Here is a 134,184-nt window from a genome sequence, read left to right as displayed (position 1 = left end):
GATATGCATAAATTGATCTCTGTAGTATAGCATCTTAGGCGGTAGAGGTTGACTGGGTGTAATCCAAGTCTCTTGAGTGTGTCACTGCCATAAATCCTGTTGAAGGACTCTGTTCCTCTCACTGTGAGAGAGCTGGATGTGTGGTGCATGTATATCATACTGGAAAGGTGGCATGTGATCTATATCAAGACCATGCTGAGTGAGCCACTGTATCATGTGTGAATACCATGATCTCCTATCTCCACTCTCTGCGAGCTGCTTGGACGCCTGAAAAGCTCTATGTGAGTCGATCTGATGGCATATCTTTGATCCTCTGTATGAAGCAGATCGTCTGGAAGAGGGCCTCTACTAGCATAGGAGGTGTAGCAAACTCCATCCCCGGACAATGTCATGTGGGACGGAGGGTTTGCTGCGGATCATCCATGAGAGCATGAGAATCTGGGGCCTCTCTATCTGAGACCATGTGGAGGTAGCGAGCCCAGGTGCCCATATTGCTGCAGCATACATTAAAGCAGGGGTGACTAGTGTGTCAAACAACCACCCCTTCATGCGGGGCTCCTGGAAGTGTGCCTGGTGACATTGTCTCTCTAGCATGGCCAGAGCTGCATACCCTCGTGTGAGCCTATCCCTAGCTGCCTGTGCCATAGTAAATCTTCCTGGCAGAGTTGTAAATGTAATCCCCAGGTGCACATGAGTCTACCACCTCTACCTGTCCTCCTGCTCTAGTGTGAAGATGGCCTGTCGTCGAACCGGCCCTGAGGTGTGGAAAATCATGGCCTTGGTTTTCCCAAGGTTCACTGTAAGCCCCCTCTGTGTGCAAAAGTCGTCTAGTGCATGGAGATGGTGGTGTAGTCCCATCTGCAACTCAGAGACTAGAATAATATCATCTGCATATAGCATAGTGTGGGCTGTGGTACCTACCCCATCCCCAACACCGTGACCAATGAAGTCAACCACCTCATCGATGTATAGCCCACTATGAGACAAAGTAATACACATGACCCATGAGTAATGTGGATTGCAAACACACGCAGCAGTCAAGATCATGCCACAAGTGATAAAATATTACAATTAACAAGATGAAAACATAGAATATAGATGATTTTCAAGACTGTTCATGCAACTATAATAAAAGACTAAAAAAGTGTCATATATTTTTGTAGAAATAATGTTTATGTAGCAAACATGTATCTACATCCATACGAAAAGGAAACACATTGTAATATAATATCCTTGGTTTTGCAAGTGTTATAGGTGAAGACCAATTGTTATTCTTGTCAACAATCAGCTTCTTTGATGGATGGCTTAAATTAGAATTTTCTTGAGCAACATCAAGTATTCTATATGCTTATATAAGGAATTTCGAAGCCAAGGGCAATCAACAATAAGACTTTCACATATGACTTCAATCTAGGAGCTAGGGTAGTTTTAAGTAGACAAGACACTCCATGAGCTTGTCTTTATGGTGGAGAATTACAATTTTGTCGAGCAATTAAGAGCGAGCAGGTTGTGGCGCGATTCTAAGTACCTATTTGGATCGAGGAGGTGACCTTTTGAGTAGGTTGTAATGTATTACTATAAATTGAAAAGAGGAGCAGTAGTTAAGGGGTGGAGTATGGTGTCTGAAGGTTTTCACCAATCTCAACCATACCAAGACTTGAGGAACAAAAGTGGATCATTATACAAGTCCTAGTGTGATAACCCTTTTTTATATATTTGGATCCTTACAAAGTACTAGAGTTTTGCTCTTTCAAACCCATGCAAATTCTTATCAATAGTCTTCCTTTCAAAGCCATGCAAATTCTTATCAATAGTCTTCCTTATAAGCACTAGAGTTTTGGTCTTTCAAACCCATTAGAGAAAAAACTATTTACAAGATCTTTTCATGAAGCCATTGCATCAAAGGTATTAATGTTGATGTGCAACAAAGGGGTGACTTTTGAGATGGCAACCATATGAGCCTAAATATTTGGTCTACTGGTACTTTGATGAATAAATTTGATGGCTTTAATGGGTATTTTAAATGTTTTTATATGTCTTCTAGAATTTTATTAAAACCCATTATTGTTGATTCCGAAGCAAAAGTTGAGGAACTTAGTTAATACCCAAGGATGGAATTATTGAGGTAGAAGAACTAGAGTTTGAGAAGTCAATGTGAAGGAACTCCTTGCGGTATATTCAAATGGGGATTCAGATTTAACTGATAAGAAATCTAGGGGATTAGGAGTATTGATAAAGATAAGGCCATCAAAATATCCAATAGTTTTGAGAAAATAGAAAGTGGTTTAGTCTAGTCAATCTAGTACAAATTGATACTGAAAAAAGTGAAGGTTGCACCAGATTGATGATCTAAAGAAATCCATAGGTATTCAATTTGTTTATAAGTAATTCTCCCAATTGGATGAAGAAGATAATGAGCTAGTTATTTAGACTAGTGTTATGTTGTTCAATAAAGTGGTGTACTCTTGAATTGAATCATGAGCTAGTTGTCTTAGCTCTATTGATTATATGCTATATTGGTGGCTTTTTTAACACTAAAAGCCTAATGTGCATTGGCGATCCAAGGAAAATCATTCTTATGTGCCTTAAAGAAGGTAGTGCAAGATGGTTGTAGGGGAAGAAAAAACTCAATTGGCTCCAATGCTAGATTAAAGATTAGCTTTTTGTAGATAAAGGAGACAAAATACCATTTCTTTAAATGACTTTTTAACCGATTAAAATACACTTTTGTACAAAGGACACAACCAGCCATGTGTCCATCCCAGCTTGTACCACAAGTCACTTGTCTGACACCCAAGGTGGCCAACTCACATCTAGACGAGTGGGGAACCATGATACTTCACATTACAACAAGAACTAGCCTCTAGGCAGCAGCAACTACATACCTTGCTGGCCTAGGTGGGTCAACACTTAACATTGCCAGCACCACCACTCCTATGGTAAGACCTAACACACCTCATCTAGGATAACCAATGTCCCAAAGAGGAACTTTGTGAGAGTACTTGATGTGCCTTTACTACCTCCATTGTTACCTCAGCACAACCACCACCTATTCCTTGCATGATCCCTATCAACTAAACTTGACTCGAATACCCAAGGGGGAGGACAAACAAGAAGGAAAAGAAATATTAGATGTCAAATCCCTAGAGGTTGAGAGCCCACCTACTCACATCAGATGTCATTACGTGTAGGATGGTGATAGCTTGTACCATGTTTACCAAGCTGCATGATATACTAGTAGGGGTAGACTGCCATTGTGAAGCTCTGGTGATGGAGCCACCACAAAACTTGCATTGGACAACACCAATCGAATTGTGAAGCATGTTGATGGAGCCACCACAAAACCCATGGGACTTCTATGGGATATCAAGATCAAAACTTTTGGCTTAAGTTTTCAACACACTTTTGTGATGATGAACTTTTCCCATTAACCCAACTCTTATGAGTGCATCTTAGGTATAACCTACACGCAAGAAGCTAGAATGGTCCATGACTGGATATGCACCACATATATATCCGAAAAAGGGATTAAAAATTGGTAGTGAATCGTGAACATGGAAGAATCATCCCATGATTTTTGGTCCTATTGTCGAGGACTCACTACTATGAGAAACACATAAGTGAACATGCCATAAAATGTTGGATAAAGGAACGTGAAAGCTTGGAGTTTTCTCTGATTCTAGATCTCGAGGACTCTGAGAATTGGATGCATATCCTCACAAAGCCATGGACATTCTTCCTACTACAAAATGGAGCGCACACACGTAGCTATGTGTGCCACAAAGCAAGACCAAGGATAGTCTATTCGCCGCAACTATGTCACACAACAAGGTGGTGGCATTGGGACATAGATGTACTAGAAATGATGACTTGTATCTCTTCCAGGGAGGGAACGAAGAACATTAGCTACAATATGTTGAAGTAATGGATTCCACGTAGACTTCTGCCACCATCAATGGCAAATAGAGCCTAACATTACCCATATTTTGGACTGTTGAAAGGATGCATTGAGCTCTACAAAGACTGAAAATCTCTCTTGCTCCATGAGAGGAGAGCTAGGAACAAGGCCTTGGTAGAGGTCAAAAAAGAAGCCAAGTGCATTTGGAAGAGAGCACTAAAGTAGTAGACCAAAAGCCAGTCCCTAAGCATTTCAAGACGTATAATGTGGGTGATCGCTTTTTTTATATTTTGAGAAATCTGAAAGAAACCCTAATGATGGCAAGCCCAGAACATATTATGATGCAAACGTGGTAAGGATCCAAAGTTTGTGTACTTTGGATAGGATTTGGCTCTCAACAAGAGGAGAAAGATCTCATGAATTTGCTTATAGAGTTCCAAGATTGCTTCATGTCAGTTTACGAGATAAAACATACAAAATGGTTATCCCCTAGAGTGATAGTTCCCAGGAAAAATAAAAAAAATAGAGTCTTGTTAACCTCAAAAAGGTTAATGCAACCACTATCAAACCACTATCCTTGCCATTTACAAAAATATGTGCTCGAGAAAAGTCGCAAGCAAGGAGGCTTACAACTTCCTTGGTGGATCCTTGGGCTATAACCAAGCCCAACAGACTAACACAAAACTACATTTGCAAGAGAATGGGGCATGCACACATACAAGGTTATGCGTTTTGGCTTATCTAATGACCCAAAGATTGATGTGCACAACATATAAGGAGTATCTACAGAAGTCTTCATGGATGACCTTTGTGTCGATTCTAAATGGACTCTAAAGGCTCTGTTTTTGCAGAAGATGTTAGAGAGATGCAGGTTGTATCAAATCTCTCTCAAGTGTAGATTCACAGTGAAGCTCGAGTTGCCTATCTCCAGGAAAAAGCTTGATTGGAGCATCTGACTGAGGGTGAATCTATGGATGCATTTTTAACCCATCTCAAGGATTTGAAAGAGCAATTGATCAATATTGATGGAATCATTCCTGATAGTTAGCTTGTCTCTATAGTTCTCAATCATATCAGGGATTTGCTACCACTCTCCGCCTCCTTACAAAGAGGAATGTAGATTTGTATACCTTTGATGAGTTGGTAGTTCTCCTATTATAGGAAGAGCAATCTCGTTCCAAATCGGAACAACATGCTTGCTTCCGATCATGCTTTTACTGCCTCCTCCCACTATGGCAAAGGGAAATCTGAGTCTCCTTCTCGTGCTAAACCTAAGGGTAAGGCACCAGCCCATTCAGATTCTTTTGATTCCAAACAAAGGGGAGAAATCTTAGAAGAATATATGCAACTATTATTGGAAACTTGGTCATGTCATTGAGGATTCCTGGAGGTGAAAAAAGAGTGAGGAGAAAAAGAAGTAGCAAGGTCTTGCTGCCACCACAACTGACAATGTAGAGGAAGCTAATTTTGCACATGATGGCTATGCTTTAACAATCACATGCATTGATTTGCCTCCTTTTCCCTTATCAAATGATAATTGGTACCTTGAGTCTGAATCAAGATTGTAGCTGATTCTATACCTAACATTGATCCTAATGATAGTCAATCCTTAGCTAACTATGCTTTATAGCAATTGCATTTGAAAGGGGACACATGTTGCATATTGCTAATGGTGATGTATGTCATCACTTATGCATTTGACCCCTCAGTTGTGCTATGTCTTGGAGACATACCTGTATGGAATGATGTTTCACTTGTTGCTGAGATGTAATACTTATGCTGAACCAGCTCCTTATATTTGAGCCGCCTCACCTTTGCATCTCATTGACATGGATGCTAATGGAGTTAAACTGTTACATTGCCTTCAACTTGCTTGCCTTTTCTCACTATGCGTAATTCAGGGTTTCTCTACCTCAATCTGTGCGGGATTATACATCTTCTTTATTTTTCCATACTGAGAGGTTACCTTATACTCTCATTATCTAGCTAGATATATGCCCTGCTGCCCTCGATTGTTTGACAGATTGTTATATCAGCATTTTTGCCCAGGTTTACTAGATCAGCCCACTTCCATTACTTATGAACCACCTTGCTGGCTTGTCCATTAACATAATTGGCATTCAGTTGACCTTGACACTTTATACATTGTTATAGTTCAAAGTGCTCACATTATCTCTTTGTTCTAACTCAACTAAGCCTGTTTAGGCTCTGAATCAGTCCTCTACTGCTTGCTACTGACATTCAGTCAGCATGCATCCATTGTGATTTCCTAGTGGTGACAGCACAGCAGTCGGACACGTGTTGCCTCTAGACATGCATCTCATTTGGCTACTATAGCCCTTGTTGCTTTCGCATTACCTCAGGAGTCATTTTCTCCTTTTGTTGCTTTGGGAGCTAATAATTGGGTTCCAGCCATGGGTTCAGTTTTTTGCTAACCCATCACAGCAGATTTAACAATTAGTTTACTCGTGATGTTACAACCTCGTTACAACGTGCATTTGATGTTTCAGACATTGGGCTTTTGCACTATTTGGGTAGCGAGTTTATACCAATTGAGGGGGGCCTCTTGCTATATCAACTTTTGATGCTGCCCCTTATCATCGCAATGTCGAATGCCTTCTCCTCTATGCAATACTCGTCTTATATTCAACATGTAGTGTCAATTGAGCAGATTTCAGCATTGGCAAGAAGTGAAGCACTCAGTCTTCTTTATGCTTGTCTGCCTCATAGTCATTGGGCATTATGATCTGACACTTCGGTGTCACACAGTGGTAACTATTTTTTCGACAACAACACTTCAGATTGTGAATCTGAGTACAATAGCATTCACAACTTTTCACGCATATGTTGTCTCCATCGTCTATTAGAAGCTATTGGTATTAGACAACCATCTTCTCCTACCATTTTGAGATTGCCTTGATTTTTGTGCCTACATAGCCCAATGTCGCAAATGGGTTTACCTAGTTTCTGCTACACTATGTACACGTTCACACCATTCACTTCAGTGCGAGTTTGTTAGCATAGAAGTCCCTGGTGTGAATAGCCCTACACACGGGCACTTTTTACTTTGTGCTGGAAAGGGTTTTTTCCCCATGTGAACACACTCGTGTGTTAGCCACATTAGCCCTAGGACTAGGACTATTTGTACTCTTGTAATCCATTCATTCCTTATCATTATCATAGAGTACTTTCCAATATCAAGCTTCATCTCTCTCGCTCTCTGAGCTTCTCTATCATTGTGTGCGTGTGTCTATGTGAGTGTGCAGAGCATCTTCCCCCTCATCCAACAATTATCTCTCTTCGTGGGTAGAGATATGCATTACTTAGTGGCTCTCTTTCCTCTTTTAGCTTTAGATTTTCTAGTATGGTCTTGCTTATTTCATCAATGGTGATGTTGTTTACTTGTTTTTCTCATATTCCATAATGACTCGAGATCCTTAATAGTGTAGCCATTAATGGATTCTTTGTTGAGGCAACTCTATAAGAGGATACAACATGTGGTGTATACAAGAGAACACTCACAAGAAGTAGGATCTTTCACATCACAAAACCTTAAAACTCAAATTTTACAACAATAGATATAGAGAAGAATAAATTTGTATTATTAAAGTGATATAATAGATGGGAAATCCCCACACCTATGTCTTCCTATGAAGGGAGCTTCGATGGCTCGTCGAGAACTGCTAAGAGAGAGGCTATAAAAGCTAGGAAGTAAGTGAGAACTCTGTGGAGAAGGGACTGGCCATGTTTCTATATAGGCCTGTATATGTTAGTAGAAGCTAGAGAGTAAGCTCACTACTGTGTGACGACTAATGAGAGCTATGTGGAGAAGGGGTTGGCCATGTATCTATATATGCCTGTATATGCACGCCATGTAGGTTCACAATCATAGTTGGTGCTAATGGCCGTGGTGTAGAATCAATCCATAAAGAATCTACGTAGCAATTTTTCGCACCTCTCCCATGGCCATCCGAGATCATCTTGGGCCCCATTCGAGCCTCGTAATGTTAGAACAAGGTGTCAATAGTAAAGTCTGCCTACTCTCCATGTGTGGACCATTATGAGATAACGGTCTAGTGTAACATGTAGCCTATTTTAGGAGTGTGCCAAAGCTATATCCAAGCCATATCTAAACCATCTGACCTCCTAGGCACCTTCCCATGTGAATATAGGGATATCGAGCAACCAGACTGATCAATCATGAGTACTTTCCATAACGGGGCCCGTACAAACATGAGCTAGCCGATGCCTAGACAATACAATATGAGGGTGGAGCATTAAAATTGTTACATAATGTCCACCCTTTAGCTAAATGAGGACGCCCGGATGCTAGTGTACCATCCTAGTGAATTGGTATCATGGGTGTTCCCACATTAAATATTGGTTACCTAGTGTTATTGGTATAGCTTGAGACATTGCTTGACGGGTGTATGTTGTTGAGATGTAACAAGTAGTGCCATGCTTGATAACTGTATTGTGGTCAAAGTGAAACAAGTGGACTATGCTAGACAACTGCACACGGTTGAAGCATAACAAGTGGTTTATGCAATTGATGTGCCATGCTAATTGAAAGTGTAACAAGTGGCAGTACATGCCATGCTATAGATGATGTGTATAATGAAACTCTCATCATAGTGAAACAAATGGTAAGTGTATGTTATGTTTGTGCCTTTCAAGATTTCATATTGGGATTAATTGTAGAGAAGGGCAATTAATTGGAACAACTAATATGTTTATGTTTGAGAGATAGGTGATGAGCAATGCGTGTGTCGCACATAAGGTATCTTGTCTATACATATTATTTCGTATTATTATTTATGAATTTGATAATGAGTGTAAGGGTCACCAATTTAGGTGTCACACGAGTTTTATTGTTGTAGTCCATGTTCACCCGAGCCTCTAAGCCATGCCTTTGTGCCTCTGAGCCGCCATACTCGGTCAATAAACCTTTGAGTTTGTTTGTGGTATTCCATGTCAATAAGAACATCTGAGCCACGCCTGATCAGCCTTTGAGCCATGTTCGGACCTCTGAGTTTACCTTGTAGATTATAGCATCGATAGCAACGAGCATGATGTTGTTATTCTAGCATTTTCTTCTACACAACTGAGGACAGTTGTTTCCTCAAACGAGAGAACTATTACATGTATATATTTTATCATATTTTTGATACATAATAATCATAGACAAATATGCTTGATTTAATGTGTATAGAAACTAGCTTAATAAATGGAATGTGCGAATGTGCACAAGTTTATTTTATGAGTTATTTTTGTTGGCCACATGCCAAATATTTGTACAAATTATTTATGTACCCTTGTGCATGGCATTGCTATATTCATAGCACATATGCTAAAAGAGTTTTGATTATTTACACTTAGTGTGTGAACAAGCTCTAGTGCTTGAGTTATTTTTATGAAAGTGAAAAAACAAGCCCAATTTTGTACGCACAACTATTAATAGCTCCTTGGACTATATATTGAATACAATTCTCAAAATACTCATGTCGTGAAAGTGGAGCTACACACGAGGGGGGAGATTGTACCCAATAGTGTCTTGATGGTGATGTTGTTTTATTTCTCTTGTTTTATGCTATGTTATGCTCTATCATTTCAATTTGATTCAAGTCTATGTTATGCTATGTTATGCTCTATCATTTCAATTTGATTCAAGTCTATGCTTTAATCTTTGATGAATTTGTGAGTTTTCAATTATTTCTTCAAGAAGTACAAAGAGGTCTCGTGACAAAAATCCAACCCCCCCTCAATGTCCACCCAAAAGTGAACTACCTCTATGGTCCCATGCCGAGTCAATGAAGATATTGTCGGATAAAGATTTGGCACTATTACATGCAATCGAAAGAAAAAAAGATCTCACATGGATGCACAAAGCATGCTTTAATGTTAACAAGGGACATGATAGAGCGCAACAATCCTTGAGTGACAACACATTATTCAAAAGGAAAGTACCCACTTGATTTGGATGACAATTTAGTACATTGCCAAGCTCAACAAGTGTAGTTAGGAATATTTGTGTCTAGTCTTAACATGCTCAATCAAAACCTAAAACTAGTGCCATGTTCTTAGCATTACAAGAAGGGATGCTATTTTACGGCCATCATGCCCATTTTTGGGCATTTTGGATATTTATACTGCTAGTATTTTTTGAATGCCTAGAGAAAAACTCCAATTTTCAGCCTAATCCCATCATAATGATGTATGTCAAAAGGCAACCCTGATTACAACACAAAATAATTACAACGCTAATATAAATAAATATTAAGAATCGTAAACCAATGCATATTATTTATGACAATACTTCCAAAGCAAAACAATAATAAATACAATAATCTCCTATGTTTTCAACCCCAACTTCCAAGGTATTATTTTTAACCATTAGGAATGACATACAATCAAGATAAAGGGAATGAATCGCGTGATATCTAAGGGGTGCTCAATGTCACGTGACACGGTTGAATTAGCACGTGCAAGAAGGGGTGCTCAATGTCGCGTGATATCAAAGGGGTGCTCAATGTCAAGTGACACGGTTCAATTAGCACGTGCAAGAAGTAGAGAGAGAAGAAGGCCAGCTGATCAGGGCTTTTGGGGGGAGTTCCCGCGAGCGTCAGCTGCAGTCACCATAGCCTTGGGATCATCAGAAGACGCTAGGAACTGATCCACACCTGTGCGTATGTTATTGTACATGAAGCGTGAGAGGCGCACTTGGCCGGAGCTGATCGTAGACGTCCGCCCTCCGGCCGCCATACCCAAGAAATCAAGTGTGGGTTTCTCCTGCTCCTCACACAGGCTACTCACGCCACCGTAAGCCGGCGACTGCGGCCCGTTGCTACGCCTGAATTCACTATATGACGGAGATGAATCTTGTGCTTCTGCAGCTTTCAGCCCGTCGGCAATCGATATTGGCGTAGTGGAGCTGGACGTATTATGAACGCCGCCACCGTTCAGCTCAAAACATTCGAAATCCGGCCCCATCCCGATTGAATTAGGGAAGGGATCGCAGCTGGGATTAATTTCATACCAACTTCTGCCGGCGCTGCTACCGCCGCGTGCTCTGATTCCAACTGGTTTCTCCATACTATTACCGCTTCCAGCTATCTGCTCCAGCTTGCTTTGGAATGCCGCCGCCCGGGGCGAGAGTCTACCGGCTGCAGCATCGGCGAATTGGCCTATCGCCGACATTGAACCGGAGTTACATAAAACGGAGGATTTGCTCATCGTTGCACCCATCAACGCAGCTTTCTGCAGAAGTGCTGTAGCCGACATGTGGCCTAGACCTTGTTGCTCCTGCCCGTAATTAGTAGGCGAAGGGACGAAACTAGCAGCCCAAACGCTGCTACTGGACGAAGAAATCTGGTGACCATTACCGGCTCGACAGTGATGAGGGTCGAAGAAGGGACTGCGAGGAAGATAAGCCACTAGCCCTGCTTCTGCAGCCACTGAGGTCTTCGAAGCTGCCGAGAGAGGCTCGGAGCCGCCGCCGCCCGCCGCCAGGCAATGCGCCATACTCATTTGATGATGATGATCGAGGGCGGATACAAGCTGTAACGATTGTCCCTCCTCTCCGGTAGCACGGGATTGCTGCCGGGGGGCTGAGCTGACACTTCCGTTCTGCTCTGCGAGGGCGTCGCAGAATGCCCGATGTGTTATGAAGCTGTCTCGTCTGCGAATTGAATGTAAGTTCAAGATGATCATTAGGGCTAAAATTTGAATGCTTATCCTAAGTGACAGCAAGTGCAGATGGAGAAAATATTGACCTGGTGAAGAGAGTGCCGCAGTCGCAACGGTACTCGCGAGTGCCGCATGTCTTCATGTGGGCTTTCCAGTCGGATTGAACGGCGTATCTTTTCGAGCATTTCTCGCACTTCCACTTCTTCTCGCCGTGCTTCCGGCAGAAGTGTTTCTTGATGCCGGTAAGATCGCCGAGCGCCCTGGCGGCGTCGTGGTAGACGCAGCTGGGCTCGGGGCAGATATAGACCCTCTTGCGGATCTCCTGGCTGCTTCTCTGTCTCAGTTTCCATGGCAAATTATGGCCCCTCCTGTGCAACTGCAGGTTCTGATCCCGCTGAAACCCCTTATTACATATCTCACAAATGAAGATGTTGGTGGCCATCAAGGTCCGTGGAGAAAGAGCGATCACCTCTGCGTGAGGATCTTCAATAGAAAAGGAAAAACACAATGTGAAAATCATCGCCGCTGCATTAGATCAGAAGAGAGGGTACACGGTGCAACTGCATAACGTGGTATATATACCTGGTGTCCCGGGGAGATTTCTCTTCTTCTTCTGAGTTGGAGCAGATTGCACGTGACTGACAGTAGCTGTAACGTCGTTCTGCGCCTGATGATGGCGTTGATTCAGCATTTTCTGGTGGTTGTAGTGTCGCAACTTGCTTGGACTGTCGTCCCTACTGTCGGACGACATGCTTGCAGCCTCGCCCAGAGGAGAGGCTCCGGCTTCCATCTTCATAGCCTGATGATGAGCTTTGCTAGGGTCGGCGGTGAGAGGCTGATTCAAAAATGGGCTGCAAAATACTGCGTCTACACCGGTTACACGGTTAACCGCAGGCAAGTGCGACCACTGATCATCCACTGATACCGGGGCTCCAGCTGCTGCAGCTACGAATGCCATTTGCTGATCGTAATTCGCCTGCATATCGTCACTAATTGCCGGATGATGGGCGGTCTTCTCATGGACCTCTGTCGAAATTGGTCCACCACCACGCCGCTTGTGTTGCTGCTGCTGCTGAATCGGACGGAGAGTTCTTTCGCATTCCCCATTGTGAAATGAGATGGGTTCGAATGGAGAATTTTCTTCACGGAGAAACCAACTTGAAGACCAGGAAGGCGGAGCAAGAGGGAGCTGTGAGGGCGGAGGCAGCATGTTCAGGGTTGGCTCAGTGTGTGTGTGTGTGTGTGTGTGTGTGTTTGACGGATATAATGCCGACGGAGGGTATGCATGTAGCTTAACAAGCGAATCTAGGGCAAGATAGAAGACGACATCTACCCATGAAGCAGCCCATTCTCGTCCAAATTCAGTACAGGGCTCAGCAGAGTACTGCCGCCGCAGGTCTTCTCTCCACTACATTTGGTGGTGAGATGACTGCTGAAAATGGTGATGCCGCCATCGGAGTAAGATATGGCTTGGTCTGCCTTGGCTCAAAGACACTCAGATGCTAAAACAAACTCTACAGATACGAGATGAGACAAGCCCAGATTGATGGCTGGGGGTAAGAACAACGCAACGGACAGCCTGCCGTCCGGCAATCGCCGTTAAAAATCCCGTCCGTCGGTCTCGACGGGGGCCACCCCAGAGTCAAAAGCGGGGTCAAAAGAGCTTAATTTGGATTAAATTTTAAAAAATAAAAAATCAATAGAGCATGAGAAATGCTCCACTTTTGCTTTTACAGCATGCTATTGCTGTTCTGAGCTACAGATTAGAAGTTATGTCCAATTCAAGATAAACATAGCTTCCAACTGTACTTTGCATGAACAAGCAAACAAAAGCAAAGTATGGAGCATTTTTCATACTCTATATAAATCATGAGTACACCATTGCATGATAATTGTTAGGCATATAACTTGCTTACCTTACATTGGGCATGCAAAAGTGATTGCCCACATTTACCATTTTGGAGAGCAAGGTTGAGTAGAAGCCTTGCTCTCTTAATAATGCCCAGATGCATGTACCAGAGCATAAATGCTTTCCTACATTGCATAATGAGAGGTGACAAGCATTTAGTCTTCCACATACATAAAGCCCTATATCTAATCCTACTTACTTATGCAAAATGACATTAAATAAGAAACGCCAAATTGATTAAGCACATGGTTAGTAAACTTACGTTCATCAATGAGAGAGGAGTACCTACAAAACTAAGAAACAAAACAAAACAAGAGGGTAGTTCTTCCTTTCACCCTTTTAGATTAAAAACTCTAATTTCTGATCCTACATACATGAATACACTAATTTTCATTAAGAAAACTATTTTAATGAATGAAAACTTTAATCATGAGAGGTGTGGGAGACAGATGATTGTATGACAAGGAAACATAGAGGAAGAAGCATGAGGGAGGAAGGAAGGGGGATATGGAAGAGAGAGAGAGAGGGGGGGGGGAGGGGGGGGGGAGAAAAGAGGTTGAGAAGGAGAGAGTGAGATAGAGGAAGAAGCATGAGGGAGGAGGCAAGAGGAGATGGAAGAAAGAGAGAGAGAGAGCGTTCGTGTGTGTGTGTGTGGAGCTTGGAGTGGAGTGCATTCATGTGTGTGTGTGTGTGGAGCTTGGACTGGAGGGAGGAAGTTTCGGGTGCTAGTTGCTGCTGTTGCAGCAAAACAAAGATGAACAAAAGGGGGGGCAGTTAGGGGTATGCACAGTGACATGGGCCAGGTGTCCAATTTCTTATTTTTTTAAAAACAATGGTATAGGTGATGGTACGAGCATTGTGCACAAGCACTGATTACCAGTGAAATCACCAGGCGATCATCAAAACATTGGTGGATCATTGGTTCATATCACTGGTACACTTTCATTCCCTTGTAGTGAGCGAGTTGTTTATAGGTCGATGTAGGTTGTCCACGACGAAGTCCAGGGCCATCATACCACTAAAGACCATTCAACATTTGTAGTGATTGAAGTAGGAGATGCAATCACTATGCAAAATGGGTAGTTGAGAGTTGTAGCAGTTACAGTCTCTCGACTCCCGCATCCAGGCTCCCACAACCCCATGCTGGCAATGCCACGATCCACCATCTAAGCCCCCCAGTTATGGCCTGACGACCTCAGGTATGTTGTCTTCAAATGCCTCTAAAGTCCAAGCTCCCATTCTGCCTATCGACTCTCAAGCTTTGTTTCCGAATCACCTCTCTTGCATCATCACTATCCACGACCCTCACGAGTTGCTCCCTCCATTACAGATGGTACCAAGGTCATCATGATTCACCAATCTCCTAAACGTACCCATATTCTGTTCCATGATCTATGCATAAAATTTTTCAAAACTTACAAAAAAATCACATCATACTTCAAAAAACGAAGAGATTTCAATAGACCATAATCGTTGACAATCCAAAGTAACAATAATAATTGCCAATACAAAATCTCAAAATCAGAGAGAGGATCACCAACAAAAAAAATCTAGCCAATAGGGCTTTCCTCCGACACCCATCCATCCAACCACCACGCTAGATGTCGTGGCTATCCCGGGTATACCTCTTCTAAATCTCGTCCACTCTGGGTTCTACCAAATGGCTCCCAGAGGGCATAAATCAAGTTCTCTAATCCGGCGTTCCCTGTCTAAGGACAGCCAGCCCGAATCTCAAAATCTCTCTCTCCCTCTCCCTCTCTCTCTCCCTCTCTCTCTCTCTCTCTCTCTCTCTATCCTACACAAAAATCACCTCAAGGCTTTGGAAGAAGCCAAAAAAAAAGCCCATGAGAATTATCAGATTATCATGTATGAAAATGATAAAGATAGAAATCCTTTCTAAAAACATGATCTTGAACCAAATTAGAGATGATACGTTTTTTTTTAACACTGGAAAGTGGTGTCGGATTTGTTTCGCGAATATCGGCCACCCCATGCGGAATCTTTCAATTATCCAAACACGGTCTTTGTTCTTCTTATGATAAACTAACTTTCTTTAATACGTCTCTCTGACAAATAAAGTGATCTACCTCCTCATGGAAGGCCGTTATTGAAAATTAAGAGTCAAGTTGGTGTCCGAGCCCTGTTTCGGGTGCCCATTGCGGTTATATTTACTATGTACACCCCCATATGAGTTTCCTTTAGACTAAACTACTCACTATGACCCTCTTATACATTATCTAACATGGTTAAGTATAGAATAGAAATCGCTTACAAATGACACCACAAAACATGCATTAAAAGCCCCAAAATTGACCAAAAAACGACATCCTAAAATTACTAAATTTGTGACCAAACTTAATATTTTATGTCCTCTAAGTATTTTCCACTTTTCAACATTAAATGTATATGCTAAGAAATCACCGAGTTAAATGAACCCAAAAATATGTACATATGAGTACGTTACATTCTCCCCCTGAGTTAAAAAAAGCGTTGTCCTCAGCACATGAAGTGAGGATAGTGAGTCCTCACATGATCCTCAGACAACCAAGTGGCATCTTCAACTGGATAAGTCTTCCATTTTATTAGGAGATCAACTATGTCCCGATGTCTAACCTTCCTAACCCTATGATCCAAAATTGTCTTTGGTTCTATCTTAAAATTTCCCACTTCTTCCACTCTTGTACTGTCACCAAGTATGTGATCTGGATCAGCCACGTACTTCTTCAGTAAGCTAATGTGAAATACACTATGTGCTTTAACTCCTTCTGGAATTTGTAAGCGATAAGCTTGTGTTCCAATCTTCTTAAGTATCTTGAAAGGTTCTGCATATCTAGGCGCCAGTTTCTTAAACTTTCCAAGTCTTAAAGAACTCTTCTTTGGCTTCACCTTTAAAAATACCATTTCACCCTCATTGAATTCTCTTGGCTTTGTTTTCTTGTCTGCATAACTCTTTTGATGACTTTGTGTAACTCTTATGCATTCCCTTATGTCTCTTGTCTGCATCTCCATTTCATCAAGCATATGTTTACTTATCTCAACCTTCCCAACAGGATCATACTATAATACAAGGGAAATGCAATCTTGCCCATATAATGCTTGAATGGAGACATTCCAATAGTAGACTGTGGACTACTATTGTATGCATATTCCACCACATGTAAGTATTCATCCCACTTTCTAGGTTTATCCATGCAATACATTCTTAACATGTCCTCCAAGATTTGATTCACTCTTTCTGTTTACCCATCTCTTTGAGGATGATATGTTGTACTCATATAAAGTGATGTCCCAACAGCTTTAAAGAATGTCTGCCAAAAAATTGAAGTGAATTGAGAATCTCGATCCGATACTATACTTTTAGGCATACCATGTAACTTAAAGATATTCTTCACAAACACATTTACCACATCCATAGCAGTATATGAACTCTTGATAGGCAAGAAATGAGCGGCTTTTGTAAGCCTATCTACCACCACAAAAATGCTATCATAACCTCCTCTAGTCCTTGGTATCCCAGTAATAAAGTCCATTGATATACATTGCCACTTCATCTCTGGCACATCTAATGGTAACATAGAGCCTGGTTTCTTTACTTGCTCAACTTTCACATGTTGACACTTTGGACATTTCACCACATAATCCCTTATATATGCTTTCATTTCTAGCCAAAAGAAACTCTTTCTAGCCTTAGTGTATGTCTTCTAAAATCCCGAATGTCCTGCTATAGCAATATCATGAAGGTCATGCATCAACTTGCTCTTGATCTCCACAACATCAGATATGCATGACCTTTTCTCATAATATAATATTCCATCAATTACTTCATACTTTGCGAATTCATCTATTTCCTCTCTAGACTTGTATTTCTTTGTCAAACTCGCAAAAACTATTTTGAAGAAAGAATCTCTTGGGATTTCACTCTTTACCTGTTCTCCCAAACTATTATGTATGACAATGATTCACTAAAGCAACTTCTGGTTTTCTGCTCGTCCTGGTTTATAAATGATTTCAAAGTCATATTCCAGCAAAAATTCTATCCACCTTCTTTGCTTTGCGTTCAATTTTCCTTGGCTGAACAAATGCCTCAAAGTAGATTAATCAGTTTGCAATTGAAACTTAACTCCAAGGAGATAATGCCTCCATACATGCAACGCATGCACAACAGCCAATAATTCCAAATTATATTCTAAATAATTCCTCTCATGAGGTTTCAATTTACATGACTCAAATGCAACCGGATGCCCATCTTGCATCAAAACCCCACCAAGCGCTATAATACTAGCATTCGTTTTACAACCAAAAGGTTTTTCCAAGCTCGGGCAATTTAAGCACAGGGGTTGTAGTCAATGCATGCTTCAAAATTTGAAAACTCAGCTTACATTGTACAGTCCATATGAATATTCTACCCTTCTTCAAAATGTCTGTCATAGGACTTGCTTTGTGAGAAAACTCAAAAATGAAGATTCGATAAAAAAACTTGCAAGTCCCAGAAATGGGAGTTGGCCATTCCACAATGGCTGCAATCTTCTTGGGATCCATTGAAATACCTTCTTTAGATATAATGTGTCCCAAGTACTCCACCTGCCTTTAAAGAATTCACATTTGAACCTCTTTGCATACAACTTATGCTCTAGAAATATGTGAAACACTTACCGCTAGTGTTCTTCATGCTCTTCTTTACTTTTGGAAAACACTAATATGTCATCCAAAAATACCAATACAAAGTCATCCAAGTTCTTCTAGAAAATGCAATTCATCACACACTAAAAAGTAGCAGGTACATTTGTTAATCCAAATGGCATCACAACAAATTCATAATGCCCAAAATGCGTTCTTAACGCAGTCTTTCCTATATCACTGTCTCTAATGATGATGCGAATCTAATGATAACCAAATTGCTGATCAATTTTAGAAAATATGCAACTCCCTCTACAGGCCAATCAAAAAGCTCCCCCATTCTTGGCAATGGGTACTTATTCTTGATCATTAACTTATTGAGCCCCCTATAATCAACACACAGCCACGTAGTCCCATCCTTAATAGGAGCACCCCATGGCGACACACTAGGCCTAATAAATCCCTGCTCAAGCTATTTTTGCAATTGCATTTTTAGCTTTGCACTTTTCTCCACAGATAAATGATAAGGAGCTCTACATATACAGGTTCTGCACACCAGGTATGAGCTCTATATTTCGTGATCTACAAATCTATGCGCGGAGGTAATTCAGTCAAATCATCATCAGGAAACAAATTTTGAAATTCTTGAAGCATAGAATGATCATCACCCTTTTTCTGTTCCTTAAGACTTTCTGTCAGCAGTTCCATGGCATATACATGACAACCTTTTCTTGCTGCTTTAACAAACTATATAGCAGACATCATTCTAAATTCTACATCACATCTTTGACCCTGTAAAGCAATAATCTTTACAGTCATCTCCAATCATGCAAACCCGCTTCTCCTAAGATAATATTCTAGCCTTTCTCAACACTAACCAATCCATCCCTAAAATGGCATCATACCTTCCTAAAGGCAACACATGGAAATTTGCTTTTGACTTGAGGTCACCTATGACAAAAGGCATATTCTTGACATAATCCTTACATGTCTGTTGCTTTCCTGAAGCAAGCTCTACCATAAGCTTCTTTTGAAAAAATTCACTTATTCCTAACTATTTTGTCACATGGGGTAATAGAAAACTATGGGTGCTTCCCAAGTCAATCAACACTTGAAAAACATTATTCGCAATCTTGATAGGAATTTTTATACTTGAAGCTCGGTTTTCGGCCTTACCTACATGAACAGCAGCATTGACATGTGCATATTCTAAGATCTCCTTGGCCACAATTGCAGCAGCTTTTCCTATTGCTCCCCGAGCATTGTCATTACTTGAAAATCCACGTACATTCTATTGCATATTTTGCCCTATTTTCTGATCTCTTGTATAGAGGTATAACTCATCTCATAGAAGTTTTAAAGGATTCAAAGCCAATTAGTAAGCCACATTATAGAGTAAGTTTGACTGAAAGACAAGAAGTTGAAAAACAATTAGCTGAATATTTAGAACAAGGCTTTATTAGCCAAGTAAATCTCCCTGGGCTTTACCAATATTATTGGTAAAGAAAAAAGATGGATCTATGTGCTTGTGCATAGATTATCGTGGATTTAATGCAATCATAATAAAAAATAAATTTCATATTCTCTGGATAGATGAGTTTTTTTATCAACTCAAAGATGCTAAATATTTTAGTAAGATAGATTTAAGGTTTAGATATCATCAAGTAAGAATTAGAATTGTAGATGTTCCAAAAACAACATTTAGGACATCTTTTAGGCACTATGAGTCTTTAGTTATGCCTTTTAGTCTAACTAATGCTCCCACTACTTTTATGATCATGATGAACACTATACTTCATCCTTATTTAGGAAATTTGTGGTGGTTTTTATTGATGATATACTAGTCTTTAGTCAAAATGAACAAGAACATATTGAGCACCTTAGAAAAGTATTTCAATTATTGAGGAAAAACAAATTATTTACTAAAAGTTCTAAATGTGATTTCTTCAAAAAAGAAGTGCAATATCTTGGACATAGTGTGTCTGAGGAAGGGATTTGTATGGATCATTATATAAAGTTGAAGCTATAGTGAGATGGAAGGCCCTATCCAATATAGATGAGTTACAAACCTTTTTAGGACTTGCAGGGTTCTATCGAAAGCTTATAAGGAATTATGCTAAGATAGCCATTCCAACGATGAACCAACTTAAAGGAAAAGGAAAACAATTTAGTTGAACTCATGATCACTCATGATCAACAAACTAGTTTTGGAAAATTGAAAGTAGCAATACCTATTGCTTCTATTTTGCAAATAGTGTATCCAAATGAACCCTTTGTATTGGAAACGGAAGCTAGTAATTTTGCTGTAGGACTAGTATTATTGCAAAAGGGAAGGCTAATTGCATTTGAAAGTAAAAAGTTGAATAAAGCTCAAAGTAACTATTCAACTTATGAAAAAGAACTATTTGCAATTATGCCTGCTCTTAAAAAGTGGAATCATTATTTGCATGGTGCAAATTTTGAAGTATTGTTTGACCATGAAAGTCTTAAATGGTTGAGTTCTCAAAAGGAGTTAAAAGCTAGGAAGGCTAGATGGGCTGAAATCTTGCAAGAGTTTGATTTTCCAATCAGATATAGAAAAGGAAACTTTTATGTCATGCAGATGCTCTAAGTCGAGCACCCATGATAAATGAGTTGAGTTTTACTCAACTAGAAAGTGAGTTGTGGCTCACTTAAGTGGAAAGATAGATCGGAAGAAGGATCGAGTTGGGAAAGAGAGGCTACACTAAAGAGAAGTTTCTTGAGTTTGTTTTCGAGGACCAAAAATTTTCTTTCAAAGAGAAGGAAATGTTACGAGACTGACAGGAAACACTAAAGTTAGACTAGGAAAGATTATTTATATGTAAAATGTTGCATATAAATAAGGTTTAGGGGATTTCAAATAGGAAATACCTAAGCAATGGTTAATAGGCATTAAAGTTAAAGTAAAACGGGAAGTAGATGGTGCACAATGGAAGTCCAAGGGACACTGCCCCTTCTAGGGGTAGTTGAAGAAGCATTGGACATGATGTTGCTACACCAGTTAGAGACAAGTGCTAGGCTTAGTCTCCAAGATGCAAGTGAACCATTGACGTATCAATTTATTAGTAGACTATTGGATGCCTCATCTATCTATGTAATACAAGACCAGGCATTCAGTTTGGGGTCTCCAAATTAAGCAAGTTTATACCTAGTCCTGATAGTGCGCATTGGTAGGCTGTCAAGTGAATACTCAATCCCTTGGCTTATTCTATGCTAAGGAGGGTGATGTTCAGTTGTATGCTTTTAGTGATTCCGACTGGGTTAAATGTTATCACACGCAAGTGTCCACTACTACTGGCTTTTGCTTTCACCTTGATAATTAATGTATATCATACAATGGCCACTTCGAGCTATGAAGTTAAGTATAGGGTAGCTTTTATAGCAACTATGGAGTGTGTATGGCTCAGATACCTTTTCGCAAATCTTGGTGTTAGACAACAGTCCCCCACCTCCATCTTCACTAATAGCCAAAGTACATTAGTTATTGGGAGGAACCTAGATTTTCATGCTCGCACAAAGCACATTGAGGTACAATATCATTATTCAAGGAGAGGCTCATTGTAGGAGAGATTAGCCTAGCTTATGTCTCTACATACACAATGTGGTAGATATGTTCACGAAGACTCTCTCATAGGAGAAGTTCAAAGTTTTTCACGAAGATTTGGGCTTATTTCCCTTTGGAGATTGATTAGCCACATGATCCATGTACATGTTCAAATTATCAGTACAGGGGAGGGATTTGTAGCCATTTATATGATAGTGGTGTGTGGTCGTAGGCTAATAATGGGCCGGTGCACTTTTTCCCTCTTTAAGAGGTTTCTTCCCATGAGCATACATATGCACTCTTATGAGTGTGTGTAAGTGACCTTATCATGTCACTTTACTTACACTTTACTCATTTTCCATTAATCTACTTTGAGTGTTGTGCTTCCATGTATCTCTCCTTGCTTGTTGCATCTATGTGTGTGTTGCTACATTGATCAACACATTCTATATAACATAATTTGCCAGTGGCCACTCTTCAAGATCTGAATACACAAGGTGTTTAGAAATTTGGAGGTCCCAAAAATTATGTAAAAATATGCAGAAACATGATCACCTTGCGTGCAGAGATCAAACATGACCACCTTGTGTGCAAAGATCAACCATCAAGCTCCTAAGTAAAAGGTGCCATTTTCATCATCTTTTCCTAGCTTGCTTACACTTTTCTTAATACAAAACTTGACATTAAGCTTTTTCATTAGCCCTTGTACTTGTAAGGCTTTAAAAAATAGCCTTTTTACATTGTTTTGGGGCCAACACTTGTGTCCTCTTTACATTGTTTTTGAGATCCAATGCTTGTGTCCTTTTTACAATTGGGGGCCAAATACAAGAGGCTTTTCCTATACACAATTTTTGCATAGTCTCGGTGCTTGCAAACAAGGTAAAACATCCCCAAAAAGCTATCGAATCATCTCGGCTTCTAACAGTGATTTGAAGGCTAATTTTTGAATTGTTTCAAGTGCCTTTATTTTATTTATTTATGGCTTTTTAAACACTTGGATCATATTACTTGGAGTTATTGACACCCATTTGACCTTCAAGTGAAGAGTAGAACTTGAATTTTTGTGAGCAAATGAACTCAAGGAAAATGAAAACTTTTTCTTCCATTATTCGAGTGAAAGATAAGCCATTTGTTTGCTCTATATCTCTTTCCGTGAAAATATATCATTTGTCTTCTATTTTTTCTTAAAATTTCTCCATCATGGGGAAAATATATATAATTTATTTCTATTCAAGAGCAACTTAACAATTTGTAAAATTAAATAGTTACTGAGAGGGAGTTGAGGAGGGAGTTAGAAGATAGATTATCTCGAAGAAAGAGGACTAGAGGCGCATCAAACCTAAACTCATCATTTTTAAAGACTCTAAAATCTATGGGACTATTGAAGCTACTATACACATACTCAGGAAAAGCTTTTACTTTTCAAAATTAGAAATATGCACATGTTTTTCTTTCTTAGCTTAGCTAGCTTGACGATTACTATTTGAGGGAGAAATTTTTCAAATGAGATAAAAATTAATTTTGCTAAAAGAGTGTTTCTTTATGGTGGAATGGTACCAAGAATAGTTGTCACAAACCCCACAATTGGAAAGTTGATCAAAAAGAATTTTCTACCACCATAATACAAGGTTAGGGCTAGGCAACAATGGGACATCTTACATCTATGTCCACTTCTGTTGATAGATTTTGACAGACTCTTCTTCAATTGCAGGCCATAGATAAGGTCCATGAGAAGGAGAAAAAGAGAAAGTTTTATGTGGTAGGACTTATACCCACCATCATTAGAGCTGGAGTAAATATGTTTCATATATCCCTTGGCTTTCTCCTATTTCCTTTCCATGAATTGTGAGAGGAAAAATGGATTTCCAAAAGAGGCCAAAGAATTTCGAACATCAAGTCACAAAACCCCAAAAATCGGGATTCTTTCTAACAAAATTCGATAAACCCAAGGGAAACAACAATGACAACAATGCGAAGAGGGTTGCGAGCCTAACAATGGGGACTCCAAGTCTCGTGTCACTTGACGTTAACAAGTGCAAAAAAGAAGGCCATATTGTAACAAATTGTTGAGAGAAGAAGAAGAGTAGCATGGCAAAGAACATGATCAAGGATGACGACGAGGATAACTCATTCAAGCGAGAGGGTAACGACAATCATGATTATTCCAACTATGAAGGTAAATAAAATCTTATTGTCTTTTGAGAATGAAAGGAACTATTAATGGTAAAGATGTTACTATTCTGCATGATGATGGTATCTTTTATTCATCACAGTTTTTTTAGCCAATGATATAATATCTATTTGGCAAGGAAAACATAGTAGCTATGATGCTCTAAGTATAAGACCAAGCATAAATCATATCTCAAATATAGAGAGTTTACTCTTTGAAGCTATGAAGGATTCCTATGAGCAAGATTCGATTTTTTGGAGCCTTGGAACTCAATGAAAGATAACATTTGGATTCCTAATGGTGAATACTCATATGACGAAGAATATATTTTCTTCTAAAAAAGATTGTGCATCACACAACCATTTAGCCATATTATTTTAGAGGAGAGATGCATTAGCCTCTATACATGGGTCATATGGGGTATCCTCTACATATTTGGTAGTGATGCATGTGAACACACTAGGACTAGTCGAGGCACTTTTTCCTAGCTTTAGGAGGTTTTTTCTCTCGTGTAAGTATACACCCATCTTGGGGTATACTTATCGTCTTTGTACAAAACACATTCATAATCTATCTATCAACTCTTTGTGTGTTGTCTTAAGCTTCTCCACTATGTGTGTGTGTGTATATTCCTACAAGGTTCCTATTTCTAACATTTGGTATCAGAGCATACACTCCTAGCCCCTATACAGCCTACCCCTCACCTTGAGTCGCTTGTCTTCTTGAATCGGATCAAGGAGCCCTTTTGGGATAAGAAAGAGGTTCAAAAAGTGTGGAGTACTATATATACTAAGTTTTTCTAGTTAGATTTTTGTTCCGAGCGCATTTTGGGGGCCGTTTATGCGATCTTCGGGGACCGGATTTGCACTATTCTTCATCAAATTCTGGAGTAGTTTTGTCAGATCTACAACAGATGGGTGTACAGATACACAAGAAAGTATCTATAGGCTTCACTATAACGACATCAATCTCTGCATCTTACGAGTAAAATTTCTACTCACTATATCATGAGTCTCAAGTCACTAGGACACAGGAACCTGGAGTAAGCAAGTTGGAAACATGATAATGGATGAGGATCTTACACCTTGTAGGTCTCCATTGTAAGCGATCTTATTAGCAGCCACCTTGGTTACATCAAAGAGGACTTAGCACTTTGCAGGTTGCATGATTACTTACTTGGTATTATAAAAAATGGCAGACAATGATGTATTTTGGTTGTTATCCACCTGTTGAGGATAAGCTTGATGGGACCAACTACTTGTTATGGTCCTATATGATGCGACATGCATTGGTAGCCAAAGGTCTATGGAATTTTGTGGTTGGTATTGAGAAACGTCTTGGTTTATCTAATGAACATGATGTAGAAGGCACATCTGTAGACATGGACTCAGTTTCACATGGTGCATTATCATAGCATAACATACCTCTTACACAGGAACAAACATAGTGGGATGGAAGAGATGTGCAAGCACATGTGTTTCTTGCTTTGTTAGTTAAGAGGAGTATCATTCCTTACATTTGGTCATGTAGGACTGCTAAACATACTTGGGATGCACTTGCGTCATTGTACCAGGTATGTAATGAAGCACGTGCTTATATGCACAAGCAATTAGAGTCAGATTATATGAATGAGAGAGACTCTATGGACAATTTTCTTACAAAAATCAAGGATTTTAAGGAGTAGTTGGCCAGCGTTAATGAAATATATCTTGACTGCTCATTGGTGCCTACTATCTTGAATGCATTGCTAGACTTGTATATCAAGGTTTTTCTTCTACCATCATCAGAGACTCATAATGAAAGGCAATCCGAATGCCTTGAAGTTTGAGGAGTTGGTTTCTATTCTCTTACAACAAGAAGAGCAATCTAGGCAAAACAGATCTGTCATGCGTATAAGAGATCAAGCTTTTGCTGTGCCAGTCAACAAAGAGGCAAAGGTAAATCCTTTCCTCAGGGTAGTTACAAGTCAAAATCAGAGTCATCGGGTAGGCTTGTAGAGCATGCAAAAAAGCTGATAAGCCAAAGAAAAAGGAAAAATGCAACTATTGCAGGAAACCTGGTCACTACATGAATGAGTGCATGAAGTGGTTGGAGAAGGAAGAAAAGAAAGACTGAGGTATGGTTGTAGCTGATGCATTAGCATCCAATGCAGAAAATAAAGAATCTGCAAAGTATGCACATGATGATTGTGCTTTCATTATGCAATGCAGTTATGACCCTTCACATAAGGATGTATGCATGGATATTATAGATATACATGTCTAGTATTTTGACAGTGGTACTCGTAAGCACATTACTTCTAATCACAGTTTGTTCTTATCACTTGAATCTTCTCCATAGGGAAATACTGTAACATGTGCAAACAGCTCCTCATATCTTTAAAAGGAGTTGGTAAAATTATTCTCATTGCTATAAATGGTGGAAAAATCACGCTTTTAGATATATTATATGTATCAGGGAGGATCAAGAAGAACTTATTATCTATCTCTGCCATTACTAAGGCTAGCTTAGTGGTTTAGTTTGTGGTACTTTATCTCATGGCCTTTACAAGCTAGATGCATATGAAAGATAAAGGCATGTAGTATGTATAGTTTCTGCCCACAAAGGTACTGAGTGATGCTAAGCTGTGGCATGCACACTTTGGTCACTTTAACTTTGGCAGTTTGTTGGTGTTTAAGCTGCCACATCTTGAAGCCCTTATCAAACATGTTTGTGAGGGCTGTATTCTTGGAAAAATGCAGTGGGGGTTTTATTTCCCAAAGATGGTTTAGTTAGAGCTGTCCAAAAATTACGGCTTATACATAGTGATGTATGTGGTCCTATGAGGACACCATCTATTGGGGACGGGTATATCCATTGAAAGAGAAATCAAAGGTTTTTATGTGCTTTAGACACTTTGTTGCTACGGTTCAAAATGCTTTTGCATGTAAGACTGGTATATGTCTAAGGAGTTTCATGCATGAATGGCTGATAATGCTTTAGACACTTTGCTGCTATGGTTCAAAATGCTTCTGCATGTAAGATTGGTATCCCACATAGTGATTGAGGGGAGGAGTATATGTCTAAGAAGTTTCATGCATACATGGCGGATAATGGGATAAAATACCAATGTACTGTGCCATATACACTCAACAGAATAATGTAGCTAAACATAAAAATAGATCTCTCATGGAGAGGGCATGTTGTATGGTCAAACGTTAGGAGTTACCTCATGGTTTCTGGCTAGAAGTAGTCATGTGTGCACCATATGTTTTGAATAGGGGTCCTACAAAGGCTTTGCATACAATTACACCTTTTGAAGCTTGGAATGGGAGAAAGCCCTCTGTGGCTCACTTACGCATTTTTGGTTGTCTTGCTTATGCACTTGTGCCTAAGCAACTTGGTAGCAAGCCTGATAAGGTTGTTAAATGTATTTTTATGGGATACAACTCAGAAAGTAACTCAGAAAGGTTGTTAAATGTATTTTTATGGGATACAACTCAGAAAGTAAGGGTTACCATCTTTATCATCCTGATACCAAGTAGATTCTTATGAGTAAAGATGTATTTATGGAAGATGCAATTTAGTCCTTGCTTTCATGTAAAAAATAGCAAAATGTATGTTCACAAGACATATCCGACACTCTCCTTCCATTGTTCAATGCATGACACATTGATATAGAGCATTTGGGTAATCCAAGGAATGCTGAAAATCGGCCCACACAGGTTACAAATCAGCATGTTTTTCAATCCACACATCAGCCCATTGATGAGGCAAATGTGGATGATGCTGTTGATGAGGAAAGAAGGAAATTATGGAGTCTAAAAGAATGCCAAAATGGATGGTGCAAACACTACGTGATAGCAAATTTTTGACTAGCTAAACATGTGCAAGGTGTCATCATGCATCTCTTGTTGACGTAGGTTATGCTCTTATTGCCAGCTTATGTGATGAAGAGAAACCTGTCTCCTTTGATGAAGCAAAGGAATCTAAAAATTGGATGAGTGCTATGCAATCTGAGTATGATTCGATATTCAAAAATGATACATGGAATTTGGTAGACTTGCCTCTTGGTAAGAAGGCCATTAGTACGAAATGGGTTTACAAGGTCAAATGTAAAACGTATGGCAGTGTTGAGCAATACAAAGCTATGCTTGTTTACAAAGGGTTATGCACAAGAGAAAGGAATTGACTATGGTGAAATCTTTACAACCACGTCATATAACTACCATGCAAATTATCATTACATTTACAACACATAAAGGTTGGAATGTACGTAAGTTGGATATTAAAACTGCTTTCTTGAATGGAGACTTACATGAGGAGGTCTATGTATCTCAGCCTCATGGTTTTATTCAAAAAATTTAAGAATCAAACGTATGTAGATTGAAGAAAGCCTTATATGGTCTTAAGTAGGCTCCTAGATCATGGTATGAAAAGATACATGCATACTTGGTTGCACATGATTTTTGCAATAACCCAATTGACAGTACCCTCTATATTAAGGGGACTAGACTAAGGATGTTTTACTGGTCATTGTGTTATACGTTGATGGCATGCTGTTCACAGGCCCTAATGATGATCTTATTTTAGCTTTTATAGCTGATTTAAAGAATTCTTTTAAGATATCAGATCTTAGATCGTTGCACTATTGCTTGGGCATGGAGTTTTGGCAGCGTAATGATGGTATTTTTAATGCTGCAAAGGAAATACATTGATGCATTTGAAGAGGTTCAATCTTGAAGACTATAAACCTGTGGCTACACCTATGGAGCCAAGTTTACGACTAAGTCTTGAAGATGCAAGTAACTCTTTTGATGCTGGCTTGTATCAAGAAGCTGTTGGATGTCTTATCTTTTTGTGTAACACCAAGCTTGACATTTAGTATGTGGTCTCAATATTGAGCAGATTTATGCATAACCAAGGCACAAAGCATTGGCAGTCTATCAAACAGGTGTTCCGTTACCTAAAGGGCACTATGAACTTTGGTATATTTTATCCCAAGGGGGTAAATCACAACTACATACATTTACAAACTCAAACTGGGCTGGATGTTATGACGCATGAGTGTCCACGAGTAGTTTTTCCTTTCGTCTTGGTGATTCATGTATATCATGGCTCAGCAAGAAGCAACCCACTATGGTCACTTCTAGTGTGAAGCTAAGTATAGGGCAACGTTTACAACTACAATTGAGTGTATTTAGCTCAAGCGCCTTATTACTAATTTGGATATTGGTGGCGAGTCCTTAGCCACTTCCATCTTCACTGACAGTTAGAGCACTATGGCAGTTGCGAGGAATCCAGTTTTTCATGCTTGCACAAAGCACATTGAGGGATACTATCATTATGTTAGGGAGACATGCTATGCAGGGGAAATCAACTTGGCTTATGTGCTAACACATGACAACTTGGCAGATTTGTTCACAAAGGCTCTCCCATGAGAGAAGTTTGAAGCTTTTTCCAAAGCTTTAAACTTACTTCCCTTTGGAGACTAGTTTGGGCTTCCTATCATAGTCCAAAGAGCATGGCACATCTTTGTACTTCTAGTGCCAGTTCGCCCTCATCACTCCCAGTGGGGATTTGTAGACATAATTGGTAGTGACATGTGTGAACACACTAGGACCAGTCGGGGCACTTCTTTCCCTCTTTAGGATGTTTTTACCCCCGTGCTAATATACACCCATCTTGGGATATACTTATCTTCTTCGTACATCACACATTCATAATCTATCTCTTATCTCATTGTGTGCATTCTTGAGCTTCTCCCCACTGTGTGTGTGTGTGTGTGTGTGTGTGTGTGTGTGTGTGTGTGTGTGTGTGTGTACATTCCTGGCAACCCTATCTCCAACAAGCATATATCAATGGACTTCATTACAAGCTTCCCTACTGTGCGAGTCATAAATGACATGATTTGGACTAGATTAGTGGACCGCTTTATTAAACATGGGAGTAGATATCAATGGAATTTATTACAAACTTCCCCAATACTACAAGTCATAATGACATGATTTGGACTTTATAACAAGCTTCCCTAATGCTACGAGTCATAGTGATGTGATTTGGACTATATTAGTGAGCCACTTTATTGAACAAGCCCATTTTATTCCATCCAAAAAGGCATTTAAATCTCAACAAGTCGCACACTTTTTTATCAAGAAAATCTTTGTGCATCATGGCTTACTCAAGCCTATTTTATTCCATCAAAAAGACATTGATATCTCAACAAGCTGCACACTTGTTTATCAAGCAAATCTTTGTGCATCATGGCTTACCTAAGTCTATCTAAGTTGTGATTCCAAGTTTTACATTCATTTTTGGACTACACTCTTTGAGACTTTGGCACTAAGTTTGATTTCATCAAGAGTCTAATGGACAAATGGAAGTTAATAATAGTACGATTCTACACTTACTTAGAGCCTACCTATGTTTTATCTAAACCTAGGCTTAGGCACTAAGTTTGACGTCAAGAGTCTAAAGGATAAAAAAAAGTTAATAATAGTATGATTCTAGACTTACTTAGAGCATACCTATGTTTCATCCAAACCTAGACTTTGGGACAAATTCATTCACCTTCTTTACTTTGCTTAAAACAATATGTGAGAATGAGTATACTTGAGATTTTGAGAACATATTTTAGCAAGTACGCCATGTTGAAAAATGTGGTGCCATGAAGCACAAGAAAGGAAGGGAGTGAGTATGAGTAAGCCTAAACATGTACCAGACCTAGCAAGAAAGTACATGAGCAAGCAACATTTATCCCACATGAGCTAGTAAAGCTAAGTTTGTACTTACCTCATATAAAAGGGGGTCATTTCAAGCAATGGAACAATGAAGTACATCTCAAGTCTACAAGTCTTAATCTTCTAACCTATTTGAACTTGAGTCTAAATCTTAATTAGCACACACTCATGATGATGAGTTTTTTTTATTTCTATCCACCTTAGACTAGCATAGTCATTAGTCTAAGATTAATGTCTCATTAGATAGTTGTCTTATCATTAGGAGAGCTTGATCTATGTTTCTCAAGATGGTATCAGAGCCTACATCTTGCTCTTGTAGCTTAGTTTAGCATTTTTGCACATTATTAGCACTAATCTTTATCATTAAGGTATTCTCTAGGTTTTTTCTTTTATTAGGGTTCATTAGAAGGAGAAGGATCAACAACTCTCTTTACAGGTTCTACTGTAGCCCCTCCCAAGATCTAGCATTGGCAAGGGTAGCATTGGTTCCACAGTCAACCACTTAGCTCAATCAAAGTGAAGTGGCAATTATAGCCACACAGAGAGCTCTTGGGAGCAGCAGTGTGGCATCATTAAGAAGACAAAAGATTTCATTTGGGATGATAAGCAAAGAAGGGCATCTTAAGCAACAATACCAGCACATTATAAAGCCTTGTGTAAACGGCAGTTTCATGCTAAGAAAATAGGCATCGCCACCATAGAGAAGCATCATCATTTGCAACAGTTGGTGGGTAAACTAGTGTAGAGTAAGGGGAATAAGCGTGTCAAGTTGATGGGTGAGAGAAAGTAGCTCTCACGTAGCAGCTACGTAAACAACATTAGCAAAAACTAAATGTGCTCAACTTAGTCAAAGCAACACAAAAGAATCATCAGTGTAAAGAGGAAAGTATTGGGCTCATAATCTGTAGGTTCACCAAGCCAGTAAATTATACAAAGGAGCGGTCAAATGATTCCTATCATTAGAAAGAGGTTGTAGTGTGATAATCATATAGAGAGCATCATTAAAAGAGGGGCACCCCGGTGAGGAGAAAAAGGCAGCACACTAAAACGTTTGATAAAGAGAGACACCATCGTTGAAGCCCACCATTGTTGAAGAAGTTTTATTTTATTTTTTGTGGTGTATAAGATCTCTATACATAAGAGCTTGTTCCCATTGGCCTTACACACAAGGAGTGTTCACACTTGTTTTCTCTTGGGCATGCAAGCATTATCACACATAAGCAAAAACAACTTTCCAATCTCTTTTGCATTGCATTGACTTGTTCCCAATCATTGCAAAGCAAAATCACGCAAAGCACTACTAATGTATGTATGAGATTAGACACTACCATTGAAGCTAAAAGCTCAATTGGTAAGACCCTTCTCTCAGCATGGCAAAAAGAACCAAAGGAAAAAACATGTTCATTAGGAAATCATCACACATTTCAGAAAGCATGAGTGCACAAAACATTACCCTAAGCATGCCTAAAGCAGAAGTGCATGAGATGACCATAGCACATAGCATGGCATCCACACGTAAAGCATAAAGGCACTAAAGGAAATTAAGCACAAGCCATCATGCAAAGAGATCATGTCCAATAAAGAAGCACTCAAAAGACAAAGTCAAAGCTAAGAGTAAAGTACCAAGAGCCAAGGAAGCAACAAGGGATCTTCATCAAGTAAAAGTAAGGAGATCTCAAGCAAGCACTAGGACTAAGCAACAAAAGGAGCTACCAATCACTACTCTAACCTAATCAATTTATATGTTGTAAGCCACCAAATGAGTGGCCAAATCTATGTGTTTGTAAGCATGCTTTACCACCTAAGAGTAGCTAGGGAAGTGATGCAAATGTAAACACTCCTAGCCACCTGAGAGTAGCTAGTCAAGCACCCAAGGGGAGAGATGTTCCATGTCTTCAGTATAACCACATTCGATGACCTTGGGATTACGATGACTCTTCAGTATAACCACATTCAATGACCTCGAGATTACGATGGCTCTTCAATATAACCACATTCGATCTTACTACTGTACTAGAAGTAAGCAATATAATTAGTAGTAGAATATGTAGAGTTGTGAGCCACTTGATGGGATAGAAGGTAGTCTAGTGTAAACAATCACACAAAGCATAGGAGCCTTGGAGATTGAGAGGCCTTTTGAGTGCCAATATGGTTTTCCTCAAGAGCCCATTGTGAAAGAAGAGGGTGGCCTCATAGTGGACTCCTCCATCGTAAACCTAATTATGTCTTTGTATAAGAAGCAGCTACCTTAATATCTTAACAAGACAATTCATCTAAGATTGTTGAGTTTTTGTGTTAGGGATCAACAAACACTTACTAACTTTTGCATGAAGAACAGAGAACAAAATACACATAGTAATAACGTGTGAGACATAATTGGAATTAAACAATATTAATGTTCATCGTCTGTGTTACAATGAATCATGAATCTAGTGTACAATGAGCACTTGGCACTTGTACATATAGTAATTATAAAGAAGATCTAAAGCAGAATTTATGCCTTATTGTATTTCCACAGTGCATCTGCCTAAGGTATTACATTATTTTGCCTAGAGTATGTTAACGCCGCTAACACCTGGCACACTCATTGGTGGGTCGGCCACACAGACAAATGGAAACCACTTTCCATCACAGTAATAGACCAATTATCCAAAGAAGATAAAGAATAAACATAAGAATCTTCTAGATTGTCAGTATCTGCTTCCAGGTTGCCAAGACCTAAAAAATTCCACATATTTCTATACTTAACATCCAACATTTTAGCCTTTGGATAAACTTCTTTGTAATCTTAATACATATGTATAGAATACGAATTATAGTTGTTCCACTAGTGAGCTATAGGATCCAAGCATACTCATTCTGGAAGCCTAAATTCATTGTCCCGCTTACAAGATTCACTGGCTTCAGCAAATGGACCTCTCCCTGTGGATATTTGTGATGATTTGCCGCTCCATGGACTCTCTGAGTACTCCTCTCTTGTTCTCTTTGATCAGCAAGTCGGGCATCTTTCACCAAAAACTGATTAATTTCTCCCTAATTGCGAGGTAAAAGAGTAGATGCTCTTGTTAGGGCATGAACCAGCTATTGTAAATAATTTTCCCCATGGAAACAATCTTCATAATAAACAGAGAAGCTGTTCCCCCTTTTGTTGTTGAATCTGTCGATGAGTAGCTTGCTCTTTGTTGAGCTGATCTGCTAATAACTAGTTAGAGCTGATCTGCTAATAACTAGTTACAGAGAAGGGTTAAAATTTCATTATCTTCCTCAGTTGTTGCACCAAACTAACATGGCTGATAGGAGTGCCTAAAGATAGGGTTGCTCCCGTGGAATGTACACCTTGCATGCACAGAGCAGTAAGCTCTTGGCTCCTTTCCTAAAGCCAAGCTGTCAAATCTTCAAAACTTTTCTAGAACCGATCTAGTTGGGCCTTGGGAGCTTCTTGTACTTTGATTACATCTATTTCCAACCATAAGAGTTTTCTCCTTAACAACTCCTTTCCAAAATCCAAGCTGTCAGATCTTCAAAACTTTTCTGGAATGGATCTAGCTGGGCCTTGTGAGCCTCCTGTACTTTGATTGCATCTATTTCCAGAATATTTTTCTCCTTTTCCAGCTCCATGATCTTCTTCTAAAGCTCAGGAATGATTTTCCCATGAGGTGGTCCACCTCCAACTAAACTCTTTAATGTGTCACTCCTATGCACCAACAACTATTGATTTTCTTTGGCAAGTTCCTCCATCTCATTTTCATATTCCTGTAATTATCGTCGGAGAGCTTTTAGTAATTGGACTTCTTTTTGGATAGCTAGAGCATGCTCCCTGAGAGAATGGACATCCAAATTCACCAAGGGATCATCAACAACTAAAAGAAGCTTCTTTTTGCCACTGGAATAATCTATCATCTCCGCTATAGGACGTTTTGATGCAGTCTTGCTAAGTATCAAATTCTCTTCCTAATCTTGAAAATAGGTGGTCTTCTTTGATCCGATTCTCTTCCTCAAGCAGATCAATGGTTATGGTGGACTACTCTACCTCCGCAAGCTTCTGTATAGTGTCTTCTGCTTCTGATATTTTAGCACCAGAGATATCCACTACTTGGCCATGCAATCATTTTGCATCTTTGGCTGAAACATGGTGAGATTTGGTTCACTTCTTTCGCTGCCCTACAACAAGAGTTAGGTCGGAATATGCTTCCTTGGTGGAGTCAAACCACATTGCCTTCATGCAACACTAAGGATTGGGACGATTGGAGTGTGCCATCAACAGCTAAAAGAAGCTTCTTTTTGCCACTGGAATAATCTATCATCTCCTTTATAGGATGTTTTGATGCAGTCTTGTTAAGTATCAATTTCTTTTCCTAATCTTCAAAATAGGTGGTCTTTCATCCGATGCTCTTCCTCAAGCAGATCAATGGTTATGGTGGACTACTCTACCTTCGTAGGCTTCTGTATAGTGTCTTCTGCTTCTGATATTTTAGCACCAGAGATATCCACTGCTTGGCCACACAATCATTTTGCATCTTTGGCTGAAACATGGTGAGATTTGGTTCACTTCTTTCGCTGCCCTACAACAAGAATTAGGTTTGAAAGATGCTTACTTGGTGGTGTTAAACCACATTGCCTTCATGCAACACTAAGGATTGGGATGATTGGAGTGTGCCAAAAACTCCATGGAGAGTAGCCAAATATGGTCCAATCTTTGTATGGTCCTTCCCCTTCTTGCCCAAGGGATGCTATCCCCCTTCTGCACCACCAAGATTCATCCTCCTACCCATTTGGAGGCATAGGAAAGCTTGTGTGTGAGGAAAATCATCTCTACTAAATATTTAACCCATGACTAAATTTGGACGTCCTCATAGCTTTGTATGAAAATTTCATTTTTTGCTTGAGAGGTCCAAACCATGCCACCATTTCCTCCTATGTAGCATGGGCTAGAGACGTGCCATCCATGGGAAGGAAGAATACCCTTGTGATGGAGATGATTATAAGCATGGGCATTTGCCTCCCAAGTGTTCCATGATAATGCCACAAAGTCCTCTAGGCATGCCTGCTTAAGCCTTACTAGTGCACTCTTGCTTGTATGTTGGCGAGAGTCACAAGGCTTTCAAATTCCACCATGATGGGAGATGGGGTGAATGATATGGAAGGCGAGGGTGAAGGTGACTAATCAAAGATAGAGCTACAAGAAAGGTCATGTGAGTGGAAAGACAAGAAATAGTAAAAGAAAGTAAAAGATTTTGAATGAAAAAAAACTTGCCTCAAGTCACCCAAATCTCTAGAGTCCACCACTGGCCCCATGCCTTATGTGACCCTGAGGACTACTGTGATGCCTTCTTCTTTGATGATTTCTTGCAACCCTCTACATTTAGTGGACCGAGGTGATCCCACAGAAACCCACGCCTCATGAAGATCCTCTCGTACTACGAAGTTATAAAGTTTACATGGGTGATTGCTCCTTGTAATTTGGGTGCATGCTCATACAGAGGAGCCATAAATAACAACCAATGCATGGTGAACATGTAGGCTCGAGATAACTGCTTCTTCCCAATGAGTTATCGATTCCACCATAAGGATGAGGCATATGATCATTCCGTCCATAAGAATTTTGACGATATTATTGGCCACCAAATCTGCCCATATGGTTTCATCCAGAATAAAATCCGCCCTAGCGAACTTTGTCATCGTAACATCTGCTGGAAAGACCAAAATGACCAACTAAGCATCTGCCCACTGGTTCATTTAGACTTCCCATCCACGTGTTGATCTGCCCATTTCTGATCATCTGTTGGTAACTTTCCATAGTAAGGTTTCAACCAGAACCTATTCACTGGTTTAGGCAAAGAATTACCATCTATCGTGGGACCAGAGAAAAAGTAACGAGACCAATCTTAGCTGAAATGGGATAGGTTCCTACCCATCTTAGCTTTAATTTTCCAGAGTATGGACCCATCTGAGACTGGAAGAGCAATACTAGAGGTCACCTTTCTCAAAAAAATTGAATTTTGTATTGCAGTGCACCTACGTTGTACTACTTCTACCGTCGAGGAGCTTTGAAACTTGTTTTCGTCCAAGGCCATTAGTTGATTCAATCTATGCCATAAGGACTCTTTAATAGGAAGGTAGATAGAAACAGCTACTTGAAGACTTGGCATAATAACTCCATGGGCAAACCATGCACCAAGGTGAAAGGAGTTAGCCTACTTTGTAAGACATCTAGAAAGCCCATAATGCAGAGTAAAGCTTTTGATCCCAATCTATCTTGTTTTCATTAACCACCTTCTTGAGGATTTTGTGGAGGATTTTATTGGTGGATATTCTGCTTGGCCATTTGCCTAGGGGTAATACACTATTGACTTGTTATAATCATATGGTGTTCCGTCAAACTACAGATCACGGTATTAAGAAAATGCCCTCCTTGACCAATTCAATTGGGCACCCATAATGGGTCATAATCATTTCATACAAGAACTTGGCCCACAGATTTCGCCTGATTATCCCTCAAGGGTCACGAGCTTCCGCCCATTTGGTGCAGTAGTTAGGCAACCAGAATATATTTGTTACTAGTATTTCTTATAGGGGTTTTAAAGGGACCCACAAAAGCCAATGCCCATTTTTGAAACGGTTCCAAGAGTAACTTCATAGGTTGGCTTAAGCGTTGGCATACATCACACTCCCTGGCCATCTGCCATGCATCCTTAAGGACCGTCGGCCCACCGCCAAAGTCTAGCGTGGAACACTTTTTGCCCCATAATGTCTCCAGAGAAGTGTTCGCCGCCTATAATTCCCTAATGGGCCTTTGCCAAGATAGCTTGCTGTTTTTATGTGTTAGTACACATCTTCGCACCTGGTCGATACCCATCTTATATAATTGGTTAGTTATCATCATGCAAGTTTTGCTGTTTTGATGTGTTAGTACACATCTTCGAAGCACCTAGTCGATACCCATCTTCGAAGCACCTAGTCGATACCCATCTTATATAATTGGTTAGTTATCATCATGAAAGTTTTGCTTCTTAATGCTAATTTCTTCTACTGATCTTGTGGATAGGGTACGCAAAAAATTCCCTTGTGTCAAAAACATGAACATCTCATCGTACCAATCTAGAAGATTTGGAATCACTTTGACTCGAAAGATATCGATATCTTGGGAGAGTAGCTGACTAGCATAATAAATGGACTGAAACCATCCATCTTCAGACTCTTGTATCAATGCGTAGCCAATAGCAACATTTGAAGCATCTACAAACACATGGAAAGGCTTGGACCAATCTGGCACTTGCGAAATTGGGGCTACCATCAACATCAGTCTAAGTTGGTTGAAGGCTTAAAGTTTATTGCATTTCTCCATCCACTAATAGACTATATCTTGCTTCATCAGAGCATGGAGGGCATGTGCCACATCAACCATGTATCAAAGAAATTGGCTATGCTAGAGGATCTACCTAAGAAATATACTAAGCTGCTTTGCATTACTAGGATTACTTAGAGACCTGATGACTTCCACCTTCGTGGATCCAAGAAATTTGCTAAGCTGCTTTGCATCACCAGGATTGCTTGGACCTAATGACTTCCACCTTTTGTGGATCCATGAAAATATTTCCAAGAAATCTGCTAAGCTCCTTTGCATTACCGAGATTACTTAAAGACCTGATGACTTCCACCTTCTGTGGATCCACGGCCAAGCCATCTTTGGATACAATGTGCCCAAGAAGGATTGAGGCTCAATTGAGCCTTCTGCGCCATGTCTCTAAGCATAATCTCAGCTACAACAAGTGAGCTACTCCCTTCCCAAAAACATTGAAATCATCCAAAAAGACCCACATGAAACTCAGCAAATATTCATCAAATATCTCTTGTACCATCCATTGGAAGGTTGTTGGAGCACTCTTTAGTCCAAACATCATTACATTCAAAGCAAACACTCCCCATTCAGTCACAAAAAAGATGTCTTTTCCCAATCCTCCAGAGCCATTAGAACTTGCTTATATCTACTGAATCCATCAAGGAAAGAGTAGATCTCATGACTTGCTTGTGGCATAGTCGAAGATTCTTGTTTGGGTGTGGTATGGGCAGCGGGGAAGGCAAAGAAAGGAAGGCTAATAAAACTGTGGGTCAATGCCTTTCATATCGGTGAGGCTCCAGGAGAAAACATCCACATAAGACTTAAGTAGTTCATACACAGCTCCCCTTTAAGAGTGTCTTTCAACTTGGAACCTACTCGCACATTTCATGGATTGTCTGCATTCCCCCAAGTTTATGTCCTCTAATTCATCTTCCTTTACTCTATGGATTCTTTGCATTTTCACCTCATGAACAACTTCTGTGTGGCCATAAAAGCTTTGAGGCCTTTCATCAGATCATCTTCCGGAGTTATCACCCTTACTCATGCTTCCGCACTTCTACCTTCTACTATGACCAGAACTAGGCCCTCACTAACTTCCGGTTGCATCATGAGGGAAGGACCATATTGGGTAATAATCTAGTGCACTTCAAACTCAAAGAGAGACTAAATTTGTATTTTCATTTAATGTCTTTTCTTCTTCATCCTCCTCCACTCCCGCTAGGCAATTCAAACCTTTGGCGAAAAGTGGTGTGGCATATTTAGTGACTTTTTGTTCAGAGCTTGCGACTGTAACCCTGATTTTTTTCTCTCCTTTTCGTAATGTTATCTGATTAGTAGCCCAATTATTCTTTATCTTCCCTTGTCGTAGCCCTTGCTCTTTGAGCAGCATCGTATAGGCTCCAGTGATTTCCTCCATCTGCATTTCCACAAACACCACATCTGGTGATCTAGATTTGTACTCCGTGGATTAGCCCCCCTAAGGGCTTGACACACTAGCTCAATATTACATATCAAAGGAGAAGATGGTACATTGTGCATTGTGCTCTCCTTGCAATGTAATAAATTTTCAGGACTTTATGCTCAAATGTTAGTGTATTATACAAATAGCTTCTCGAAAGTGTTTCCCCCAATGAAAATAAACATTCTCTCCCAAGAATTACATCTGCGTTCGACAAACGCATCACTTGAAAATCCAAAAGGACTTCATACTCTTGAATTTTTATCCCAACTTGGCTAATGATACTATATACTCATAGCCATTGGCTATGATACTATATACTCTTGAATTTTCATACTCATCTCTTATCATAGCCATTGGCTAATAATACTATAAACTTATAAGAACTTGAGACTTGAGGCAACTTAAGTTTTTTAACCAAGTTGTAATTTAAAAAGTTGTGTGTGGCTGTATCATCTATGTAAGTTTTTTATATTTAATATTTTTATACAAATCATGTGGTCCAAATGATGGTTCCCACATAGATTTTTCCACCATACAACAATGCTTTTCATCATAATGATAAACCTCAATTGATATATATTTAAGAGAATCCTTAAGTGTTAACACTTGAATAGGGTGCACTGATTTTCCTTTAGGTTTGTTATTATTATTCCCAGTAAGTTCTTGTCCTTGGGACTTAGGACAATGCTTTTTATCATGTTCCAGCTCAAGACAAGAGAAATAAAGTTTTTCTTTAACCGCTCTCTCAAAATCTTGCTTTTTTAGAAACTTACTAGGATTGGATTTTTGCTTTTTTGAAGGTTCTTCATTGAGAGCCAAAATTTTCTCCATGAGGCTTATATGGAAAATTCTTATCTTTTTCTTCACGATTACCATCACCCATGGTAGCGTCAAATTTTTTTGCAAATCTTACAGCCTCATCTATGTTTTTTGGCTCTTTGGAGCGAACTTCCTTCTTGTAGTCCCTTTTCAGGTCTCTAATGAAGCCTCTTGCTTTTTGAAAATTGTATATTCCCTTAAGATTTAAGACAATTTCTTTATAGCAAGCTATATATTGAGTGAAATTTAAATTCTTTTATTAATTATCCCACTCCTCCCAATTTCGGTCTTCTCCATTTTCAGGAAGATATTCCTTTAAGAATACTTCCTTGAATGAATCCCAAGAATCGGGTACTTGTCTAGCTTTCACTAAACTCATCCACCACTTATAAGCTTTGCCTTGTAAGGATAGGCTAGCTTCAATAAGGTGGTTATGATCAGGCACATTTCTTAAAAGATGTAAATCTTGCCATTTTTGTAAAAAAATATGGACTGCATCTTTATTTCTCTCCTTCTCTTCTCCACTAAAAGTGGGTGCCTTTAAATCTTTGAATACCATATCCTGGTCTCTAGTTTTGGGACCTTCTTCAATTATGGTTTCATTCAACCCTTTTTCTAAAGTTTTTTCCCTTCCCTCACCAAAATTTTTTAGATATTTCTTTTACTCCCAATCCTTCCCCTCCCATCAAGGAACTAAGAAGACTCATCATTTTCTCAAGTTTATTTTCTATATTAGAGATTTTTTCTTTCATTTCCTTCATTTCTATATCCTTTTCATTTGGTTTTGTAATATCCTCTTCCATGTGGAAAGAGGACATTGGGTTTTTTCCCCTCTCACCAATTTCATCTTTCCTACCTTGAGAAGCCATTTACTCTAACACTAAGCAAAAGAGAAAATTTCTTACAAAGAAAAAAAAATGCAACACAATGACCTTACTTGGTTGGGTAATTATGAATTGTCCCCAATAATGTGAAGAATAATTCCGTTAATTCCTCCTTGTTGATATTTTCTTCAAAGATCCTTCAAGGTTATCTTGTAGTCCACTTGCTCCATGTAGAACTCCAAAGTATGCCCAATTTATTAGGTAAGAGATATGTCCAATTTATTAGGCAAGAGGTATTTTGTTATGGAGAAAATTTGAGAAATATAGAGATTAACTTATGGAAATGAATAGAAAAGAAATTAAGGAGTAGAGATCACAGTTAGCAATGAGTAGCTCAATGGAAACATAGAAGAGAAAGAACTTGGCTCTAATACCAATGTAATGCTCCTTGCATTATAAGCTTGAGAACTTGTAAGACTATTACTTTGATTCTCCACCCAACTATATCCCAAATAGTCCCTAAACTCATGGTTATATAGGCCTAATTGGTGTATGACCTTCCAACTTCAGTCCCTTGACCTTTCCTTGGTTAGACATTGCCTTTTCCTTGTCCACTGCCTCTTCAACTACCCCTAGAAGGGGGCGCCTACTTTTGTGGCACTTGGGCTTCCATTGTGCACCATCTACTTCCCTTTTTACTTTAACTTTAATGTCTATTAACCATTTCTCAGGCATTTCCTATTTGAAATCCCTCGAACCTTATTTATATGCAACCTTTTACATATAAATAATCTTTCTTAGTCTTGTCGGTCTCATAACAATGCCCTTCTCCTGAGCATAACCCTTTACAACAAGCCTTACCTTGTAGTGAAACACTACCATCGTCTTTATGCTTAAGCTTATAAACCCATTTCATACTAATGTCCATTTTACCATAAGGCAAATCTTATAAATACCAAGTGTCATTTTTTAGGATCGAGTCGTCATACTCATCCTACATGGCATGTATCAATGTTGTTCTTCCTTAAAGGAAACATGTTCCTCTTCATTGCATATACTGGCAATGAGAGCATAATCCATAAAAGAATAAGATGTATAGCAAGAACATGCATGTGTCCTACTAAGTAAAGGAGTTGTAAGATTGCTCCCTCCAGCTTTTGAGGTGTGCAGGTGTAAGAACCTCCCCTTCTGATCTTATAATTATTTCCCTCTCTGAAATAAAAGAAAGATCCTGTTTTACCCTGTTTTGGCCTGGAGAGAGAAAATGTCTAGAGGGAGGTAATTCAAAATTGAGATATTTTCCTAGTCTCTAAAATGGTTTCCCCTAAAACAGAAATTCAAAAAGAACTTTCCAATGTGCAATTGGAATTAATTGAAAATAGGTATAAAGGACCTTAGCCTAAGGGTCCAGATTTTCAGAAATTTTTAGATTATGGTCCAATTAAGGTTCCTATAGACCAATAAGATTAATCCAAATGTAGGGAGGAGATAAACTGAAGAATAAAAGAAAAACCCCCAAAAATGAGTAAATGCTCACATAAGATGAAGAGTGGACTAAGGACCAAAGAAAAGAATTAAAAAATTAAATTTTGACACCTCAATGTGGGGATCTCCCCTCATGAAGTAGGCGCCTTTTTTCTCATCATTATCCCCAATTCTTAATCAATAAAATGAGATATTTTCATCTCTCCTCTCTCCTGTTTCAAAACTAGATCTAAAAAGTAAGCTGAACTGACCAAAAAATGGTCAAAATTTGACCAAACTGATTTGGAAAATTCTAGAATCTGTTTGCTTGGTTAGAGGCTCACTTTTCGTATAAATAGGAGCCTCCCCCTTTGTAAAAGCTTAATGGTGTTTATGCACTGTTACTCTACTCCTGCCCTGAGCTATCTACATTGAATTTTTTAATAATTCAATTATTTTTGGTCTAATCCTCTCCAAACTGAATTGGTGGCCACTCTTGCTTCAAACAAGAGTAGAACCCTCAATCCCTCAAGCCAAAGGAGAGCTTACAAGCTCCATGTAAGCTAATTTTCTTACTTGTTTAATGAAAAATCTATGGATTGAATTTTTATGTTTTGCAAATGTTGAATTAAATTCAAATGCTATGCTTTTGATAAAAAGGCCACCCCCTTCTCTTCTTTACATTCCAACCTTTCTCAATCCTAGAAAGATTAACTAAGGGATTAATTAAACTCTTTTTATTGTTTACTCTTTTGAATTTAGAAAATTATGTAGATTAGAGTTCTATAAATCTAATTTGGGTTAATTTAAGTTAAATAAAGAATAAAAAAATGAGAAATGGTCAGCCATACAAAGGAGGTGATGGTAAAATTTTCCAGAATTTTGTGAAAAAGAAAGTTTATTTTTATGTTATTCCAAAAGAGTAATTCCCATAATTTTTGCATCTAAAAGACATATTCTAATTACTCCATGTACATATTCACCTATGAATATGCATGGATATCCCTGATATGAATTATTAAATTTGATTTTTATGTATAGAAAGATGTATAAAGGAATTTTTTTTATTATAAAAGTGTTATTCTTATTAAATTTGAATTTTATGCATAGAAAGATGCATAAAGGAAAAAAAATTTATTACAAAAGTGTTATTCTTATTAAATTTGATTTTTATGCATAGAAAGATGCATAAAGGAATTTTTTTATTACAAAAGTGTTATTCTTATTAAATTTGATTTTTATGCATAGAAAGATGCATAAAGAAATTTTTTTTATTACAAAAATGTTATTCTTATTAAATTTGATTTTGATGCATAGAAAGATGCATAAAAGAAATTTTTTATTACAAAAGTGTTATTCTTATTAAATTTGATTTTTATGCATAGAAAGATGCATAAAGGATTTTTTTTAAATTACAAAAGTGTTATTCTTATTAAATTTGATTTTTTATGCATAGAAAGATGCATAAAGGAATTTTTTTAATTACAAAAGTGTTATTCTTATTAAATTTGATTTTTATGCATAGAAAGATGCATAAAGGAAATTTTTTTATTACAAAAGTGTTATTCTTATTAAAATTTATTTTTATGCATAGAAAGATGCATAAATGTTTTTTTATAAAAGCGTTATTCTTACAAAAATTGATTTTTATGCATAAATAGATGCATAAAGAAATTCTTTTTATTTTAAAAGTGTTATTCCTATCAAATTTGATTTTATGCATAAATAGATACATAAAAGGATTTTTTTATAAAAGTGTTATTCCCATGGAAGTTGATTTTTATGCATAAATAGATGCATAAAGAATTTTTATATCAAGATTGGAATTCTCTTAAATTCTATGAGTATTTGATAAATGAATAATTAAATACTCTTAGAGAGAAATTTCTATCGTTTTATATTCACACGGATTGTAAAAAGAAAATTTAGGAAATCTATCGAGATTGAAATATTTGGATAAATGATTAATTTATTCCTCATTGAAATTCGTAACTAATTTAGAAATCAGTTAAGAGAATATTCAAAGAAAGAAATTCAGTAAAATAGTAACTGAATTACCAAACCTTTTCGAGAAAGATAGTTCAGGAAAAATCTTATCCGACTCCAACCTTGAAAATCAGACTATGATCAATACCAAACTCTTTTGTCAGTTTCGAGGAAAGAATGTTGACCAATTTAGAAAAATACCCTCAAAACTCCTGCAAATCTCAAACTATTTGAGACCCTTCAAATTAATTTGTGGATTAAGGTTATAGAATTCCAGGAATTCTGGTATGAAATTCAAAATTTCGATCACAAGAAGTTTTGGAATACTGATTCAAGAAATACTCCTTGTATGCAAAAGAAAATCAAATTGAAAACTTGCATAGAAATGAGATGTATTGTAAATAGATATGATGAGATGTCATGTGAATCAGATAGATGTATTGTAAAAAGATGTGATGAGATGTCACGTGAATCAGATAGATGTGAATGAATGGATGGATGGGATGTGATGAGAATCGGGATGTGAATGAGTGAGATGTGATGACATGTGAATCAGATAGATGTGAATGAATGGATGAGATGTAATGTGATGTGAAACGGGATGTAATGTGATGTGAAAGGGGATGTGAATGAATGAGATGTGATGTCATGGGAATCGGGATGTAAATGAATGATATGGGATGTGAATGTGTATGTGAACAATGGATGTGTATGTGATGAAAATGGATGTGAATGTGTATGTGAAGAATGGATGTGGATGAGTATGTGAAGAATGGATGTGGATGTATGTGAAAGAATGGATGTGGATGTGTATGTGAAAGAATGTGATGTGATGTAAATAGATGTGATGTGACATGAATATATGTGGATGTGAAGTGATAAATATGAATGTATGGATAGATGTGGGTAGTCGTACATGCGAACGATTGGATGGATGTGGATGAATGAGATTAGATGTGTATGAATGAGATATGATGTGGATAGAAGTGATGTGATATAATGTGGATAGAATGTATGTGATGGGATGGTTATGAGAATGAATGTGATGGATATGAATGAATGAATATGATGGATATGAATGAATGTGATGTGATGGATGTAAATGGATGTGATGTAAATGAATGGATGTAAATGGATGTAATGTAAATGAATGTGATAGACGTGAATAGATGTGATGTGATGTGAATCGGGATGTGACAAAAATGGATCAGCTTCTCTAACAAGGATTATGCAATTTCCATCAGCCTCTCTTACACATGCTCAATGGAGGACTCTTATTGGAAGAGTTATCAGATCACTCCACTTATCTAGAAGAAAATATTTCTTTGGTTGCATTTTGGTAAGGGGAGGCAAATCACCCATTTCTTTTGGTTACTTTTACATGATAGGTTGCATGTTAATAAAAGTGGAGAGCTATTATTGTTTGCGAGCCCGTCATGTCCTAGATGCTTGGTTGTTATTGAATTTGTATAACATTACTTTTATAGTTCTACGAAGCCTAGATGATTTGGTGTTCTTTTGCTTGACTCATTGGCAATTCAACGAGAGAGAGAGAGAGAGAGAGAGAGAGAGAGTTTACACCACCTCGAGTTGCATAGCATGGTTAGCCAAGTATGGTCTATGCATTTTCTATTGAGAGGAGGGATCATGATACTGCCTTCGTGTTGCATAGAGGGGTGGTTAGTAGTAGATGCAATGTGGAGCAAGTTTCTAACTTGCAATTTATACCATTGCAAATTTGGAGGGCTAAATGCATAGAGATTACATCTATTACATATTAACCATGGACAACTTTGGGACAAGGAGAGGAAAGAAAAGAGAAATCCTGGAACTTGGAGCAATTGGTTGGCTAATTACAATGAGTCCCCAAAAAAATTTCAAACACTTTATTGCTGAGCTGACGCTTCATTACTAGGGCTGCTTCGACTCCCTTTTACATACCGCAACATCTCGCGGGTTGAGGACTAGTAGAGATTACTGCCAGCATCACACCTTTGCAAATTTGGAGGGCTAAATGCATAGAGATTACTGCCACTATCATGCATAGAGATTACATAGAGATTACTGCCAAATATCATAACTTTGCTAAATGCATAGAGGCTATGGACGACACTCAAACCTATTATATCTAGCACTCTTATGGGCTTTTGGGCTGTTGATGAGCAGCTACCAGCAATCGAGGTCTGTGATAAAAGGAACGCAGGAAGTTAAGAAGTGAGAGTGAAGGAGCCATGTTTCGCTGCGTGTGCCGGAGGAGATCTTGGGGTCGCGTGGCCTACGCGGCGGCGGCGGCGGCTGCTGGTGGTGGTGCTGGGCAGCATCGCAGCCTCGGAGGTAGCGTTTCTGCGCGCAACATTAATCTGAATTTCAGCACGCTTTAGTCATTAAATCAGGAGTAGTTGTTTTTTCTTCACAAAATTGATGTCTGCACATAGCTTGATCTCACTTCTGATCACTGTATGGTTGCTCTGTCATTTTGGTGGTAGTACATCTAGCAATCATCTGCCAAATTTTTGTCCCGCTTGGAAAGCCTATGATACAATCATGTTGTCCAAGAACAACTATATACTCATGTGAAGGCCCATTTCTTGCTCCCCCTTTTTTTTTTCCCCCCCTTTCCCCATTGGCCTTAGGCCCAAGATCCTCCTGTAGCTATTGATTTTTCTGTAGGCACTTAATTATCCGCCCATATAGGTGACACCGCCGAGGAAGCACGAAGGGGGGTTTTGAACCCAAGACCTCTTGGTCCTAGGCAAACACCTTTACCACTTGAGCTATCACCTCATTAGCTCTTGCTCCTTTTATTTACCCATGGGAAGGACCGATTCTGGCTCCTTGAGAAGGCTCATTTCTTGCTCATCCCATATACTGATGCGAAAGCCCCATTTTGGTTCCATGTGTATTTGTATAAAATGTTACCGAGTTTCACCCACATTCTTCCTTTGTGATGATCTATATAGAGATACAAATCCACTCTCTACCATGCATATTACACGAGAAACAAGAAAATAAGAGCCTTTTGAATTAAACTACTGTGGCACAGAGTTCCTTTCTCCTCTGTACGTGAAGTGGTTGAAGGATTAACAAATCGCATCATCGTTTCTTTGCAGACATTTGAAAAGCTCCACATGAAAACTTACACACAAACTAACAAGCCCTTTTGTTGGCAGTGCAACAGCTAGCAACCATGCTATTACTATATCCTAATGCATTTGAGAGCAAGAAGCTAAATGATCCAGAGCCTAGATTGTGAACAGCTCGGACAGGAGCCTCGCTAGCTGATTATTCTCAGTTCTAGTTTTAGTAGGAAAAGCGTGGCAAAGCTACCATACTGGGCAGTGGGACATGAAAACAAGCACTAGCAAAAACCAAGCAGTACAAGTTGAAGGGGTTTCAAGCCTGGCAGTTGTAATTATTGTGTAGAAAGTATGGTCATTATGCAAATGAATGTTGGGTGCACAATATGCAAGGGGCAGCCATCAAAAGAGCACTTACTTGCTAATGAGCCACCTTGTGTTAAGTTTTTATTCAAATCAACTCAATTATAATTGACTATCCTTGCAATAGCACTTTGTGTCCTTTCAGCTACCACAACAACCAAGGACAAGCGTGTTTTGTATGATGAGGCCAAAATAAACCTTCTTGTATTCCTTTGGTGCGAAGAGCTCAAAATAGACCTTGAATTGGTGAACCATAAATTGATATAGGATTGTGATCTTTTCTAGGAAGCCATTAGAAAAGATTGCTTCTGAAGAAGAAGCTAGGGAATAAGTAGAAATCAGGATGGATTTAGAACAAATGCAAGCTGTTTGATGGGTGTATGTGGGCTAGTTGAAGCTAAACTTTGGTTTCAATGGTAACATATGTTTGCAAAATGCTGGCTTCTACGTCTCCTTTCTTCTTCTTTGCACATGCTTTTCCTCAGAACTCTTTTATGTGCTAAAGACCTAGCTAACCATTCAAACTACCTAACTGAGGCTAGTGCTAGGGATGCACAAGGCTAGCTATGCACATGATCCTGCACAAACTCTATCATAATAGATTTGTCTCATCATGCATTGAAAACCATCAATGAAGTATTTTTTTTTTCCAGGAACCATCAATGAAGTTTTTTATGCTCTCAACATGACAAAAAGTCTTGTATTGGTCCACAAAATAGTAAAGTAAAATTTGAAGGTGGAATTTCACAAGGCTGGTGCCCTGTTGACTGATTGTTGCTGAACTCAGCATTCTCATCAAAGACAGCTTAAGCACTGTTTGGTCTGTTGATTATCTGCTTAAGTATCAAGCGGCTTGACCAAGAAGCTGAACATATCTCCTGCCATATTCCTGTATCATAATTGTATGGAAGTAACTTTCATCAAGGTCTCTAGGGTAGCACATAAAAAGCATTGAGCTTATATTACATTGCTATAAAAAACTTGCTACCTCACACTTGCATGTGTGCACGTGCACACACACACATGCACACATAAAAGAAACGTTTTGAAATAATGCTGCACAGAAGTAGCTAAACATGTTTGGATTGATGTTTCAGGAAAAGTGAGCAAAGACGTTTTGCAATGGAGCAATAGGTCCTATCTTAGATCAAGCTACCGCTCTTTTTCAATCGGAGGGGCGGTCAATTCTACTTGTGCACCTACTTATACAGAGCTAACTGTATGTATCAAAATCTGCAGATTAACTTCATTTTCTTCTCCTTGATCCTGATTCTCAATGCTGTAAACATTGCTTTAAAAAAAGGGATTAGCTCTTATAAAATGTTTTTCTTTTTCTTTTGGTTTGCTTGTATAATGTGCAATACTGCGATTCTGAGGCTGTAGTGGAGACATGAATGAGATCTTGTGGCTTCCCTCCATGGATGGTTTCTCTAAGAGGGAGGCTACATACCAAGAAGAGGGAGGAAAAGCCACATTGGGGCGTGAAACACCAGGCAAGTCCTTCTGAGCCTCCAATCAAGAAAGGTCCCTGGTTCAAATGCACTGAAATGTGATTCGCCATTCTTGCATAGCACTGGTTCACCTGAATATGCTCCCAGCGCCATGGAGTGCATGCCAGATATGGCACTACATAAGGCTATTGATCATCTCCGTATAGCCTTTTTACCAGAAATATATGACACAATTACACAAGGCACTTGATCATATCCAACCTCAAGTCCTACGGTGCAGAGGGATCATTGCTAGTTGGGCCTCTACATACACCAACTAAGCCAAATAATCCTATTGTCAAGAAGGTCCCGAGCTCCAAATCCATAGAAAGGTGGCTTTCCTTTCTTGCATAGAGTGGTAGTCCCCTTGAACATACTCCCAGCTGACGAGGAGTTTATGATTAAAAAGCTGCATAATGGGAGAGCAAAAGATCACAAGGATCTATGCACGGAACACTCTGTGCACGGGCACCATGTTACACGTACTGGCTCCTTGTCACATACGGAAGCTCTGGGAGCCTTCTTTCAGCCCTAAATACCATCTTGGAACAACGTGATGCAAACACAAGCAAGAGAGATGGAGAGGAGAGGGAGAGAGAGCTGAGTTTCAGTATATTCATATAGCACAAAAAGGTAGTTACATCAAGGCAAGCCTTTGGCTGTCCCTCATAAGGTGGAAAAACTCCTACCTAATCCTATTCTATGAGCACATTCCCCAAGGAATGAGAGAACCAACAATGAGCTATGCAATTGCCTTATATAGGCATTGGGAGCATGGGTGGACCCATAAATTCAGTTTGTTGCAGCCGGACAAGGATATCTCTTCTTGAAAACTGTCCGACCAGCCTCCTGGTCCTTCCACCACATCTTCTGTGCCAATAAAGCTACAGAGCTCCTAAATCTAGTCCTGAATTCTGTTCTTTATCCACGGCCCTTCAGGAAATAGCCTTGGGAATGAGCATGCACATGACATCCCCTTTTGCTAAACTTGATGACGGGATTCCAACTTTTGTTCTTGGATGATTGTTATCATCCCTTTGTCTCTTCATGGTCTCCCCAACCTGTCATTCTTCCCTTCCTGGAAACTTTAAAACCTTTTCACTGAAAACCCTGCCCTGTCTCCAAATCCACTCCAAATCTGATGAAGATCTATGCATCTGTTTCATCTTGTCCCCTATCCCTTCATGTCCTGCCCTTGAACACTTTATGTGGTCTTTTGTTCTTGAGTATTGAGTCTGGCACTCTCACTCCACCCCTTGGAGTATCATTCTTCCTTGGAACTGTTGCCTGAAAGCCTTTCTCGGTATGCCCCAAGTGGCACCCGACTCATAGGACTGCCATTCCCGTTGGGTCTGGTGGAACACCACCAACCACATGCGGAATGGGCAGCAACAATATCATAGAACCAGCTTGAAGCTCTGATGCCAATGTCTCATGCGGAAGCTCTGGGAGCCACCTTCCGCATGTGACATTGGTATCAAAGCTTCAGGCTGGTTCTATGATATTGTTGCTATCCATGTCCCACACCCACCCTTATTGCATCGCGCATGGATGAAACCATTGCCCGAGTCTTGATCTTTTGGTGGTGTGGTGACCAAGCAACAGAGTATGGGCATGGTGCTCAACAAGGCTAAACACTAGTGGTGTCCGAAATGAAGGTGCATAGTCCAAGGAGAGTAACACAAGACATGGAAGAAGTTCCTAGGAGGTTGGTTGGTGGCGTTCCACAAGACCCAAGGGGAATGGCAGTCTTGAGAGTCGAGTGTCAGTGGAGGCATATCAGGAAAGGCTTTTAGGCAACGGTTCCAAGGGACCTCCAAGGGGTGGAGTGAGAGTGCCAGACTCAGTACTTAGGAAAAGAAGACCAAAGAAGATGTTCAGGGACAGGGAGAGGACAAGATGGAACAGATGCATAGATCTTCATCAGATTTGGAGACCGGGCAGGGTTTTGAGTGAAAAGGTTGCCAGGAAGGAAAGGATGGCAGGTTTGGGAGTCGAGGAAGAGACAAAGGGATGATGATAGTCATCCAAGAACAGAAGTTGGAATCTTGTCATCAAGTTTAGCAGAGGGGGATGTGATGTGCATGCTCATTCCAAGAGCTAATTTTTGATAGGCAAGCCGCAATAGGAAATGACATAGGTTTTGGGCAAGGCTTTAGTAATCCCAATGCTTCTGAAAAGAAGAAAAAATCCAAGGCAAAGTGTTTCGACTACGACAAGCCTGCTCACATCGTCAAAGCATGTAGATTGAAGGAAGCACAGATGACGAGAAGAATTGCACTTTGAAGCCTTGGAAGGAGGAGTCCGAGAATAGTACTGAATTGGAGCTGTTTGTGGCAATAGAAGCACTTTGTGCAAAAGCAAAACATTCCTAAGCATCCGATGGTTTATGGATCATCGACAATGGAGCATCTTGACATATGACCAGTCATGTAGCTACAGAGTTGGCCGACATAGTATTCAAGTTGAGTAGAGTATGCTGCTAGCTGAAGTAAGTCGGCCAGGTGTCTTGCTCCAAAATAGCCTATAAAAGGCTATGCCAAGTTAAGTGCTGGGTCAATCACCCCTCTAGGGAGTAGAATCATTAGATGTAGGACTCTGAGTCAAGAAGCTTTTGATAAGGGGCAGTTGCCATGATGTACACTATATGAATATATTGAAACTCAGCTATCTCTCTCTCTTCTCTCCATCTCTTTCCTTGTGTTTTGCAGTAGGTTGTTCCACGATGGTGTTCAGGGCTGAAAGAAGGTTTTCCCAGAGCTTCTGCATGTGACATTGGGAGTGGTTGTTCCAAGATGGTGTTTAGGGCTAAAAGAAGACTCCCAGAGCTTTTGCATGTGACATTGGTATCAGAGCATTAGGCTCAGCAAGGCTAAACGTGGATTCAATCCGAGATGAAGGTGCACAGTCCAAGGAGAGTAACACAAGGCATGGAACAAGTTCCTAGGAGATTGGTTGGTTGTGTTCCACAAGACCCAAGGAGAACGGGAGTTCTATGAGTTGGGTGCCACTTGGGGCATACTAGGAAAGGCTTTCAAGCATAGTTGTTTGCGTACGGTCGTACGATACGGTACGGTACGATATCGTACGGAAATTTATTGTGCCGTATAAAATTTTGGAATACGATATGGTAAAAGTATGGTTTTAAAAAACACTTATAAATTTACAGATTATCAATTTGAAAGGATAGAGAGCTCAGAGGTTGTCATAGAGCTTGAGACCAATGGGAGCTTGAGCTTGAGAGGCTACAGCTATGAGAGTTTGAAACTTGTGATGGAGAGAAGGTTGGAGGAGAGTTTTTTAAAGGGAGGCCAAAGAGTCCAAGGCACCCATCCAAGGCCCAGCGCCAAGGCCCAACCCTCGGAAGACGGTGTCAAAGACAGAGAGAGGGAGGTAGTTGAGGGGAAGCCTTTGCTTCTTGTTGCCCTAACTAAGGAAGGTGCCTCACCTCAACCCTCCAAATACGGAGGAGTGATCACAAGGATAGAGAGAACAGATCTTTTTGCATCCACACCAAAAGTCAACATCCACAGATCCTTGGCTACGAAGCCTAAGAGGACACCAAAAGCAAGCAAGCCCCATAACAATCAAAAACAGCCATTACCACCCTTTTTTTAAAAATAAAAAAAGGGTCAAAACAGCAACAGTCAAAAACAAAAGAAGGGAGGGGAAGAAAAAACGATCCGTACCGTACCGTACCGTACCGTACGACAGTGTCGTACGAGAGCAACTATGCTTTAAAGCAACAGTTCCAAGGGAGGATGATCCTCCAAGGAGTGGAGTGAGAGTGCCGGACTAAGTACTCAGGAATAGAAGACCACATAAAGTGTTCAGGGGTAGGGCATGAAGGGATAGGAGACAAGATGGAATAGATGCATAGATCGTTATTAGATTTGGAGTGGATTTGGAGATAGGGCAGGGTTTTCAGTGAAAAGGTTGTGGATGACAGGTTTGGGAGTCCAGGAAGAGACAAAGTGATGATGACAGTCATCCAAGAATAGAATTTGGAATCTCGTCACTCATCAAGTTAAGCAGAGGGGGATGTCATGTGCAAGACATGTGCATGCTCATTCCAGGAGCTAATCTCTAATAGGGAGCAGGAAAAGACACAGGTTTTGGGCATGAGCCAGGCTCAGTGGTGTGCAGGAGAACCCCGGAGTGGAACAACAGCCTGTCCGATGTAGCTACAGAGCTGGCCTGTCGGTTGTAGCTACAGAGCTGGCCGAGATAGTATTTAGGTCGGCTAGAGTATGCTGCTGGCGGGCAGCAGGTTGGCCAATTCTCTTGCACCAAAAGAGCCTATATAAGGCTATGCAAGTTAAATGTGTACACCTTTTTGTACTATATGAATATACTGAAACTCAGCTATCTCTTTCTCTTCTCTCTGTCTTTGTTGCTTGCGTTTTGCATCAGGTTGTTCCAGGATGTTTAGGGTTGAAAGAAGACTCCCAAAGCTTCCGCATGTGACGTCATCTCTCTTGCTCGTGGTGTTTAGGGCTGAAAGAAGGCTCAGCGTTTTGCATCAGGTTGTTCTAGCATGGTGTTTAGGGCTGAAAGAAGACGAGTCTGGAACAACCTAATGCAAAATGCGAGCAAGAGAGATGGAGAGAAGAGAGAGAGATAGGTGAGTTTCAATATATTCATATAGTACAAAAGGTAGTACATCATGGCAAGCCTTTAGCTACCCCTCAAAAGGTGGAAAAACTCCTACCTAATCCTATTCTATGACCATATTCCCCAAGGAATGAGATAACCAACAATGAGCTATGCGATTGCCTTAAATAGGCCTTGGGAGCATGGGTGGACTAGCCGACCTGCTGTCAGCCAAGTCCTTGGACACATGAATTGAGTTTGCTGCAGCCGACACAGATATCTCTTCTTGAAAACCGGCAGACAGCCTCCTGGTCCCTTCCACCACATCTTTCCTGCCAATAAAGTTGTAGAGCTCCTAAATCTAGTCCTAAATTATGGTCTTTATCTGTTGCCCTTTAGGAAATAACCTGGGAATGAGCATGCACATGACATCCCCCTCTGCTAAACTTGATGACAGGATTCCAACTTTTGTTCTTGGATGACTCTTCATGGTCTCCCCAACCTCTCATTCTTCCCTTCTTGGCAACCGTTTCACTGAAAACCCTACTTGGTCTCCAAATCCACTCCAAATCTGATGAATATCTATGCATCTGTTCCATCTTGTCCCCTATCCCTTCATGCCCTGCCCTTGAACACTTTCTGTGGTCTTCTGTTTTTGAGTACTGAGTTTTGGCACTCTCACTCCACCCCTTGGAGGATCATCTTCCCTTGGAACTGCTGCCTGAAAGCCTTTCTTTGGTATGCCCCAAGTGGCACCCGACTCACAGGATTGCCATTTGCCTTGGGTCTTGTGCAACACCACCGACCAACCTATTGGGAACATCTTCCATGTCTTGTGTTACTCTCCTTGGACTGTGCACCTTCATCTGGGACTGAATTAGTGTTTGGCCTTGCTGAGCGAGATGCTCTGATACCAACGTCACATGCGGAAGCTGCGGGAGTCTTCTCTTAGTCCTAAACACCATCGTGGAACAACGTGATACAAAATGCAAGCAAAGAAATGGGAGAGGAGAGAGAGTTTTAGTATATTCATATAGTACAAAAGGTGTACATCATGGCGAGCCATAGGCTGCCCCTTATCAAAAGGTTCTTGACTCATAGAGTCCTACATCTAATGATTCTACTCCCCAGAGGAGTGAATGACCCAACACTTAACTCGGCATAGCCTTTTATAAGCTCTTTTGGTGCAAGAGACCTTGTTGTCGACCAACAACATACTCTACCCGACCTGAATATTGTGTCGGCCAATTGTGTAGCTGTAGCTGATAGGCTCCTGTTCCACTCTGGAGTTCTGCACACCACTGAGCTTGGCTCATGCCCAAAACCTGTGTCTTTTCCTGTTGCCTATCAGGGATTAGCTCTTGGAATGAGCATGCCCATGTCTTGCACATGACATTTCCATTCTTGCATTCTTGCAAGTCTTTTTAACAGAGCACTTTTTGAAGGCTTCTCCTCCTCTTGGACCATCAACACCATCGTCTCCATCCACAAAAAAGGAGACACCATGGACCCGGGTAATTTCAGGACCATCATAATTGGCCACACAATGACCAACAAGATCTATGGAGCAGTACTACAAGACACGATGAGCTCTTTGGCAGAGAGGATGGGTCAAAGAGCATCAGGCCAGGCAAGCTTCAAGTGAAACTTCTCCATGTTGGACAATATCTTTACTTTACGGGCTATCATAGACGAGGCGAGGTCACATAAGAGACATGTTTATTGTTCCTTTGTGGATTTCCGCAAAGCCTTTGACTCACTCTCCCAATCCTGTTTGATAGTGAAACGAGCCTTTAGAAACTTGATGGGCGGTGAGCACACTTAATCACACTTAAAACTCTTTACAAACTGGAATAATAAACTTGGAAGAAGAAGAAAAAGAATAAGTGGAGCTAGAGTGCTCTTGCACAAAAGACCAATTGGTCCCAAAGCGTGGCGCCCCCGCAGGTATTTATTTATCACTTGAAGTCGGCGTAGCCCTTGTATAATTCGTGAGAAGATGCCTCCTTGCTTCACGTGGAGGAGATCTCCTTGAACTTTCACCCAATTTGTGTTGTGGGATACAAGAGCCTTGGCCCCCTTTTTATACAAATTTGGGGGTAAAAAGCATAGCTTTTCTCCCTAGAAAAAAAAAACTATTACAAGTGCTTTTCCAAAAGACTCTTCGAATAGCTTTTTCCCTTCTTTCTTTTATTAAAAAAAATAGACATGGCGCTTAGGGTTTTCTTTTTTCAAAAATCCACGCTCTTGCGTTTTTGGCGGCTTGGCGCTTTTTCTCCATCGCTTTTTTTTTTCTTTGCGTTTAACTGTTGCTTGGCGCCTTCACTTCTTGGTGACCGTTGCCTCTCTCTTGTGCTGAATGCGCATGCCCGCCTATGTGGCAGCGCCTGCAGCCAGCCGCCATGTGCACCTGCAGCCTTTGCTTGTGCAGCCAGCCGCCGGCTGTAACTTGGTGGCTCGGAACCCTCGAGCAAGTTTCCGTATCGCCTTTCCAAGGCAATGGAATCAAGTTAATTAATGACCACAAACTTTTGTATAAATTAATGACCACAACACAGACAAGAAAGATGGATATCTCACCGCGATAAGCGGTTAATCGATCACTGGCTCTACAAGATGGAGGTTTATTTCTCAAATATCGAATTGCCCGAAAATAAAAAGGTGGCATTGGTGTGTACCCTCTTGAAAGATACCGCCTTCCTTTGGTGGCGACGCAGGATTTCAGATGGCAAGTCTACTCTGACGTGGGATAAATTCCGGCGTGCTCTTCGCAAGGCTTTTGAGCCTGCAAATGCGAACTTTCATGCCAGGTTTTCTCTTCGCTGCCTGAGTCAAACTGGCTCCGTGGCCGCGTACATCTTAGAGTTTCAAAAACTGGCTCTCGAGATAGAGAGACTCAGTCCCTCTGACCAGCTTCACAGCTTCATTGACGGGCTTGAACCCACGATCCAAGACGAAGTCCATAAGTACAATCCTGCCACCCTGGATGAAGCAATCTTGTATGTCGAGCGCATTAGTGATTACAAGCGTCCTCCCAGGAACTTTTCCTCCGACGCGCGTTCTTACCAGCGGAATTGACCCAATGGGACTAGCCAACCCCAGCGTCCCAATCCTGGACAACCAAACTCTCGGCAACCATATTCTGGACAAGAGTCCTTCCGGTCGCGCTTCTCCGGGCAAGCTCCCGCGTCCAACGTAGGATCCTCTCAGACCGAATCCTCTGGCAGCAGAAACCGAGATCGGTCCCGACAGGACCGTCGCAGCAATGATTGGCGCAACTTCAAGGGAGAAATCTCTTCAGGATAGCAAACCTCTTCATCGACTGCCACTTCATCTCAACCTAGTCGTCCAAGCCTTTGTACAATTTGTTCTGGCGATCACCGGTGGTATGAATGTCCTCAGCGCCCTAAACCCTCCAACACTCGGCCCAATTCTCAGGTGGACAGTTGCCACCATGCTGATCATGACCCGCCTCCTGTGAAAGACAAAAACAAACAAATAGCTTGCTCTGTTCGCGTTTCCGAAGTTGTCAGTACCCTGATGCTTAATGGCCAATGTACCAACCCTGTTGTGGTGAACCTTTCCAAGCAGGTCCTTAGTCTTTTGGGTTTCATTGGCGACCATCCCATCAATGTGCTGGTGGACAGTGGCTGTTCCACTAATTTTGTGGGCACTTCTTTGGTTCACAAGCTTCGCCTACAGACCCGACATTTTGTGGATGCTTTTCAAGTAGAGCTTGCTCATGGTTCCTTTCTTAATTGTAACAAAAAGGTGCAAGAGCTTTAGTTCCAGATTCAAGATTACCAAGATCACCTTAATTTTTCAGTGATGCCGTTGTCACATTATGACATGATACTGGACAATCTTGGCTGTATCGATGTGATCCAGTGATTAGCTTTCGTTCTCATTCAATCCAGTTATACCGTGATGGTCGAGAGCTGGAACTTCGTGGCCTTTTCAGTGCCAAACCCATCACTGTTGTTTCTGCCTTGCAAGTCAAAGGCCTCGTCCGCAAACGTGACTGTACAACATCCTTGGTCATGTTACGGGAGATTGAAGCAGAAACTAGTGAGCAATCTCAAGCCTCGTCATCAACAACTGCTTACTTGGAGCAACCCTTCTTCAGGCCTTTCAGGATCTGTTTCCGAATGATCTTCCGACGACATTGCCTCCTCGTCGTCCTGCGGATCATCCGATTGATCTTATCCCAGGTCAACCTCCTCCAACCCGAGCTCCATACCGTGTTTCTTACTCTGAATGTCAGGAGATACAAAGGCAATTACAAGAGTTGCTGGACAAAGGTCACATCCGCCCTAGCAAAAGTCCCTTCGGAGCCCCGGTTTTGCTTGTCAAAAAGAAGGATGGATCAATGCGGCTTTGCATTGATTACCATGCTCTCAACAAGCTGACAATCAAGAACAAATTCCCTTTGCCTCGCATCGATGAGTTGTTCGACCAGCTGCTTGGTGCAAAGGTGTTTTCCAAGATTGATTTGAAGTCCGGCTATCATCAAATTTGTATCCGTAATGGTGATGAATACAAGACAGCCTTTCGGACAAAATATGGCCATTATGAATTCTTGGTCATACCTTTTGGGTTAACCAATGCCCCGGCCACTTTCATGACCCCGATGAATGAAATTTTTGGGCCGTACTTGGACAAGTTTGTGATCGTTTATCTCGATGATATTCTGGTTTTTAGCCGATCTATGGTCGATCACAAAGAGCATTTACAGATTGTCTTTGAAGTACTACGCACCAATGTGCTGTACATCAACAAGAAGAAGAGCGAATTTTCAAGAACCATGTGGAATATCTTGGTCACATCATTTCTGCTAATGGGATTGCAGTAGATCCTTAGAAGATTCAGGGGCGATTGTGGATTGGCCTTTGCCTCTCACCATTTCAGATGTTCGATCTTTCTTGGGACTTGCTAACTTTTATCACAGCAAGGTGCATAGGTTTTCAGAGATTGCTGTCCCTTTGACAGAATTGACAAAGCTGGACAAACTTTAGTGGTCTTCTGAAGCTGAGCAATCCGTCAATGATCTCAAGCATGCCTTGACGACAACCCCGGTCTTGGCCATTGCAGATCCCACCCAGCCCTTTGATGTAATGACTGATGCCTCAGATCGTGCTTCTGGTGGAGTTTTGATGCAGAATGATCGTGTCATTGCTTTTGACAGCAGGAAGTTTTCAGCCATTCAAAGCAGGTATCCTGTGTATGATAAGGAGTTTTTGGCAATCGTGCATGCTTATCGGACTTGGAGACATTATCTTCTTGGAGCAGATTCAGTTGTACGTACAGAGCATCAATCTGTGACGTACATTTTCACTCAGCCTGTAATGAACTCTCGACAAAGCCGATGGGTTGAATTCTTGGCTAATTTCCACATGACTATCCAGTATGTTCCTGGTCTTCAGAATGTGGTTGCATATGCTTTGAGCCGCATGCCTCGAGCCACTAATTTTGCCATCACAGATGTTGTTTCAAAAATGGTATTTGACTGATAGAGATTTTGGAGATGCGTTCCGTGCTCTCAAATCTTCTAATCCCAGTCCTGCAGAAATGAACATGTTTGCAGCCTACACCATCATAGATGAATTGATGTTCTTTTCTGATCGCATTTGTGTGCCTCATAATACTTCATTGCGGAAGATTCTCATTCAAGAGCATCATGAAGTTTCTTATGCTGCTCATCCTGGTATCCACAAGAAATATCGGCTTTTGTCTGCTACATACTTCTGGCCTCAGATGCAGCAAGATGTTATCAAATTTGTCAAAGCTTGTCATTCGTGTAGATAATGAACGCCTCTCGACAACTTCCTCAAGGGTTAATTCAACCGTTGCCAGTTCCCAATGAGAGATGGGAAAGTATCAGTATGGATTTTATTACCACTTTGCCTCATTCATCCAAAGGCAATGCTCAGATTCTTGTGGTGGTTGATCGATTTTTCAAAATGGCGCATTTCATTCCTTGCAAGAAAGCTGCTTCAGCCCCAGATGTGGCGTCATTGTTCATACAACATGTCTTGAAATTGCATGGTTTGCCAAAGACCATCATCTTTGACAGAGATCCAAAGTTCACTGGACATTTTTGGACGTCTTTGTTCAAATCTCTTGGCACGAATTTGTTGTTCAGTTCAGTCTATCATCCTCAAACAGATGGACAGACTGAAAGAGTCAATCATTGGAAGAAATGATTCGACATTACATTCAATCCCGTTTGGCATCATGGGAAGATTGTTTGCCACTCGTGGAATTTGCTTATAATAATTCCCATCATTCAGCAATTGGATTAACTCCATTTCAAGCAGCATATGGGCATACTACTCTTGTGTCTACAAACTTTGTTTTACAACACAAAGTGGCGTTGGCAGATCAATTGGTTTAGGAGATGCAAGATGTACTTGTGCAAGTTCGAGATAAATTGGTCCATGTACAACAAAAATATCAAAAACAGGCCAACAAGCATCGTCGACATGCAGATTTTCAAGGAGATTTGGTCTTGTTGTATGTGGCACCTCACCGCTACAAAACAGTGAAGTCAGTTTTTCCAAAGTTGCGACCTCGCTTCTATGGGCCTTTCAAGATTCTTAAGAAAAATTCAGTTGTCAGTTACAAGTTGGAACTTCCACCTTCATGGAGGAAGGTTCATCCAACTTTTCACATTTCTTGGCTCAAACAGTATGTTCAAGGAGATTCGCCTGTTCCAGACTTATCTTCATATGTACCAGAAATTGAAGATGACCATATTATTCTTGTTCCAGAAGTAATTCTTGACGTGCGACAGAAGGAAACAAGAAGAAAGTTGACTACAGAATTTCTTGTGAAGTGGATGGATTTGGATGAGTCTGATTCCACTTGGCAAACAGATGAAGACATGCGGCAGTACCCTAATCTTCTTCAGGAATTTTTTGACAAACGGATGTCTATCATTTGACACATGGGTTTTATTTTAAATGGGAGGGAATGTCACGATTGTGACGTATGTATGTATCAGATCCTCTCTTCATTGCTGATTCTTGTTGCAGATGCAAAGAGTAACCAGCCAAGGGAACCCCTACGCTCGACTGGTTGCGACTCTTCGCCAAAGGATGTACCTCTTCATCGAATAGCCACATCCCTTCGGCGAATGGTTGTATCCCTTGATGAATGGTTGTGCCTCTACATCGAATAGACACATCCCTTAGCCTAAAGTTGTGTCCTTTCGTCTATGGTCATGTCCTTTCGTCAAAGGACATGCCTCTTCAAATGTGTCTCTTCATCTTCTATATAAGAGACCTATTGTACTTAGTTTAATCAATTCAATTCAATTCAATCTTCTCTCAAGTGTTCTCCTGAAGTCTCTTGTTCTCTAAGTTAAGTACTTAAGTAGTAGTACACAATATGAGGGATTAACAACATAATCCTCACAGCACCGATCTTATTTGTCAAGAAAGATGGGTCTTCCCGTTTGTGTGTCGATTATCGGGCACTCAACAAGCTGACTATCAAGAGCAGATTCCCGATGCCTCGAATTGACTATATTCTCGAGAGGCTGAATGTAACGGGAGGCGGACACGTGTATTGGAATCGTATAAATGTGAACAAGATTCTGAGCACTTAACACTTGAGCATTACAACCACAAAGCTGAAAATGACAGTACACCACATAAAGGGGCCGATGATAGGCTGACCCCCCCCCCTTTAGGTTATATTACCAAAAGAGTCTGCAAAGTACAAGATTACGGGTGCCTGGGGATTCACCACCAGCCTGCACCTGATTCTTCCAAATACATTATGAATGAATACATTTCAAACAAGAGAATCTGTAGGTACATCCGCCCTACACACAGGTACATCCGCCCTGCACAAGCCTCTTCACAGGTACATCCGCCCTGCACAAGAGTATCACAATCCTCACAGGTACTCCGCCCTGCACAAGATGTAAATGGATCTTTAGGCCCTGTTTCCACGCGAGAAACTGATCCAGAAACCTGTGTTCTCCGCGAGCAAGTATCCCCAATGCTTGCCCTAAGCACCTGTTATACCAGGAATCCTTGAGACACATCCATGCTCACATATTCCATTGCTGTCCGGCCTGTTTTGTGCAATAACCAGTCCAAAACAGCAACTTTCTGTCGCGAGAAATCCATTTGTAAAGGGTCCTACAGCCTTGTGGAGGTCCCTAGAGTTGTCCTGTATTGTCCAAGTTGACTTTGGACACCTGTAACCAGCCCAAAACTCGCAATAACCAGAAATTGCAGGTCTGAAATTTACCAACCAGCCCTTTAGAAGAGTGTGGGGATCGTTGTCCAAGCTTGTGTGAGTCCGGGAAGCAAGCAACCAGCCCTGTAGCAACTCCCAAAGCTCCAACCAGCTCTCCAATATGTTGAATAATGAGTAAAACAGCCCAAAAGGGCCTCTTGAGGGAGGCGCCTTTTTCAGGTGCCACCTCATGGGCCTGGTGGGTACACATACTGGCTGACATGTGTCCCCATAAGGTGTCCAGGTAGGTGTCCAGCCCATAGTGCTCCATTTGTCATGTTTGTATAAGTTTAGGTCCAACCAAATGGAAAATGGCCATAAGCTGTCCGGACTTCATTAATTTTGGTCCAACCAAATGCGAACGCATTATAAGTTGTTCGGCCACTTATTAATGAGTGTGGACCTGCAAACCAATAAACCTTAGTAGTAAATGAAATAAGCTGTAAATTGAGTGTGGACGCACTTACCACCTGCAAAATCCATAAGCCCATAGTTCTAGGCCCAAACAGGAGTGCACACACGTGTCTACAAGGTGCCCGGGCGTCCCCGGTCCCTCGGACTTCACAAGCCAAAATAACAAGCATTGTCCAGGCAGCAAGACAATGTCACACAAAGTAAAATAAAGTTATGGCATGCATCATTTATGCATTGTGCACATGTAAACTTGGAGAACCACCTATCATCATTCTTGTACTTGAAAATATTCCGCCTGCCATCATAACACACCATGTGTGCATGGCCGGAATCCACACGGGCACCGCCCGAAAGTCCACAAATGTCCTGCCATGTCCTTGGACTCATATGCATCCACTCATATGATCCATACACATGCCCAGGTATAATACATACATGCATCCGCATGTTTCTAGGCCTGACACGCATCCGCATGTCCCTAGAATATAGGGGTTTGTGACATCCCCCCCCGGCTTCTAATCAGTTGACCGCAACTGAAAAGCCTCCAGATAGGCCTTCAAAAGATCTGGGTAATCCTCGAAGTAGGCCTCATCCATCCATTTCGCATCCAAAGCTGAATAATTCTTGAACTTCACAAGGTACCTACGAACAAGTTTGCCACTCGCAAGCTCTCGTTCCTTGTGAAAAACAATCTGTTCAGGTTGAAGAATCTCTTCCAGCTCATCCACCTCGGGTGGGTCTTCCAAAACCGGCTCAAACGGTGTCGGTCCCACATAAGGCCTCAATAGGCTCACATGAAAAGCATTATGCATGTTCCAATGATCTGGGAGTACAAGCCGAAATGCAACATCATCAATCTTCTCCAAGATCTGAAAAGATCCATAGTACCTGTTGGAAAGCTTAGGGTACTTTCCCTCTTTCCCTGGCCTCTTCCGAAGGCGTGCCTTTTCAAATTTCAGCAAGACCCTGTTTGAATTGTACATCCCTTCTATGCTTATCAGCTGCCTTTTTATTCTTGGTTTGCGACCTCTCTATGGCTGTCCGTACCTGTGCAAATGCAGTATCCAAGTCTCTGACATACTCATCTGTTGCAAAAATCTCATCCTTTGTACGAAGGATGGGTGGTAGTACCACCTTGCCATAGATAATATCAAAGGGCGCCTTGCCCGTAGAAGTATGTACTGTATTGTTGTAGGCAAACTCCACAAGTGGTAAATACTTCTCCCAATCCGATTTGCGGTCGGATACATAAGATTTCAGCAAGTCGAGGACGGCTGAATTTGCTATTTCACTTTGCCCATCTGTCTGTGGATGGTAAGCTGATGAGAAGTTCAGCTTTGTACCCATATTGTCAAACAATGCGCGCCAAAATAAGCTTGTGGTTCTAGGATCTCTATCCCCCACAATAGATTTAGGCATGCCATGGTGTTTGAATATCTGTGCCAAAAACATCTTAGCCATATGATCTGGCTGTATTGTCTTGCGCACGGGAATGAAATGTGCCTGCTTGCTAAACCTGTCAATGATGGTCCAAATAGCATCATTTCCCTGTGGCGTCCTTGGCAAATCCATAATGAAATCCATAGCAATGCTTTCCCATGGTTCATTTGGTATAGGCAAAGGCTGAAGCAATCCAGGTGCTTTATGTCGGTCAAACTTGACCTTTTGACATACAATACATTCACGTACATATGTTTCAATATCCTTGCGAATATCTGGCCAAAAGAAATACCTCTCCAAAGCTTGTGCTGTGGCCCAAATGCCTCTATGACCTGCATATGGAGGAGCATGGCACTCATCCATAACCTTATGGCGAAGGTTCTTTACCACACACATACGATTTTGCATCATGAGATATCCATCTCTTATACATAAGATGGGACAGCAATACCCTCTTGCAAATCAGCCCATACATGTGCAAAATCCTCATCCAGATGATAAGTATTACGCATATCCGATAAGTCCTCATGGTATGCAACTGTAATAGCATGAACCTGTGGTCGTCTAGATAAGGCATCTGCCACCACATTCTTTTTGCCTGGAGTGTGTAAAATCTGAAAATGAAACATTGAGAGGAAATTTGCCCATCTCATATGCTTCTCTGAGAGCTTACTTTGAGTCAAAAAGTATCTCAAACTTTGATGATCAGTTTTGACCATAAAATCAGTCCCTAAAAGATAGTGTTTCCAAATAGTAAGGGCATGAATTACAGCCAACAACTCCTTCTCATAAACCTGTAAGTGAAGCTCTGCATGTTGCAAGCGTCTGCTCTCATAGGCAATGGCATGTCCTTCTTGGTTCAAAACAGCCCCTATGCAGTCCCCAAATGCCTCACATTCCACCACAAAAGGTTTGTGCAAATCCGGAATAATGAGTACCGGTCCTGAGATGATTGCACTCTTCAACTTTTGAAAGGCATCTCTCTCTTCTTGTGTCCATTTAAAGATTGCTTTCTTCTTCGTTAACTCATGTAACGGAGCGGCAATGAAAGCAAAATGCTTGACGAACCTCCTGTAGTAAGCACATAAACCAAGGAAGCTCCTCACTTCATGGACTGATTTCAGCTCTGGCCATTCTTGCATGGCTTGTATCTTTGCGGGATCCATGCGCACACCATCCTTTGATACAATGTGACCAAGATAGTGAATCTCTGGGAGGTAGAATTCACTCTTTTTTGCATTTATGTAGAGCTGATTTTCCTTAAACTCTTTAAACACAATAGCCAGGTGCTCACGATGTTGGGCTTCATTCTTTGAGAATACAATAATGTCATCAAAGAATATACCCGTGAACTTTCTATGCTTTTTGAACACCCTGTCCATCATCCTGTTGAAGATAGTGGGTGCATTTGTAAGGCCAAAAGGCACCACCAAAAACTCATAAAGACCAAAGGCTGTCCTAAATGCAATCTTGTGTACATCTTGAGGTGCCACTCTCACTTGATGATACCCACTCTTGAGGTCTATTCGGCTGAAACATGCCGAACCTTCAAGCTTGTCCAAGATGTCATCAATGCGTGGAATGGGAAACCGATTCTTGATGGTTATCTTATTGAGGGCACGGTAATCAACACACATCCTGTAAGTACCATCCTTCTTTTGAACAAGAAGTACCGGCGAGCAATATGGCGAGGAACTAGGCCGAATCAAAACCTTTTCCAAAAGTTCATTGACCTGTTCCATAATCTCTTCTTGTTGACTAGCACTCACCCTGTATGGTGGTTCGAGGTAGCAAGACCATGATGGTGTGCTAGTGCTAACAGAGTGATTTAGTTCCAGAGTGATCTAAATCTAGAGGTTAGCAGTAAGACTAGCTTGGTTGGACAGTTTCATGCATGGGGGACGCCCTATAGCATTTTGCAAGCGTAGTCTTGCCTATGTTCAACATAAGTGTGCGATTGTGAGCACATTTTAGTTGCTACCATATGAATTTGGGAAATATATTACTTTCCTACATAAGCAATTGTAATATTGCATGACCGGCTATTTTGCTTACAAGTTCATGTGCGTGTAAACCCTATAAGTCGTATGACCCCTAAGGAATGAGTGGAGCATTTCTAGGATTTAATAAGGTTTTACATGGCAATAGTGAGTAGTATCTCACTCCAGACGAGCCTGGTTGTTGTTAGTATCGGATCCGACATATGTAGTGTACATAAAATCGGGCGGAGCTAGGATAGGAGGCTAAGCCGGAGAGCTTAGCGGTAAATCCTAGTGTATCTGGTGAGTTTTGACTTAACCGGAGTGTTAAGAAGTAAACTCAAAGTCTGGGGCTGAACTGGAGTGTTCGGAGGCAGACATATCTTTTGTTAAATCGGAGAATTTAGCAACAGATGAGCTTGGGGTGAACCATGGTACCCAGGAAAAAAGCTCTTCACACTAAAATAGTGCACAATAATTTTAGAGTGATAAAAATCCATCGCAAGAATGTTTTACAACTTTCCATAGATGATAGATGAAGACCATGTACTTTACGGAGTTAAAGTACATAGGTAGTGACTTCGGCGCCACATTTTTTGTAGGAAGTCACCAGTGGTGTGGTTAGGTCAGTCGAGACTCCACAAGACCTATGCACTAGTTTTTAAGTTGACCTCTATGATAAGGACGTCCAAAAATTCGTGTTGTAACACCAGAGATTGTACTGTAATGTGCAATGGAGGGGTCAATGTGTGTAGTCACTTCTTAGCAGCAAGTGACTTAAGCATCTTGTTATAGATGGTTGTATATGGTACTCCCACTCGGGAGAGATACGCCATTGGGTACGGAGTTACTCACAGACTAGTATGGAGCTACTAGTGTGATGATAGTGGGTACGTAGTTACTCACTACTAATACATAGCTGCTAATAAAATTAAGATACTCGAGTGAAAGATACTCTAGATCAACATTTTAAATTACCGAACCACAATCCATGAGTATCGAGGTACTCATAAATATGTTGACGTTGCTCAAATCGAGGGACCGATTTGTTCGATGGTATGGAATAAGCAAGGAGAGTGGAGTAACTTAAAAAGTTACACATCACTAGTCCTCGTGAGTTGTCAAGGTCATCCGTAGTTTGATGATCTCCTCTACCTATCAGACAACATTCAATTTTGCAAGCCTGGCATTTAATCCGTAGTGATTATGAGTTTGGTGTGACATATGGTTATGAAGTTCTTACAAGAGTACTCGTTTATTTGCTTGTCATTGGTTATAGCTTGGTAGAGATTGCCACCTGTGATGGGGGTAGGTAGCTTTGCCGCTATAATGAGGAGGCAGCAAATAATGTTCTCATAGTTATACTTCATACCAACACCAAACAGGGATAGGATGAAATTCCTAAGTTCATCATCACGAAGTACTGTGATGTTTGCATTTATATTGAATGTATGATGTAATGAAACATTGGGCTTGTGTAAACTACCATCAATTATCTAGCAACCTGTGGCTTCGCACAGCAAGCTCAGTCATTATCTGTGGATTGATAATGTGGTTATTAGTAGTTTGGAATTTTTCTTGATAGATGGTACAACCCACCGAAATAATTCATAAGTGTGTAACGGCTTATGAAGGGTAATAATATGCAACAATGAAACACTTTGTTACAAGTGTGAAACCACTGATCTGTTGCAAAGCAGTTTATCAATAGTACCACCTTGTGTGCGTAGACACTATACCACATCTTCGTTGCAAGATGTTTAAAAGTTTCTTGGAAGGACTCAAGAATATAACATATGATATTAAACACGGTCTAAATTTGTTCTTGGACCTATGACACTAGCGCGTAGTCCGCTTGAGAGTAGAGTTTTTGAGGACAAAAACCTTTCTTGAGGGAAAGGAGGGATATCCTCAAATATCACATAAACTCGAATAGTTGTGTGAGTCCAGACAATACATGAAGGGATGTGTCTGGTAATAGCAACAAAGAGTTGTAAATGATTGGATGTAACTCCAGACACCCGTAGTAGTGGTGCAAGAATCTTTATCAAACATCTCCACATACTATATGATCTGCCCGCATATATAGTATGGCATAAGAGATAGGAAGTTTGATTGTTATATTTGAAGGGAAATCTTCAAAAGTTACATTTACTCTGAGTTAGAGTGGAGTTTAACCATCTGTAGATTGATGGTAGTTAGAAACTCAACAAGATTCTAGAGCATATGCTTGTGCAAAGATGTTACTCTAAGAGAGAAAGTATCTCTCAACTTTGGAACTAATCCTTGTGATGCATGATTAGATTGGCTCTAGTTTATTTCTCCTATGGTCGTAGAGCTTTCCAACAAGAAGTTTTAACAAGTTGGTGATGCAACATGGTAGCGTAGTCTACAAATATCTAGTAGCATAGTCTGAGAACTTGCGCTACTAGAGTGCTCTCCAGTACATTAGCTTCTGTGCTAATGACATGATGCAAAATCAAGGCATGAAATTTGCCTTGGGGTTTTGGTTGAAATACCAAATCACGGCTTGCGTGAATACTACTAGACATTTGCTTACCAATGACTTCCCCAGTTAATGGCACGTCGGATTGCCCGTAGCGGCGGTCGAGCTCGACCGGACACGTGGGAGAAATATGCTAATTACTCCATTGACGACGGGTACTTACTTTACAAGGGTAGAGTATGTGTACAAACTATTGGTGACTTTCGGGCCCAAATTCTTAAAGAAAGTAATGATAGTCCAAGTGCGGGTCATCCTGGGATTTAGAAGACCTATGCACTAGTAAAAGATAGTTTTATTGGCCTAGTTTGTTTAAGGACATCCAGACTTATGTGCTGAAATGCAGTAAGTGCCAGGTCAATAGACATGAACGTCTTAAGGTTAAAGGACTACTCCATCCGCTGGAGATTCCTCAAGGGAAATGGGAAAGCATTTCCAAGGATTTCATTACCGGTTTACCCAAGACGAGTCGAGGAAATGACTCAATGTGGGTGGTAGTGGAGAGGCTAACTAAACTGGCAAAGTTTATTACCACGAAGAAAACTGTAAAAACGCCACAGTTGGCAAAACTCTTTATTGAACATCTCTACAAGCTATATGGCCTGCCCGCAGATATAGTGTCGGATAGAGATAGAAAGTTCAACAAAGGGAAGTCTTCAAAAAGCTGGATACTACTCTGAGTATGACTACGGCAGATCATCCGGAGTCTGATGGTCAAACTGAAAGAGTTAACCAAATTCTAGAGGATATGTTGCGTTCTTATGTTAGTAAGAAGCAATCTAATTGGGAAGAGTACTTGCCCTTATTGGAGTTTGCCTATAACAGCTCCAAACACTCAGCGACTGGATTTACACCATTCATGTTAATGTATGGATTCCAGCCGAGATCTCCGATGGCTGTAGGCCTAGAAAAGGAGAAGATTCAATCTGTCAAGGATTTCCTTGAAGATATGAATGATATGCTCAGAGCCGCACGTGGGAGCATTCGTAGCGCTCAAGATCGCGCTGAAACTTATGCGGATAAAGGACAAAGAAAGGTGACCTTTGCAAAAAGTGACTTTGTATTTCTCAAGGTTCCTGCGCAGTCAGAAACCATGAAAACGGGAAAGTGTAGACTTTCTCCGAGATATTGTGGTCCTTTTAAAATCCTTAAGAAGATTGGGGACATAGCATATAAACTTGAGTTACCGGAGAGTTCTCAAGTCCATCCTGTCTTCCATGTCAATAAACTGAAGAAATCAGTTCACGGGTTAGAGAACGCAGTTTCTCCAGAGATTTTGGTGGACTTGAAAGAGCCACCAAAGATACCACACGAATCTGAAAAGATTCTATAGTATTGTGACAGACAAACCTGACATAAAGTGTACCAGGAGGTACTTGTTAAATGGACAGATAGGGATGAGGAGGTGGCAACCTGGGAACGCCGTAGTGCAATTTCTAGAAGGTTTCCCCAGTTTGTTTTCGAGGACGAAAACTCTTCTTAAGGGGGGGGTAATGTCACGTAGGCTGTAGTGCCTGTGGTGACCGACGGCAGACCGAATGGCCATGTCCGGGGTTCAGTGGGAGAGGACGCCCATGCGTAGTCATGGGCGGCCAGGCTAGTGTGGACGGCAGGCCACACACTATATAGCCTGGGGGATGAGGGGCAATCCTCATTCTTCCTCTATGGCTGGGTGGTGAACCAGAGGCCGTCCCCTCCTGTGGTAACGCCCGTAGCGGCGTTACGAGCATGTAACACCAAAAGAAATACCTCTCCAAAGCTTGTGCTGTGGCCAAAATGCCTCTATGACCTGCATATGGAGGAGCATGGCACTCATCCATAACCTTATGGCAAAGGTTCTTTACCACACACATACGATTTTGCATCATGAGATATCCATCTCTTATACATAAGATGGGACAGCAATACCCTCTTGCAAATCAGCCCATACATGTGCAAAATCCTCATCCAGATGATAAGTATTACGCATATCCGATAAGTCCTCATGGTATGCAACTGTAATAGCATGAACCTGTGGTCGTCTAGATAAGGCATCTGCCACCACATTCTTTTTGCCTGGAGTGTGTAAAATCTGAAAATGAAACATTGAGAGGAAATTTGCCCATCTTATATGCTTCTCTGAGAGCTTACTTTGAGTCAAAAAGTATCTCAAACTTTGATGATCAGTTTTGACCATAAAATCAGCCCCTAAAAGATAGTGTTTCCAAATAGTAAGGGCATGAATTACAGCCAACAACTCCTTCTCATAAACCTGTAAGTGAAGCTCTGCATGTTGCAAGCGTCTGCTCTCATAGGCAATGGCATGTCCTTCTTGGTTCAAAACAGCCCCTATGCAGTCCCCACATGCATCACATTCCACCACAAAAGGTTTGTGCAAATCCGGAATAATGAGTACCGGTCCTGAGATGATTGCACTCTTCAACTTTTGAAAGGCATCTCTCTCTTCTTGTGTCCATTTAAAGATTGCTTTCTTCTTCGTTAACTCATGTAACGGAGCGGCAATGAAAGCAAAATGCTTGACGAACCTCCTGTAGTAAGCACATAAACCAAGGAAGCTCCTCACTTCATGGACTGATTTCAGCTCTGGCCATTCTTGCATGGCTTGTATCTTTGCGGGATCCATGCGCACACCATCCTTTGATACAATGTGACCAAGATAGTGAATCTCTGGGAGGAAGAATTCACTCTTTTTTGCATTTATGTAGAGCTGATTTTTCTTAAACTCTTTAAACACAATAGCCAGGTGCTCACGATGTTGGGCTTCATTCTTTGAGAATACAATAATGTCATCAAAGAATATACCCGTGAACTTTCTATGCTTTTTGAACACCCTGTCCATCATCTTGTTGAAGATAGTGGGTGCATTTGTAAGGCCAAAAGGCACCACCAAAAACTCATAAAGACCAAAGGCTGTCCTAAATGCAGTCTTGTGTACATCTTGAGGTGCCACTCTCACTTGATGATACCCACTCTTGAGGTCTATTCGGCTGAAACATGCCGAACCTTCAAGCTTGTCCAAGATGTCATCAATGCGTGGAATGGGAAACCGATTCTTGATGGTTATCTTATTGAGGGCACGGTAATCAACACACATCCTGTAAGTACCATCCTTCTTTTGAACAAGAAGTACCGGCGAGCAATATGGCGAGGAACTAGGCCGAATCAAACCCTTTTCCAAAAGTTCATTGACCTGTTCCATAATCTCTTCTTGTTGACTAGCACTCACCCTGTATGGTGGTTCGAGGAAGCAAGACCATGATGGTGTGCTAGTGCTAACAGAGTGATTAAGTTCCAGAGTGATCTAAATCTAGAGGTTAGCAGTAAGACTAGCTTGGTTGGACAGTTTCATGCATGGGCGACGCCCTATAGCATTTTGCAAGCGTAGTCTTGCCTATGTTCAACATAAGTGTGCGATTGTGAGCACATTTTAGTTGCTACCATATGAATTTGGGAAATATATTATTTTCCTACATAAGCAATTGTAATATTGCATGATAGGCTATTTTGCTTACAAGTTAATGTGCGTGTAAACCCTATAAGTCGTATGACCCCTAAGGAATGAGTGGAGCATTTCTAGGATTTAATAAGGTTTTACATGGCAATAGTGAGTAGTATCTCACTCCAGACGAGCCTGGTTGTTGTTAGTATCGGATCCGACATATGTAGTGTACATAAAATCGGGCTGAGCTAGGATAGGAGGCTAAGCCGGAGAGCTTAGCGGTAAATCCTAGTGTATCTGGTGAGTTTTGACTTAACCGGAGTGTTAAGAAGTAAACTCAAAGTCTGGGGCTGAACTGGAGTGTTCGGAGGCAGACATATCTTTTGTTAAATCGGAGAATTTAGCAACAGATGAGCTTGGGGTGAACCATGGTACCCAGGAAAAAAGCTCTTCACACTAAAATAGTGCACAATAATTTTAGAGTGATAAAAATCCATCGCAGGAATGTTTTACAACTTTCCATAGATGATAGATGAAGACCATGTACTTTACGGAGTTAAAGTACATAGGTGGTGACTTCGGCGCCACATTTTTTGTAGGAAGTCACCAGTGGTGTGGTTAGGTCAGCCGAGACTCCACAAGACCTATGCACTAGTTTTTAAGTTGACCTCTATGATAAGGACGTCCAAAAATTCGTGTTGTAATACCAGAGATTGTACTGTAATGTGCAATGGAGGGGTCAATTTGTGTAGTCACTTCTTAGCAGCAAGTGACTTAAGCATCTTGTTATCGATGGTTGTATATGGTACTCCCACTCGGGGGAGGTACGCCATTGGGTACGGAGTTACTCACAGACTAGTATGGAGCTACTAGTGTGATGATAGTGGGTACGTAGTTACTCACTACTAATACATAGCTGCTAATAAAATTAAGATACTCGAGTGAAAGATACTCTAGATCAACATTTTAAATTACCGAACCACAATCCATGAGTATCGAGGTACTCATAAATATGTTGACGTTGCTCAAATCGAGGGACCGATTTGTTCGATGGTATGGAATAAGCAAGGAGAGTGGAGTAACTTAAAAAGTTACATATCACTAGTCCTCGTGAGTTGTCAAGGTCATCCGTAGTTTGATGATCCCCTCTACCTATCAGACAACATTCAATTTTGCAAGCCTGGCATTTAATCCGTAGTTCACACTTATTTAAAAGTGGGCACCCCCTTTGGGCACCCACTTTGGGGCCAAGGTGGGGAGCCCCACTTAAGTGAGTGTGGGGGTGGGCATGGGCACCTACCCAAACTCCCCACCCACATGCAAACGTGGGTATCACCTAGTTAACTCCACATTAATTTATTAAAAGAAGAAACCCCACGACCTCATGGGCACGCATGATTTTTGTGCACTTTTCATCGCTTGTTGCTGACGGCTGCGCTACTCCTCCAAACGTCGACCATCTCAGGCTGCGCATGTGCTACTACAGGCGGCTGTTTACTCCACGCTGCTCACTCTTCCCAGGCGGCTGGCTGCAACTGCAGGCGGCTACCATCTTCCCTGTACTGCTGCGCCTGTTTTCCTACAGGCTGTTTTGCCTACACAAAGGCGGCTGCTATCACCTGAAGACTCTACTACAGCCGGCTGCTCCTCCAGGCGTATCTCCTCTTCAGGCTACAGCCTGGCGACAGTACCTGCAGGCTGCCCATCTTCTACTGGTTGCACCTCCTCATGCTCCCTTGCAGGCGACTGGCTACTATTCACGCTTCTCTACTGTTCATGCAAACTCTTGGCTGCACATGAATTTCTGCAAGTGACTGTGCACTCCATCTCCAATCAGGCAAGAGGTTGTGCACTCCATCTCCAATCAGCAGCCAGGTCTCTCTCCTCCCTTGCAAGTGGATGCTTCTCTCTCACAGCAGGCGGCTGTGTCCTTTTTGGTGGTACTTGTCTTGGTGAATCTTCACGAGGCAACTATTTCTTCAACAAGGGTGGCTTCATATTCTACACAAACACCACAAGTATTGGTTTTCTATCAACCAACTACAAGTAAGTGATTTTCAGATTTGAGTAAAGTATTATATGTTTAAATCTGATAAAAGATTCATCTCGCTCGGCCAACACCCGTTCGGTGCCGGGTTGTCCAAGCTATATTGGCGAACCTCGGTCCAGAGGTGCTGAGATCGGGAGAGCCAGGCGTTAGTACGAGAGCGCCTGTTTGTGCGCAGTCTCGGAACACCAGTGAGGCGCTCTCCGCGGAGTCCAGTGAAAGCACAGGACCGTAGCGATTGGACCACACTAGTGGTCGTTCTGCTTCGAGCTTCTACATCGAAATTCGAGCCTACTTGTTTGGTACTGTTTTCTTATGTACATGGACATTATCTGGTTCTTGGAACCCATGGAGCATTGTATTCATTAAATACTCCCAATAAATATATCATATATTGAGGGGGAGGTCGGCCCGTTCCGGCCCCAGTGCTGGTGTCCATCTTTCCATTTCATTTCATTTAAATTTCAAGTTGTTTTAAGTTGTCCATTTCAAATTTGTGGTTTTAAAGTTGTGCTATTAAGCGTGTGGGTGTCCAACGGAGTCTTTCCCACTTGATGGGATCGGTTTCACGATGGTTGGCTTTTCTACAAAGGCCGACTATGTGTCATGAAGTCGTTCAGGGCAGCTCTTCTCCATGATGCCCATGACGCCATTACACGTGGTTATAGGGGCATGAATTCGACCGTGGAGATATTGAAACGGCAATACTATTGGCCAAAGATGAGGCGTGATGTGTTTACAGATGTACAACGCTGTGATATTTGTCAAAAGGTGAAAGCTCCTCCTGGAAAGAAGATAGGGTTGTTACAGTCCTTGCCAATTCCTGAGGGTCCTTTCCAAGACATTTCCATGGACTTTGTCACAAATCTGCCTCCTAGTCCGAGTAAGCGTAATACGCAGTGCTTAACTATTGTTGATAGATTTAGCAAATTTGTTATGCTTATTCCTTGCAGGGCCAATGTGACCGCCGAGGATGTTGCCCAGTTGTTCATTCGGCATTGGTATCCGATTGGCGGGATTCCTAGGACTATAGTGTCAGACCGAGATGCCAAGTTTACCAGTCATTTTTGGAGAGCATTGTTTGATAATTTTGGTACTAAGTTGAATTTTTCCAGTGCATTCCACCCACAGAGACGGACGGCCAGACAGAGATATACAACCAGTTGGCCTTTGATGTGCTGAAGCGTTATGTCCACGATCAGCAAGGTAAGTGGGAATCATATTTGCCTTTAGTTCAAGCTGTTTTGAATGATTCTTTTTCTTCAACTATTGGCAGGACTCCATATGAGGCAGCATTTGGAAGACCTTTCCAGTCATTGTTGACCAGGACTTCGTCTTTAGTACCGGAGGCGAACAGAGTGATGGAGTCTTACCAAGAGATTTTAGAGTCAGTAAAAGACAGATTGGCTAAAGCGCAAGAGGCCTACACTCGACAGGCCAATAAAGACCGAAGGGATATGAAGTTTTCGGAAGGGGATTGGGTTTATCCTCGGATTATGAAGCAAAGATTGAAATAGGTGGGCAAGCGATGCCCAAAGTTGTCTTTCAGGAGCTTTGGCCTTTTTCCCATCAGGAAAAAGATTAATGAGGTGTTTATGCAGTTAAAGCTACCTCCGAATTGGACTATGCATGATGTGTTTCACGTCAGTTGGTTAAAGCCATATGCAGGTCCTATCCCTTCAGAAGTCAAAGACGAAGCGGAACCAGATATCGTTGATGAAGCAGAAGTTATGGTTCCAGAACAGATCCTTCTGCATCGTTTCAAGCTTGGCTCAAACTGAAAACTACGACAGTTCCTCACAAAGTTTCAGGACCGAGGGACCCATGAAGCGGTATGGCTCGACAAAGAGTTTTTTGAAGACTATTCGGCGTTATTGACGGATTATTTGGAGGCTATGCAGCTTCCGTCAAGTTAAGCAGAAGGGGATGTCACGTGCATCCCGCACTTGGATGCCACGTAGACATTTCTGTACAGAAGGTGCAGGACCTGGGATGGTGAACTGGTCCCATGTGAGCCCAGTCCGGGACGAGTCAGCCAGGGATCCATCTCAGTTGTCCGAGGTCAGGTGTGCATTGTCCTGCACAGGAGTCTAAGGTCAGGTGTGCATTGTCCTGCACATGAAACAGTGCCAGTCCGTGTTGTGAGTCTCCCTCTGGAATGATATCAGTGACTGTGTGTATTTGGTACGGTACCGGATGCCAGATCACTGAGTAGTTAGTGTTTAGAACAAGGGGCCAGCCCATAGGGCTACCCCGGGTCTTTGTGTGGGCATGGGGATGGTGTGAAATCACCCCCATGAGGGCCAGGAAGGCCCAGGCTGAACCCACCAGCCATGGAGGGGCTGTAGGACAGCCCTAGGACAAGCTAAAGGCAGATTCCAGGAGTATATACCCTTTGTAGAGTTGTAGGGCAAGTATGGGGCAGCCCATACAGGCTGCCCAGCCCTAAGGATGATTGCAAAAGCCTTGTCTAGCCCATTAGAAACAGGCGCATCACTTTCAGCCTGTTAGGAAGAAAAATGCAGCATTTAATGTGATTTATTTCAGCATTTTATGCTCAATTTTCAGTCGTGGGAGCATTAAATGCTGGCCACCTGCAATAGAACTAGCCGACTGCTCATACTTGAGTAGTATAAATAGAGATGGCTACAATCCCATTCATTCAGGTGAAGGATTTCAGGTCAAGGGCAGGGAATTTCCGGCCAAGAAAAGGTCCAAGATTTTTGTATTTTCTTTCAGATTCACATCATTCTAATAAAGCAAATACACCATCCGTGGTGGGGGCCCTACAGAGGGTAATTGGGACCCAATACTGTGTCCTCTCCATCTCTCCCTCTCTCTCTCTATTTTCTGCACATCTCCTCTCAGTTGTGTGTTAATTTCCGTCGCAAAAAGAGTGCTGAATTCCGAGTAATGAAGTTACCGATTCTTCTCCGAAGCTTCCGCGTGTTACATGTCTTTTGGAGTCTCTTTTCACTGGCTCAAGACTGTTCTAGAGTGGTTCTCTCTAGCCCTTTGTGAGAGGAAGGGTTTGGCAGTTCAGAGGGTGGAAACAGGACAAGATTGTGGGCTGTTTTGGATGAGTTTGTGGACTGGTTTTCATGGCTGAGTTTATGGCTATGTGCATGGTTCAGTTAGATGCATATTCAAGGCCTCATGAATTTACAGACTTAGCAGATTAGAGAAGATAACAGTGTGGTGTTCTTGGGACACAAGGCTGTGTAATCTCTACGCTAAGAGGTCCTGAGGATTGGCAGATTGGACTTGTAGACATACGAGCCATGGATGGCCATGTTGTAATCATCTAAATCTTTGAAAAGAAATGATATTGCACTAGGGACTAGAAGATGGGTTGGTCCCCCTCCCTCTCCCTGGAAGGATATGTATTGCCTTGAGGGAGTAAGAATTTCACAAGTACATAAAACGGGTGGATTGGCCTAGCCATACAATGTTAGAATTGTGCATCTCAGTGTTCTGGGGCTTTACCATTTATTTGGGCATTTTATTGTATTTCTCCTATTTATTTGTCCTGTGAGCAGTCGGCCAGCCCTAAGAGGCAGTCGGCCAACTCACTGATGCCTATATAAGGAGTTCCCCATTATTCAATCCATCATCCAATTCACTTGCACATAGTTCAACATCTAGTTGCTGGCCATTGCCATTGTAAAGCGTTACTGCTGTTATAAAAGGTGATCTTGTCCAACTCTCTATCTCCTTTGCACTCTCTCACATGTTTACTGTTTATGCTTCCACCTGTGCTATCTCCTTCATACACCACCGTTTCTTCCAAAATAATTGAACATGAAAACAATTCACAAAAGACTATACTTGCCCACAAGTAGCCCAGCTACAAGCTAGCAATATGGTGCCTAGCACTCTTCACCAAGATTGCCGAGCAATCCCGATTTTTGCAAATGTAGCTTAACTTCAAATCAACCACCTAGTGGCTGAAAATCACCCTTAGGAGAGTGCCCAACACTTCCCAAGGGTTCTCCCGAATAGAAATAGTAGCAACCGGAACCCAGATGATTCTTCCATAGCTTCAATCTTTGGGAATAGTCTTCTTCTTCTTCTTCTAGCTTGAATGGAGACTTTCAATTCTGAAAACAAGAATTCAGCCAGCTTTTAGCGTTTTGGAGAGAGAAAAACACTATGGTATGGCTGGGAAAAAAATACTCTATAATAAGTGCACTAGATAGAGCAATAAACAAAGACCAAGAAGTGTGTTGAAAGGGGTTGAGATTCTGAATTTATAGAGCTGTATTCAGCCTAGAAGGAGGCGCCTAGATGTGAAAAAGTTTACTTTACCATCTTTTCTTTTGAGATAACTAACTTGCGTGCCTTTCTTTTGGGGAGAAGTGAGCTTGCATGCCTTACTTTTAAGAAAAGTAAACTTGGATGTCCTCATGGTCTTAGAGTCCTTTGGGACTTTAAGATACACCCACAAACTCTCAAGGTCCGTCATTGGTTAGCGTAAAGCTGAACACGATCTTGAGCACTCTTTATGCTTTCCCTTGCAACTTTTAGCATATCCTGCATATCTTGCAAGAAATATACTGTTGATTGTAACTTGACGCCCTTATAGTCCTACGGTAATGGGTGACTTTGGCTGATAACCGTACATAGGCATAAATTGGCTAAAACCATACTATTGTTATAAGTAAACTCAATCTGTGGAAGATAACTTTCCTACTTAGACTATCTCTTGGAGACATACGCCCTCAACATATCCTCCATGGTCTGGTTCGTCTCTCCATCTGACCATTCGACTTGGGATGATCCGAAGATGACATGCTCAAGCATGTTTCCAACTTGGAAAATATTGATTGCGGGATCCCAGTCATTGACAAACTCGGGCAGCCCATAGAGCTCATTCAATTGCTCCACGGATAGCTGAGCCAACTCGTGACTCTTTGGTAGGGTTAAATCTAGCCATCTTCGTCAATTGGTCAACGACGACCCAGATTGAGTCATTACCCCTACTAGTTATGGGTAATCCAACTACAAAATCCATCGAGACACTTAAGTCACTTGTTCTCAGGAATTTGCAAAGGATGCAACAACCCTCCAGCTCTAAGCCGCCAGTATTGCAATTGTTACATGTTTCATTTTATTAATTTTGATTTGTCCAACTATGTACCATTTTGTACTTTTACTGTACCAAACTAAAAGCTTCACGAGCATCCATAGTCAAGGATAAGGAGAATTTGAATTTGTTAACTTGAAAAAGAAATTAGACACAGCACGTCCTTGTTTTATCTTATGATAAAGTTTCTCTGGTGCAGCCAAAAGTGAAATTACTGATAGGAGGGCACTTCTTGGACTCCGAGGCAAAAGAGTGGATAGATGTGGTCAATCCGGTTAGTTGGGCATCTTTTTGTTTCCTGACAATAAGCACCATTGTTTTTCCCTTCATTTAAATTTTCAAGAGAAAGTTTCTGAAAGCAAAGATAACGTTGCTCTTTTTTGTTCTTGTGGGTTATATAATATATATTTAGATGTCTTAAGTTTGAGCTTGTACCCCCCTTTTGAGCAGCATGTCACCCAGAAGGGGCCCTTGCCTGAGTGGCTAATATTGCTCATTTTCTAAGCAGGCAACCCAAGATATTGTCTCCAGGGTGCCCTTAACAACAGTTGAAGAATTCAAGGCAGCAGTAGAGGCTGCAAAGCAAGCATACCCCAAATGGAGAGACACTTCTGTGACAGCAAGGCAGCGAGTCATGTTAAAATTTCAAGAACTCATAAGGAGAGACATGGTGAGCTGAATGGATGAAGAGGAAAACTTATGATGCATATATAGCACCTCTGAATATCATGGGTATGCAAATTGACTTCCATTGCTAACTTTTCAATGCAGGACAAGTTAGCTGAAAACGTTACCATGGAGCAAGGCAAAACCCTGGCAGATGCACGTGGCGATGTTTTCCGTGGTCTAGGTTTGTGTCTCTGTGCTGCAAGCAAGGCTGTCTAAAGCTTATGCTTAAAAATTTAACATTCATCTTTCTTTGTATGTTCTTTTGAAGAATTTGCTTTGCATTTCCAAGTTCTGTTCTGCTGTCTTATGATGCAGGAATTTCAAGAGGGTTGTTCTTAGATTGTATGTACAGCAAAGGCTGGACTTTTGTAATGCAGATCTCTCTATACGCTGGACAATCCTTGGGTGCTCTTGCTGCCGGTTGCACAGTCTCTCCCCTGTGCTGCTCCCAAGATTGAAGGAGTAGGGAGAGGGTGGCGTTCTGCCCTCTTATGACATGTATGCCCTCTCATGACACGTAGGCGATCAAATAGAAATTTCAAAAGCATTTTCCTAGATTGTGACTACAGCAAAGGCTGGACCACTGAAATGCAGGTCTCTAAAAAGAAGTGGGGAAAGGGGGCTTCTAAATAGGGAAGAACAAACCCCCAAGCTGGTGAGGCCAGTTTTGACAAGGGTTTAGGTTCCAGCCTTTGCTGTACTTACAATCTAAAACAACCCTCTTGGGTGTTACATGTCTTAAGAGGACTAGTTGGTTGGGGCGTTGCCTTCTGCCCCCACCATGATCTGTATAAACCACACTGTAAGAGGTGATTCCACATTGACTTGGGTGTTACATGTCTTTACAGGATTTTTTAAAGAATTTTTTTTAAAAATAGTTTTGTGCAAAACAAAGACTTCTATTAAGGAAGGAAGGACAAATACAAAGTCACGGCTGAAAGCCAAAATTTCTCATCATAGAGTGTACAATAGTCAAGAAATTTGATAGGGCATCCACCATCAGCCGAAGGCACCAAGATCCTTGAGTCATAGACTCAGGGAGGGGAATCAATAGTCCAATGCTTCCATGAGTGACCTGCTACTCTCAAAATTTAACATTAATAATCAAGCTGCCATGTGCAACAATTAAGTTGGGGATTGCAATGTGCAGATGTGCACCCCCCCTGTACATTGGGGTTATAATAGAGGAACTATTCTAAAATTTTTCTTAAAGAAAGAAAAGAAATTAAATAATAAGAATCATTCATAAAAATATGCAAGGGTATATGTGTGCATTAGCCTTGGCAAAGGATGTGAATATAGTTCACATTTAATTAAATTCAACCCTAGCCACCTAAATCCGCTTGCTTTCTCTAATGCTAGGGCTCCTATAACGGTGTTGGATTAGTTCCTAGTCCCAAGGATTAGTGCCAGGTATATAACATTTATTAGGGAGGGCAAGTGTTTCACATGCGGTTAGAAGAGCCATTTGAAGGCAGGGTGCCCGCAGGGTGCCCGAGGGCCAAGAGCAAGGGAGATCATTTGACCGTAGTAATAGGTAACCCTCAAATTTCTTACGTTGATACTATTATTTTAAGTCGGAGTGCTTGCATGGAAGGTACTTTTAATATGGCAGTTTTCGGACCTAACAACTTGATACGTATGTATAGGCCGGTGTTAGGGGAGATTGTGCACATCCTTTTTGACCTTGGTAGCACTCGCAACTTCATTAATGCTAAACTTGTGTAGAAGCTGGGAATGAAGATGCAACCAAGTGATCATGTGTATCGTGTGAACCTGGTAGTGGGACATGGACAGATCTAGGATAGGCGCGTGACTCAATTACCAATATCTATACAGAGTTATATAGAGTCCCTAGATTTTTTGATTATGAATGTAGATAGGGTTGATGTTATACTAGGAAAAGAGTGGTTTTATAGCCATGACGTCCATGTAGATTGGAAGGGTCATATTGTGTTCTTTGTAATGGAAGATGCTTGAGTGTGTTTGAAGGGTGATTTTGCGGTCCCACCCTCTATTTTGTAAATTCAGTTGGACTTCATAATATAATATTTTGTTATAAAGTGTTTTAATGTGTTTGTCCTTTCATTTGATGAAAATTGTGAATAATGACGGTTATGTTAATAGTTAAATGTTTCGGGGACAGGATTAGAAAGCAGTGTGAGTTTCACATATGTTTTCTCTGCTGGGTTAGGACACGGTCTTCCAACAGGATGGTTGGTCGAACATGGGATTATTTGGGTACGAGGGTCTCAGCTTGTGAGTGTTACACCCTACAGGATGAGCTAGCCGGAGAAGGAAGAAATTGAATATCTCAAGTTTTGGGATAGATCGCAAGGTATTCTTCTTGAGGGAGCTCCATTAAGACGATAGTTGTTGGATGTGTGATTTATTCTGCCATTGATTCCAAAGGTTTACTGATAGGATGGACCACGACATGGGGTGGAGGTGTAGTGCACCAAGACTTAGTTGGGAAAGGATTGATCACCCTGACCTGACTTTACAAGTCTCAAGGAAATTTTATATGGTGTGTATCCTAGTGGTATGGGATGCTACGATCTGTAGCATGTAGAGTTTATGTAGAGTTTCTGGGTATGTATATATTATATTTTCTTAGTTTGCTATGTCCTATCTGTTGGGGATAGTTACCTATGGTAAAAGTTCATGCAAGACTTCGACAAGGAAATTGGATGGGGTTGCTATGTCCAAGCTTCATGTTCCATGTCCAAGCTCTATGCCCAAGTTCCATGTCCAAGCTCTAAATCCACTCGCTCATCCCATAAATAATCTCCACAATTCCTATAGCCTTGTCGATGATGAAAATCCTAGAGAAGCTCTTTTTGGCAAGAAAATTGATATAAAACTTGTTTTAATGGTTTTCGGGCGATAAAAACCTCCAAAAAGCAGTTTTTAGGGTTTTTAAAGCAGTTTTAGGGTTTCTGAAATTTTTAGGGTTTTTGAATTTTTTAGTCCGTAAAGTCACACGGAAAGATGGTGACGTGGAATTGCATTTGCTGGAGGCACTCTGAAATCAGCGGGTAGCGATGAAAAACTCCATGATTTGGTTCATAGATGATGTTGAAGAAGATAATCTCCACGCGTGAATGAAGATGGCAATGCGATGAAGAGGTTCTTCTTCAACTTGATGCTCAAGAGAGGCTCATGGTTCTTTTATACTTGGGAAAGCCTTGCTTTTTGTCAAAAAGTAATGCTTTTGCTTTGCTTTTGTCTTTTTATTAAATATTAGTAATAATAGCCAAAGTTCTTGATTTGTGCATTTACAACTTCAGGGCCTTGCTTTTTGGCCCTAGAGTTGCTTTTTAAGAAAGAGGCTTTTAGCTTTTTGGTCCAGCTTAGTCTCCTCTTTCCAATGGTACCCTTGGCTTGTGGTCAACCTTGTTTGACTTCTTGCTTTTTCTTGCTTTTTGACCAAGAATGGTGCTTTTTCTTAATCAATCCGTATGGACCCTGTCCCCATGTCTTTTTCCACCTGTCTAGTGTCTGGGCATGGATTTCATTATGTGAAATAGAGCTAGGAGGACTAAATAGTTACATTATGACTGGACTGTTATTCATAGCAACAATAAGTACTATATAAGTGAGTCTTGGGTTATTATTGATTCATTGTGGTTTGTGTCTGGACTAAGAGGCTTACTCTTGCCATGGACGTGGCGGATCACAAGTAGTCTTGCCGAGCGTCCCTAAGGGCAAGGATTGGTGGTATGGGACACTAGAGCTGATTGGCTTGGACGTGTGGAAGTGGAATCTTACCCCTTGGTTTGGGGGTGGTTTGCAGGCGTGACCTACGGTTGGGTGGTGAGCTTGCCTGCGCATCTTCTATTTGGTTTGTACTAATCTTGTTTCGTCTTGTGTATTAGGGTTGATCTCTGGGAGGATCTCACACCTTCATGAGCAATCTCTGAGTTTTTCATCAAGCTAGGAGAGTACTCTTTTGCTTAGTTTCAGTTCAGTACTTGTCAGTTTGCTCCTAGGTTAGCTAATCAAGGGTCAAACCAATTATTTGAGGTGTAAGATTCACGGAGACCTTGGGCTGTAGCACAATCAAGTGTTGAATGCTGAGTGTATGTGCAAGAAGCCGGAGGCTCTAGGCACACTGATGATTTGATAATTGAATGATTTGGCTGAGAACTAGGCGCCAGCTTTTATATGGACTTCAAGCTGCTGGTTGGTGGGCTGAGAGGCGGTTGGCCTGTTTTTTTTGGACAAAAATGCTAATAATAGCATTTAATTGCTGCACATGTCTACACTATTGCCCAATATGCTGCTGGCTGACTGTAGTCTCCATGACTTGCTGCTGATTGCAGTATATGCTGGCTGACTACTAGATGAGAACATCCTGTAGGCTGCCGACTGCCACCTGGTGGCTCCTGTAGGCTGCTGACTGGCTACCTATGCCAACCATGGCTAGAAGGTGGCCAAAAGTCCGCCAGGCAACCCCCGTGTTGGGGTTGCCCATAGGCTAGCACATGTGCTATGCCTTACATGCTTGCTGTTGCAATACCTATGCTAAGGTTGACTTCTACATGACTTTATCTAATGAATGACACATGCAGACTCTCTATGTCTGGGAGACTAATCTATGTAGCTCGTGTCTGACATGTCCCGGACTAGGGCTCACAATGGGGTCACGCCATATGACAAATATTCCTAAAAAGGTAATCCTACTTTATACATGTTGCACTGATGTAGAGTCAATGTGTCACGTAGCACTCCAATGCAGGGTGCATGTGAGTGAGTTCACACCGGCTCCATAGGACTAGTGGTAGGCGGAAGGCTAGACCCATGGGATTGGACGGGGTTAGGTTGAGTCTATGGATCTAGTCGTAGTAGAAAAGAATCAAACATTGGAAAGTGGGCGGTGGGGTGGACCTGCACTGCGGTGGGTACTTTCCAATTGAAACAAATTTGTGTTGCTAGAACAAGAAAAACTTGGAACGAGTAGTTTAGTTGGCAATCATTAACAAGGATAGAAGAGTTGCCTTTATAATCGAGGAATTAGGACATCTTGTTGAGCCTCGGGGAGCCACTCGATGTGACCTTCTTGTGAGAATTATGAAGGGAATACTCCTACGTAAGGATTGTTCTAGTCAGAATGAGAGGAGCTGATGGAATAGCCAAGCGTTAGGACATTGTGATATGAGACCCATGCTGCCCACTTCTCAAAAATTAGCGAGATTGTAGAGCAACTTGTAGTCCTTGGCGAGAGTAGAATATAAAGATTTTATACCTCTTTCTCGATGCTATGCCAACCTTAAAACAAGTTTTAATCTTTCAACAAGGTTTGCTATGCCTACTCATTGAACTAATTGGATTGTATTACCAAGAAGTGTAACTTGCCCGAGAAGCGTAAGAGTGTGTGTGCATCGCTTTGACCATGAGCACAATTAAACATTTCGGCATTTAATCATAGCCATAAAACAATCCACAAAGCTAAAAATAAAAGATACACAACTGACACCACATAGAGACTAGAATGGGTCGACCTCCCCCCCCTCCTTGGAGTTTCATTATCCCTGGAGAAATATAACATGTGCAAGCTTTGAGGGCCTCACTCTCCCCATGGGAGATGCCGGATTATCCATATACAATCATAAACCTGTCCTTCATCCAATATGGCTATCCAACATGTCTTTCCATAGGTGCACAAACATGTATAACAACCCACATGGCTCTTCCATACGCGCATAAACTTGTATGACAGCCCATATGGCTCTTCCACAAGCACATAAACCTGTAAACCAATCCATGTGGCTCATCCATGAACTCATAAACCTGTAAACCAGCCCATGACCTCATAAACTGTATAAGAGCCTCTATATTGCATCCATGAGTGCCAAAACTTGTAAACCAGCCCATGTGGCTTATCCATGAGCGCATAAACTAGTATAACAGCTTGTATATTGCATAAAACCAAAAATTTCAGCAAGCTTTAGGACTCTTTTGTTGAAATACAGCTAGCCGGGGTGTGCAGGATGGTGTAGAGTAGTGAAAATCATCTTCCCCAAGCTGGATATGACTATGGTGGGATTAGAAATGAATAAGCAAGAAAATGCTACAATGCCATGTGTAGAGTTGAATTGACAAGTGTGAGGACCCTTGTCTCACTTTTATCCTCTTATTTGTGACATGTCCCAAATCCAAAGGCCAAAAATTCCACAATCTTCAGCTCTAAAAATATCCTAGATAATAGCTAATTTCACATCGGCACTTTGGCAATACTCAATCCCTGTCGAATCCTGGAGGTAATAACGTGAGCGGAAAATAGCAACTTTCCCTAAAATTTAGGAGATGATCTCTTTGTGTTCCACCACATGAGAAATACATGTAAGTACCATGTAGAAACCTGTTTCATTGCTCGATCTCCCCCAAATCCTCAAGAGTTCGTCATACATACTTTCTACTAGACACTTGAGCTCCAAAACCCATTTCTGTGTCCAAGAAACCATCTCGAGTGCATGGACCATGCTACAAACACTTGGTCCTTTGTTCCCCATTCCCAAAGCTTGTACGTTCTTGATCTTTTGGGCATCCAAAGCCCTTCCACACACATGAATTTTGGAGATGCCCAAAATGGTGACAAGAAGAGCAATGCTTAGAGGCACTTAGGACACGCAGCTCAAGAGACCAATTCAGCCACTACTAGTGGAAATGATGACGGGAGCTATGTCTCTAAGAAAATCTTGAATGTGACTTCTAATAATCACAATTCATGTGTAACGTGTAGCTGTTTAGCATTATAATCAACAAGATGTTGGTGTTCCAGATGATACTTCTAATGTGCAGCCAGCACATCGTAAACAACCCTGCACATGCACCTTAAGAGAAAGAGTACCCAAGGTGCCGTAATGAATGCTTTGACTTATGGATGGCAAAGTAGCATCTTGGGAAGGGCAGTCGTGTATGACGGGAAATGCAAAAGATACGTGATTGTTGGATTTAGGTGCAAGCAAGCACATAGATACTTGACACATCTCAAATTCTCCTTTGTGGCCTGCTAATGGATTGGCGTTGGATGAGCCATAAACTACACCGACATTTTAAATAAATTTGGACTATCATGAAAAGATTGATCAATTTCCCAACTAGAGTGCAATAAAAACTGTTGTCTATATCTAGCTCGTGTTCCAGAAGCTCCAACTTTACCTTTTTTGCATTTGAGTGGAAATGGGCCTCTGTCCTGCATATTCAACAAGCCAATTCTTACATGTATGTGTGTTTTATATTTTCTGGCTATGTGTAAATCTGAATCTTGGAACATTGTTACCTCACAATTTTCTCTCTAGGTGACCATATGTTTTGAAACAAAACCTCAAAAACAGTTAGCTATTTTTTTGTGGCCCTCTGTTTCTCTTAACGTATATATATGTCTTTTCAAAACTTACAACAGTATAAACCCGTGTGGTTATTGCCTGAAAGATTCACATAGGATTCAAGACTTTTATGCAGTCAATTAATGATTTCATCGGGCTATATTTGGTCCTTAGATTAGGTTTCACGTACCATTTAAGAAGTATTTTAAAAAACTTTTATGTAAAATGCAGAGGTGGTTGAACATGCCTGCAACACGTCCACTCTGCAAATGGGTGAATTTGTGGAGAACGTGTCTACTGGTATTGACACATACAGCATAAGGCAACCCTTGGGTGTTTGTGCTGGCATCTGCCCATTCAACTTTCCTGCCATGATTCCACTCTGGGTAAACAGTAATTTGATTTCAAAAATATGTAATGCGCATTTTAATGACGTATGATTACAGTAGCTTTTGCAAATTTTTTGTTTGGTTTTGATATGCGCCAATTTAATTTTAATTCAGATGTTTCCAATTGCTGTTACTTGTGGGAACACTTTCGTGTTGAAACCCTCGGAAAAGGATCCAGGTGAGTCAAAGGTTGGAAGCTTCTTTGTAAAGATTATGCCCTCATTTCTGCACAAAACCAGGTTTTTACTTTTTCAGGCCATGTCACCCCACCATGGCCTCTTTCTTTTATGTGTCAGTCCCTTGCATAATTTATTATAGGTTACTTGCTCCAATAGCTTATCATGTTCTGTTAAGTGACAAATGTAGTAGTACGAGGCGAGGTCACAGGCATCCTCTGTCAGGGACGGGCTGCCCAGGGACAGGATGTTCACACAGGGAGCAAGTTGGACCAGATCCAGGCCATGGGGAGGGTGGACTTGGTGCACCCACAAGACCAATGACAAAAATATTCACGAGTTCCATGTGGGAGATACATAGGGCACCCCCTGAACAAAGCATTACGTAAAAACTAACAAGTTTGCCTAGATGATGAAGGTGCTGTATATCAAAGTCTGATGAGATTACACAGCTGTTTCAACACCTTGTCTAGTGATACACCACAAGGATCCAAACTCATGGATTCGCATAATATCAAAAATGGTCTGCAGCCCGGTGTAGCTCGCTTGGTGGAGGATGGGGTTTAATCTTCCTTCCTAAGCTCCTGAGTATTTGATGCATTGTGTGTTTCATCAATGCTAGGGCGTCTAGTGACAGTTTGGCAAGGCGCACCAGGCCGAGTGGCCATGACCAAGCTGGTGAGGAATGAGGATTACCAAAAATTGAGCAACTGAAACTAAACGGACTGAAGAGACTGAGGGATTGCACTTTCGAAGTTGATTAGTTCTACCTTGCCGCCAAGGTATAGATTCCAGGAAAATGTGCTCCTAAAATGGGGACAAAAAAATACACTTGCTTGATCCGAAATAAGCAACTTTGTCATGTGCATGCATGCAAGTGGGTGTCCTCGTGTGTGTGCGTGTGCGCGTTTGCATGCCCCCACGATCACATGCACTGGCACACATGCATACTAAAAATAACTTGAATTATTCAAGTAATATCACATGAATATTGTACGTTTGACATTAGTATGTACCGTCACATATTAATGTAGTAATATTATAGGTGCATGTGTTTTAATATTTAAAAATAATTATTTTATATTTATTATACTTGTATCATATTTAAGATTTGTAAAATTAAATTTAAATTTGATCTCTCTTTAAGTTATGATGTGCCAAACCAGCCCACACCGCAACCACACATGCCACTCGGCCATGTTTTCAACGCTACCAATGTCCCCAGGGCCCTCTTAAAGATGCATAATGGTTGGGCCAAGGACCATGTGGACCTTTGTGCCGAATACTTCGCACATGGGCAGTGCATCATCGCCCCCATTCTTGGAGATCTCTTTAATAGGGCCTTGTGTGAAGGCTTCCTGCCCAATTGGACCACCGACACCGTTGTCTCCATCCATGAAGCAGGAGATCAACGGAACCCAACAACTACATGACCATTATAGCAGGCCATACAATGGCCAAGATATATTGGGTAGTATTGGAGGGGAAGCTCAATTTGCTAGCAGAGAGTCAGGGCCAGAGAGCCACCAGCCAGGCAAGCTTTAGGAGGAATAACTCTATGCTGGATCATATATTTACTCTCTGAGCCATTATTGAGAAGGCGAGGGCACATAAGCAAAAGGTATTACTGTCACCAGGAGGTGAAACTTTTTGCAGTTGTTTTCTTTATTTACATTTCTTTATAAATATATATTTTTCTTTTCTTTCTCTTTGGTTGCTGTTGTTTTCCCCCGGGATCTCTTGGAAGGGTTTGGGCCATTGCAATGTCAGAATGGGTCAGCCAGTGGGACTTTGGACCAGTGGTTGGCTAAGCCGGAGAACTGCACTGAAAGATGAATGACAGTGTCCAGGACATGGCCACTGAATGAGGGCATAGGCTGGTTTACACTAGTAAGTGGCCGCCACTGAAATGTGAATGTATCTAAGCAAATTGTGAAGTGACCATAGTGGTCAATGATGGTCGGGAGACCAAAAGGAATGCAGATGACATCATCCCTAAAATCTAGGGAACTGCTATTTTGGGCAGTGTCGGAATTGAAAAGTGTTCGCGTCAGTTTGTGCGGAATGTCAAGGGGACCAAAAGCTGGCAAAGGACTGTTGTGAGAGTGTGAACCAGTCAGGAGATTTTTAGCTTGGAAGATTGCATGTCGGAATTGAAAAGTGTTCGGGTCGGTTTATGCGGAATGTCAAGGGGACCAAAAGCTGGCAAAGGACTGTTGTGAGAGTGTGAACAAGTCAGGAGATTTTCTGCTTGGAAGATTGCATGTGCCAAGTGTCAAATTTATGTGCATTTTCCACACCGGGAAGAGGGAAGCGTGGGATTTTGGGCTGAATGAGGCTAGTTGCCTCCTTGAACAGGAACCGGTGTAGTTAGTTCCTACACCAAAGCAGGGACGGAAGAGGGTAATAACCTCTTCAATACAACGTTGTTTCAGCACTGTTTAGGTGCTGTTTTTGGGCTGTTATGTTGCCCAGTTGATGCCAGAATGCAGTAGGACTTTGCTAAAGTCCTCGAGAACAGTACAAGGGTTAATTTGGGCTGAAAACAGAGCTGAAAACAGGTCTGTGCAGAAAATTACAGCAAGCTGAATTGTGATATTTTGGACTCCATTGGGTAGTCAGATGTCTATGGAAGTGAGCCTGTCAGTTGGGATTCATTCTGAGATGTTATGGAACAGTTTTAGTGTAGTTATGCTGGCAAATTTCTCCCAGAACTTGTAAAACTCAGCTGGTGCAAGTAGAGTGCTCTGTTGCACTCATGCTTTGTATTTTCCAACTTTTTAACAATAAAGAAATACCGCAAGGAGCGCCGGACTTCAGGGCCAATGTGTTGTTGAGCGAGGGAGCGAGGATTCTGTGATTGTGTGTCTGAGTAAGTCCAGGTTATTTGTGAATGAATTACCGCTTTATGTGTCCATAGACCGGTTTTATGGTTCCGTTGCCGGGACAAGGTCCTCTTTTCTGCAAGAGCCCGGACACGGATTGGATTGGGTGAACAGGAGACACACATAGTGAGGTACAACTGATTACAGGTGAGAAAGAGTACAGTTTCTTTTTTTGGATACAGGTTCTTTTAAACTTTCAGTCGACAGTATGACAGACAAAGAGAAAGGCAAGCTCCCTGCCGAAGAGAGTTCCTCTTCTACTCGCAGACAGCGTATAGAGGTGACAGGTGCCCAGGTGTCAGCCTCTGCTCGGACGGAGCCAGTAGTACAGCCAGCCTTGTTAGAAGAACAGGAACAAGAGGATTTATTTCATGCGCAGCTCCTGAGCATCGTTGGTACCTTTGAACAGCTGGTGAAGAATCCCAGGATGAAGAGATATTTGCAGTCAAGGACAGGGGATTCCCAGGCTGAATCATCTCAGCATGCAGTTGAGAGAGCACAAGAACAAGTGCCAAGGATGCCACGGCATGTAGAGCAGACACCAGCAGTGGCAGCTGATCCAGTGCAGCATGTTACACAGGTACAGGATCAGGCAGTTAATGGTCAGGGCAGTAATGCACAAATGGTTCTGCCGACCATTCCTCCTTTGGTTGCTGCCCAACCTGGTTATTTTGGTGGTGGGTCTATTTTCCAGGCCATGACTAGACCGCCCACAGCTTTGCCAGGTTTGATGCCAAGAGGGTCACCAGGACTGATGCCTACAGAATTTGTGAACCCTCTTTATGCCAACATAGGTGTGCAGCGTGGACTTCAGACACATTTCAGTCCAGTTTTGATGCCTGCAGCACCTGTTAATGTGGCTGAATTTTCTCAGCCTAGTGGACAAAGGGCAGCAAGGACTAGTGCAGAGAAAGTGCAGAAGGATTTACCATTCTTACAGCCGCCAGTCTATGATTACTTGACCCCCAAGAGCAGTAAGCAAAAGGATTACAAAGAAGGTGGTCAAGCAGTGAAGTTTGAGACTTTCAGTGGGATGCAGGACAAATTGAAAGCGCTGACTTTCATTCAGCAGTTTGATGCAGCATTCACTGGAGGCAACTTCACAGAGTCTTCTAAGGTGCGGAAGGCTGCTACTTTCTTGAAAGCTAACGCATTGGAGTGGTGGACCTCACTGTTGCTGCAAGGACAGGCACCTGCTACATGGGTCCAATTCAAGCAGCAGTTCTCTTTTGCATGGCTAACAAACACCTTTGAAGTGGATGTGATGACAGCATGGCACAAATTGGATGCAGCTAATTGTGCAAATCTAGAAGAGTACAATAAGAAGTTTTGGGATGCACTCTTGCCAGTAACTTCTTACAGGACAGTGCCATTGTCAAAGCAAATAGAGAAGTATTGCTGTGGTTTGCCCAAAGAGATCAGGGATTACTGTATTAAGACCAATGTTTCCAACATGACTCAACTAATTGAGAATGCAAACATGGCTAATGCACTGCTTCAGGGAGGTTCAGGTGGTTTCAAGAGCACAGTGAAGAAGGAACCTCAAGGCAAAGGACAGAAGAGGCCACTGTATGGCAAGTCATTTGAAGAGAGAAAGACATTGATGCAAGCTGGGAATTGTTTCATGTATGAACAGAAAGGGCATATGGCTGCAAAATGTCCACAACACCCAGCAAAAGATGCGGAGGATAAACAAGGGCCACCCAAGAAGAAGACAATGCCGAGTGCAGGATTGATACCTGACGTGGTTGGTGACCAGCCATGTGATGATGCGACAGAATTGTGCAGAGCATGGGATAAAATCAGAGATGCTACAGTGCTGATTTTCTTTGACCCTGGTGCTCGAGCCAACTTTATTTCACCAGCATTGGCAGCCAAGTTGGGAATTCGTGCTGAAGAGATGGGACCAGTTGGACAGGCTGATTTGGCATGCCCTGGGCATTCAGTTCCTGTCACTCCTATACTTGGCAAACTTTGCATGCATATACAGAATTATGTCGACACAGAGGAGTTTCTTATCATGCCCTTGGAAGGATGTGATGTCCTGTTAGGAATTCCATGGTGTCATAGGAAACATGCAGTGTTGGATGCTTTCAACAGGAAAATCACAATTGTACATAGGGACAAGACTCATGTTCTGGATGTGAAACTGAAAGGAGAGTCTGTCCCAGTTATTTCTGCTTTTCGAACATGAATTTTGAATGACCTGTACACTTGTATCATATGTTTGGCAATGTACAGTTTTGACATTTGTTGTCAATGACTTAATCAATGAATGAACTTTCAGTCCTTTGAAGTTGTATCTGTTACGCTTCAAATGAATGATTTACATGTTGTGACACTAATAGTACAAGATATATGTTATCGCCCTGTGTTGCATCCGGAAACATGTATTTGAAAGGCTTGAACCTGCGATGGCACAAATGGTAGTGGGGAATTCCTATCATCGTCCCGTGTCATCCGTTGGCAGTTGATACATGCGATGACACTAATCACCTGGGGAATCTTGTGATCGTCCTGTGTCATCCGGTTGCATGTGGACTTGCAATCGAGGTCGCTTGCTTCTTTCAAGAGGGGGGTATGTCACCAGGAGGTGAAACTTTTTGCAGTTGTTTTCTTTATTTACATTTCTTTATAAATATATATTTTTCTTTTCTTTCTCTTTGGTTGCTGTTGTTTTCCCCCGAGATCTCTTGGAAGGGTTTGGACCATTGCAATGTCAGAATGGGTCAGCCAGTGGGACTTTGGACCAGTGGTTGGCTAAGCCTGAGAACTGCACTGAAAGATGAATGACAGTGTCCAAGACATGGCCACTGAATGAGGGCATAGGCCGGTTTACACTAGTAAGTGGCCGCCACCGAAATGTGAATGTATCTTGAATTCTAAGCAAATTCTGAAGTGACCATAGTGGTCAAAGATGGTCAGGAGACCAGAAGGAATGCAGATGACATCATCCCTAAAATCTAGGGAACTGCTATTTTGGGCAATGTCGGAATTGAAAAGTGTTCGCGTCAGTTTGTGCGGAACAAGGGTTAATTTGGGCTGAAAACAGGTCTGTGCAGAAAATTACAGCAAGCTGAATTGTGATATTTTGGACTCCATTGGGTAGTCAGATGTCTATGGAAGTGAGCCTGTCAGTTGGGACTCATTCTGAGATGTTATGGAACAGTTTTAGTGTAGTTATGCTGGCAAATTTCTCCCAGAACTTGTAAAACTCAGCTGGTGCAAGTAGAGTGCTCTGTTGCACTCGTGCTTTGTATTTTCCAACTTTTTAACAATAAAGAAATACCGCAAGGAGCGCCGGACTTCGGGGCCAATGTGTTGTTGAGCGAGGGAGCGAGGATTCTGTGATTGTGTGTCTGAGTAAGTCCAGGTTATTTGTGAATGAATTACCGCTTTATGTGTCCATAGACCGGTTTTATGGTTCCGTTGCCGGGACAAGGTCCTCTTTTCTGCAAGAGCCCGGACACGGATTGGATTGGGTGAACAGGAGACACACATAGTGAGGTACAACTGATTACAGGTGAGAAAGAGTACAGTTTCTTTTTTTGGATACAGGTTCTTTTAAACTTTCAGTCGACAGTATGACAGACAAAGAGAAAGGCAAGCTCCCTGCCGAAGAGAGTTCCTCTTCTACTCGCAGACAGCGTATAGAGGTGACAGGTGCCCAGGTGTCAGTCTCTGCTCGGACGGAGCCAGTAGTACAGCCAGCCTTGTTAGAAGAACAGGAACAAGAGGATTTATTTCATGCGCAGCTCCTGAGCATCGTTGGTACCTTTGAACAGCTGGTGAAGAATCCCAGGATGAAGAGATATTTGCAGTCAAGGACAGGGGATTCCCAGGCTGAATCATCTCAGCATGCAGTTGAGAGAGCACAGGAACAAGTGCCAAGGATGCCACAGCATGTAGAGCAGACACCAGCAGTGGCAGCTGATCCAGTGCAGCATGTTACACAGGTACAGGATCAGGCAGTTAATGGTCAGGGCAGTAATGCACAAATGGTTCTGCCGACCATTCCTCCTTTGGTTGCTGCCCAACCTGGTTATTTTGGTGGTGGGTCTATTTTCCAAGCCATGGCTAGACCGCCCACAGCTTTGCCAGGTTTGATGCCAAGAGGGTCACCAGGACTGATGCCTACAGAATTTGTGAACCCTCTTTATGCCAACATCGGTGTGCAGCATGGACTTCAGACACATTTCAGTCCAGTTTTGATGCCTGCAGCACCTGTTAAGGTGGCTGAATTTTCTCAGCCTAGTGGACAAAGGGCAGCAAGGACTAGTGCAGAGAAAGTGCAGAAGGATTTACCATTCTTACAGCCGCCAGTCTATGATTACTTGACCCCCAGGAGCAGTAAGCAAAAGGATTACAAAGAAGGTGGTCAAGCAGTTAAGTTTGAGACTTTCAGTGGGATGCAGGACAAATTGAAAGCGCTGACTTTCATTCAGCAGTTTGATGCAGCATTCACTGGAGGCAACTTCACAGAGTCTTCTAAGGTGGGGAAGGCTGCTACTTTCTTGAAAGCTAACGCATTGCAGTGGTGGACCTCACTGTTGATGCAAGGACAGGCACTTGCTACATGGGTCCAATTCAAGCAGCAGTTCTCTTTTGCATGGCTGACAAACACCTTTGAAGTGGATGTGATGACAGCATGGCACAAACTGGATGCAGCAAACATGGCTAATGCACTGCTTCAGGGAGGTTCAGGTGGTTTCAAGAGCACAGTGAAGAAGGAACCTCAAGGCAAAGGACAGAAGAGGCCACTGTATGGCAAGTCATTTGAAGAGAGAAAGGCATTGATGCAAGCTGGGAACTGTTTCATCTGTGAACAGAAAGGGCATATGGCTGCAAAATGTCCACAACAGCCAGCAAAAGATGCAGAGGATAAACAAGGGCCACCCAAGAAGAAGACAATGCCGAGTGCAGGATTGATACCTGACGTGGTTGGTGACCAGCCATGTGATGATGCGATAGAATTGTGCAGAGCATGGGGTAAAATCAGAGATGCTACAGTGCTGATTTTCTTTGACCCTGGTGCTCGAGCCAACTTTATTTCACCAGCATTGGCAGCCAAGTTGGGAATTCGTGCTGAAGAGATGGGACCAGTTGGACAGGCTGATTTGGCATGCCCTGGGCATTCAGTTCCTGTCACTCCTATACTTGGCAAACTTCGCATGCATATACAGAATTATGTCGACACAGAGGAGTTTCTTATCATGCCCTTGGAAGGATGTGATGTCCTGTTAGGAATTCCATGGTGTCATAGGAAACATGCAGTGTTGGATGCTTTCAACAGGAAAATCACAATTGTACATAGGGACAAGACTCATGTTTTGGATGTGAAACTGAAAGGAGAGTCTGTCCCAGTTATTTCTGCTTTTCGAACCTGAATTTTGAATGACCTGTACACTTGTATCATATGTTTGGCAATGTACAGTTTTGACATTTGTTGTCAATGACTTAATCAATGAATGAACTTTCAGTGCTTTGAAGTTGTATCTGTTACGCTTCAAATGAATGATTTACATGTTGTGACACTAATAGTACAAGATATATGCTATCGCCCTGTGTTGCATCCGGAAACATGTATTTGAAAGATTTGAACCTGCGATGGCACAAATGGTAGTGGGGAATTCCTATCATCGCCCCGTGTCATCCGTTGGCAGGAGATACATGCGATGACACTAATCACCTGGGGAATCTTGTGATCGTCCTGTGTCATCCGGTTGCATGTGGACTTGCAATCGAGGTCGCTTGCTTCTTTCAAGAGGGGGGTATGTCACCAGGAGGTGAAACTTTTTGCAGTTGTTTTCTTTATTTACATTTCTTTATAAATATATATTTTTCTTTTCTTTCTCTTTGGTTGCTGTTGTTTTCCCCCGAGATCTCTTGGAAGGGTTTGGGCCATTGCAATGTCAGAATGGGTCAGCCAGTGGGACTTTGGACCAGTGGTTGGCTAAGCCTGAGAACTGCACTGAAAGATGAATGACAGTGTCCAAGACATGGCCACTGAATGAGGGCATAGGCCGGTTTACACTAGTAAGTGGCCGCCACCGAAATGTGAATGTATCTTGAATTCTAAGCAAATTCTGAAGTGACCATAGTGGTCAAAGATGGTCAGGAGACCAGAAGGAATGCAGATGACATCATCCCTAAAATCTAGGGAACTGCTATTTTGGGCAGTGTCGGAATTGAAAAGTGTTCGCGTCAGTTTGTGCGGAATGTCAAGGGGACCAAAAGCTGGCAAAGGACTGTTGTGAGAGTGTGAACGAGTCAGGAGATTTTTAGCTTGGAAGATTGCATGTGGAAAAGGCTTAAAAATGTGCCAAGTGTCAAATTTATGTGCATTTTCCACATTGGGAAGAGGGAAGCGTGGGATTTTGGGCTGAATGAGGCTCATTTGCAGCCATTATGGTGGGTTGTTGCAGGTTAAGAGCCATTGTGGTGCACTCCCTTGCCCTGCAACTCATGTATTGAGGGTTGAGCTTGCTCCCTACAGCCTCTCTCTCTCTCTCTCTTGCAGACTATGGTAATGCTCTCATCAGATAAAATCAAGAACAGTTGTGTGAATTTCATGCTTATATGCAGAGGCTAGTTGCCTCCTTGAACAGGAACCGGTGTAGTTAGTTCCTACACCAAAGCTGGGACGGAAGAGGGTAATAACCTCTTCAATACAACGCTGTTTCAGCACTGTTTAGGTGTTGTTTTTGGGCTGTTATGTGAAGACAGAGCTGAAAACAGGTATGTGCAGAAAATTACAGCAAGCTGAATTGTGATGTTTTGGACTCCATTGGGTAGTTTGATGTCTATGGAAGTGAGCCTGTCAGTTGGGACTCATTCTGAGATGTTATGGAACAGTTCTAGTGCAGTTATGCTGGCAAATATCTCCCAGAATTTGTAAAACTCAGCTGGTGCAAGTAGGGTGCTCTGTTGCACTCGTGCTTTGTATTTTCCAACTTTTTAACAATAAAGAAATACCGCAAGGGGCGTCGGACTTCGGGGCCATTGTGTTGTTGAGCGAGGGAGCGAGGATTCTGTGATTGTGTGTCTGAGTAAGTCCAGGTTATTTGTGAATGAATTACCGCTTTATGTGTCCATAGAGACCGGTTTTAATTACTGTTGATTGGTGGATTTGATTTGGTCCCCACCTCCTAGATCAGCTGATGGTGCTTCAATTTTCATTAGATGTGATATGGGGAGTGATGGCCCTCAGGGACCATCAGGAGTAGTACGATAGGGGTCAAACAGGGCTGCGCGCTGTCTCCTACATTTTTTGGGCTATATATCAATGAGATCTCATCATTTGTGGACAGAGTTGGGGGGGTAGTGGAGAAGCCAATGCTATCCTCTCCAATAGTAATGATAATCCACTGTGCACGCCCCGGGACAATGACTCCTGAGCCAGTCCACTGCCGGTAGTAGCAGCTGCTCACTGGCAAGTATACACACTTCTCCCTATGTCCCAGAGGGGACGAAGGATGGGGACCAGAAGGTGTGACTCCTGCTTGGAAGAATCTTCCCACACCTGCGGGTGCGCCCCTCTGAGAGATGATGCTCCTAGAGGAACAGAATGTCTATGGGTCCCCCCACTATGGCCCCCCTAAACCCTGAATGTTCCATGAAACAATCCGCATATCAATCTTTGTGTGATGCGGCACTAGTGGAACTGCCCTCCACTCGAAGAGTCTTGAGCGAGGGTTTAGACAGGGAATAATCACAACCCGTGCAGGGGCAAAGGCGCGCCAGGTGGGCACTAATCGTGTCCTCCATGACTCTGTGCGAGCGCGCGCATATGCATACTCCGGACTCCATCGATCACAGTGGAGGTATCTGTAAGAGGGGGGAAGAGTTAGCACAGCAGAAGTATGCATGAATACAAAGAACAACACCTCTAGGCTAGAGACTACCATCTCCCCTTCTTGGCCTCGATGGGAGGTGGCAATGGTCATCTCTACTGGCTCAGAAAATCGGTGAATCAAGCGATGGACGGATCCGGTTGGCTGCCTCCGCTCCGTGTTAGCCGCTCCGGGTCAGGGGCTGTTGGGGGGCGACGAGAGTGCTCTGGAGAGGTAGATGGGGGGGGGGGGGTAGGGATGGCTCGGATGATAAAGGTGGGGCGGAGTGAATTGCGGTGGGTATCGTTGGTGTCGAGGCTGGGGGAGGAGGAGGGGGAGGGGGTGGGGGTGGTGGGGGAGGCGGCGAGGGAGGGCGGAGGGGCGGAGAGACCGGGGAGGGGTAATGCTGTGAGAGATCCACCAGAGAGGAAAGCTGTGGGGAGGGCCTCGCTGGGGGCTCAGAGAGACCGACCGGCCTCTCCGAACACTGGGGTTCCCGCGGGGGGGGGGGGGGGGGGATCTCGATGAGGGATCGGTCGCCATCTAGTGGGGCCGGAGGGGGCTGCTCCGGGATTGAAGAGGGCACGTCACCAATGGGAAAATGCTGAGATAAATGCTCGTAACGGTTCTTTGATAGAACCGAATCCTCTTGAGATCTGCCAGCGTGGCGTGCGGCGGCGGCGCTTGGCTCTGGTGGTCATCTGGTGGCCCGGGCGCGGGCCACAACTGTTCGCCACTCGCCTGCAGCTGGGTCACCCGAAGTTAGGGCCTGGTGCTCTGTTGCCTGAGGGCCTGCCTCTCTCTCTACCCCCTGGTGAGGATCAGCACGAGAACCGGGGGGAGGAACTCCTGGTTTGCCGTTGAGGGCAAGCTCTGGCTAAATGACCCATCTGTCTGCAAATGAAGCATTGACCTGGAAGGCCTGAATACTCCACCCGTTGTTGTATGGGGTCGCCCCGGAGACTAGGAATAGATATACAATGCGGTACAGACTCCGACGAGGCCACACAGACACGGAGGTCCGTCCTAAGGCCTGGGAAGCAAATTGTCACTGTGAAGCCCGAAACACTAGCCAATGGGTCAGACGTTGGATCGAAGCCGTGCTGCCACCGTGCAAAGAAGGCCTGTGCCGTATACGGAGTGCAAGGGCACTCAACTGCATGACTCGGTCTGACGCTGATGGCGAGTTGAACTCCACTTGGTAGTATCCTCGCCACAGAGGGTGAATATCGATGATCTTTGTAGGTTCGCCAATGAGGCTGGCTTGTAAAAGATCCCTGAGCTATCCGTGCATAGGGCGGCTACCAACAATTTTGCAGACTAGGGTGGAGGCCTCAAGTGAGGCAACAATCGTGGCGAGAGCCTGAAGATCCGCTTCGGAGAAGGAAATGCAAGCAATGACGGCTTCGATTGGGGATGACGGAGTGGCTGACATGGAGTCCTCCCGAGGGTGAAGACCAGAATAGGCCGAAGCTTGCCGAATAAAGATAAAAAACCCCAGAAGCCAGGAAGCACCAACCTGCGCACGGGAGGGGAGAGAGGAGAGGCGGAGAAACGAAGAGGAGGACGGACAGAAAAAAGGGGAAGAGGGGGGGGTGGGCGGGGGGGAACGAAGGAAGAGGGGGGAGGGTTGAGGCGCAGAGAGAGGGGGGGGGGTGCAGGCAAAGGAACGAACAGGGGAGCGGACAGAGGGGGGAGGGTTGAGGCGCTGAGCAGTAGAGAGGGGGGTTGGGGCTCAGGAGCTTGCACGACTTGTGTTCTTCTATTTTGACATGGTAACTCTTTATTTTTACAAGATACTTTACAACATATATATGTACAAAGCTGTCCAAAAATAATATGTATACATCCATAGATGTACTTTTCAGCTTAAAAATCTGCACAAGAACATTCAAAATACCTATGCTTTATGACCATGTAGCTATAGGTGTGCATACATACATCATTTTGCTGTCAAAGGTATCCATGTCAATGGTGATAAGCATATGCATTAAGGGTACTCACAAACCCATGGTGGCAGCCATACTCATTTTGGTACTCACAGACCCATGGCAGTAGCCATATAAAATTTCCCCAAAACATGCATGCATTTCGACTGTGTCGTCCCAAGCTGTCTCTCCTTCACAACTATGCATCTGTAGTATATAAGACTCTCGTTGTCCTTAGCAGGGGAGCTCCTGGTTTTTCTTATGTATTGTATTCTGCTTCTTCTTACCTTTCATTCTTTTCATTTGCAGCCTTCTAATCCTTGCTTTGCTGTTGTCCACCCTTTTCCACAAAAGTGTTAAAAGTAGTGTGATAAATGTGTCTAATGGCAAACTTTGCCTAAGGTTCATGATCAAATGTAATAAGGTCACTTGTATGGTTGATGAATGAGATGAGGTGCACATGTAGGGTGATGTCAAAGGACATGCCTTTGACATGAAAGGTGGCAACCACCTTCTTCATCATATTGTACGTGTGTGTATTCCCATAATGGAATAATCACAATCGTGTTCTTTCTTTATTGCTTCCTGTGCATGCTAATGTGTGTGAGATAGAGGGAGAGAGACCCTCCATTTCAGCCAACAAATTGGTATCAGAGCAACCATGGCTCTCATCCTTGATCCTGGGTAGAGAAATGCAAGGGTAAGGAAGCCTGCAGTTAAAGCTCTACAGAAAGCATCAACAACTCTGTGTACATAGTCGTGCATGCAGCGGAACACAATAAAGGGATCATCATTTACAGTAAAAGGGCTCATCGTTTGCAGCCCTGCAGCCACATAACAGAGCCTCTCGTACAAGCAGCCAGCTTGCTGGCTATAGCAACACAATAGAGGGGCTCCATGCAATCCTGCAACTGAAGCATCCTTCAACGAGGTGCAATGTGAAGACCTGAAACAAAGCATCGGGCCATCTAGTCGTCCTACAGAGTAGCCGGCAACCAGTCTGCAGATTCAAAGAGCCGCCAGTGCAGACACGTAGAAAAGAAACGAAGGAAAAAAAACAAAGGTTTAATTAAAAAACATAAACCTAATGTTGTAAGGTTTAATAAACCTTAAAAATGAGAGCATGGATCCTCTTACCCTCGATGAGAGCATCTAGGTTGTATTGAAAGGCTGGTAAACGTTTCATCTGGAGCCCCCGTGTGATTGGTTGACCCGAGCATACCACACATGCATTTCTAATATTACCATGTTAATGTATAATGGTTCATACTATTGGTATATGTATGAAAGTAAATAAAAATAAATAAATTCAAGTATCATTATGTATAAACTTTAGATTTCAAAAAAATAGAAATAGATTTAGGTCAAAAGAAAATCAGAAACCTAAAATGTAGGTTAAACACAGTATTTTATATAAATTTGTAACCATAATAACAATAATATTATAAAGATAACATTCATTCAAATATGTACAAAAATCATTTTTAAAAAAAATCTAAATTTATATCTGCACACAATTGCATACATGCAAAAGAATATGTGTGCAATGTGGAGTTGTGCCATAGAAAGGATCAAAGAAGAAGAACCCAACAATTTGACATGTGTAAACAATGTGGTTGTCTTTCAGGGGCAGCCATGTTGTTGGCAGAACTTGCAGCAGAAGCTGGTTTGCCACCCGGTGTGCTAAATATCATCCATGGAACTCATGTAGGTACTATCTATGTTTTATGGTGTTCTTGATGAATCCAATTCATATGACTTCTTAGTTTGATTGTATGGTTTTGTATGTGTAGGATGTTGTTAATCTTATATGTGATCATCCTGATATCAAAGCAGTCTCCTTTGTGGGTTCGGATGTGGTAATTTCTGAACTGATTAATATCAAAGCTAGATAATAGTTTCCATGTTCTTTTTAACCTTTTTTGTATTCAAAGGTTTTAAAATCAAGATAAATCAAGACTATCACATGGTACCTTTTCACTCACTCAAAAAGAAAGCTGCCACTCTGTGTAGGCTGAGATTTGTAAAATTTTTATGGTCTGAATAGATGTTCTAAGTCTTAACAAATTGTAGAAAGGAGTAAAGAGCTCTCTCTTTACATTGGTCCAGCCTACTTGCAGCAGATATACATACATGTGCGTATACTCGCCCCTGCAAACTCCCCACCCACAAAAAAAGAAGAAGAAAAAACCACCACTACCACCAACACGCGCGCGCCCGCACACACACATTTTATTAATGTCTTCAAAAGACCCAAAGGGCCTATGAGACCAAACAGTAGTACATTTCCATGAAAATACTGATCCATGAGAAAAACTGAAACTAGTGATACCTATACTAGGAACATGTAAGTGAAAAAAGCTAATATAGATAGCCATGTGCGCAGAGCTGTGATGATGATGTCCCCCTCCTGCAGTGAAACCTCCTCATGCCGTCAGAGTATGTCATGGATCTGGATCTGACGCGTGGTAGGTTGGGATCCCTAGGGGTGGGGCCGTGGGGGCGTCTAGCTCTCAGAAGAGAGAGAGATCACCATCAAATCACCTAATATCGTCGCACCTCCCTAATCATCTCATGCTACCCTTGATTCTCTCAACTACATCCATGAATCTCTCAACCATCTTTTCACCTTCCCCTTCACCTTTTATAATGCCACCAACCAAATAACCTTAGAACACAACCTTTGATTTCACACATACGGAATACCTTTGTCTAATGCCCTGTAGACCTTCACATGTGCACACAATTTTAAGGCTCATGTGCTGCCCCTCAAACACACTATCCATCACAATAATTTCCAACAATCCCCCTTAGTGATGGATTCCCTTGGCACTCATGCGTGCCTGCCGCTAGGAGTAGACTAGGCAAGTTGACGCCAATTTCGGTCTCTCCCAGAACCTTGTTCACCCTCACGACAACGGTCAAATCTTACACTTTTGGTGGGAGCAGCATGGACACATGATGTAGGAATCATGCCCTTACAACTCGCCCATAGTGAGTCTAAGAGCACATCGCTCTCCACATATCAATGCACATGATTACAACCATTTTGGACCAAAAATTTGGGCAGTGCACTCAACCACAAGTGAAATGTAGGAGTCGTCCGCTCTCTTGATTAGAAAATGAATGTCCATGTAGCATTCATTGTTCAAACTAGAGCCTACAAACCACGAACTATTTGTATGGAATACATTGATGCCGGATGGCCCCCATTGAAATGTCTATGCATCTAGAATAAGTGAGCTACACAAACATGATGCTGATGACCATTTTCTTGGAGTGCAGTGAAAATACATAATCATTTTTGGCGTGTGAGCCAAGGCAGAGGACCCCATGTGCATTGATCTGGGTGTTATAAACCTGAATACCCTCGAAGGCCTCTGAGAACATAGGTTTACAACACAAGATCTCAAAGGCCATCATGTGTACAAGGATGTCATGTTTACAAGATCTTATGCAAGTCGTTTTATACCAAAAATTTAGACCTTAACTTTTTAGGGGTTTTCAAGGCCAAAGGAAAGAACATTTTCAGGAGAGAGGCTTGCCATCACTCACAGAGGCTTATGAGTGCACCATGTGCCACCTGCCGGAGAGCGTTTGCTGGAGAGTTGAAGAGATCTGTGCGGAACTGATTAGCGCCACTGATGTCACCCCAGAAAGCTTCTTGCAGGCCGCCGATGGTGAGAGAGCTATGTGTTGCTTCTGGTAGAAACCAGGTTTAGCTGGGGCTGACAAACTCTTTTGAGAATGGAAGCCACTACTTGCTTCTGTGTTGCACTCGAGTACTTGCTGATCTCTCTCTTTATTCTTAACATAAGGGCAGTGGTCAACACAGAAATTGAGAAAAGTAAACAAAGGGAGTTAATGGCTGTCACGTGCACACCCATCAGGTGTACAAGTGGCATGGCATCATCAAGCATTAAACAGGAAATCCAAGTATTCGTCAGGCATATATCAGATTTAGCATGGGGGTGTTTCAGCGCCAACATCAGCACTTTAGTCATCATGAGCATATAAGGCATTCATGTGCATCAGGTTGGGGCTGTTAGCATCAACCGACAGCGCATTTGCACCAGCCGACAGCATTTTATGGCCAGCCGACGAGCATTTATGGCATTTATGGCCAGTCGTGAGCATCCAGGAGCTGGCCGACTGCAGCAAGGCTGGCCGACCAGCATCATTCACACATATAAATAGAAGCGCATCCATTCAGTCCATGAGATATCAGCGTTTCAGCATACAGTATCTCATCCAGTTCAGTTCAGCGCATCATCATCCAGTTTGGTCCATCAGTTCAGCAAACGCATTGAGCATCCATCTCCTCAGCGTTTCCTTCCTAGGCAACAAGGAGAGCATCTGCGTTTCAGTTGAGCATCACATCAGTTCCAAGCCACCCCTTCAGCGTTTCCTTCCCAGGAGACAAGGGAAAGTCAGTGGGACAGCAGTTCATCCAGCATATCAGCATATTCAGCATCATAGGCAGCATATTCAGCATATAGTTCATCATTCCTACCTCCTACATAGAGGGAAGCCGGCATCGAAGGGTGGACCTCAGCATTGGAGCAAGGAACAGTCCTCAGCATCAGCCCATTCCTCTCATCCCGAGAAGGATCTTCATCTAGGACAACATCATAGATCTATTTAGATCTCATTGTAACCCATTCATCTAATATAGTTGCATTGCATTGCATTGACACTATCTGTCTTTTCTTAAGCATCATTAAGTGCAGTTTAGTCAGCCTAAGGTTGTGTTTACGACGGTCAATTCTCCCTCACGTCACAATGGCCCTCAAAATCTGTGTTGGGGGACTATTAGAGGGATGGAAGAATTATGGGATTGTGAGAGGAATTACGTCTTGCCAGTTCCAGAAATCCAACAGAAAGAGTTGACCATAACAAAACCTTTCCTATAATACCAGAGTCAACAAGGTGGATGCCCTTAAGCAGTCAAGGAAACTGATATGTATGTACATACATACATACAGTTATGTATTTGTATATGTATATACATAGAGAGAGAGAGAGGGAGAGGGATAGAGAGAGAGGTTCTTTTGTCTGTATATATATATATATAGAGAGAGAGAGAGAGAGAGAGAGAGAGAGTTGTCCGTGATGTGTGTTGTGATGCCACAGGCTGGTATGCACATTTATTCAAGAGCAGCTTCACAAGGAAAACGGGTCCAGGTGAGTGAGTAAGCTATTGATCTTTCGTGTTTTATTCTTCTATGTGAAGGTATTCAAATCTTTGAATTTTAAACGTGCTGCTGTGCCATGCTGACTACCTACACTGAGCAGTGCAACATGGGTGCTAAGAACCATGCTGTTGTGATGTCGGATGCTGATGCTGACATGACTGCAAATGCACTTGTTGGTGCTGCATTTGGAGCAGCAGGCCAGCGCTGCATGGCAATCAGTACAGCTGTTTTTGTCGGAGATTCACGACCTTGGTAACATTTTTATCCCATCAATAGTCAGCTGAGAGATACACATCAATGTCTTTTAGTTCAAAGTCTCTGAAAATGGTGGTTTCATTTGGGGCTTTTGATTAGGAAGCATGCACGCGTTTTTGATAGTAAACACGTGAAGTGCCTGATCAAGGCTTGCATGTGTTTTTAAGCACTTGTATTATTAAGCTTGATATGATAATCCCATGGTTTTATAAAAAGAGCTTCCTAGTCCTCTTCTACCTTGGGAGGCACTCGATCACTTGGCAAGGGTATAAATAATGATGTAGAAGGAATGCTTTAGTAATCTATGTGGTATAAATCTTCTCTACAGAAACAAACCAGCCCAAGGCCACTTCAACACTATGTACAGGTGTGCCTGACGAGTGAGTAGAATGCATCACCGACATTTAGCTTCCTGGTTGGGCTTTCTTAGTAGCGCACAGATGTGGACCCAAGGATAGTGGAAAATTCGTTATGATCCTTGATAATTGAATTCGCAGGAGGATTTGACAGTGCGTTGGCTGGGGTGGTTAATGAGTCCCCCAACTATTTCACCCTAAAATATGTAAAGGTCTCACCCATCCTTGTGATGACACATGAGTGGAACAGCTTCCCCCCATCCCCACAGGCACAGCATCCCTCCCTGAGGCAGAGCCCCAGGAGGATGCTAAGAGGGTCACAACTGCTCCTCAGGACCACAGTACTCCAGCGGTTCCCAGGGCCCCCTAAATTAAAACAGGCCATTTGAATGGCAATCACTAAGCCAGACCTCAGAGATCCCTTATAGTTGACATGATGATGTTGGTCTAGTTGAATTGATTTTTAGTAGCCATCAAGGCTACAAAATGGACAAATCACATTTCAAGGAATGTCTTGAAAGGTTTTTGGTGTCTCACCGGTGTAACCTTCAAATTCTCTTTTTTCTTTGGAGTAGAGCATGATTATAAAAGCCTTAAAAATTTCCCTTGCAAGTTGTTGCCAGGCATAACATTCAGCAGTGAGCACTACCTTAAAAATTTCTTTGGAGTTGTAAAGAGGTAACTATTTTGTGTGAGAGGCTCTTCTCATGGCCATGGTTCACATGAATGCCTTGCATTGATGTTGGCTGGAGGCTCAAGTCAGGACCACTTATGTTCTCTGATGGGTCTCAAAAAGCTTCATTTCATAGAGCCCTTATGTAAGGTTATAACAGGCCGGGCAGCCCAAGGAGAGAGAATGGGCATGACGTGGAGGGTGACAAAGATTTGATGGGAGAGGGGTTGACATAAACATGGTGAAATGCCTAGGAGGAGTTTCAGTGTTCCCTTCCTTGGAAGGGCTGTTAGGTTTTCTAATGCTTATGTACTCTCCCCGCATTTTTTGGGTGCTTAAAGTTTTCATCTTTTTTGCTGCATCACAATTCACATGGTTTAATGGTGAACAGGGAAGAACGCCTCTTGGAAAGGGCCAAAAAGCTGAAAGTGACAGCGGGCATTGAGCCAATGGCAGATGTTGGTCCAGTAATCAGTAAACAGGTGGCAACTGACCTATGAATGTTCAAAATCTGTGATTTTTTTAATAGAATTCACCAAGACTCGACACACAAATCCCTGCATGTAGGGGGTAAGGTGGCACTTAGACAGGAAGGATTCCCTGTCCAAGTCTTAGAAGCGATCATGATGGGTCCCCCTTTGGCTTGGACAGGCAAGATTTCCTGTCCACCAACATATGGGTTGTCATGATGGGTCTTATGCCTGCAAGGTTTCGTCCAAGCGTTATGGCTGGCCATGATGGCTACCCCCCATCATAGTCACAGGAAACGGCCGTTTCAGTCCCTAGAAACGCGTTTCTCTGTTTCAGGATCCCATCCATTTCCATGGCTCTCGTTTCCCAAGTAATATTGTCACAGGAAACGGCCGTTTCCACCCCTAAAAACGCGTTTCCCCGTTTCCATTCCTCGAACATTTCCGTTCCCGTTTCTTGTTTCTGGTGACTATGGCCCCCATTGGTGTGCCCCCTAAGGTGTATGCATTATTGAATGTATTCTTTCCTGTTGGTAGGCCAAAGAGCGCATTTGTAGTTTGATACAAAGCGGTGTGGAAAGTGGTGCACGGCTTGTGCTTGATGGTCGGAAAATTCAGGTATTATCAGATTCTAGTTTGATGATAAACTCTAGCTTAGGTACTTGTTTGATCAATTATCATATATCTTCTACAATAGTATCAGAAGGTTTCTTGAAAAGTTTCAGCCCTTGCTATGTCCTGATATGGGAAATATTGGTCCACACTTGCATGTAGCCTATTTGGCAGTGTGTCAAACATAGCTAAGGCCTAATCGTATGGACTCAAAGTAGTTGCAAGGCATTGATTTTCATGGTAATAGCATTTGCATAAAAGTCAAGTCAGCTATGGTGTTTTACAGGTCCCTGGTTACTCCAAGGGAAACTTTATAGGACCAACCATCCTTGCTGACGTTACCCCCGACATGGAATGCTACCAGGTACACACACAATTGTGTTGTACAAAATACTGGCCACTACAAAAATTCAAATTAATGCTTATGTACACAAAGTACTGCCCACTACAAAAATTAAAATTAATGCTGATGTCTAAATTTCAAAATTTCAGCATGAGATTTTCGGCCCCGTCCTCCTCTGCATGCAGGTACTAGATCAAAGCTTCTCATAAAAAATGGGATGATTTGTTTTTCTTAAAAATAAATAAATATTTTTGATGCACAAGTGTTGACATCTCTCTCTCTCTCTCTCTCTCTCTCTCTTGTGACAGACTGGAAGCTTGGCCGAAGCCATTGATGTCGTGAATAAAAACAGGTTTGCTTGCGTGGGTAGAATTATTAGGTTGGATTAAGAACCATTCCTGCTCATCAATGGGGGGCCAATCATGACCGCCCATCAGCGATGGATGGTCCAGTGGTGGGGATGGTTCTGTACGCAGCCTTGTACCAAGTGAATTAATGGGTTTTTAACATTGTTTCTGTTGAGAGAGTAAAGAAGAGTTGCCACTGCTATTTTTTCAAGATATGGAAACGGGACGGCCATATTTACCACGTCAGGAGTCGCAGCGAGGACTTTCCAACACGAGATTGATGTGGGGCAGGTAAATTCATGGCGTCAGTTAACGTGCAAGTAGCCGTTTTAGAATTTGTATTCATTGATTTGCTGTGGAATTTTGTGAATTGCAGGTGGGCATCAATGTGCCCATACCTGTGCCTTTGCCTTTCTTCTCATTTACCGGCTGGAAGGGCTCGTTTGCAGGGGATATGAACTTCTATGGTAAGTTGATATGAAAAATTAGTGTGTATATAATAGATATGAGGAAGCTCCCACAGGGCACTCCCCGCGCACCCCACTCCCACTCCCCCCCCCCAAATGCCCTAGCTAGCAATGCCTGGGTATCTCTACTCTGCCAAAATGACGCCAACTTGGCCCCCTTTTAACAAAGCCCCCTGTGGGAACTTCCCCTTAGGCTGGGTACAGAACCTTGCCTGCTTGTGGGGGGCAGCCATGATGTGGCTTGGCAGGCCAAGGTTTTGTAACTAGCCTCAGTAGGTAGAGCCAATTCTACTTTGATTTTTTTCAAAATGCTGTTCCCTTTTTATTGTCTTGAAACACACTGTGATGCACCACCTGCTACATGTTCTGGTGTAGGCAAAGCCGGTGTACAGTTTTTTACCCAGATCAAAACTGTGACTGCACAATGGAAGAGCACAGCAGGCCAAGGGTTGACTACGGTGATGCCAACCTCACAGAAAACATAACGTAGTCTGCCAGCACATAGCCTTCGGAAAATTATCCCTCCAAAATCTCAAGATGCCAATGATGTGGCGTTACCTTTATTGAAGGCCTCAAGGAGACCATACGTTCATGTTGGAAATATAGTGGTTATGAATGTCTCCATGTACATCAAAACAGTCATAAAATATCAATGATTAGTTCTAACAAGTGCTCTATGGGCTTTTATTTCTCATTACAACAGCTTACATCATGTATTTGTGCCATTCTCACACGATTACTGCCTTTCCTATGGTTAAGGATGTCATCCCTAACATTTTCCACACTAAGGTTTAGGACGTTCTTTCCACTAAAACGATTTCCAAATTTCCTCCATATTTCCTAGCCACCGGAGAAGAGATGGATAGTGGGGTTGGTCTACTTGTTCCTCAGCAAGTACCACCCTTGCTTGCAGATGACGTGTAATAGTCCCCAATAGGGTTGCACACTATCTTGACACATACTTAAACTATTTAATACTATTAAACAAGATGAGATGGCACCAAACTAGATGAGATAGCAATGCTGAAATTTAAACGACATTGCGATAGGGCCGGAAAGGGCGGATCCCCCTTGTAATATGTTTGTATTATGAAGGATTTCTCAGGATATAAGCTTCATGGGCATCACATTCGACATTTCCAATGACATCCATGCAATGAAAACATTTGCAAACATGTTTTGTCAAAGTAGAGTTTAATTCCATAGTGTTTGTCGCAAAAAACCTCACTCCCCAATCCCCAGTGTCTTGCCAGAAATAACTATGTTCCACTGGCATCCATACGCATGTGTGAGCCAAGTTGAGCCATAGAAGACCTTAACGGTCAAGCACGTGGATGTAGAGTAGGTAGAGAGAATTTGTGAAAGCTCTTATTGTTAAATTTTTTTGGTTTTGAGAGAAAGTAGCTTTTGATCGAATTGTCAGCATAGAAATGTTCCAAAGCATTTTTAGCATGTACATATCCAAGTTGAAAAGGACTCCCAGGGATTGGACAACAATGTAGCACTCGTTTGCCGGTTGTGCCAAGAGTTGGAGAAGCAAGATGTGTATGGATTGGTTATGCTGAAATTTGTTTTCACTTATGTCTTTATGAAGTAGGTGCCTAATTCCCATGAAGTGGGAGAGGATAAGCTTTCTATGTGGATAGTGGGTGGCCATTGGGTCGTCTCAATAGGAGCCACATCTCTCCCATAAGTGGCGAGGATGTCTAATAAGTTGTCCACACTCTTTTATTAATATGGGTGCTTGATTCATAAGAGTCTAGCCAGCCGCCATCCAAAAAGTGCCCAAACTCACTCATAACCAACCTGGTGGTCAATCTTTAGTCAGGCGTGGACGTCCAAACTCACATATAAGCTATCTGGTCGTACTTTAATCGTGTAGACTTGCAAAGCAGCATAGTGAGCTAAAATACAAATAAGCGTTAAAAAAGAGTTTTTCTCAACCTCATCAGTAAGAATGTAGAGGAAATCAAGTAAGATCGTAGTGTTATAGTACGTATGTATAAAAAATCATCAAATTATGTGAAAGGACAGCTATAAAAGAGGATATTTAAAGTTGTAATATCACCAAGTTGTGCAAAAACTAGGATTAGAAAAAACTCCCATGGTAGTCTTGAGGGTGCATAGGAAATGCTTATAAAAGTAAAGCATTAGATAAGAATCCTTGCTATAAATTACCAAGAACGTTATTAAGTGCATAGCTTATGTACTATAGACAATATGGTTTGAGCAACATTTGCTATATCAAATGGTTAACAATGTTCAATTTGTTAATATGTACCTTTAGTTTGTATGGCTAATAAACAGTGTGAATGTATTGTAGTTGTATGAACTTGTCCATGTGAGTCCTAATAAACAATTCTATGATAAACTTTTAGCCTTGGTGTGCATAATGGTAATTGGGCTACATAGAGAGCATAGGTATATACGTGAATGCCTATAGAACAAGAAAAGAGAGGACTGTGTGTGCATGGGTGACCCTTTAGGGTGGATGTCAAAAATAATTTTGTGAGACACGGATTAGGTGTAGATAATAACATAAGTGTACTCTTGAAAGGAACATTGGTGATACTTTCATAAATATCAATGTGTGAGGGGGGCAGGAAAAACTAGTGATAATATTTTTTCATTTTAAAGAACCATTCCTAAAGAACCTCTTTTTTGGTTAAAACTTCTTCTTCTTCTTGTTGTTGTTGTGTGTGTGTGTGTGTGAAGAAGTTAACTTGAAAGGAGCTCAAGCTTACTCTCTTCGTTGCATTCTTCTCATGGTATTAGAGTGTTGGTTTGCGTAATGAGATCAAGAGGAAAGCAAAGGAAGTGATACATAGGTAAGGGTAACTCCATCTCTTTCCCTTTAATTCAGAACTACGAGTAGCTACTCAAGGACAACGGTAGTAGGCAAAGTAGGAGAGGACACTATCATATCTTGGAGAGTCCTCTCAGTGAGAAAAAGCATAACGTATACTATGTTAAAGATCCTAATGGACTTATTAACATTATTTTTTACCATCCTGAGTCATTTCAATCCCGTTTTTGGCCCTACGAGACTCTCACAGACAAACTATATAAAAGTGTCAACAAAGCACTTTTTAGCTATGGAGTGTTTCTATGCATGTTTCGCATAGGCTGTTGTGCACAATGGTTAATTTGAAGTGTCTATAGTGATTCTAAGATTGCAGTCGATGTATGTTGATGTGATTGGTTAAAGTGTGTATTATAGGAGATTGTAGGATTGTTATGATCACTCAAGTCACTGCAAGTTCTGTTTAGTCTACATAATACCGTATTTAGTATAGGTAACAATTTTTGATAGTTTGTTCCATATTCGAAGCAAGAAGCTAGACAAGAACTTCCAAGCATGAAAGTTCAGAATGGCAAAATTCCTCATAGGAAAAGGATATTGGGAGTTTATTACAAGTGACGAGAAGAAGCTTGTCTCACCAGCCTAGACATTTCCTCGTATGAAAGAGGTTTGGTGGACTCCAGGACGTCTAAATATTTGAAAAGTACAAGATTTGGAAATGGAGAATTATCTTGGAATACAAAGGATCACACTCCTAAAATTTAGGAGGGTTACTATTTTTGGCCTGACTTCGATGGAAATTATGTTCACGTCATTACGTGTGGAATTGAGCAAATACTAAGAGTTGCCAAAGTACCTATGACAAATGGACTACCAATTGGGATATTTTTAGAGATAAAGTTTATGGAAGGACCCATCTCTTAGATTGGGACATGTGGCAAGAAAGTGGTCCAAAGTGAGATAAATGGCTTGAGACTCGTTAGAAAGTGGATCAAAGTGAGACAAGTGGATCAAAGTGAGACAAGTGGCCTCACACTTGTCACTTCAGCTATTGTGTGGCTCTCCACTTGTCATTATAGCCTTCTCTTGCCATTTTAGCTCATGGGAGGCCCAAATCTATAAATTGGAGCCCTCTCTCTTCATTAAAGGAGCCTCTCTTGTGATGCACACTAGCCTCTACCACCGTTACAAGCTGCCCTAATGATAGCTACTCTCTTTCTCTCTCTCTCTCTCTCTCTCTCTCTCTCTCTCTCTCTCTCTCTCTGGCTATCCATGAAGAATATTGGCTATTGGGGACTGTTTTGGAGGCTTTCCTCATAAGGAAATATTGAAGGAAAGAGTATTTATTCATTTTATTATGATTTCTAGTCATTATACTTGTTGTACAGCCCTTGTGATTGTTGTTTCCGTTGTACCAACCACTGTATCAACTATACCAGCCCTTGTACTTGATGTACCAGCTCTATTGCATAAAGACCCGTGGTTTTGGGGAAGAATCAGTATACCCACACTGAGGTATATGATTTATATTGTTAGCTCAACATTTCTACAGCTTGTGTACGACTGAATTTTATAGTTGCATCGTGTTATGATTTGTATATGGATAATCCGGCATCTCCCATGAGGAGAGTAAGGCCCTCAAAGTTTGTACATGATATTTTCTCCTTGGGTAATAAAATACTCCAGGGGGGGTGCGGCCCATTCCAGCCTCTATGCGGTGTCACATGTGCAAGCTCCATTTTCAGTATTTGTGGATGTTTTATCAGATTTTATGTTTTTTGTAAGTGATGATGGCTATGTGTTGAGGTTGTGGCCATGTTTAAATGTTTTAATATGCATTGATTGTATCAACAAGTGTGTCAAAGGCCCTAGTCCCCTAGGCATCGTGAGAGTTTCATTGGTATCAAAGCATAGGTTTTCTTGGAAGCAGAGGCTTCCTTCTATCAGTAAGGAAGAGAAAAGATCTCAAGTGGGGACCACACTTACCATCATTGCTGTTGTTAAGCATGGCCAGCCGCTTCTAGCCAATGACGCAAGAGCATGAGCAGTAGAAAACGAATTCAAAATTTTTTGTCTTTGAAGTATGGAGTTGGCTTTAGGTGCAGAAGTTTAGCACTCTTTCCATATGGATATTGTGGATTATATTATCAAGCTTACATGTAAGCTATATGGAGATATATCTCAGGGATATCTTAAGGATATGGTGAGGAAATATTTCTTTTGGCTTCATGACCAACCTGGCAAAAAAATCTTAGTATACTTTGAGTTTGCAAAGTTGGTGCTTTTGCTATTTACTGTGAAGTGTTTTTGATGTTCACTAACCCTTGTATAGCCATGCAAGGTGAAAGGTATTATTGTTTGCCTTGAGATGGTTTTAGGGAAACATTGTTTATGATTCCCTTTATTGGAATGGATTATGTTTTTCGCTCTCTTTATTTGGGATGCATTGGACTTATGGAACTCATGGTTATCTCATGAATCGAGAATTTCATTGGTGTCGCTGAAATGCCTGTAAAACTATTGGTGGCCAAAATGCCTATAAACTATGTGTAGCAGAAATGTTTATAAAACACCAAGATATCTATGCATGTGAGTGATTCTTATTTTATGTTACACACTTGAGCCCCCCTCTCCTCCAATGTGTGTGGTAAGTGTACCGACATGGAGTGCAAGTGGTAGAGTGGACATGACGCTTCGTTGTGTCAGAATACGCAGCGGAGATGATGACCAAATCTGGGAACACAAGAGCAGAAATGCAGGCAGAAAAACAGCACAAGAGAGAGAGAGAAGTAGGCGTGTAACTCTGCTCTATATACACAAGAAGATCCCGAGGAATGATACAAATGAGGTATGGGGGCTGAGGACCTATATATACCCCCCTAGAGGGCAGTCGGCCAGCATAAGGAAAAGCCCACGACTGATAAAAAGGTCCACGACTGCATAAATGCAGCCGGCTAGTAATCTGGTACCCAAAACTGATCAAAACCAGTCGGCCAGCAGCAAGAGTGCCCACGACTGATAAACATCCAGTCGGCCAGCACTGTACTGCTCTTGGCACCCTCTGGCAGCCCTCCCAAGCCTCAGAAAAATGGGAAAAAATAAGGGGAAAAATACGGAGAGGGGAAAAATGGGAAAACACCTCATAAGGTTGGGCACACCCACAACAAAGGCCCTGGTGTATAAAACTAGACAGGAGATGACTTCTAACACCCCCTCTCAGCTCCTGGCTGTGTAACCAACCACTGGGAGCTGGGGTGCCGCCTGAGCACATCTTGAGAGCGACTTCGTGGAAGAGGTCCACCATACTGTCCTCCGTCGAACAGAACTCTAGCAAGATGTCATCAGCAATAATCTGTTCAAACAAAGTGCCTCTGGATGACCATGGGTTCCTCCAATGGAAGCCCAAACCTGCAATGTAACCTCCTCCTCCTGCTCCGTAAAACTGCTTCTGGGCCTGAATTAGATCCCCTCGTGTCCGGATCTCCTCTCCAAACTGAGTCACTCCAACCGCGGAGTCGGACTCCATCCAACAATCCCCCTCCTGTGTACAAGAGTCCATGATCCTTCGCATGCTGTAGAAACCACAGGAAACGCAATCCTGCCTCCCAAAGAGACATCTGCAACCAAGAGCTCAACCGCCTCATCAGGAAGCTCTCGTCTAATCCGGTGTCCATCAACCAGAGCAATGAACCATACAGCTTCTGAGTCACAGAGACATCACGCTGCTCACTAGGATCAACACCTGTTATTACAGTGCACAAGCAAGTCCTGGAAACCTGATGAAACATGTCAACCACCCCCTCTGAATCTGGAACCACAAAGCCTGGAGAAACCACCTCCTTCTGCAAGTAATCACCTGTCACCTGCCTGGCTTTCCGAAAGGTCCCTGTGGGGAAAGAACATCCTCAACTACTGGAAGTTCTATGTCCCGAACACTACAAGACATCAGAGCATAAGTGACCTGTTCAGCTTCTTGACTGACGAACACAAGAACTACCAACATCAGTACTGGAAAGTTCCTGCCAACTGCTGCTGCCATCTACTGGCAAGCTATCCACCACCTGGTCTCGGAAAGCCCGCACCTGCAGCGCATTTGTTGCATGATGAATGAAGATCAATACAAGGATGCAACAAAAAAGACACTTAGGGCTCTTGAAAAGAGTTCCAAGTTGTGGATGAATGTGGGAGTGGGTTTGACAATAATCCCACATGGGAACTTTTGGGAGTTTTAGAGTTTTTGTATAAAAAGTGGCTCATTTGAGAGCTTATGGACACATTGGGAAAACTCATGTTTGAGCTCTCTTGAGACTAGCTCTCCCTCTTCTTCCATAGAGGTGCAAGCTCTTCTCTCTCCCCATCTACATTGTTGTAAGTTCTATTCTTTTGTTAATTCAATGTAATGAGTTGATATTTGTCTCTCTTCTCATGTCAATTCTCTAGTGTGCATGTTTCTTATTGATAGCTTCAAGGGTTGTGTGCATGCTGGCTGGCTAAAGAAAAGGTGAGGTGCAGTTGGCGAAGGGTTGAAGCTAACGAAGGCGGCTGCAACCAAGCAGCAGGCTGGTCAGCAGTGGGAGAGACGAAGAGCGAAGGTCAAGGCGGCTGCGCTGAAGGCCACGAAAGTAAAGGCCTGTGTGAAGAGCTGGTCGGCGTCAGGCTCAAGGCGGCGAAGAAGCAGTGGCCAACGGCAGCAGCTACAAACAGGCAGGCTCAGAGACGGCTGTAGTAGCGAGTGTGACGGCTGCTGCAGGAAAAGAGGTGAAGAAGAGAAGGCAGTGGTCGGCAGCAGTAGAGGCGAACGCAAGAAAGGTGTAGCGGCTGGCTGTAGGCGGAGGCGGAAGGAGACGAAGAAGAGAGGCTGTGTGACTGTAAGCGGGCAAGAGGCGAGCATGCAGGCGGTGGCGCAAGGTGGTTGTGAAGTGGCCGGCTGAAAGCAGAAACGGCAGGCCGTTGAAGGCGACGAAGGCTGTGTGGAAGAGAAAACGAAGGCTGCACCGCAAGGAGGCACGTGCGCGCAGGCGAGAAATCCGGGGAGCGACGGAGGATAAGGTAGGTGGAATTTTCCATTTTTTTATTTTTATTAATTTTTCATGTTTTTTTGTGTTTTTAAATAAAAAAACAAAAAAATAATATTTTTTTTATTAAAAAAGAAAAAGAGATTAAAAAATAAAAATAAAGAAAAACAATTAAATTTAGAGAAAGAAATAAAAAAAAGAGGAAAAATAATTAAATTTTTTTAAAAAAGAGGAAAAACAATTAAAATAAAAAAAACAATTTTTATTTTTTTTGAATCCATTGTTCCTTATTTAAATTTTTGCATAAGTAAAGTAGCGTGCATTTTTTATTTTTTTTGTAATTGATGCATAATTAGCAAATTCATATTTTTTGTAATTAGGCACGAAATCTATTAGTTAAAAAAAAAACAAACAAACAAACAAACAAACAATTAAAAAAAAACCAACAAAAAGAGAAAAAAACAAAAGAAAAGTTTTTTTTTAATAAAATTTTAAGTGTTTTTAGGAGTCTACCTTTGTGCATATTTTGTAATTCTTCATTTAATTTTTTTTTTTGCATAATTAGTATTTTCGTGCATTTTTTAATTTTTTGTAACTTTGTGCATAATTAGTATTTTTTTTAGTGTGATTCATAATTTTTGTGTAAGTTTAAAAGAGTAAAAATCATAAAATCATAAAATCATTAAAAAAAATCATTTAAAAAAATAATAAGAAAAAAAATAGGATAGATAGTTATGCCACACACATACTCCTTTTAGTTACATTTAGTGATTAGGTAGGTTAAATAAAAACAAAAACAAAACAAAACAAAAACACATAAATAAAACAAAAAAATATTTGACCTTATGCACTTGCGGTCGGGACGTCTTGTAGATTCTGCCATAGGGCCTAGGGCACCTTCTAGAGTACCTACGCAGGAAAGTGGGACCCAATCGGTAGGAAATTTGGCAGATATTGCTGAAACCCTTTCTGAATCCCAATCCGATACCCTTTCCTCTAGAACAACTAGTTCATTGTCCATGGACAATCTAGGTCCGACAAATAGTCATCCCGTAGCCCCAAATAGGACACCCTCAAGATCCTTTAATCCATTTGAAGCCGACACCATGGGGTTAACACTTAATGTGAGACTCCAATATGTCTACACAAATGCTCAAGGAGCTGAGATCTTTAGGGATCCACAACAACAGTATCTTGTTAAGATCGCAGACATTTTCTCAGAACTTGATAGAGCACCTCTAGTCAATGACCAGGGTAACATGTACATGGGTGGAGATGGTGTTCGCTACGAAGTCACCTACCATCCAGAAAAGGTAGACAAATTAGGGGAGCTCTCTAAAACCGAGTTCTTAGACTTATCAGAACTTTCCAGAGCAAGGGAGTCTAGAGATGACTGGCTCATTGAGCCGGACATGCCTGGACCATCCAATGCCCAATCCTCAAAACCATCCATAGATGATTTACTTCTTGTAGATCTAAATTTGGAAAGGGATAGGAAAGGCAGGAGTAAAATGGATCAGGGGGCTGAAAGCCAATGGGAGTTTGTACGACAAATTCCAGTGACAAAGGTCTTACAGGATGACCCACTTCAAGAGGTCTATAAGGACTCGTTAGAGGGATATTATGCCACAACTAGATTGCCACAGCTGGATCTTCCTGTAGCTCATGTGTGGTGGTAGTTGAGAAGCTTGCAGGACACATGAACAGAATAGTTGATAAATGGGCTAATGAATACCGAACCTTAGATTGGAAAGAGATTCGGGAACTCACGTGGAAGGGACAACCATTATTCATGGAAGTGTTCTCAACAAATACAGCCAAACCAGGAGAGACAGCCTTTCTTGGAGAAACTGTTGCTCCTCCCCTACGAGAGTTCACTAGAGAGGGACCTTCAACATCTAAGTGGACCACTGCTAGTAGCCCAACTCTAGCACCAAGATATCATCCTACACCAAATGTGCGATCACAGGTCACACCACAACAATATCTTTCTTACTATAACAATCGGAGGGTAGGGGAGCCAACTCGGCATCCCATTAATGCACCTCCTGAAATGCAGGTGACAAGATCTTTGGAGGGGTTTGGTGAGGCTGGTAATAGGGTACCCCCACCAATTTTGGAAACATGTGGACCATCTTTCCAAAGAGAGGAACAATTCCCACTGAGAGTAAGAGGCCGTAGGCCCTATGATGAGTATTCAAGACAAGTAAGGCCATCAACTCTTCAGAAACTGGTAAAGAAGTATGAAGGGTCGGGAGATCCATACGACCATGTAGCAGCATTTAGGCAAGCAGTTCGAGCTGAGCAAGTGGCTGATAAGTATACTCAAATTGAAGGATTTGGACTCACTCTTGAGGGAAAAGCCCTGGCTTGGTTTCAGGCATTAAAGGCTTCAGACAAATCTTCTTTACGAGTTTTGGAAGAGAGATTCATTGCTGCTTTTTCCTTGATGGGAATTCAACATGACACGGTAGCACACATCTACTCTTTCAAACAAGGCGAGAATGAGAGTGTTAGAGACTGTGTAAATAGAATGAAGCAGTACATTAATCGTTGCCCAGAAGATGAGAAGCCCGCCCAAAGTCGATTAATTTCTCTCTTCTTAAAAGGACTCAAAAATTCAACACTGCATACACACCTCTATGCGAAGAAGCATACAAATTTCAATGAGTGTTGCCATGATGCTATGGATTTCACCGATAACTTCAAGTTCCAAGATGGTTCTGGCCCAGAGGTGAAACCTAGAGATTAGTGGGGTGTTGACCAAAGTTCAGGGTCTAGCGTGCTAGTAAATCCAGACCAGATAGCTAACCTAGTACTACGGAGATTGGGACAGACCTATCGTCCACCCATGCAGCCACAACAACAGCAGCAGAGAATAAGGAGTGTACTTCCTACAGGTCCTCATCTTTGTGGAGCATGTGGCGGTAACCATAAAATAGAGGATTGTAACACCTTTTCTCCTCTAGTCACAAACCAACCCACAAAAAAGTGGTGCCAAGCCTGTGCTTGGAACTTTACCCATACCACACAGGAATGTACTCGCATTGCGAGAATGAGACAGGAACGTGAGCAGCCAAGGGGTGGAGTGGCTCCACAAATGTATCAACAATATACTAATTTTGAACGTAAGCCACCGATGGTACAAGAGCAAGCACGACCTGTTCTTGGTGCTCAACCTCCTGCTCTAGGGACTGCTCCTGTGAGGGTTGTCGACTACGACAATTCAAATATGTGTAGAGAATTGGTAAACCCAGGCTATGTGGAGGAAGAATATGTATCATATTCATCCAAAGAAAATATCTTTGAAAGTCCCGCATACCCAAGCCCAGCACTGGATGTTCAACCAGGGGAACAAAACTCTTTAATGTTGCTAGGCGGCTACCAACCTAGGACTCCAGGTCCCTCAGGTCAATGGCAGCCAAGGAAAGTAGAGGCCAAACCAATGGGCCCCTGTTATGAGTGCGGAGAACCCCATTGGGCTCGTGATTGTCCACATCGCTCAAGGCAAGCATCTCGGTCCAATACAACGGTACAACAGTTTCCAACAATTGAAAGATATTGTCTAGGGTGTTGCGTAGAACACTTCCCAAAAGACTGTCTGCTGAAACCACATGAGGAAGGCACCTCTCAACCAAAGGTCTCACTCAACCTTGTAGGCACAGTTCCATCACCACCTTCTTCTGAGAATGAGGATGTCGTGCCACTTAGAGTCATGACTAGATCACAGACACGAAATGCCGAAATACAAACTGATGAGACACCTCGCACTAGGGATGCAAAAACAAATCTAGTGGACAAGACCCTACAATCCAGTAGAAAAAAAACCACTCGGAGGAAGAAGAACCGAAACAAGCAAACTAAAAGTACATCCACTAGTTCTCAAGAAGCCTCTAAACAAAACATGAGGGATAAAACTTTTACATCCCAAGAAGTGCATGAGGAACATCAACCTCAACCTGAGCCTAGTGCTAAACAAAATGAGGGTAGTACCACTGAGGATAGTTCTGGGGGTTCTGTTTTTGTGGATAAAGTGAATGAGACTCTAGAGGCCATCATTGATGCTCATAGAAGTCGCATTGCAGCTTTATCTGAGCTACCCAAGAAGCTTCAAGAATACCCAAACCCTCGTGAGGAGAAGATCAATCTAGCTGCAACTCATTAGGGAAGCTCAGTCAATACTTGAGGGACCACCACCACCTATTCCTCGGGGCCCAACCTCTCTTAAGCCAACATTAGAAACCATACCAGAAGTGTCATCGAGTCGGGAAATGAAAAGTGAGCTCATTTCACAAGCTCATAGCGAAAGGTCTGCACCAATTGACACCCAATTGAAAGGGGGTAATCTGCCACCACCTAGCCTTGTCCTCCCATGCAATGATGAAGTTATTGATGCTAATGAGGACATGGCAAATGAGATGTGGGCTGCAGTTCATGAGAAAGTTAATGAGAACATGTCTTCTATTAGTTCGCCTCCATTCTCTGAAGTGGATTTTACCAGGGGCACGAAAAACAACTTTGGACGCCCAAGCATCCAGGAGGAAGTCCAAACAATTGTTTCTCCTAGAAGTAAGAATACAATGAAAACCTTACCATCATATCTGGGAGAATATGAGAACTGTTCTCAAACCTTGAGGATACCCTCCATGCATAAAAGGTTGACAAAGGAGAGGGATATGAGTATGGTGCAAGCTATTTTGTCAGCACCAGTGGCTTGTACCTTACCTTTGCTTGATTTGATAAAAATTCGACCTGAGTTGTGGAATGATATTGCCACATGTTTGTCAGAGCAGGTATTGCTACAAAAGGGTCACCATGAGTGTACTATACACTCGGAAACAAAGCATGTAATGCCAGTTCCTATCAACAAAGTAGGAAAATTTTGTGAGGACGATCAGGGAAATGCTACCCTCCCATTAGAAGTGCGAAAAGTATCTTCAACTGCAATACTTGATAGTGGCGCAGGAGTGGGCATTGTGACAAGGTCCATTTGGGAAAAGTGGGGCAAACCAGCTATTAGGAGTACCAGGATGCGCTTGCAGCTAGCAGATGGAAGTTTAGAACATCCCCTTGGGCTGCTTGAGAACATATTGGTCACCACATGTGGGATTGAATATGAGCACACCTTTGCAGTAGTAGATTTTGGAAAACATCCAAACTATGAAGTGATATTGGGTAGACCATTCATGCGACAATTTAAAATGATACAAGATTGGGGATACAATTACTTGTACCTCCGACATGATTCTGTCATCACAAGGGTCAACCTAAGGAATCACTCATATCGTGATGTAACAAGGTCTCCAATAGATGAGTTTGATTCTGCTTCATCTGAGGGCTCAAGAGTTACATTGTCCGATGGACGAGAAGATCTGTGGATGTGTGGAGCCTCATGTAGGGATTTCAACATTTAGAGACTTAAGGGTAATCGAAGTGTATCAGACGAGGCATACATTCCACAACCCTTCCCTGAGCATTTAATTGAAATGTGAGAATACCAGAGAGAGGACCAAATCAACGTAGATTACCTGAGGAGGTTCAAGCACAACAATGGAGGGATACAAGCCTAAATGACTTGCAACCACCGATCTTGCAAGCCCTCCTTCCCCAAGCCTCCACATGTCAATATTGGATCAATATGAGTACCTACATTGCGCAGTTCCAAAATCGAAACTGTCTGATTAACCTTCCCATAGAACCAATGCCATACTTTAGTGAGGAAGCACTCCTTCCTCTACCACCTTCTCCAGCGGCGGTCGGTTTTTGTGAAGGGTTGTCTCTGCATCCTGAGGAAATTGATACCATCTTTCCAGCAGACGAGGACACGGATCCACCACCAGCGCAAGGGTAAGTTCAACGACTCCATAATAAGATCGACAAGCCACGGCACTTTTCTCCCATTGGGTTTTTTCCCTCGGCTATATTCGATGTTTGGCACCAATAGCAAATTTTATTTTTTTCTTTTCTTTTCGTGTTTGTTAATAAAAATTTTGCAAAAATCTCCGTAAAAAACAAGAGCATCAAACACGCCCCAATAGTCCACCTATCGTGCACACAAATTAGGAAGGGGGGAGACATGCTACGCCTACAAAGACCGAGGAGGAGCAATCTGCACAAAATCAGCAATGCATCAATGCAAACGAACAACATCAACAGGGCACTACAACAGGTGTATTCAAATCTTAATCTTTATTTCTTTATGTGCTCTTATCTTTCGAATATATGGTTTGCATGTTCACACAATGTTGGCTGCTTAAAGTTTTTGATTAGTTGTTAAAATATGGTGAGTGAATTCTAGAGTCTTAGAAGACTTAGGAAAAGATATTTCTATCTAAAGACAGTGTAGGATATATACCAAGGGAATATGCCAAGTTCTTATGCTTTCAAGGTATATTAGTTATCCCTAGTGGTGGCTACCTCTTAGATATGAGCTAGGTGCTAGGAGTAATAAAAATTTACAAAAATGTACCCTAAAAAAATATATTTCCAAAGTAAATTGAGACATGAAGTGTCTACAGCCATGAGAAATGCTTGGTAGGACCTGGGGTTGTCTTAGCACCTTGGGGCCGATGCCTTGGTTTCCATGGGGTGAACACTGGTGTCTAAAAGCTTCAAAAAAAGACCTTTGAGGAATCTATCGCCTTGATAGATGTTGGTAGGACTCTGGGGTACACTATGGCCCTCGAGACCGATGCCCTCATCTTCATGGGGTACTCCTTAGGTCATAAAAGAAAGAAAAAGGGTCTGTCGCCATTGAGATACTTAGCGGTCTTTAGATTCTCTTGGCGGAGGTCTCTTGGCCATTGCTTGGGTCTCTTTGGGATGGAACCTTAATCTTTATCACCTTCTACACACACATCAAAGAAAAAAAAAAAAGAAGAAGAAGAAGAAGAAAAAAAAAGAGTTCCAATCACCTTTGCTCATATTTAGGAGTAGGTTTGCCACTTAGGAATAACTTACATACTTGTAGGACATTGAGACTGAGGTCATAACCGACGGTGTACTAAGCACACTTGCCTTTGCATAGCACTATCTACCACTTGAGTCTCACTTTGCCTAGACTTTACTCACCTATTTTAGGACTCATTAAAACTTTAATCAGCCTTGCACTTGTATGCTCACGTGTGAAATTATCATTGCTGGTTTTTCTTTTCTTTTCTTTTTTTCAATAAGAGACTTTACTTGTATCCATTGTTTTTTTGTTGCAGCTCTTGCTACTACCGCGCTCGAGGACGTGCGCAAAATAGGAAGGGGGGAGTGTTGCATGACGAATGAAGATCAATACAAGGATGCAACAAAAAAGACACTTAGGGCTCTTGAAAAGAGTTCCAAGTTGTGGATGAATGTGGGAGTGGGTTTGACAATAATCCCACATGGGAACTTTTGGGAGTTTTAGAGTTTTTGTATAAAAAGTGGCTCATTTGAGAGCTTATGGACACATTGGGAAAACTCATGTTTGAGCTCTCTTGAGACTAGCTCTCCCTCTTCTTCCATAGAGGTGCAAGCTCTTCTCTCTCCCCATCTACATTGTTGTAAGTTCTATTCTTTTGTTAATTCAATGCAATGAGTTGATATTTGTCTCTCTTCTCATGTCAATTCTCTAGTGTGCATGTTTCTTATTGATAGCTTCAAGGGTTGTGTGCATGCTAGGGAAATGAGTATTTGAGAATGAAGAATGCTTTGATCTTGTGTAAGCAATAGCTAAGCTTTCTTCTTGTTTGGATGTATGGATGAGTGGAATGTGGAGTTGAGTGAGCAATAGCAAGATTGAGCTTGAGTGTGTGTTGAGTCTATGTCATTAGTAGTAGTTTTCTTAGCATTCTCTCCATCAAATGGATAAGCTTTTGTGCACCGGTACGGGTTGAATCCCTAGCTCCGAAAGGGATGTAAATCCCATTGGATTGAGCTAAGTGTGGATCATACTACTCTTGCTACAAGTGAGAGAGTTATTCCGTCTCAACATTGAGTGTGTGTTGAGTCTATGCCATTACCAGATTGCCACTCATCACAATCCTGAGGACCTGGGAGAGAGAGTGCTGAAAGCCTGTAAACTCCATTCTCCACTCCACCTTCCCAAACCACTTGGCCTGTTGCTTTGTCCCGGAGAGCAACAAAATGCTCATCAAACTCCACCCGCCGTACGCCAGTCTTGCAAACCTGATGTACTGACAACAGATGAAAACCAAGTGTCGGAACATACAACACCTGGGAGGAATGCTTCCCCCCTCTGCCATCGGGAACTATCTCCATCCTGCCCTCACTGTGAACTGGGATAGTGGACGTATCCCCAGTAAGAATATGACTAGAAAGCCTACAGAGATCCTGTAAACCGAAACGGGAAGGAGTCATGTGCCTGGAAGCACCACTATCGAGAATCCACTCCCGAGTATCCGTTGTTGCGGAGAGTCCTCCAATCTCCTCCTTGCCTGAAGAAAATGAAACATCGGTGTCCATCACCTCCAGGTGCACAAAAGCCGGAGTCTTCATGATTGCTGAGGAGTCTTCACCCTTCTTGGTCTTCCGCTTGGGACACTGCCTCCAGTAGTGGCCTTTCTCGCCACAATTATTGCAGGTCCTCTCTGCCTTCAGTTTCTCGCGGTCAGCGTCGGACTTCTTCTCAGAAGACTTCTCCGATGAAGCCTTCCCTTTGCCCGAGTTACGGCCTTTCAACCGTTGGCTAGTTAAGGCCTCCGAACCTCCACCCTGAGGAGGGTTCGTGAATCGTTCCTCCTGGTCTAAGACCATGGGCACAAGCTCCTCCCACGTGATGGTGCCACTGGTAATCAAAGAGGAGTAAAATGCTGAGTACGAAGAGGGCAAATGTGACAGCAACGTTATGGCCATGTCCTCTGACGATATCTCCTTCCCAGCTTGGAGAACTTCCTGCTGCTGCTGCTGAAGAGCCTACAGCTTGTTAATATGCTCCCGCATCGTCGACGACTTTGCAGGGCTCACAACCCGCATCTGTACTTCCAAGGAAATCCTCTTCATGGGCGATACCCTATTGTAAAGTGAGGCCAAATGGTGCCATATACCTCTGGCCACAATCATATGCTTTACGTGATTGATTACCTGCGGTGTGCAGTTGAGGAAAATAAACGAACGCACCCTAGCATTTTGACGCGATCCCACATCTGCGTCTGGGCCTCCCGGTCCTTTCGGGTTGACGGTAACTCCCCTTCCTCTACTTCCGGCCGTGGAACACCAACAATGACGAAATCGGCGAGGTCGTAAGACTCCAAAACGGATTCCATCATCACCTTCCATATGCCGTAGTTGCTCCCGTCCAACTGACGGTCCACCGAGAACGTGGGGAGTGTCGGGATCTTCACATGTCTCTCAGCCATCTCATACAGATCTGCCATCGCGGGGATGTACTCTGAAAAGGGTGGGTAGGTGGGAACAAAGAAGAACTAAAACCTGCAACCAGCAAATCAGCCCGCCTTCCTCTTGCTTCTCCTCTTCCCGATCAGCCCAAAACAGTTCACCAACAATCAGCCACAAAACAGTCCCCCTCTTGCTCACACAAATCCCAAGACCCATCTAGAGCCTAGGGCTCTGATACCATGTCAGAATACGCAGCGGAGATGATGACCAAATCTGGGAACACAAGAGCAGAAATGCAGGCAGAAAAACAGCACAAGAGAGAGAGAGAAGTAGGCATGTAACTCTGCTCTATATACACAAGAAGATCCCGAGGAATGATACAAATGAGGTATGGGGGCTGAGGACCTATATATACCCCCCTAGAGGGCAGTCGGCCAGCATAAGGAAAAGCCCACGACTGATAAAAAGGTCCACGACTGCATAAATGCAGTCGGCCAGCAATCTGGTACCCAAAACTGATCAAAACCAGTCGGCCAGCAGCAAGAGTGCCCACGACTGATAAACATCCAGTCGGCCAGCACTGTACTGCTCTTGGCACCCTCTGGCAGCCCTCCCAAGCCTCAGAAAAATCGAAAAAAATAGGGGAAAAATACGGAGAGGGGGGAAAAATGGGAAAACACCTCATAAGGGCGGGCACACCCACAACAAAGGCCCTGGTGTAACAAGTTGGCAGGGCACTTATGTCTACACCAACAAGGGTCATGTGGACTAACACCTTGTTGGCAGGGGACTTACGTCTACGCCAAGGGTCATGTGCACTGACACCTTGTTTTGGCAGGGGACTATGTCTATGCCAAGTGTCAGTAGACTAGAATCTGGTATGCTAGGGACTTGATGTCTGCGCTCAGATCCAGTGGACGTTCTACATCCGCGTGCACGGTCAATCGGTCTTCTATTTCTCAACTTGGTCTTTGCATGTGTAAGCATGGAAGGCTAGTGGAGAGCAGCATGCATTTGACATGACACTAGGGATTGGGGAATGAGTAACTGCTCCTTGCAGTTGGATTCGACTTGGAGCATGGACAAAGAGATATGATTTGTATTATGGGATTTTTTTATCTCGCCCATTTATTTTGGGTTATGATTATGATATTTGGACTTATGGGACTGTTTTATCTCGACCATTTATTTGGGACATGATTTTGATATTGGTATTATGGAGACTTATTCAGTCTCGCCGATTTATTTGGGACATGGATTCTTTCAGTTATATTGGATTTTTGAGACTCTCGTCTCACCCACTTAATGGGACATGATTATATCTTCGATATATGGCTTGAAGCTTAAAGTTGCGGATAACTTTTAAGAAGCTAGAGAGGATGTCACCAGCCCCCTGGACATTTCCCTGTATGAAAGGGGTCTGGTGGACTCCAGGACGTCTAAATATTTAGAAAGTACAAGATTTGGGAATGGGGGATTATCCTGGAATACAAAGGATCACACTCCTAAAATTTAGGAGGGTTACTATTTTTGGCTTGATTTCAATGGAAATTTTGTTCAGGTTATTCCGTTTGGAATTGAACAAATACCAAGAGTTGCCAAAGTATCTATGACAAATGGGCTACCAATTGGGATATTTTTAGAGATAAAGTTTATGGAAGGACCCATCTCTTAGATTGGGACATGTGGCAAGAAAGTGGACCAAAGTGAGACAAGTGGCCTGACACTCGTTAGAAAGTGGATCAAAGTGAGACAAGTGGCCTCACACTTGTCACTTCAACTATTGTGTGGCTCTCCACTTGTCATTATAGCCTTCTCTTGCCATTTTAGCTCATTGGAGACCCAACGCTATAAATTGGAGTCCTTTCTCTTCATTAAAGGAGCCTCTCTTGCTGTACATTAGCCTCTACCACCGTTACAGGCTACCCTAACGATGGCTACTCTCTCTCTCTCTCTCTCTCTCTCTCTCTCTCTCTCTCTCTCTCTCTCTCTCTCTCTCTCTCTCAGGCTAGCCATGAAGAATACTGGCTATTGGGGACTGTTTTAGAGGCTTTCCTCACGAAGAAATACTAAAGAGGCAAGAGTATTTAATCATTTTATTATGATTTCTAGTCACTGTGCTTGTTGTACCAACCCTTGTACTTGTTGTGCTAGTTGTACTAGCCATTGTACCTATTGTACCAATCATTGTACTTGATGTACCAACCAATGTACTTGTTGTACTAGCCATTATACTTGTTGTACCAACTGAATAGAGAGTTGTACTTGCTATACTAGCTCTATTGCATGAAGACCCGTGGTTTTTGGAGAAGAATCAATACCCACAACCATTTCAGGGCTTGAAAAACAAATGTCTAAATTAAGACATAAGTGGACTTCATTAGGTCTCCATGGACGATAAAAAAAACTAAGGGATGTTGAGTAAATGAAGCTAGGAGGTGGTGGCATCAAGAAGAGAATACATGCAATCAAGTAAGCTTCTTTCTATTAACAATCATATGTTGTTCAATTTTTTGAAGTTACTCATGAAGAATGTGATGGTGTCCTCAAATTTGTGCTAAAGCTTGATGAGTGTCAAATTGTGAAAGGAGAGAGTTAGAAAGAGTTATCACCATCACACTGATGAACATGGCACTTGATACATCTATTCTAAAAGATGATCTTAGATGGCTTAGTGTTCAATCTGAAAACAATATATTGTCGTTGATCGTTTGAGGTAAAATTTATTAGACTCGAATATGTTTGTGAAAAAAGAATTACATATAAAAAACACTAATGGGTGTTGCATTCCTATGTTTCTTATGTATTGCAGGTAGAATCAGAGAATTTTGATGTTCTACATTCATAAGGCATCGATACCCGAGATCATCAGCGAATAGGCAAAATCTTGGATGTGGAAGACATGGGACAATATAAGGTGGAGTGGCATATCGCAAGTGATCTTAAAACTCTGAAATGTATGCACAATGTGTCAAAGGGTGCCAGTTCAAAAAGTCCCTGCTTATATTGCATGTGCAGTACAAAGGTATTTGATAAGAGGTATTGGAAGAAGGCACCGGATAGGCACTTGAAAGACCTAAACTTCAATCCAATTCTTGATATTCCATTGTCAAGTGTCCACATTTGTAAAATGCATGCTCTTTGTAGAATCATTAAAAAACTCTTATTTTTATACATATGTTTTGCATGGACTCTACAGCAGCCCAATTCAGCAAAGGTTACATCCATCAAAGCATTAGAGAAAGTTCTCTCAGACATTGGTTTGCGTGGTGGACATGCAAAAATTGAACAAGATAAAAAAAGGTCTAAGGATGGGAAGAATGTACCTAAGAAACGTTCCATTGGGGGTGTTAAAGCAAGAAGGTTTCTATTTGAACCAACACCATAAGGTCGTAGAAGAAGACGATCAGTGCAGATTGTAAAATACAACAGATGGAAGTGCATTCACAATGCAGTAGTAGACCATGCAAACAATGGTCAAGCAAGAACACGAAAAGCAAGAACACGAAAAACAATGGTCAAGCAAGAACACGAAAAGCCAAGGTGTGAAAATCTCTAGACACTATGTTTAAGTTCTGTGACAAGAAAGTGTGGACAAAGGAGGACCATGAGATATTTCAAACAGTGCTAGATGAGTTCAAGAGATCAATGATGGATGCATGGATGGATCAACACATCACCCACTATATGGTATTAGATTGATTATGCATTGAACTAGTTTTTATATTGTATATTAAAAAATATACTAATTAATGTATTCTTTTATTCTCTTGAAGCATATTATATACCATCATACCCCTTGGTTTACAAAGAAGTATGGTAGTTTATCAATATGGTCAACCCAGGGAATGGAGAAAACACATTATCAAGCACGCTCCGGGTCTTTCAATCATACAAGACATGGTGGAGGAGTAGAAAAAGCTAACAGTTTAGAGGAATTACGTCAGTGGACATATAGGAAGCTTGTACACAAAGCCAAAAAGAAGTAGCAGTTCAAAGCATCCGAAATTAATCAAGCAGTAAAACTTGTGAATAAAGAAAGAAAACAAGATATATGGAGGAGATCTAATGCAAGTATTAAGCATGCAGAATGGCGAGGAACAAAACAAAGAAATGAGAAGATTTGGATACCCATACATCCATGATTAACATTTCAAATTCAGAAATGATCATATGCAAAATTGTCATGACGTTACGGCGAGAGAGAATATTATTACAAGAGATAGGAATATACTACTACTCCTTAACCTGCTCACTCTAACATCCTCGGGTGCATGAAACCTTGCCCTTTTTTGAAGATGGCTCTACAACATCCTGTAATTGGCAAACTGGAGGAACCCTCAGTTTTGTGAATCTGAGAAGCTCCCTTTTGCCATAATCACTTAGCATATTGGGATCCTTAATCCCACACGCAAATCCATAAGCAATATAGGCTAAGTAATATTTACTCCTTATATTAGTGCATAGACTCCACGGTCCCTGCTCAAAGATTCGCAATGCTAACTGCTTCTCCAAAGCATGACTTTGTCTACATTCCACACCTGACGGGATATGCCCCAAGGTATCTGGATAATGTTTGATTGCAAACAAAGGAAATTCTACATTGTCTTTTGAGAATTTCTTGTGGAATATAATGAATTGTGGAAATTTCAATCGGTTTATGTACTCTCCCAGTGCTAAGTCCACGAGTCCTTCCACACGTTTGCTTGCTCTGCGCTCGAGAAACTCACCCTCAAACACAACCAGATGCAAAACAATATTGTCGATGATGGCAACACAACAACAAATAGAATAAGCTACTCCAACACACGATGATAAAAAGTAATTAACAAGTAAACACACCTTTTGATTTTCATCATTAACAAGTAAATCATCTGCCCATATATTGATTGTTGAGTTAGTGTCCTGGACCGCCGATGAGGATGCCCCTTCCCTTCCCATGTGTAATATATTGATTGTTGAGTTAGTGTCCTGGACCGCCGATGAGGACGCCCCTTCCCTTCCCATGTGTAAAATATTAAGTCTTTGGTGAATAGCTTGAAATTCCCCTTCAGTGTGGGAAGGTTGGATTCATAGCTTTTTGCATCCTTGTACATCATAGATAATGTGTCGGTAGGAGAATGGAACTCACTGTCCTTGACATTTGAATCCAATAAGAGATACTTATCTAAATCTGGATCAACAAAATCTTCATCTTCCTCAAGATTTTGTGCAATGATGGCCAGACAGTAGTCTTCCCTTATGTCAAAGGACAGCTTGAATATCTGTATAATTAACAAATATTCTTTGTGCAATGATGGCCAGACAGTAGTCTTCCCTTATGTCAAAGGACAGCTTGAATATCTGTATAATTAACAAATATTCATTGTCACACCAATAGGAAATGTGGGGAGTAGTGGGGTTGGAATGTCCCCTGCTTCCTCTATCATAGAGGGCTGCTCGTCACACCTGTAAACCACTAAAGTGTCTTCTCTTCTAAGCGCGTCAATATCCAAGTGCTCACTTAAGTCCCTCTCCGCAGCAAAGTTTATCTCCTCCATAATCTCTTGAACTTCATCTTCTGCTCTTGGAGGTTCCTCTGCCTTCTCCTCAATTTCTTCATTTGTAACTTTTTCATCCTCAAGCAGCACATGCAGGTAGCAAATAAATCCATAATGGTAAGCAACGAGACGACACTTGCGATTGTGAACGGGGCACTTACTGTGTGTCTTCTTCTTATCATCTGGCACCTTTAAAATATCCCTATTTAACTTTTGTCTCAGGGTTGTTGAAGGCACAATATCATTCACGTGCATGTACTGGACGCCGTCAAACATGACTGTACCACTCAAAGTGGTTTGTTGAAATTGATGCCCTTTCTCCTCAAGATACGAACGAGTAGAAATGATCATGTCTTCGATGGAGAAATTGAAATTAAACATGCGTGAGATTTCAGGATGGCGATGATGCTGTCGAACTTTATAAAGGATCATCTCTCTGAAGAACCTCGATCACAAGCATGGGTGAAACCCGTCCAAAAATGCGTGTATATGCGCGTGAATAGTCTGTGCAAACAGGGTACATGCAGACATACACGTGTTTCTACATGCGGCTTGCGTAAATTTTTTTTCGAAAATGATCGACCACCGACAAATCTTTCTTATAAAAAAAGCCATGACTATCACAATCGTTCACAAAAGTACTACCAGAGAAGGACGGAGACAATCGCATAAGGAAAAGAGACAATCGCATAAACAAATGGAAGGAAAGAGACAAGACAAAGGACAAACTGACTCACCTCTGAAAAAGTGAGTCTTCTTTTTGGCTGGTTTCCTTCAGCCGTGTCTGCTCCTTGCACCCATGTCTGCTCCTTACACTTGGCTTTAGTGCTCTGTTGGAAGAGGCGGTGATAGGAAAGCTGAGTTTGAAAATGGTTTTTTGGAGAAGGCGGCGGGTTATTTTAGGTATAGACAGGTAGTCGCGTGTAGGAGCACGTGTATTTTTGCGTGTATAATAAAACAGCCGCATTTATACACGCAATTTTAAGGATGTAGCTGCGTTTATACACTCGATTTTAAGGATGTAGACGCGCTGATACACGTAATTTAAAACAGTGAGACGCGCTGATACACACGATTTTAAGGATGTAGACACGCTGATACATGTGATTTAAAACAGTAAAGCTTTTTATACTTTCATTAAAAATTGATTATGATTATGTGTTTGCTCTTTTGTACATAAGATGTCATCAACCTCCTCAAGCAGTTCTGGTGAGGATGAGACAATGCGTCATCGTAATCGCGATGTGTGGTTGGGACAAAGGATCAAGTGTATGTGTAATCGATGTCAAGGATGCATTGTACGAGCGCGTCAAATTACCTTGAATCACATCTCCATGTAAGCATCTAGGGTTTCTTGAAGGCCAACATCAAACTCAATCTCAATCCCGAAAGGTTCCATCTACAAGCCAGGAAATATGTCAGGACGATGAAAGTTCTGTGTAAGATAATAAAGGATTAGACAAGATCGGTATAACACGATAAGCGTTGGAGAAATCTCACCGACATCTCTAGTCGCGTTATAGTAATTTGATGAAATATTAGTGAGAAAATGAAATTGCAAAGAAAAATGTGTCAAAATCACTGCAACGCGATACGTGTGTGGGAGAATCTCCAAGGAGCCCTCTCTTCACGTTATAATGATTTGATGCAATATTTCAAAGGAATGATGATTGTAAGAAAAATCACTACAAGAACGACAGTAGGACAAATCACTATAATGCGATATGGGTGGGAGAGTTCTCACCGACTCCCCTCCTCGCGCTATAGTAATTTGATTAATTATTTATAAGAAATAAATCAATTTCTTAAAAATCTAAATGATGAAATCTTTGAACAAAAAAAGAACGACAGTAGGATAAATCACTATAACGCGATATGCTTGAGAGAGTTCGCACCAAGACCTCTTCTCATGTTGTAGTGATTTCAAGAAATTTATGCAAGCAAATTACCATTGTGGGCGAAATCACTACAATGCGATATGGGTACGTTAGTTCTCACCGAGATCCCTCTTCGCGTTGTAGTGATTTGATAAAATATTTGTGAGAAATAAATTAAATTCTTAAAAATCTAAAAGCAGCAATCTTTGATGGAATATTTATAAAACAATTATACAACTTCGGCCAAATTGAAACACGAAAATATTTGAAAACATACCGCAAAATTCACTGAGAGCAAGAAGAAACCAACGAAGTTGACTATAGGAGAGCAAGAAGCAACGTGAAGGTGATGACTCTGAGAGAAAAATTGCACGAGAGCAAGAAGCAACGAATAATGAATGTTGGTCACCTTTATCCCCACTAACGGTTTGTACACGTGGAAGACATGCATGATGGCACACCACGTGCTCTACGCACGTATCATGACAAGTGTCAAAAATTGATTGATCATAATCATGAGTCTGGCCCCACGTCCTCCTTTGTATGTGTGGACAT

General features: G+C 41.9%; 2 protein-coding genes and 1 pseudogene across 3 annotated transcripts; 2 read left to right on the top strand and 1 right to left on the bottom strand.

Annotated features, from left to right (window-relative positions):
* Positions 1-10,489: 10,489 nt before the first annotated feature.
* LOC147605958 (zinc finger protein JACKDAW-like) lies at positions 10,490-12,067 on the bottom strand. Its single transcript, XM_086792874.1, has 2 exons — positions 11,671-12,067; positions 10,490-11,576 (listed from the first exon to the last, which is right to left on the bottom strand). Exons 1-2 carry the CDS (start codon positions 12,024-12,026, stop codon positions 10,490-10,492), a joined length of 1,443 nt encoding a protein of 480 aa, XP_086649000.1. The 5' UTR covers positions 12,027-12,067.
* A 34,398-nt stretch (positions 12,068-46,465) lies between these two features.
* On the top strand, positions 46,466-109,736 carry ALDH6B2 (aldehyde dehydrogenase 6B2). 2 transcript variants are annotated; one of them, XM_086792867.1, is made up of 19 exons: positions 46,466-46,792; positions 48,996-49,117; positions 79,339-79,413; positions 79,648-79,809; positions 79,911-79,989; positions 87,371-87,525; positions 87,643-87,706; positions 101,977-102,056; positions 102,143-102,208; positions 105,483-105,533; positions 105,645-105,796; positions 107,220-107,310; positions 107,836-107,916; positions 108,197-108,274; positions 108,403-108,438; positions 108,562-108,605; positions 108,813-108,891; positions 108,977-109,067; positions 109,443-109,736. In XM_086792867.1, the coding sequence occupies exons 1-19, from the start codon at positions 46,690-46,692 to the stop codon at positions 109,550-109,552; spliced, it is 1,719 nt and encodes a 572-aa protein (XP_086648993.1). In that variant the 5' UTR covers positions 46,466-46,689; the 3' UTR covers positions 109,553-109,736. The 2 variants fall into 2 exon arrangements, with proteins under 2 accessions (XP_086648993.1, XP_086648994.1); XM_086792868.1 differs by lacking the exons at positions 87,371-87,525; positions 87,643-87,706 and having other exon boundaries at positions 46,471-46,792.
* Positions 90,687-92,172, top strand: LOC147605957 (uncharacterized; annotated as a pseudogene).
* Positions 109,737-134,184: the final 24,448 nt, after the last annotated feature.

The sequence above is a fragment of the Cibotium barometz genome, chromosome 58 (genome assembly GCF_041138505.1).
Source record: "Cibotium barometz isolate CiBa-2024 chromosome 58, ASM4113850v1, whole genome shotgun sequence".
NCBI classification, from domain to species: domain Eukaryota; kingdom Viridiplantae; phylum Streptophyta; class Polypodiopsida; order Cyatheales; family Cibotiaceae; genus Cibotium; species Cibotium barometz.
The sequence above is the reverse complement of the archived record's forward strand: the minus strand, read 5'-3'. Positions and strand labels throughout refer to the sequence as shown.

What these genes read in the sequence shown, in the direction of transcription:
- ALDH6B2 (XM_086792867.1), top strand. Translation starts at nt 46,690, where the DNA reads ATGTTTCGCTGCGTGTGCCGGAGGAGATCTTGGGGTCGCGTGGCCTAC. An exon ending in ACCCTCGGAAAAGGATCCAG is followed by an intron (nt 87,707 to 101,976) that starts GTGAGTCAAAGG and finishes GTTGTCTTTCAG; the next exon opens with GGGCAGCCATGTTGTTGGCA. An exon ending in ACGAGATTGATGTGGGGCAG is followed by an intron (nt 108,892 to 108,976) that starts GTAAATTCATGG and finishes TGTGAATTGCAG; the next exon opens with GTGGGCATCAATGTGCCCAT.
- LOC147605958 (XM_086792874.1), bottom strand. Translation starts at nt 12,026, where the DNA reads ATGGCCACCAACATCTTCATTTGTGAGATATGTAATAAGGGGTTTCAG. An exon ending in TGCGGCACTCTCTTCACCAG is followed by an intron (nt 11,577 to 11,670) that starts GTCAATATTTTC and finishes TTCAATTCGCAG; the next exon opens with ACGAGACAGCTTCATAACAC.